We start from the raw sequence: 121,896 nt of genomic DNA on the forward strand, positions 1-121,896 counted from the left end.
TTCTAAATTTTCAGAAGTGATGAGTGATTTTAGGGGCTCAGCTTGAGATAATGTAAGCAGCCTGATTTCCAAAAGGCAGGTATTCAGCAATTTTGGATTCAGCAAAATCAAGTTCCTTTAAGATGAGTGCCATCAAATTGTCAATATTTCTACAGTTAAAAATCAAATTTTTATTTCCCTCTCCCCCAAGTCTGGCTAAATTCATGTCCAATTAATCAATTTAAATTATCAAAGCTATTGGACATCATCTCAAAGGAAATAAAAAGTATGTATCATTTCTTAAAGTCTTGTGTTGCCTAGCTGAGCTACAGGTCTAATTATGAAAATGTCTGACATTATAATGAAAAAGAAAGACAACCAAAGAAAACACCAAAAAAAAAAAAGCACTTTGTAAATATGCATGCATCCCAATCAAAAACAAGATCTCTCCATCAGATCAGAAATATACTGTAGTTAAAAATGGACTCTCTTTAGCCAAAGGGAACAAACATCTTTTAAACAAATAAATAGAGCTGTACTAATAGTTGTTTTGATTTGCTGGCAATTCCAAAAAAAAAAAAAATTGCTTCAGGTCAAACCAAAAGCAAGCATTTTTGGTGAATCAAAAAGTTGAAAAAAATTGTCAAAATGAAAATGGTCAAATTAAATGTTTTGTTTAGATCTTGAACATGGTTTTCAATTTATTCAATAATGTTAAAGAAATTTTGAAATATTTTGTCTCCCACAGTCCTGCACCCAGCTGTAATGTCCAGCATTCACAGCCTGTTCCATGCACAGCTGTGTGTACAGTTTCTAGGGAATCCTCTCTGCGTCCAGCTTCTCTACAACTCCTGGCTAGCCATGTGGCCACTGCTTCCTAACAGAGCCTGCCTGGCCACTTCCTGATTCAGGACCTTTCCCATTACCTGGCATGGGGAAGGGGAAATGCAGTGGTGTGGGGTGAGGCAGGGAGAGGGGCTTAGCAGATCCATCACACTCGTAACCTAAGTGTGACAAAAGTGCTGGTGCTCTGTTTGTGAATATGTTGCTAGCCTGGTGTTTCTGTACCATATGAATGGAATGGATATTTCAGCCAAGGGGTCTGTGTGGGTAGCGGAGCGTACCTGCCTAGGAAAGAAAGAGGTAGTCTTTTTTAATAGTTGCCTAAATGGTGTTTTTCCCCACACCCCTGACTAATGTAGCTATGGTGCTATAACTTTTCAGCATAGGCCAGGCCTAAAGTGTGAATTAAACTGAATAGTTAAACTGGTATAGTCCCCCCACATGGGTATGCCTTTTCCAGTTTAGCTTAAACTGCTTCTAACATGACATAGCCTAAAGGACTTATCTGGAATAAGAATGTGGTGCTCCCCACAATAGCAGAGTTCTGATTGTTATATTTGTATAAAAGCTTTAAAAGATAAGGAATTTTGTTTTGAAACAAAAAACTCAAAGACATTTCATTCAGAAAATATTGAAACAGGATGTTTCAGCATCAAATGGTTTTATTTTGGTTTTTTTCCTAAATGAAATTGCACTGAAATCAATATGTTTTTCAAAAGAAATTCTCATTTGGACCAAAACATCATTTACTGGTCAAAAAAAAAGTTTACACAAAAATTTCTGACTCACTCACTGCTCCCTTTGCTTTTGAAGACCTTGCCTCAAGTCTGGTTATACTGCTGGGGCTGCCTCTTCTTGCTGATACTGGGAGATGAATAATTATCCCACTCTCCCAAGCTTTTGCTGTTGCTTTTGGGAGCTAGAGGCAATCTCTCATTTGTTCCTAAAAGCAAAATCATTGTTATCAGAGCTCAGCAGCAGGAGGACCTAAAGTCTTTAGTTCTGCCTTGAGCTATGTCTGCAGTCAGTGTGTTTAAGGACATTTGGGAAGAAGTCAAGCAAATGCGTGTGTAGAGCAGGGGAGCGGAAAGGAAGCAAAGTAGTGAAGATAAACAGCAGTGTTTTACTTTCTTCATTTCCAACAGAATGACCTTTTCAAGCTGGAGAATGCAGTTAAACAAATATGACATTTACAGATTGTTTTCTCTCATTAGTTGTTTGTTATGGCCCAAGTTAATGTCCTTAAAATCACTCCTTCTGATGGCACTAGCATGATACGGCTTCTGGAGAGTACAAATTTGTAATAAACTATCAAGCTTGGACAGGTGCATTAGAGATTAAGATACTAACCATGGACCCATTAAGATCTATGGCAGCAATTCTCAAACTGTGGGTCAGGTACCCAAAGTGGGTCATGACCCTGTTTTAATGGGGTTTCCGGGGCTGGTGTTAGACTGGCTGGGGCCAAAGCCTGAGCCCCACCATCCAAGGCCCAAGCCCCACTGTCCAGGGCCCTGTGTGGCGGGACTTAGATTATAGGCCCCTGCCCTGGGAAGAAGCCCCGGGGCTTTGGCCCCCTGCCCAGGGCAGCGGGGCTTGAGCAGACTCAGGCTTCCATCCCCCTTCCTGGGACCATGTAGTAATTTTTGTTGTCAGAAGGGAGTTGTGGTGCAATGAAGTTTGAGAACCCCTGATCTATGGCAAAGCTCCCAGTGGGAGCCAGGGTCAGACCATAACCGTGCTTTCGCGAGCATCCGTATTACTGGAGAGAATCCTTGCCTGAGAGTCTCAAGAATTCTAGGCTTAATGTTGAATCCTAATGGTTACTTTCTGCAGTAGTGCTGTGCAATGGCAGTTACTGGGATTTCCCATTCATCAGCAAATACATGGAGCCAATATTATTTCTGTAGGAACAAAGATCAGTGGCAAATATAAATAAAAAAAAATTTATATTATATATATGGAGATATACCTCTCATAGAACTGGAAAGGACCCTGAAAGGTCATCAAGTCCAGACCCCTGCCTTCACTAGCAGGACCAAGTACCCGAGCCAGCCCCATGCCGGGGCTGAGGGAGAGGCTTCACGGAGCTGCCATGGGGCAGGGCAGGACAATCCCCCTGGACTTCCCCTGAACTCCCTGGCTTCCACCTTCATGGCTACTCCAAATGCCCCTCCGGTCCAGAGCCCTTGGCCACCTACCCTGGGTTCACAACCCAGGGAACCAGCTCCACTAAAATGCACAAGTTCCCTCTAAAGCCACCATCTGCTTACTGAGCTGATGTACTGGAGGGTAGTACAGAAGATTTACAATTCTATATGACCTACAGGAAAGGAGCATCTTTCCCCATAGGCATCCCCAACCCATTTCATGGAGATGTGTTTTTGTCCAGAGGAAGAAACGTTAAATAAACATATATAGTACCTTGTAAAATATTACCCCAGTCATAAAGGCTGGCTCCAGGATCAACAAGGTTTTAGATTATTTGTAATAAGTTTGCCAATCACATTAACTTAAAAATGTACAAGTCAAGTTTACTTTGGAGAACTATCCTGTCTGCCCTTCTGCATGTTCATATCTACACCACATGGCATTCTGTGATCAGGTCAGCGAGGGAAATGGAAAGAGCACCAGTATCAGAAAAATTCAAGAAAGCAATCCAGTTCACTCCAATTTTACACACAAATTGGACTTACTAAGAGGGATGTTAGTTCATAGAACCTATTACATGTCATAGAGCATTATATTCTTAAATGAACCACGCTCAGCTAGCTCTCAACATTTAAAAATAATAGAAAAGAGTCAAATGGAAGTAGTGATGTGATTGGCTCAGAGGGAGCAAGCACATGCAACCCCAGGGTGATGTCTGTATCCAGTTGGCTGGGTACCTTTCATAGCATTTGCTGATGAAGTTTGCTCTGAACAATCTGTTGGCCTTGCACACAAAAGCTGGTTAAACCCCAGTATATCATAGCACAAAATGGGTCAAATCACCATTGCTATCGAGTTTCCTCATACAATGGAGTGTTCACTTAAAAACCTCCAGGTCAATAAATAACTAACACTGACTGCATCTCCTGCATAGGCATTTTTTGGTTAACAGAGCCTTAAATTCAAACAGATTCCAAGTCTACTGCTATTCACCACAGAAAGAAGCATTTTAGGTCATATATGATTTAACTTGATACTGTAATGTCACTGTTAAACAGAGCCATTTAAACTGTCATATCCCCCTGTGCTCAATGCATAATCCAGTGTTTATTCCATTTTGTTCTCTATGCAATTATTTGCTCCTGTTCTACATTAACATTTCATGGACATAGTAGCTAAGCAATAAACATCAACAACAAGTCAGCATTTCCGATAATAGGAATTGCCAGACTGGCTAAGACCTATGGTCCAGCTAGTCTAGTATCCTGTCGCCAACAGTGGCCAGTACCAGTGGCTACAAGAAACCCTGAAATAGGCAACTGAGGCCTTGTCTACACTACAAGACTATTTTGAATCTACTTAAGTTGAATTTGTGGATTCGACCTTATGAAGTCGAATTTGTGTATCCACAGTAAATACACTAATTCGAATTTCTGAATCCACAGTAACGGGGCTGGCGTCGACTTTGGAAGCGGTGCACTGTGGGAAGCTATCCCACAGTTCCCGCAGTCCCCGCTGCCCATTGGAATGCTGGGTAGAGCTCCCAATGCCTCCTGGGGGAAAAATGTGTCGAGGGTGCTTTTGGGTAACTGTTGTCATTGAACCGTCAATCACGCCCTCCCTCCCTGAAAGCTCCGGCGGGAAATCTGTTCGCGCCCTTCTCTTGTCGGTTACAGCGCGTACGCCACAGCACTGCGAGCATGGAGCCCGCTGCGATCATCGCTGCACTTATGGCCGTTGTCAACTCCTCGCACCTTATTGTCCACCTCTTCCACAGTCAGCTGCTGAGAAATCGTACGAGGAGGCTCCGGCAGCGCGATGAGGACAGGAATTCACAGAGTGGCGCAGACCTCTCACAAAGCAGGGTACGCCGCACAGTGGAGATCATGGTGGCAATGGGTCAAGTTCATGGTGTGGAACGGCGATTCTGGGCCCGGGAAACAAGCACGGACTGGTGGGACCGCATAGTGCTGCAGGTCTGGGATGAATCACAGTGGCTGCGAAACTTCAGGATGCGCAAGGGCACTTTCCTTGAACTCTGTGACTTGCTGTCCCCTGCCCTGAAGCGCCAGGACACCCGGATGCGAGCAGCCCTGAGTGTGCAGAAGCGAGTGGCCATAGCCCTCTGGAAACTTGCAACGCCAGACAGCTATCGGTCAGTAGCGAACCACATTGGAGTGGGCAAATCTACCGTGGGGGTTGCTGTGATTGAAGTAGCCCACGCAATCGTTCAGCAACTTCTCTCAAAGGTAGTGACTCTCGGAAACGTCCAGGACATCATAGATGGCTTCGCCGCGATGGGATTCCCAAACTGCGGTGGGGCTATAGATGGGACTCACATCCCTATCCTGGCACCAGCCCACCAGGCCAGCGAGTACATTAACCGAAAGGGCTACTTTTCAATGGTGCTGCAAGCACTGGTAGACCATAGGGGACGTTTTACCAACATCTTCGTTGGGTGGGCAGGCAAGGTTCATGACGCGCGTGTGTTCAGGAACTCTGGTCTGTTTAAACGCCTCCAGGCAGGTACTTTCTTCCCGGACCACAAAATAACGGTTGAGGATGTGCAGATGCCTACAGTGATCCTCGGGGACCCAGCCTACCCGCTAATGCCCTGGCTCATGAAGCCCTATACAGGCGCCTTGGACAGAGAGAAGGAACTCTTCAACTACCGGCTGAGCAAGTGCAGAATGGTGGTGGAGTGTGCTTTCGGACGTCTCAAGGGGAGATGGTGGAGCTTACTGACTCGCTCGGACATCAGCGAAAAGAATATCCCCGTAGTTATTGCTGCTTGCTGTGTGCTACACAATCTCTGTGAGAGCAAGGGCGAGACCTTTTTGTCCGGATGGGAGGTTGAGGCAAATCGCCTGGCTGCAGTTGACGCTCAGCCAGACACCCGTGCCAAGAGAATATCCCAGCGGGAAGCGCTGTGTATCCGGGAGGCTTTGAAAGCAAGTTTCCTCGGAGAGCAGGGTAACCTATGACTCTCCACTTGCTTTCAAGAGAAACTGACCCTGGGCCTGTGTCTGTATGTGTCGATTTCGATCTGCGGTTACATACCCCGTTCTCCAAGTTTCCCCCACTTCCAAAGCACGTTTTAAAGCAAATTAATTGTAACATTCATTATTAATAAATCTTTGTTTTACTTTGCATTTCTGTTCAGGTGTTGAAACATGGACGCATACTGTGCTGGGCACGGTGTGCACTGATGTACAGACCGCTTGTTCCATAGAGGAATGACATCCTCCTGCTCCTACATAGGTCTCTGGGGTGGGGGATGGTTGCAAGTGGTTGTGCATGAAGGGAAGGGTTTGCAGGAAGGGGTGGGTTTGCAGGAAGGGGCGAGTGGTGCCTTCTTTGGATAGGGGTTTGGATGACGGCAGTGGGCTGCGGGTTTGGGCGTAGGAAGGGGTGAGGGGGAAGGGTGAGTATCTGTCCGTGGATGAGGGCTCTTGTTGGGGCTCAGGGCAGCGGAGAGGCTCGTTGCTACGGTGGAAGTGCATGGTAAGGGCAGCGTGCCTTAACATTAAGGGGGTGGCAGGCGCTAGGACCCTGGACAAGCATACACATCACAGAATGACCCGGGGCAGCATACACCACACAGAGTGACCCTGGTGCCTACTGACTGCAGTGTGTGTGTGCCCTGCAGTTGATCATGGCCCCAAGTCTGTACCCTGGTAATGTAGGCTATACCGTGCAATTATAAATCCCCTCCCCCCCATACACAAAAAAATCCTCTGACACGAAAGACGTGACCGAAACAGTGAATAACAGCAAACAGCTTTTAATAATCTAATACACACTGGGGGGATGAAACTTGGATTTGGGACTGGGTGAGCCTGTAAGGGAAGCACTTCTACAAATTTATAGCGTGAGAGGTGTGTGGTACATTAGCGCTATGCAGTGGTGCAGTGACAGTTCTCACGGCCCCTACCGCCCCGCCTTGTACTTTTGGGTGAGGGGGGGGCAGGACTTCTTGGCGGGGGAGGGCGGTTGCAGATACACTGCAGGGGGGCTCTGTCCTCCTGCCTGCGGTCCTGCAGAACATCTACAAGGCGCCGGAGCGTGTCCGTTTGCTCCCTCATTAGCCCAAGCAGCGTTTGAGTCGCCTGCTGGTCTTCCTGCCGCCACCTGTCCTCCCGTTCGATGTGTGTGCGATGCTGTTGACATAGGGTCTCCCTCCACTGTCTCTGCTCTGCCGCCTCGGCTCTGGAGCAAGCCATCAGTTCTGCGAACATCTCGTCCCTAGTCTTTTTCTTTCGCCACCTCTGCGCCAGCCTCTGCGAGGGGGATGCCGGGGCAGTCCGGGAAAGAGCCGAAGCTGTATGATGGGAAAAGTAACTGATTTCCTTGAACAGATACATGTTTGCGAACAGTGAACACAGTCTAGTCAGTTTCTCTGAACAAGACCATACAGGGCAACAAGTCTCACGAGATCTCAGGACAAGTTCGAGATTTCGGAATACGCTCTCATTGGCTGCGGCATTGCACAGGAGAGCGGACAAGTGGGGAGAGACAGCTGAATCCATCTAGCAGACAGTCCTGGTAAGCCTTACAGTACATTCTGCTTATCAGTTAATGGATAGCTGTGCCCTCCCGCTAAAGGCAATCTGGAAATCATATACTCTGACCCTTTTCCAGCCACTCCCGCCAGTGCCCGGGAAAGATCAATGTAAGCTTTTCCTATGTGGCCTATAACACGTGGCTGTTAAGCGAGGGTCATTGTTATGCAAAGTAAAAGTCAACCATTCACAACAGTAACAATACACTAATTGCCCTAATTAGATACAGCATTTCATGAACGAGATCACCCTGATGCGGGTCCCTCGGAGTCACAAAGAGCGGATGCTAAGGGAAGCCCTGCAGAGACCAGGACCATATGCGGCCATGCTTGTCGAGGCGATGATTCCCATCTACATAAGGATGTCCTGGCGCGGAAGAGTGTGCTTCCACGGAGCACCCAACAAGGCACCTCTCCCCAGGAACCTCCTGCGGAGGCTTTTCGAGGACCTAAATGAGACCTTTCTTGAATTGTCCCTGGAGGATTATTGTTCAATCCCTATATGTGTGGACCTACTTTTCATATAGTTTTTCATTGAAAATTTTATATATAGTATTTCTATTTTTATACCTGTTTTATAAAAAATAAATGTTTACATGTTTATAGCACTTACCGCCTGATCCTTCCCCTGATTCAGAGTCCGGGTTAACGGCCGGGGAGGGTTGGTAGGGGATCTCTGTGAGGGTGATGAAGAGATCCTGGCTGTCAGGGAAAGCGGTATTGTGTTGGCTGGCGCCTGCGCCGTCCTCCACAGACCCTTCCTCATCTTCCACATCGGCGAACATCGAGGAGGAACTGTCCAGGTTCACTATGCCATCCACTGAGTCCACGGTCACTGGTGGGGCAGTGGTGGCAGACCCACCTAGAATGGCATGCAGTGCCTCGTAGAAGCAGCATGTCTGGGGCAGGGCTCCGGAGCGTCCGTTTGCCGCTCTGACTTTTTGGTAGCCTTGTCTCAGGTCCTTGATTTTCACGCGGCACTGCATTGCATCCCGGCTGTATCCTTTCTCTATCATTGCTTTGGAGACCTTCTCGAAGGTCTTTGCATTCCGCTTGCTGGAGCGCAGCTCCGACAGCACAGACTCCTCGCCCCACACACCGATCAGATCCAGGACTTCCCGGTCAGTCCATGCTGGGGACCTCTTTCTATTCTTGGATTGGCCGGACTCCTCTGCTGGAGAGCTCTGCATCGTTGCAGGTGCTGCGGAGCTCGCCCCGATGTCCAGCCAGGACGTCAGATTCAAAGTGCCCAGACAGGAAAATGAATTCAAATTTTCCCGGGTCATTTCCTGTGTGGCTGGTCAGAGAATCCAAGCTCCAACTGCTGTCCAGAGCGTCAACAGAGTGGTGCACTGTGGGATAGCTCCCAGAGCTACTAAGTTCGATTTGCATCCACACCTAGCCTAATTCGAGCTAGCCATGTCGAATTTAGCGTTACTCCACCTGTCGGGGTGGAGTACCAAATTCGAACTAAAGAGCCCTCTAGTTCGAATTAAATGGCTTCCTGGTGTGGATGGTTGAGCGGTTAGTTCGAATTAACGCTGCTAAATTCGAATTAAAGTCCTAGTGTAGACCAGGCCTAAGAAATAATCTATAGTAAGGGAAATTTCTTCAAAACCCTGCTCCCCAGGTCTGGGGTGGTTTATATGTTCTAGGGAAGGGTGGTTTATATCTCTTCCAAATTTTGTGGATTTAAAAAAATCCTATTTTATATAACTGTTGATTTCTATTTATCCATATGTAGGGTGACCATATTTCCTTATGCTGAACACAGGACATATTCAAGCGAGTTCAACGGCACTCAAGCAGAACTATGCAGTACAAACGTTCAAATTACTATCAAACTAACTGAGTCCCTGTTAAAAATACAGCATAGTTGGATTATTTTTATTTACCTTCTTATCTTTAAGGCTTTAGGGTTCACACAGGGAAGGGTGACACACCCCTACTCTCCCCCCCTCTCCCCACACACAGACACACACTCTTCCGTACCCCTCTCTCACACGGGGGGGGGTGAGCAACTGACCCCACCCTCCCTACCCATTTCTCTTCACCCTCCATGCCTGGCTGGTTCCCCAGGATGGACCTGCCTCTCCTAGTACCTGCTACCACAGCTTCCCCGGGCAACAGGTAGGGGGCATGCAGGGTCACATACCCCCTCCCCCAGATTTCTACCAGGCTTCACACCAGAATATGACCAACAACAGCCTTTCAGCACTGTGTGGGAGGGAAAGGAGTTGCTTCCAACCGCAGGGGGAGGAGGTGGGGAAGGGATGACCTGGCCCGTGTCTCTGCTGCTGGCCACCAACATGACCCAGCCGCCTCCGGCTACAACATGGGCAGGAAGGGGTTAAGCCCCAAGGATGCATTGTGCACCAGGGCCCAGGGCACCCGACTGCAGGGGCTCCAGGGAACCCAGCCAGAGAGGTGGCTCAGTAGGGGAGAGAGCAGCCCCGGGCTCCCTGGGGGCAGGACCCAGGGCCAGGTGCTAAACCCCTTCCCCAGGGGCTGCTGTGGAGCCTGCAGGGTCAGTTTGTGAACAGTCTGGAAATTGCTCCCCCTGACTCCAGAGCTTAGCTGAGGGGCGGAGAGGCTCCCCCATGCCAGCACTATGCAGGGCTTTGGTACATGCAGTGCTCCCCACCTCCTGGCCACAGGGTCTCGGGCTTTCCTTAGGCATCCCTGACAGGCAAGAGGCAGTGGGGGAAGGAAGCAATCACCAATGCAGTTTATTTACAGCATGTAATCTCACCATATACAGCAAGGGAATTGCCATCTGAAGGACTTCCCAGTTGCTACAGCCAAAAGAGACACTCTCCTTCCACTCCCTGGCTTCCCCCCTTTCTGTCTATCCCCTTAGCTTCCTTCCCCTGAGGCTTTTATGCATTCCCAGGATAATCGGGCTGGCAGCTGTTTCTCCTTTACCAGTCAGGCACAGGTTTCTCTAGGCAGCACCAATCTACCTCCCTTAATTGGCACTGGCATGACAGAGGGATGACTCAGGTTTCCGGCTCAGGACCCTGTCACACAGGCAACCAGTAAAATTTGGCCCCAAATTTAGTTTTTTTGTTTGTTTGTGTATATCTATATCTATATATAAACAAACAATCTATAAAACTTAAGACCACAGACTATTGCAATGAAAATTTTGGTCTGATCAACAGGCAAGGAAGACCTTTACATCAGATTTTTTGTGGCGGAAGAAGAGGCAAGACCCGGTAACAGCCTGGAGGTATAGGGAAAAGGAGAGAGAGAATTGTAGGACTGGAAGGGACCTTGAGAAGTCTTCTAGTCCAGTCCTCTACACTCATGGGAGGACTAAGTATTATCTAGACCATCCCTGACAGGTGTTTGTCTAACCTGCTCTTAAATACCTTCGACAATAGAGATTCCACAACCTCCCTAGGCAATTTATTCCAGTACTTAACCACCCTGACAGTTAGGAAGATTTTCCTAATGGCCAACCTAAACTGCCCTTGCTGCCATTTAAGCCCATTGTTTCTTGTCCTATCCTCAGAGATTAAGGAGAACAATTTTCCTCCCTCCTCCTTGTAACAACCTTTTATGTACTTGAAAACTGTTATGCACCCAGACTCAAAGGAGTCTGTGGTAAAGGAGTGCTGGTCCAAGGTCTTGTGAAGTGGGGGGGACTTAATGAGGGGTCCCACAGGGAGTGGAGTGTGAGAGGGTGATGGGTAGGGTTGCCACCTCTGAGGTACAAAACAAAAGGGGGGATATCTGGGATGATCCTGAGCCCACAAAACTGGACACCCAACAGTGCATGCTGAGCACTCTGCCAGATTTCTCAGTAAAATACATTTAAAAAAAAAAAAAGGATGATCCTGAGAAAATCTGGACAGATGACAACCCAGATGGTCCTGCTAGAGGGAGATCCTGGAGATGCACTCATTTCCAGCCAGTCCATTGTCAATGTCATAGACTCAGCTAGTTCCCTCAGGTCCCGGTCAGCAGGAGTTACAAAATAAATGAGACAACCCATTTTCAGGGACGTATCTTACACATTTCCAGACCCTGCATCACTTCCCCCCCGCCCCAACATACCTTTACAAGTCCTGTGGGAGAGGAAACAGTGGCCTTTAACCCATTCCGTTTTCCAGAAGTCTTTCAGGAGCAACAAATAGGCCTGTCCAACCCCTGCCTTCCTTATTCAAGGAGATCATTGTCCTTCGGCTCACCAGGAATCTTCTGGCCAGGGAGCACAGCCAGAGCTCAGCCAGGGAGCACAGCTGGAGAATGCATGAGTGCACACAGGCCTTTAAAGGGCCTGGTCCTGAGCAAAATCCTACCCTCAGCCAATGCCTTCCCAGGGCCCACAGGAATTTGTGTCCACATTTGGTGGCATTCCAGGGTTTGTCTTTTTCTGTCACCCTGGAACATGAGCTGCCCAGGTGGGGTTATCGCTTCCCATTTCCCTGGGAGAGCGAGTTCTTCCCTCTTTCTCCCCTTCCTTCTTTACCCTGCTTCCTGGAAATGGGTTCTCTCAAGCCAATGGGGCCTCCTTCTTCCTTCTCCTCCATTTTGCTTAGGGGTTGATCGAATGCCATGGACAGGGGTCATATCTCTCCTCCATACCTAGGCGCTGTACTGCCCTCTTTCCTATTCTTACCCCCTGGGGGTGGGGGGGGCGTTGGCTCTCCGGAGAAGGTTGTCCTCCTCTTTTCCCCGCTCCTTGAACTTGGGATCTTCGCAGAGTTCTCCCAGCTTTCTCCACTGGGGCCAAGGAGATGAGGCTGGGGATATTCTCTCTCCTCCCACAATCTACTCCTGGGGAAGTGGGGAAGAGTAAGAGCACTGATGCCTCCACCTGTAGCTTACAGCTGCTGCTCTAAGCAGTAGCAATCTGACTTCAGAGCACCAGCTCTAAAACCCTTGTGTTTACCGCCTAATTTAACTTCACCACATCTGAGTGAGATTGAAAGTAGGCAGGACAAATTTGCCCATCACTTTTTTCATTTGCTTTTCGATACCATGGTGAAGGCAGTGTCTACTGAGTTGAAAAGCATCAACATTTCTATCTGGGTAGTGACTGCCCCATTTGGCACTGTTGATAGCTTTCATTATTATTTCTCATTTGCCTTACGCTAGGTCCCAACTAAGCTCAGGGCCCCGTTGTGCGAGGCACTGCACACACATATAGGAAGAATGACTCTTTGCCCTGACAAGCCAGACAGGGTGGAAGAAAGGAAGTATTATTATTCCCATTATATAAACAGAGAACTGAGGAACAGAGGCTAAGTGACTTGCCCATGGTCACATAGGAAGTCTGTGGCATAACAGGGAACTGACTACCACTCCAGCACCTCAACAATAAAACTATATTTCTTCTCTAGATGGATGAGCTTCAGGAGTAGTCTTCAATTCAATGTTCCCGCTAATTTTTCCCATGCATGTGTGGAATTAATTTTGTTATGTGCATCAGTATAGAGGTGATGTGTGGCCAGGGTGGGGCTGAGGGGTTCAGAGTGTGGGAGGGGGCTCAGGGTTGGCGCAGAGGGTTGGGGTGTGGAGGGTGAGGGCTCCGGCTGGTGGTTCGGGCTCGGGGGTGGGGACAGGACAAGCCCTTGGTGGGCCGGGCCGGTTTGTGTATCCGCCGCGTCCGCAAGTTTGGACGATCACAGCTCCCACTGGCCGCGGTTCGCTGCTCCAGGCCAATGGGAGTTGCTGGAAGCGGCGGCCAGCACATCCCTCGGCCCACGCTGCTTCCAGCAGCTCCCATTGGCCTGGAGCAGCAAACTGCCAGTGGGAGCTGTGATCGTCCAAACTTGCGGACGCGGTGGGTACACAAACTGGCCCGGCCCACCAGGTGCTTTCCCTACACGAGCAGCAGAACAAGTTTGGGAACCACTGAGTTAGAGGATCCCTTAGTAGGGAAGCTGAGGACCTCTCATCTCCTCCAAGAAAATCAAATACTGGATTAAAAAACCCCACTTCAATGGTTAAAACATAAATCTTAGTTTGTTTAGTAAAGTTAAATTTCTGATGGTTAATGCAGGGCTGATAATTGTTTTACAGCCTCTTACTTTGGCCCTTTATAATGAATGACAACATCGAAAATGAGATCAGTTTTCAGAAGTGGCCACCACCGCCAGCAGCCTCCTGCTCTAAAATATCCATTAACAATTGAAAATGCCCGTTACAATTAAAAACCATTATAATTAAACTCAATTTTAAAGCACTTTCTCCCTTTCCACATCCTGACAAACATTTATTGCCATGTGGCATTTCAGAACACTGTACTGAGAAAAGGCTCACAATATGCTCCAAGTCAGAGGGGCTTTGCTGTACACAGGGGCGGCTCCAGGCACCAGCACACCAAGCGCGTGCCTGGGGCGGCAAGCCGCGGGGGGTGTTCTGCCGATCGCCACCAGGGCGGCAGGCAGGCTGCCTTTGGCAGTATGCCTGCAGAGGGTCCTCTGGTCTCACAGCTTTGGCGGACCTCCCAGAATCCACGGGACTGGGGACCTCCCGCCTGCAAGCTGCCAAAGGCAGCCTGCCTGCCCTGCTTGGGGCGGCAAAATGCCTAGAGCCGCCCCTGGCTGTACAGCATTTATGAAGTAAAACTATTAATTGGCACCTTCTGGTTGGCTTTTAATGTGGGCTTCATTATGGTCTCACATTCTTAGTCTAACCTTGAATGCTCCCCCATCCCTAAACCAGTTACAGTAGGTCTATTGTTTTTAGCAGCTGACTTTAAGATTTCTGATCCCTAGATGAGGCCTCATATTTGATTGCATTTAGGGTTGCTGTTGCTGCTTGTGTAACTAGTCCCGCACCTTTTGGTCTCCTGCCATTCAGAGCCACTGCATCAAGGCTGCTGAGAGGGAACCTCCTTTCCCCCTGCTTCCTTAACCAAGATCTGTCTGCTGCTAGATTAGCTGCCTGGGCACTGGAGACACTGGCTGTGTCAGACATGCAATCTCTTAAGGTTTCCGGGGCAGTCTTACATATTGTCAGCATTGTTAGAGTTGAATAGCTAGATGGCTGATCAGGGCAGCACAGGACATAATTTCTAGAGAGACTTCCTGTGAAGGCTTCCTTAGTGGAATGGGAACGTTTCATTTTTCCTCTGCTCTTCATATTTCAGAGAGATTAAATTTCTGCTGCAGCAGAGCAATAATTGTGTTCATGATTATTACTCTGCCAGAATAAACGTTACTGCTGGAATGAAAGAAGGGAAGCAGTATATACAGGATGAGTAGTAATCATTACTGGTCATTTCTTGTTATCAGATTAATAACATACGTGGATGGAGATTTTGTGATTCCTTGTGGTGTACACAGTATGGAGTGTCCAATGTATTTTCCCAAATGCCAGCTGTGGCCAATTAGGTCTTGAAATGTTGCACAGGAGGTGCCAAATAATGAATAATGCTGAAATGCTACAAGAACAAGTAAATATTAGGACTGTAGGGGGTTTACTGCTATTTCAAAATGTCTACACATCTATATGCAAGTGAAATGCAGCCTTGGGCTCTTTGCCAGTTGTCAATATGTCATACCGGTGTTGCAATATGTTCATGTGCCTGTGACAGGATGAGCAAAATGTACAGGGCTAGTTATCCTAAGGTTTCACACTTTCCATCAAACTATAAACTGCATTTCACTCCGTGGTTCATGACACTCAGGAGTTCTCCCAACGGACTCATCCTTATTTACTGGTCTCTGTCAATCTCCACTGGCTCATGTTTGTCTATTTAGCACAATCTTGTAGCCAATCAGCACTCAGCTATTGTCTGCCTCAGAAAGTGTCACAGGTTTAACTTAAAACCTGTTTTCACAGCAATTTAGTTAAACTGACACAAACCCATCTGTGGACACTTTTTTCCATTTAAAATTGGCTGATTAGCTTAAACTAGTCCCTAGCCAACTAAAACTGAACCAAAATAAACCTATCTAAAGGAAGCATGTTCACCGACTCTTTTGCCCGGTTTAAATCAGTTTAAAATCACACCTTAAGTTGTACCGATGCAACCTACTGGCAGTCAAGCCCTGAGTAATCATTGAGTTCTCCTTCTCTATATTAATCTTCATATTGTTTTATTACTGGTGCTGCTTTTACAGCTTGTCAGCAGGCATTGCCCTGTAAAACACGCTTCATCCATTGCAGGGACAATTGTAAGGAGCATTTACTTAAATTTTGGCCAGGTCTGATTTCACTCTTGTTCTGTTATACACAGTCTCTGCTGTTTCCTCATGTGTGGTCAGAGAACTCATGTCATTTTATCATTCTCTTTACACTCAGCTTTCTGACAGCAGGCTCTAGCCTAGCATTTGTATTAGTGCATGAATGCTCTCTCTCTTACTGCATACTTCTCTGAGCTCTGTTGGACCTATTCAGTTTTGTCCGATAAGCTTTCATAACCATTAACGTACTATAGGTGAGCAAAGCTTGGCTTTAAAAGCGTCGTTCAGGTCACATTTTAAAGGATTTCTTCATCGAACAACTTCCCTGGTGCTTCCTGCGAGCTCTGTCTGTACTGGAGCTTAGGGGAGGATTCATGACATGGTTCCATTGAAGTTAATTTACATCAGCAGGGGATTTGCTGCTAGAAGCTTAGGCCTTGGCTACACTTGTGAGTTAGAGCACATTAAATCAGCCCTAGGTGCCCTAACCGCTGAGGTGTCCACACTGGCAAGGAATGTAGAGCACCCGGACTCCGCGGCTGGAGCCCCCCTGGTAATCCACCTCCACGAGAAGCATAGAGCTTGCTGTGCCCCGGCTGGAGCACCGCAGGGCTTGTGTGGACGCCCTGGTCAATAAATGCACCCTGATCGGCCTCCACGAAGTGTCTCACAGAGGACAGGCCAGCCCTGAAACAATAAGTCGCCCTTGCCCCTGTGGTTACTCACCATTTCGGGGCTCTTGTGGGTTATGTGCACTTGCTTTGGGACAGGGACTTTCTGCTATTTGCACTGTGCTTGTCTTTTAAATTCGGCCAAATCATTGCTCTGTCTAGCGTTAACAATGTTGCCTCTGTTAAATGTTGCATTTTGGCTTTACAGATGCAATCCTGAGATCCCAGCCGTCCTTGTTATCAATGGCCGAAAGGCTGCAAAGAATCAGGACGTGTCTGCGAAGAAGCAAGGAGGACATTCTGCATGCAGTCATGCAGCAGTCCCCTACTGAAAATCAAAAAGTACAGGCATGGTGGGAGACTGAAAGGAGGCTCCGCCAAGAGAATGTAGATTGCCGGCAAAAAACCACAGAGTGGCTCCTAAGCATTATGGAGTGCCAAGCAGACTCGATGCAGGCGCTCATAGCACTGCATACGGACCAGATCCGCACCAGTCCCCTCCACCCCCCAGCTCTTTCCCCAAAACTCTTTCCCTTGTGCCCCTATGTCACCATCAAGCCACTTTCCCTAACATCTGGTTTCTTATCACCACCAGCTGCCTCCAACACCTGTAGCTTCACCACCCAGCCCTGCAAACTACAAGCCTTCCCCACTGCACTCAGCCCCCATCACCATGCATTTTGCCAGTTTGAAGTGAAGCACTCACTGCATCGCCCTCCAGACAGGAAGGCTGAATATGATAACACAACATACACAAATCTGTGATTGTTTCATTCCCCACCCCGCCCCCTTCCCTCCTCCCACACAGCACAGATGTGTCATGCCATGTGTGTTTCCCCAGCAGTTGTTTCTTTTCAATAAATGATTTTTTTGGCTTTGCAAACATTCTTTATTGCATTAAGTAAAAGATAGCGTAGCCCATGAAAGCAACACGCACTGCAAGTCAGTGCATCATACATAGCAAATACTGATGCCTACTTGCACTGGAACCACTGCCCTTCACTCCTGTGCAGGGCACCAAACATTACTGGTGGCTTTCAGCATCAAATTGCTCCCTTAAGGCATCCCTAATCTTTACAGCCCCGCATAGGCACTGATTCCGTGGGTGCTCTGGGGCTGGTGCACCCATGGGGAAAAATTAGTGGGTGCTCTGCACCCATTAGCAGCCAAGCTCCTCGCCTCACCCCACCCCATCTCCTCCCTTGAGCACACCTCATCCCCGCTCCTCCACCTACCTCCCCGTGCTTGCCACTGCCAAACAGCTGGGGGAGGAGCGGGGAAGAGGTGGGGGCGGGATTTGGGGAAGGAGTCAGAATAGGGGCAGGGAGGGGGCGGAATTGGGGCGGGGACTTTGGGGAAGGGGTTGGAATGGGGGCAGGAGGGGAAGAGCAGGGGTGGAGTCAGGGCAGGGCTGGAGCAGAGAGGGGTCGAGCACCAGTGGAAGAATTAACTGTAGCGGGATAGTTATGCCAACACAGAGATACAGTCACATGAACCTTTTACCTATAGAAGTCCTACTGAAACAGAGCTAAGTTACTTCCAAAGAGGTGTAATTATTCTGATAAAAATTATGAGACAAACCAAAAAGAGACAAAATGTTGGTGAAGTCAAGGTAGTTTCTGCTGGAAAAAAAACCAAAAATATACCATTGCAAACTATCTGGTGCAGACAAGGCTATAGAACATGGATGTTGGTGCCCCAGGTCCCCAGAAGGGTTAGAACATGATTGTAACAGAATTATTCAGGCCTATGTTGTGTGTTGCCACAAACCAAGTTCTAACTATGTTTGTATCTGCATTCCCAGCTCATTTAAAACTTGACTCTAAGTGCATTGGCTACACTTGCAAATGTCGCGCGCCAGGAGTTAAACCAGCCCTCGGAGACCACAGCCCGGAAAGCGCTGCTGTGTATTCACACTGTCAGCTGCAAGCGCAGTGGCATGGCCACATTTGTGGCACTTGCAGCAGCATTGGGAGCGGTGCATTTTGGGCAGCTATTCCACAGAGCACCTCTTCCCATTCTGGTGCTGTGGCTTGTGGGAAGGCGGAATGGGGGGTGCGGGGCATCCTGGGTCCTGTCCCAATGCCCCGTGATGCATCGCTTCGCATCCCAGCAGATCCCACAGAACTCTCCAAAAGTTGGCATGACTCAGTTGCCACATGCATGGTACACACCTCTTCAAGGACGCAAAGTTCAATTTTAATTGCACACTATGATCTGTGAGGCAAATAGGGATTTTACTATGGGAATTTTTACAACAGATTTTTGATCTTTTGGCTCATGTTAAGCGTAAGGACCAAATTCTGCTTTCATTTACACTGGTGTAAATCCAGAGTCATTCCATCACTGTCCTCAATGCAAATACCAAACTCTAGTTTTCCTCTTGATGACAACTCTGATTAACACTGATGGGAGTTGACAGTATGCAACAAGAGAAGTGGCTTCAATGGTGTTATTCTGGATTTACATGAGTGTTGGTGAAAGCAGACTTTGGCCCTATGTAAATTAATGTTTTGGAGGAGAAAAGGTAAAGTGTTTAATCACCTGCCATATGAAAAAAACCCAAACTTTTCAAACTGTTGCACAAAGCACAACATAAATTTCCAAAACATTTAGTTCTTTTTAGACAACTAAAATGTCTAACAGCCTGAAGTTTCAGAATAGAGGGAACATTTACAACAAAATAAAACCAAAGATTTATAATGCATAAGTTGACAGATCTTTAATTACAGTAGCGCTAAAAGATGTTGCTACTATAACATATGTATTATATATTATCTATGTTCCTCTTTTTAAGAAAAAAATGGCACACACTTCGAAGTCCTTTGAGTAACACGTTTATTTCAATAAAGCCAGCTTCTTTCCCCTCTTTATAAACTCCACAAAATGTATATTTTTGGGGGGAGGGAGAGGCACAATACTCTAACTACTTAATTTCCAGTAGTGGTCACATGGAGATAAATCAAGGCACTAAATGAAGACTATTCACTACAAAAACATTCAACTCAGAGCAGGTGTAACTGACAGTGCTTCAAATGGTAACTCCCAGCTTTATTAACACTTGATAAGATAAACTGTTTGCCCTGTTTTATTACTAGTGAAACGGACATCAAAACCGAAAACAACGAGAACTAGGGTATGCCAGATGATCTGTGTTTGGAAGCCATTAGACTTTACTCCCACTACAAAGGGTTCTATTAAATGTAACCAGTAACAGATTGCTTCCAGATCTCAGCAATCTGGAGAAGGAGGTTGACTCCTGAGCCTACTGAATCTGGGATACAGGAAGAAAAACACGGCAACACGATATTGAAGCTATTGATAAGTACTACAGCTAGTAAGGCACTATTTATTCCACCACAATATTTACAGAGGGAAGGCTTTCTTGAAAAACAAATTTAAAACAGGTTCCTCTGACTTCAAAACAGTTCAGCCTTTGTGACTCTCAAACTTTTTTGTGTGAACTGAAAAAAGCAATATATTGAACTATCATTTCCTTTGCACCAATAAAACCCAAACAAAATACCTTTTCTTTTGCCTTAAACTAAGTAATGAATAACAATTTCACTAAGAACTGTAATAAACAGGTTGAACACGTCAATAAAACCAACTTGTTTAAAAATGTAATTGTGATCTTAAAACATTATCTGTTTTATTCCTGTTTGTTTCTGGAGTTTTTCATAATTCAAGTGTTTCAGAAGATGCAGTGAGTTTTTCAGAGCCAGCTATACTTTTACTTATTTATTAAAATAGCATAATTAAACTTTTAAAACTGAATAGGCATTTCCTCAAAGTTGGTGGATCCATAGCATTACATCTATGGGGGACAATAGCCCCAGCAAGTTAAATCTTGGAGAAAAGGAGCTGAGAGATGTACTGACGCCATCAGATTAACTGATTAATTTCCAGTTGTGGTCACATGGAGATAAATCAAGGCACTAAATGAAGATTATTCACTACAAAAACATTCAATTCAGAGCAGGTGTAACTGACACAGTGCTTCAAATGGTGAGCCCCCAGCTTCAGTAACACCAGGTACGATAAATGTGTAAGATAAAGATAAGATAAAGTTGTAAGGTTTTTACCAAAGCCTCCAATGTGGATGGAAGTGCTGAGTGTACCTACATACACACACACGCTCACACTTTTTTTTCTGTTGCTTACTGGCTTCCAATGGTTTGATTAAAAATATTAATGGGAGAACACCCCTTAGCTGAAAAGTATGTGATTAGACTTTGTTTTTTGCCTTTTACTATACTTTAAAATTAAACATTTTCTTGAGTCGATAGTCTCTAATTTCCTGGACTATCACCATTTTGATTTCATCATGGGATGGTGTCTGGTCAAGGTAAGAAAACAAATCCAAAGAAAATGTATTTTAATAACGTGTGAGATTTTACTCTGATCAACATCTACACATAGTGAGTATTGTATATTCTTGGATCAGAAATAGTATGACTCCCGCTAAGTGCTCTTGGCATCTCTTTCTTTTACTCACCCCATCTAACCTCATTTGTGATATCAGTCTCATATTTTGTGATAACCCTTTGATTTATGGCATGCATTCTGGGAAGTTTATATATTGTATTTTGTTCATTCAGTGCTAATTAGGATCCACTGAATTTTTTAGTATGTTGGCAAATTACTGCAACAAGGAGCTTTACATCCATTTCTACTAAATTTTCTAACATTGAATATTTGTAACATTGTGCAACTATGTCTTTATCTAATGCATTTTATAGTTCCTCAGCTATAAAATGACCCATTAGCCATAACGGCTAATTAAGGGACAAAATGCATTTATTCTAAGGACTCCACCCTAAACAAAACAAGTTTGTATATATATTACAAAGAAGTAGCTACAGGATTCTTTTTATGTATCTGACTTGACTTGCACTTGATTTAATGTAACCAATTATGCTACATTGTGTCATCAATGAGTTCAGTGGCTTTAGCAAATCACTTTAGCAAATCACTTAAATGTGTGCTTAACTGTAAACCTGTGGTTAAATCCCAAATCAAAGTTAAGCCTGTGTTAACTGCTTTGCTGAACAGGGATGGAACTTTTAAGCTTTACATTGTTTTTTGTCTTGTGCTAGTACTTGAAGAATAAAAAAAATGCTGTAGCGTGATGCAGATGCAAGACATCAACAAAATTGTCTAAAATTGATTTCAGTAGATTGTGTTCTGAGTCTTCTGCACAGATGATGTAGAAGACACCAATGCTGCATTTTTGTTAATATGTTGGGATCTTCATTTTTCTTAATGTGTTGGCTTCATCGGTGAAGAACCATAACACCAGTGGGTAAGAGGAAGTTGCTGTTTCTGTAAAAGTATATCTTATCTATCACTGTTTCCAACATTGTCACATTGCAAGCTATGTTACAAACACAAGAAAACAGGAAATGACAGTGTTATTGATAGACATAAATCATAGCATTGCAAAGTATATAATATCGTTGGTTTGGGGTTTTTTTAATTGAGGTAAGCAAGCTTAGCCCTAATAAATAATGAGAATTTTAAATAAATACAACAGTGTTCATGACAGAGCAGTAATTAATTTTAGCCTCTTTGGCTACGGAACTAGGTATAGGGAGACCACAGCAATCTTTTCCCTTCTGCAGGGCCTATGGGAACCTCAGTTGCTATTATTCATGGCAGCTGCAAACTCAGTTCTCCAGCAGCTCTACTGAATTTGAATGAAAAATTCTAAAGCAGAATCTAATACACTCCACACAATTCCAATTGTCTTTGATTAGAAAGGATAGAGAAAAGGAACAGTAACAATAAAAATGAAATTTCTTATGTCTTCTGAAACACTAGAGTTATAAAAAGCATCAAAGTTGACTTTTAGCACACTAATTATTAGAGATGGACTGAATTGGACCAAAAAGGTTGGCTATCCTTGAAAATAAAGAATGTGCTACCTATAGTTCAGATGATTATTTTATTCCCTATGTATCACCAGCAGGTCATATGGTTAGGATCACTTTTGAAACACGTTATCAACAAAACCCTGTGAAATAAATTAAACCTGTCATTCTTCTGGGAGCTCTTCGAGGATTATGTTCAGGCACCTAACAAACAACATATGTTTTTTTCCCAAGTATTATTTGGATTGGATTATCTGGCTAGCGGCAGGGATTCTGATACAGGTAACTAGATAGATTGAAATGATTCAATCCAAGTCCACCTCTACTAATTACTCAATATGTATATTTTTAATCTGCTATAATATTTTGCATACCCTTGCAGCATAAAAATAAGGGGAAAATATAAACAGTTGATGTCGTAATACTCCAGCGACTATGTCTCTACACTTCACACTCTAGGATTTTGAGGTCTTCAAGCAGTTCTTGCGCCAGTGTTTGCAGCTCTGCGTTGCGGCTCTTTGACAGCGCTATGATACGTTGAAATGGCAAGGTGTCACGCATCTCAGGTGCTGACTTTGCTAAAACTTCTGGTTCTAGAATCACAGACTGGAGAAGCCGTAGAACATGCAGACACACTTCTGTATCTGGGTCTAGAAGTGAGGAAGAAAAGATTCCAGCTACTTGTTACAATGCAGGACTAACATTATAGCTCTACATCACCATCCCCCATGGACCCTGGGTAAAGAGAGAGTGGCTGAAGTTCTGCTATTCTCAGCTGCTGAAATGGCCCTTTGGGGCTGCCTGGCCCCCGAATATGAGAAGATATAAAAGTGGCTTAAAACCACCACTGCACTTCTCCTCAGTTCCCTGTGTGAAGCACTGGTTGGGAGGAACTGGTAATCAGGAATATTTTGTTCCCTTCTTCTTTACTCCAAATGTAGCAAATCCCACAGATATGTGGGTTTATCAACAACTTTGTCAGTAACCAAGATTTACAGTTTGCTGCAGTTTCACTTGGAGCAGGATAAACTATGTCCCATTACTATTTAGTCTGTTTTAAAACACTCATTCTGCAATTCTTATAAGGCTTTTCTTTATCTATATAAGGTTCAGATTCCATTTAAGTTCAATAAAACCTCAACTTTAATCAAATACACTTGGTAATATGCCAGTCCTCCAAATGCTAAAAATTCAGTTGACACAAACTGAAGCGTTGGGTACATTTGATTGTATGGTAGTGGGACAAATCTGGTTTAACTGCTTAGGAACATGTCAGAAAAACATGCCTAGGAAGATGTACAATTAATTCTGATTTCCATTGTTAAAGGAGCAGGATGCATTTATTACTACTGAAATATTAGGAGTGATTCTATTTTAATTATACACAACAGTCTGTAGGGGGTCTGTTTGTGTCTTTGCTAGACGCACCCAGGTGACTCCTTTTATTTTTATGTTCTCTATTTTGCATATTCCAAACTTGTATTTCTAATGTATTTTGTAGCTAAAATATCTATTTATTTGTATCACGTGCTGTGCATTTCTACTATGTCTGTCACTGTCATACCTAGATTTCAGGAAAGCCTTTGACAGAGTGTTGTACGAAAATGTTGAGAAAAATTAATTGAAATTAATTTGCATACCAGCATTGCCATGGGGACTGAAGTCTTGCAGTAGGACCACAAATCAAGTGCAGTGATAAATCACAATGCCCTGAGCTAGAAGGAGGTGTCAATTGGGCTAGAGCAAGGTTCTCTTATTAGTCAGCTTACTTAACACCTTTATTAATGATCTGAAATCAGGGTAAGCAGAATGCATTAAACTAATGCATCACATACATTCAATTGGGAGGTGTTGAAAACACCAAACAGGATAGGGAAACAGAACAGGACCTAGAGAGGTGAGAAATATAGTCAAGAAATGACAAAAGCTTTGTCTAGATGGGGAATTTTATGAAATTCCCACTGGCACTTCCAACAGTTCAGCAGAACAGGCATTAAGCACTGGTGGTTTCTTGCAATTTTAACACTATGTTAGTTAAACTTGACTCTGCCAGACTTCCAGTGTGATGAGGACAGGTCACAATCTTTCTGTGCCTTAGATCCCCAGCTGTACAATGGGGTAACATATTTCCTTTCTCCTACCCTTTGCCTCCTCTGTTTAGATCGTAAGCTCACGAGGGCAGTGACAGTCTCTTACTACGATCATGTCTACCCTACAGAGCCTATGCTGGCATAGCTATGCCAGCCTAGGCCCCTAATGCAGACACTGTGTATTCTCACAGAAGGAGTTCTTCTGCCAGCACAGTAACACCACCTCCCAGAACCATATTAGCTATTCCAACAGAATCACTTTTTCATTGGCTTAACTGCATCTATACTGGGAGTTATGCCGGCATAACTATATCGCCTGGGAGGCTAAATTTTTCACACCCCTAGCTGACATAGCTATGTCAGCAGAACTTTGTAGTGTAGACTAGACCTATGTGTCCATACCAGTGGTTCTCAACCGGGGGTACATGTACCTCTGGGGCATGCAAAAGTCTTCCAGGGGGTACATCAACTCATCCAGAAATTTGCCTAGTTTTACAACAGGCTGCATAAAAAACACTAGTGATGTCAATACGAACTAAAATTTCATTCCACCAATGACTTGTTTATATAGTTCTATATTTTCAGTGGTTCTCAAACAATGGATCGCGACCCCAAAGTGGGCTGTGAGTTTCACTTTAAGGGGGTCACAAGGGACAGCGTCAGAGTCCCTGGGTCCTAGGGCAGAAAGCTGAAGCCCAAGCCCCATCACGTGGAGGGTGAAGCTGAAGCCTGAGCCCCACTGCATGAGGCTGAAGTTGAATCCGAGTTTTTAAGTGAGATGAAACTTGGGGTACCCAAAACAAATCAGACTCCTGAAAGGGGTACAGTAGTCTGCAAAGGTTGAGAACCACTGGTTTATACAGTGATTAGCATAATGGAGCCCTCATCTCATCATATTTTCAGCTTGCTACCAAATATTGTGTCACCTTAAGTGAGTCATTTATGGCAAAATTTCCAAAACTGTCCCTTAATTTTGGGTGATCAACTTGAAAACAACTAGAGGCCTGATTTTCAGAATGCTGAGCACACACAACTCCTGCTGGAGTCACAGAGAACTGCAGCTATTCTGCACCTCTGAAAGTAGGGTACCCATACTTAGTGGATACTCTTAAAAGTATGGGCTACAATCCAACATTATCAGAAGTTTTTATTTTTCTGATTGTAGATCTATCCACAATAAGAGAAAAAGATTGTAAATGTGTCTTCAATTTTTGTCTTTAGGCTTCTAAGACTTTATTGTTTATTTCTGGCAAAATTGAGACTGAACTCCAACCACATACTTTTCAAAAAGAATATGACAAAGCCAAACTGTTCTCTCTAACACAGGGCCAAGTTCTGCTACCTTTACTTGGGTTGAACATTATATTACTTGCAATGGGGCTGTCATGGAGAAAGGTGCTGTGTACTGAGAATAAGGATAGTAAAATATGGTCCAGTGAGGCGGAAAAGAAGCTTATTGAAATGAACTGGATTATAATTAGTCACATCCCTCTTGTGTCTGTCCATCTATAAAACAAGTCTACTACTTTTAGTACCTCACAGACGAGTTGTGAGGCTTAGTATATATAAGTTGCTTTAAAATCCTTTGATGAAAGGTGCTATGTTAGCAAATACTGCATGCATTTACATTAGTATAATCTGCAAACATTAGAAGTGTGTACATACTAAGGAAGAGAGGAATTGCCTAAGGGGGTATAACACTATGCAACAAAGGTAAGGACAATTATATCTAGTTGCACAATAGGAAAATTTTCCATTGAGATCTACTGGATTCTGGGAAGAGTCTCCAATGGCAGTCACAGAATCCCTATTGGCTGAATCACTTGAATGAAGAATATATTAGGCATTTGGTGAATATAATGCTGCATCAGAAGAGGTGTAGATAAGATGAACTTAGGGTACGTCTTCACTACCCGCCGTATCGGTGGGTAGCAATCGATTTCTCGGGGGATCGATATATCGATTTCTCGGGGATCATCTAGACACGATATATCGATCCCCGAATGCACTCCTGTCGACTCCGTAACTCCACCAACCCGAACGGCGGTAGCGGAGTCGACATGGGGAGCCGCGGACATCGATCCCGCGCCGTGAGGACGGTAGGTAAATCGATATAAGATACTTTGACTTCAGCTACGTTATTCACGTAGCTGAAGTTGCGTATCTTATATCGATTTTCCCCCGTAGTGTAGACCTGCCCTCAGTATCTCTCATCTCTGATTTCTATTGTTCTACATGTATTCCAAGACACTTAGAGTTACATAAATGGATACATGTTAAAACACACACATATACACCTTATGACTGTATATTGTTTTGTAAATCTGCTTGTTAGGGATAATTATATTTTTGTAATTTTCTACTTGGATTTTAAAATATTCTCAAACAGCCGTTTTTTTGGTCTCCCCAGTTTAATTAAGGATTTTTCTTTTAAAAGAAAATAAATTCTAGTAGAGAACAGGCAAAAGGAAAGTAAGTATGGCAGGAATCTTCATTACTCAGCATTATCTTTATTTCAATTGCTTCCAGAATTAGTCATTTCTATACTAGTTGAGTAATTTTATTTACATAAAGCCAAAAGTCTTAGCTGTAATCATATCACTTCATCACATCCTCCCAACAACTGGCACACACATTTCTTAGCTAACATGTTCAAGTCTAATCATTAAGGAGAAAAAAATGTTGCTGTTTGTCTTGGTCTTGAACAGCATGTGCAATATAAGCCTAGCACAGTTATAACATACTGATGCAATTTTAGCAAGGAACTGTGCTGACGTTTTGTTAACTGCTAACGAAGTACTGTCTGATGTCACTGGCACTCAGTCACTGATAAAAACAGCTGATAAAGCAGGCAGATTTTACAGTCACATCTGTCATTAGGAGTGTGCTCTCGGATGAACTATTCCCTACAGCAGAGTTTAAGTAACTGCATTACATCAATGAGAAACAGCCTATCTACAACTGGCTCTGTGGGTGGTGTGAATCCAATGTACATGTGCCTGTAACATTTCCTGGCCAACCTGGATGCAGTATTTATTGTTCGCAAATGATTTGCAATAGAGTTTTAGGCTCTGCCTATGCCAGGACAATATTTCAAAAGTTTCACATCTTGGCTAACACTACTTCAGCACCACCAGAGTTAGCAATCCTGGGAGATCTTGTGTGGAGGGGCCACCAGCTGCTGCCCCCATTTTAAGCACTATCTCACTACCCATGATCACACTAAGTCTAACTAATGGTGAGGCAAGCTGATGGCCCACCCGTACAAAGGCTCCTTATATTCCTAACGCCTGTAGACCAGACCTGAACCAGTGTCGGCAGTAGCAGAGAGATTTTGAAAAATGACCCTACTGTTGACAGGGCCAAAGAGATAAGAGGAGACTTAATAAACAAAGTATCTGCAGTGGGGAAAATGCTAACACAGAAAGCATTCACAAAGAATGAGCTATGCTGCAACAAGTCCTAATATTGAAAGTCTGCTTTTTCTGTGTAACATACCCTTTTATATTCTCTTTTTTTAACTCCAGTTCCTGTATAACTCATGTCAGTTCAATCTGCCCTTTTGTCAGGGGACTGTTCTCATTGCTATCTGAGGAGATCAGCCAGTCAGCAACCCCATCTGTTAGGGCCAAAACTAGTTTCCACCTCTAAATCCAATAAAGCTAATAGTGCTACTTTAGATTCACATCAGAGCTGAGAATTTGGCCCATCTCCTCCACAACATGCCTGATTATTCACTGGACATGGAAGTGAGAGTCCAGAGGTCTTTCACATGGAAAAGTGATGCACTGTACGTGTACCTCTGCTGGGCAGCTGTTTAAGTAAAATCTTAAGTACAGTACCTAGCACACACTGAGACTTCGATCACGGCCGGGAACTCTGAGCACTATCACAATACAACTAACAGAACAATGAAGAAAAGGCAAATTATTTCTTATACTGATGGTCGACTGAAACACTAAAATATATTTATCAGATTAAGTTTAGAACCCTTTAAGATTTCTTATAAATAAAGACAAATATAAATTCACTGTGCTACTCATGAGAGACTTTATTTGGAGGAATTTGTTTTTAGGCATGAGGATGAAGACTTAGTCATTAAAAGAGTGCTGAGATGAATGCAGTCCTGAAGTGGATAAGGGCACTCTTCTGAAAACTCATTTCAAAGTCTGAAGAATTTGAACTGTTTGAGAGTTGGCTACTGTGAGAATTAGAGAATCTAAGAATTAGAGGATTTGATTAATAAGAGCTAATAGAAAACCAAGATGACTTCTAAAAGAGGTGTTACCATGAAAAGGACCTGGATCTTCAAAAAATTCTGAGACACACAGACAATCCAAACAGAAAATCTATATACTGGAAATGTTTAGGATCAAGTCATGAAAAGCAAATACTGAAGATGGCAGGGAGTATTAGGAACATGAAGGTATGTTTAGCTGACATTTATAGAGATAGTCATTTGCAGACACTTCTTGGATCAACAATAAGAGTTTTCAAATGGAACCGTGATAGCTTCAGGAGAAAATTGAGAGAAGAGAGCTCTAAGAACACTCAAGAGCTTCCTGCCCTCTTTTGTTTTATGAAATACCTGAGTAATTTCCTTAGAGCTGAGGGGAATATGGCGCAGCAATAATCCCTCCAAATTCTGTAACACCTCTGAGTCCAAATTCAACAGCACCAATCTTTTGGCTGTGTTCAAAAAAAGAAAAGCAGTCATAAAGAAAGAGATAAGAATGAAGGGGAATATCAGAGTGTGATGGAGAAGTTACCCCTCACTGGTATGTAAGGGGTTTTAAAGCAACCTTGGGGAGGCTGTGCGGGAGGCAGCCAATAAGGAAAAGGCTTGTAGTGCCAGCCAATTAGGGGAAGGTTTATTGGAGGAGCCAATCAGGGCAAGGCTGACCCATATAAGAAGGGGCTGAGCAGAGGAGGTGACAGTCACTTGCTGAAGGGTGAGGGAGAAGGACCATGGACAGACCAGTGCTGGGTTGGGTCAGTAGAGTATGAGAAAACTCCAGGCTGATGGCTGCCAAATTAAGGCCCTAATACAAGGGCAGAGGAGGTGCTAGGGCTGTGGGGAAGTGGCCCATGGAAGGAGACAGTGGAGTTGGAGGAGGGGCAGTACATGGCTGTTGGCTATAGGTTACCTGAGTTGGGGCCTGGAGGAGGGAACTGGCCCAGACTCCCCTCCCTTTTGCCCCTACTGGCCACTGAGGAAAGTGGCCCATGCACAGACTACAGTCTGCCACCGAGATGAGTGGCTAGAACCTGAACTGTAGATTGCCACTGAGGCAAGTGGTTGGACTGAGGACTGTTGGTCCCCAAAAGGGGGGAAAGAACTGAGTGAGGACAGCCGGAGGGCTGTGTCCAGAAGAGGATGCGAGTCCTGGGGAGGAAACAGGAATGATGATGTGCAAGACACCACCTGAGGAGGGTGCACTGGCAACCACCAGCTAATTCCTTGGACAGTCAGCAGGAGGTGCCGCAGTGGTGAGTCATGCCCCGTCACACAGAGAATAGCCCAATGAATTCCCTGTATGCTCCTTTTCTTGTAATTGTTTTAGCCCAGGAGAAGTGGCAAATCTGAGTCTACTCCCAATCAGTGACGCTTGGGCCAACTGCTTCTCCTTGATGCTTAATGTGGCGATTAACAGAGGAAGGTATTCTTGGTCTAGCACTTTGTAAGAGAGAAGATGAGACGTACCTGTTGTATTCAGAGGAATGAAGCACTAAGAAATCAGAAGAGTCTCAAAAGGCTTTGTATCAGAAAGGAAATGTATGTTGCTGAGAAAGATGGAGCTTCTTTATATCTGCAGATAATATAATAGCATTATCCAGGACAACACCACGGAGACACTGGCCCTTGAAAATCGCTTATATCACACAGGTCCTCAAGAGGGTGTCAGCCTCCCATGACTGTAGACAAACTGTTCTCCCTGAGATGGGAGAACATGAGGAGAGAACCTACCTGCAACACAAACAAAGAAACTTGAGTTTCTTAATTCATTTAGGCTTGGGGCTGCCCTTTCTACCCCCTAGAGATTTGTGAGTGATGCCCATGTGACCACAGAAGCTTTCAAAGCTATACTTGAGGATTTGTTCCTTTTTCAGATTATGGTCAATACTGCTTATCCACTGGATCCTTTGGGATTGCACTGTTTCACAGGGATTACTTTTGTACAAAAACAAGCTGAGAAGGAGAAGCATTAACTTCAGCAGGTGTGTCAAATGTTAGCTTTTTTCCTCTTGTAATTTATATAGTCTAGTACAGACACAGCTAATACAATTGTTTTCTGTTGTGAGAAAGGCCATTTGGCATCATCTCCATTTTCTAAAGACATTGGGATAGGGAGACCCAGCCCTTCCTAAAGGTTTTTCATCTATTCGGGATCTCTTCCTCTTAATATCCAAGGATTTAATGACAATAGGAATCCGTTCATCAGTTTTGCTGTCTTGAAAAAGTCTCCTAGAGTCAGACAGGAAAGAAGAAATCTCTCCTTCCTTCAAGTGAAAAAATAGTGGCAGGAGAAAAAAAAAAGCCTTCTTTGAATTAAATTGAATATTTTTGCTCACTCCTCTTCCGTGGAAGGAATATTCTTGTTTAGACTTCCTCCTAAAGGGATTGGATCAGGATGGACAAGCTCGGGGAGGGCTGGTAAGGAGTGTAATTAGGCATGTCACAGAAAGCTGAAAGCAGAGATATAAATTCATGAACACTTTGAAATTCCAGGTCATAGGCACTTGCAGGGTGGAGATGGTGAAAAGTATCAGAAGAGCCTGTAAGGGCAGTGGCAGAAGAGTCCGAGGATGACTCTGAGGGGAACTCTGAAGGCCTTGAGAGAGAGCTTGAGGAGCTGTGGAAAGTCCAGGCATCACAGGGACTATACCTTTACCCAGTCTGCTCTTTGCAGGAGTCTCCTCCATTACTGCAGCACAAACAGGGTACCCTGAGACTATATAAACTAGTGCTCCAGACACTTGCTAAGAACTGTGTGGAAAATGAAAGCAGGCAGGGCTGGGGTGCTTGATGTCTCTGCAGTCATGGGTCCTGGCCAACAAGGGTTGAGGAGGCTGGGCCCTGCAAGCAGTGGAAGGAAGGAGGAAGCGGGGAAAAGAGAGAAATGAAATAACAAAACAGCTAAGGCAATTTGAAAAGGTGAAGAAATCCCTGAGCGCAGAAAAAACTGCCTGGACCTCCCGCTCAGGAAGATGATGGGAGTGAGGGTAGATCCTGGGCTCATCCTCTGTTCAGTACTGTGGGTCCAGTTGCACAAACTACTCCGCCATCTCTGTCAACTGGAAGCAGGCCTTCCCAGCACTCAGGAATCTGAACTGGCAGATGCACACTGCCTAGGAATCCTTGTCCTTTCTCAGAATTTAAGAATTTCAGCTTCAGAAAGTAAAGGTATTATATAAGCCTGTCTTTTTTCCTCACTCCACACACAGATGAGAGACACCTTTCGAACGCACAACAGCCTCTCACCCTCTTTTTCCATCAACAATTGCAAATTAAATACTATCAATTGTCTATCATCTTTGTCTGCTTATGTGACCGTACGCGCTTTAATTAAAAAATAAAATCACATCAACTATCTAGCTCCAAGCAAGTTTAACTTATTCCATCAAGGTCTTTTGAATGGGGCATTTGGGAGCTTCAGTCACCTTATTTTTGTTAGAATAACGACCTACATATTAGTTTGTCATAAAGAAGAAAAAGTGGAGCAATGTGTGTAAGGTTTCTAATTAATAATAATTGGAAATATACCCATCTCCTAGAACTGGAAGGGACCTTGAAAGGTCATTGAGTCCAGCCCCCTGTATGGCAAAAGACCATTTACTGAGGTTCCTCCACTGAGTGATTCATCTCCCCCAGCTATGTATAAATCTATAAAATGGGTATGATATTTTACAGGCGTGTTGTGAGGTTTAATTAACTGTGATCCTTTGAAGAAAAAGGTATTTGATAATGAGCCTGAGTACATAATTTGTACATAAAAATATATGCAAGAGCCATGTGGCATATAGGAAATCCCTAAGTTAATTGAAATATCATAGATCAAACAACTCCAAGCGTCAATCTGATCCTTGCAACAGCAGGTGCAACTCCCATTAACTTCTATTACTATTATTTGTACTACAATAGCCCTGCTGCACTAGGCACTGTTCAAACACAGAGACAAACCAAGTGCTGAAGAGCTTAGTCTAAACAGAAAAGACACGTGAGAAGAGAAACCAACACAGAGGAGAATTTACTTACATGAGGTCACACAAGTGGCAGAGCTGGGAATATAACCTAAATCTCCTGACTTTCAATCCAATGCTCCATCCACTGACTAGACCATGCTAGATCTTATCAATGGGAGCTGGACTCACACCAGGGATGCATTTAGTTGCAAAGGTTAATTTGTTTCAAGATCAAAGACTAAGCTTGACCTTACCCTACATACTTTTCAGCAGTTACATTTTTATAGTGTCTCATAGATCAGAGATATTATTTTAAAGTGCATAGATGCAAGTACAGGTGGCTGTCTTCCATTTGCTTTATCAGATTTCTCCCCTCCCCCCATTGGGATACTGCCATCAATAACTCTTACATGAATTGAATGTTATACACTAGTATCATTGATAGAAATACTTATATTCATCCCTTCAGTTATTTCCCTCTCTTTGGACCTTTATTAGCTCATAAAATTTAAATAGAACAAGGTCACAGATCTGAATTTCTACTCAGCTATTATCTGTATCTATCCACAGCTATTATCAAAAAGTCCATAATTTGAACTGTTGTAACAATCTTACCGTTCAATAGCCACCAAAGTAATGGAATAAAACCTGGACTTTCACTAATATACTTCAAGCCTTTCAAGTTGATGCTCACATTGTACAGTGACATCAGCATTAGCCTAAAATAAAATTTAAAAGGTGATTAAATTGTATCTTAAACTGCATCATTACAATAACTGCATCCAATACTTACAATGAGCATCTACAGATGGCTAGATCCTGATGCATATTTCAAACTCAATATATAGGATACAAAGATATGTACATATGTCATGTTATATACATACAGCTACATGAATGCAACAATGTGAGAGATTTTATTTAAATTTATAAATCAAAATATATTAATCATGTAAAAGTCAGCCAATCTGACAGCATTTAAATTCCTCTGAACTGAATGGGACTAGTCACATGAGTAGGGCAAGCAGGATTTGGCCTTACATGATCACTCACCATATGCAACAAAATCCTCTTAACTGGGACTCCCCAGAAGGCAGCCTATCATCCTGATTAAGCTGCTTGTCTCAACAAATGAAAGGGCCACTTAAAAAAATATAAAAGGCTGCAAAGATTTTATAACAATTACTATACTGAATCAAAAGAACTAAATGAAATTTGCTGCATTTCATTCATTCTTCTTTTGATCTTTGACAACTTCTGTATTTAAAAAAAAGACAGCAGCTTAGAATTTCACAACTTTAATACCTAGCTATGCATCTCTTAATCATCTGACACTGGCCCCTCGTGTCCCTGTCAAACAAAGTTCATGCTAATTCTATACCAATTAAAGCAGCAGTCAATCATTCTTCTTATTAGGTTAAATCTGTCCTCTGGAAGACATCCTGATAAAGGAGATGTCCCGAATCTAAGAGGTACTGAGCACCCTGACTTCAGTGGGAGCTGAGGTTACGCAACACTTTAAAGGATCAGGCCACAGGTGAAGCACACTCTAAAATAAAATCCGACAGAGAGGTTATTGAGAGAGAAAAGGTGAGACTCCATTGTAGTATATTGCAGATGATGTATTCCTTATGCCATCTGATCTTAAATTGAACTTCACACCCCTTGATAATCTGTACGTTATTCCCTGATAACCTGAAACTTCTACACTTAAACTCTGTACTGTTCACTTTTTTAAACATCATCTTAATAAAATTTTTACTCTTTGCCAAACAATGTGTCTTAATAGCCAGTGGGACCATGAAATTATCCCAAGCAGGCACAATGCCTCCTGGAGTGCCACCCTTAAAGAAGGCACAATGGTATCCTCTGCCACCAAACAGAGCCAACTCCACTGGCGGTTGTGGCCACATCCATCTTTCTTTCATCCCACACTAAGTCTAGTGCTAGCAACGGCACTGGACTCTAGTAGTCTTTGTGCTGAAGGGACTCATAAGGACCGTGTGTCTGCCGTCTGTGCAGGAGGCAAGGGGGTATTATGGGAGAAGACACACTTCTTGTTGCCCTGCTCACCCTTGCTTAGGCATGAAGAAGCCAGGCAAAATTCAGGCCCAACATATGTAAGCCAGTAAGAGTAACTGTTGCAGCCACAGAAAGGCAACAAGCCTTGAGCGTGCTGTATTCTCAGCTGACTGCCAGTCCAAATGTCAAGAGTGAAGGGGACGATTCTGGCCCCAGTTCTGGCAACATATAGGACTTGCAAGAGGTTGGAGAAGTCCCCTAAAATAGGAGCAGCATAGGACTTATGCAGCCTCCCTCATCAGCCCTAGCATAGGGCCTGCACCAGGGCAGATATGGAGGGAGGGGACATACCCACAGTGCGGAGTACTCCAAGGGATTCTGGACTGCTGCAGGGCTGCTCTAATTTATACCAGGGGCTGAAATGGCCCTGGCAGCAGCCCAGAAGCCAGAGGATGCAACGGTGATGTAAAGCCACCACTGCCCCCTGGGCTGCACCTCCCGGAAAGTACAGCACAGAATCTGTCCCTGGCATATGGAAACGACTTAAACCATCCTTCTTCAAGCATCTACCCAGGGCCCCTGCAAGTACAACTTAACACGACTCCCATAATGTGACAGATGGGAACTCATCCGTTCCTGTACAGGGGAACTGAGAAGGAAGCCACTGTTCTGCCACCATCTGAAATGTGTTTAGGAGTCCTTCACCAGTTCAGAGAGGATCGTTCCTGACAGTGCCAGCCTAGTCCAGTCCTTGCACCCAACAGCCATATAGTACTGTCCCTGTCAATGTCTCTATGTGCTCCCCCAAACACCTTCGCATTCACACAGGGCCAGACAATTTGGTCCTTAAACGGTGGCTATACTGTGAAAAACGTATTTTTGACTCTTAAATTTAATCATGGGTCTACTGTGCCTCATGGATTCCACATCAAATTTGCTCAGTCTACAGGTAAAAAGATTTTTTTTTTAATTGCCAGCCCTGCAAATTCAATCTGCATCTGAGTCAAAACGCACTCTTGCCTTTGCACACATCACCAGCAGTCACAAAGATGATGCAAACCAAATGATGCTCTCAGTTATACCTGCATAACTTCACTGCCTCCAAATACCTTAACACCTGTGCAACCCCACAAGCCTTCAGTGGGTTTTCATAGGATGTAACTGAAGGCTTCTGTTGACCTTTTTATTTTTGGTGTTGATGTCTGAAAAGGAAAGAACCCAGCTTAGCTTTCGGATCACAGGTTGCATCTCTGGGACTAGCAGTTAGAAAAAACATCTTTTATTTATATATCAAAAAATCTGACATGGCATCACACACACATTTTTAAAGTCAAATTACATTTAATGTTTATGCAGCAGAATGAAAACGCAAACACTCCGTAAGTGCTATGCTCAGTCATATATTTTCAAAACCTCAAAACCTGTATTTCATAATTTGTCTTCCTAACGTAGCAACGTCCCTAGTCATCTTTTAAAAATACATCCATGACCAATTTAAGTCATAAAACAAACTAAAATTCTCAACTTTTCCTCAGAGTTGAAAAACATATTCCCTGATCCACCCATGTTCACATAATATGAATGCTTACTGTATCTGACTAAGCCACCGAATTTCTCCCAGAAAGGTCCACTTTCAGAAGAGATAAGCAGGAGAAATGTCAGTAAATTTCAGTAAGTTGAAAATGCTGAAAGCCACTGAAAAAGTGATTAGTATAAAGGTGCCATCTCAGCTTTAACTGTAAGACTGTTAATGCAATGTTATAAGATAAAATAAAATTAATGCTGGATAGAAATGTGATGCCCGTATTATACAAGTTATTCAGAAATAAGACCAAATACGGAAGTTATTTTAAGTAGTTCTGAACCTTTTGGGGAACCAGGGCACAGGAAAGATCATATTTCTTCAAAGTTGTCAAAAACTACTGATAATACTCGATGTAGAGATTGTATTGCCACTAAACGTTTGTTGCACTCTTTGCTGAGCTAAATAAAATATCTGATGTTTGTTATTACATTGCCTTCCACACTTGCCACGTGATAAAGATTTCTGTATGTATTCTAAGATGAAAAGTTTTATGAACTTTTTTTCTTAACTAGCAATACTCTGAATAGCTTAATGTCAATTTATTCTGATTTTGTTTCTCTTTACTTTTGTTTCTCAATCATTTCCAACAGGTTTATGACCTAAATATGCAAAGGTGTTGAGCGCACACAAAACCACTGAAGTCAATGAGAGACAGCATTCAGCATCTCTAAAAACTAGGCCACTAGTGTACTGCAAACTCCTAGCCAGGAAGCTTTGAAGTGATTGAAAAAATAGTTGTATTCTGATGCTGATAGTTGTTTTTTAAGTTCTCTCCCCTTTTTAGTTTCTTTTCACTCTCTCTTTTCTCTAGGAATTGAGAATGTTGGAGGATGCTATGGGGAAGAAAGGTTAATTACTGGATCTTATGACATGCTGTGATTAATAGTGATACTTTACATTTCAAGAGATCCTTTCATGGAAGGTGCTAAAGTCTTAATAAATGATAATGGAAAAGCTAACAAATAAAATCTTGCTTTTGAGGGACTTGCCCTACACTCATGGGACAAATCCCAGTACATGCCCACAGCCTGTGTCCATGGTTTGTGTGCAAGGGAGCTTTGAGGAAGTAGGGAGTGGATTAGAATCTTCTTCCCCAATCTGGGGGGCAGGCTATGGAGCCATCAACCAGACCCTTCATGGCTGCTACTGTAGTCTCAGGTTGCAGTAAGTTTGCATTTTACTGTGCAACTTCTACACGGAGAGCTAGGGTAAAAAAACTGTAACGTTCCTAGGACTGTTAGGAGTCTATGTCTCATTTTCAGAACTGATTTAGGTGCTTAGGAGCCTAACTTTCATGCACTTTCAATTAGACTTAGGCTTCTAAACCCCTGAATGACTTTAAAAATGGGACTTAGGCTCCTAAATTGCTTAGCCACTTTTAAAATTTTTACCCCTGGACCAGTGACTCTATTGTGGTCATGGCCCATAGCAAGCTGTGGATGCTGCTATGGAGCTGTGCTCTGCAGCATTCATGACCCATGTGCACCTCACGCCTCATAGAGATTCCACGGCCCTTATTTGGGCAGCAAAATTTAGCCTTTAGTAATGAAATGTGAATACCTCTAACTATGCATGATCAGCCAAAATAAAAACAATAAATAAAATAACCATTTACAACAGAAAAGGTTAATATCTTTGGACATGGTCTTTCAATCTGTTCCTCAATGGAAATGTCAAACAGATTAAAAATGATGTAAAAGGACACTGCTAGTTTGTATTTTTCTTTCACTTGTTTGTTTTGTGTGGAGCTGAGGGACTGGTTGTGGTGAGCTAAAAATGAATGTTGTGGGGAGAAGAAGAAAGGTTCTGAGATTTAAACCCATTTTGCTAGCCACTCTGAAGACCTAAGCCCAAAGTAATAATATATTATTAACAACACCATAATGTGGAAAAACTCCTTGGCTCTTTATGCCACTTTCAGCTCTACTGCTCCTTTATATTCTCTCTATATAAACACAGTTTTTCCTTTGCCCTTCTCCATATTATTACCATATATACTTGTTCATAAGCTGAACATTTTTGGTAAAAAAGTGACGCATCAAAGAGTGGGGGTCAGCTTATAAATAGGTCTACACCAAAATTTGATGATTTAAAACTCTATGGCAGGGATCGGCAACCTTTGGCACACGGCTCATCAGGGTAAGCACTCTGGTGGGGTTTGTTTACCTGCCTCGTCTGCAGATTCGGCTGATCGCGGCTCCCACTGGCCGCGGTTCGCTGTCCCAGGCCAATGGGGGCTGCGGGAAGCAGTTGCCAGCACATCCCTCGGCTCGCGCCGCTTCCCACAGCCCCATTGGCCTAGAGCAGCGAACCACGGCCGGTGGGAGCTGCGATCGGCTGAACCTGAGGACGCGGCAGGTAAACAAACTGTCCCGGCCCGCCAGGGTACTTACTCTGACGAGCCGCATGCCAAAGGTTGCTGATCTCTGCTCTATGGAATCACTGAATTGAATATCTAATACACTGTCATTTTGTTTACCTGGAGCATCTGCAGGCATGGAGCCCTTCAGCACCCTATGGCCACGGTTCGCCGTTCCCATTGGCTGGGAACGGCGAACTGTGGCCACAGGGAGCTGAGGGGCTCCATGCCTGCAGATGCTCCAGGTAAACAAAATGCCCCGACCCTCCAGCGGCTTACCCTGACAGGCTGGGAGCCAAAGTTTTCCAACCCTTGAAATATAGGGTCGGCTTATGAAAGAGTCATACAGTTTTTGCTATTTTTCCTTATCCATCTTGGGGGGGGGGTCAGCTTATAAATGAAAGGGCTAATGAACGAGTATATACAGTCTATTCCTCTCACTCTTATTTTTGTTATTTCCCCCAACCCTCCAAGTAACAAAAATTGGAAATGCATAACTCAGTCATCACATCTTTGAAGTAGCTACACTTATTTATAAAGTAATTAGTTGAAAAAAAACCGCAAAATGTTTCAAATCAGCATTTCCTTTGGTCAGTAGAAAAGATGTCATTTGATTTCGGAATCTGGACTCACACTTGTTTCTACGGCTTTTACTTGTACTGATTTCTTAAAAATAAATTGTGTGACAACCTGGTAGCCATGCAGGCCTTACAAGTTTGACTATCAAACCTAGTCTCTCTAACCCAAGAGCCAGGTTTCAAGGAATATATATAGGATCAAAGATTATCACTGCATTATGTAAGATACTGTAAAATTTATTGTAGCACTGCTGTAAAATTAATTTGTGCAGTGCCTCTTCTAGGTTATATGCTAACCCAGTTGGATGGACTTTATATACTGATATTTTAGAAACTAGATGTCCCCTGTTGAGTCTTTGGTTTGTCTGTAGGATTGACTTGCACATGTTTTCAAATGGCTGTTGCAAGGTAGCTGGAGATTACACCACCATGAGAGACTGTTTGGCAATCAGCTTTAGTTGTCTTTACAATAAAGAACTTATTTTTTAAACTCATTTACGAAAGGAAGCCCTTCAAACACTGAAGATGACAATATTGCCAAGTGTTCAAAAATCAAGAGCCAGCCCTCAAAACTCATAAGATTGCCTTAACAATCAAGAGATTTGTAGAAGTCTGGGCTCTTTTTATTTGCCTTATGGATTGTGAGCTGGGGTTCTCAAACTAGGGGTTGTGACCCCTCAGGGGGTCATGAGGTTATTATGCAGGGGGTTGTGAGTTGTCAGCCTTCACCCCAAACCCCGCTTTGCCCCCAGCATTTATAATGGTGTTAAATTAAAAACACTTTTTAATATCGTTATAAGGGAGGGTCACACTCAGAGGCTTGCTCTGTCACCAGTACAAAAGTTTGAGAACAACTGCTTTAGAGGTCACATTTTCAAGCTTTTCTCTGAAATCATGAGCGCCAGAAACTTGCATTTTAAAAAAATGAAAGTTGTGATTCTCACATAAGCATATGACTCCAGAAATTGGGGCATTCAGAAAAATACCAAATAATATTAAAGTTGGCTATCCTATTTTAAATGTTGACTTCCAAATCCTATGCTTGGGAAACACCATGATAGATATTACGTAATGCTAAGGCACTCTGTAATGATATACATAAATAACAAATCATTAACAACATGGTCATTCAATATTTATGCTTTTTCACAGATCAACATTCAAATATCTACTAAAAGAAAATACTGCACACATGAATCAAAGATTATTCACATCAATAATATTTATCTTATTAATTTTCGGTATCTTAATATTCACAATCACCATATTAAGGCTCCCAATCCCTATTGTATCCAAGCACCATATACATATGTCTAAGACAAGCTGAATTTCATACCTGCCAGGTACAACTTGCTTCGATTAATTAGTAATATTGCTCAGAAAATGGCAAAGAATGTTAATGTGTTTCATTTCTTCATTTACTGGAAAGTCTGACTTTTCCCCTTTTTGGATTGTGTATCATAGTCTTTTCTTTACGATATTTCATAGCATCATAGATTCATTCATCTCACAGGGCTTCTTTACAGACACCCCTTTACCAATGTTGATGACAGCAGCTTGTGAGTAATAAGGTGGCAGGAGGACATTTACTCTTTGCTGGCCTAACACAAGTGCACATTTGGTACATATGTAAGCTACTTATTTAACTAACCAGGCATAGTATTTTAACCGATTATTTTTCATTTTGGACAGCAATACAGAGTGAGTCCTACATTTCTCTCAGTTCTTTTCCCTACTTTAATACCTGAGCCTCTCTTAAATACCATTCATCCCAGCAACTCTACCTCTTACCAAGGCAGTGATGGGCACATCTCCACATTGCCTATTATTCTGGTGCTTGATAGACCTTGCAGAGACACTGATGTGCCTGCAACATTGGCTGAGGGGAATCAGTATGCAGCCACCAGCCTTGCAACCACACCTAGTATATTTCTGAGGAATGGATGCTGTGAATATTATTTCCAATGGACTTATTTCCTCTCCAGTAAAGTAAATAATGAATGAATCTGTGACGTGGCGTGTAAACTCCACACCAGCATGGAAGGAGTTAGGGAGCTGCTTGGGGCTGGAGTAGCCCCATCCTGCAACACCTGCAAGTCATGCCAGGAATGGACAAGGCGCCTCAAAGGAGGAAGTTCCCCTCAACAGTGGACAGCCCTGGAAGAATGCAGGGTGCTATGCTTCCCAGCTCCCAGGAAGGTCTGATGTCTAGTGCAACCTCTACCCTCACAAAAAGGAAACACAGATCTCCTGTGATAAAAGGAGGAAGAGACTTATCCTACAGCTTGTGCTGGAGTCCCAGAGGACTCTAAGGTGGACTACAGCCCATCCAGGGCCTCTCTGAAGAAAGAGGTCAATATCCTGGTCAGAACTGCATATATGTTTTTTTTTCTTGGCCCCTTTCTTTGGCTTGGTCTACACTGGGTGTGGGGGGGGGGAATCGATCTAAGATACGCAACTTCAGCTATGTGAATAACGTAGCTGAATTCAACGTACTTAGATCTACTCACCGCGGTGTCTTCACTGCAGTGAGTCGACTGCTGCCGCTCCCGCAATGACTCTGCCTGCGCCTCTCATGCCGGTGGAGTACAGGAGTCAACAGGAAAGTGCTCGGGGGTCGATTTATCACATCTAGACTAGATGCGATAAATCGACCCCCGCTGGATCGATCGCTGCCCACCGATCCGGGCAGTATAGACATTGCCTTTAACTTCTTTTGCTGCCTTTGGATTGTTTGTTTCACCTGTGACTCTGAAAAGAGGAGAAATTGCCAGAAGGAGGGCTGAGAGCCCACCTCCACTAGACTGTCACTGAACATTCCTGCCAAAAGGACTGGATTTGTGTGACTGCTACTTTCCAAGTACATCCAAAGGAGGCATAGAGTAGTAAAAGAATCACTCCGTGAATGGAGGAGTACTGTGCTAGTGCCAAAACTTGATGGCATGACATGTTTTTGCACTGATTTTTAAAAGGTCAATGTGGCTTCAAAATTTAATGCATAGCCAAAGCCAACAGTGGATGAGCTATTACAATGGCTGAGAGCTGCCAGATATATATCCACTTCAGAGCTCACAAAAGGGTACTGGAAAATACCTTTGCCAGAACCTGGGGGAAAAACAGCTTTTTCCACATCCTTTGGTATATATCAGTGGTGCGCAAACTACAGCCCAACACTAGTCTATATCAAGTCCAATAAATGGTTTTGGTCACTCTGAGGCAGCAGAAACTTTTCAGAAGCTAACGGACCGAATCTTGTGGCTGCATAGGCAGCATGCAGCGGCCTACTTTGATTATATAGTTCTCTCCAGCCAGGACTGGGACAGTCGCTTAAAAATGGTCACAGCAGTGTTCCATTTCCTCGTACATGCAGTAAGGCAGGGAACCGCAATGTCATGTACTTAGGCTACATCAGGGGTCGGCAACCTATTGCATGCGTGCCAAAGACGGCACGCGAGCCGATTTTTAATGGCACACTGCGGCCGCTGCTGGCCCCACTCAGCCCGCTGCCGAACTCCAGCAGCGGGCTGAGCGGGGCCGACGGCCGGGACCCTGGCAGGCAGCAGCATGCCATTAAAAATCCTGCCTGGCCCAGCCCGCTCTTCTCTGTCCCCCGCCTACCGGTCTCTCTGGCAGGGGCAGGGGGCCGAAGGCAGAAGCAAGCTTGGTCCTGCCGACTGCTGCTGTAGGGCAGGCTCTGCCGGCAGCCAAGCTTCCCCCTCCCCAGCCTCTTCCCTCAGCGCGCTGCATCATGCCCCGCCTCCTCTCCCTTCCTACCACCGATGGCCCTTGCAAGAGAGGGGAGAAGAGGAGCCCCAGCGCCCTCACTGCTCAGACTGGGAAGGAGGCGGAGAAGAGGCAGGACCGGGGCCTTGATGAAGGGGGGTGGAATCAGGGCGTATCCCTCCAGACCCCTGCCGTGAGCCGCTCAGGGCAGGGGGCTGGGAGCACCACCCCAATCCCAGCCCACCCCTCTGCCCTGACCCCTGCACCCACCTCACTCCCCAGCCCCCTACACCCTCCCCCACGACCCCAGCCCTGACTCTGGCACCCCTCACACATACCCAGCCCCCCCCACACCCCCTGCCCTGACTCTTGCACCCCCCCACATCCCCACCCCTCGCACCAAACGGGAGCTCTTGCACCCACACCCACCCCACATTCCCACCTGCACCCCTCGCACCAAATGGGAGCTGCCCAGGTAAGCGCTCCACATCCCTGAGCCCCCTCCCTCATTCTAGCTCCTGGGCCAGACCCTGCACCCCAACCCCCAGCCTGCTCCTTCACCCCCAGCCCTGTGTTCAGTGCACTCCCACCCTCAGCTCAGTGCAGAGAGAGAGGAAGAGAATGGGCCAGAACCAGGGAGAAGGTAGGTACCCACTGTATGTATGTGGGCAGGGCCGGGACCCCAGACCAGCAGCAGGCTGAGCGGGGCCGGCAGCTGGGACCCTGGCTGGCAGGAGCCAGCGGACGGAATCCCAGACCGCCGCCGGTCTGGGGTCCCGGCCCCCGGCCCCGCTCAGCCCACTGCCAGCCTGGGGTTCTGGCTGCCGGCCCCTTGCCAGCTGGGGTCCTGGCCGCAGGCCCTGCTCAGCCCGCTGCCGGCCTAGGTGAATGGAACCCCAGACTGAGAGCAGGCTGAGCAGGCCGGCAGTGTAAAATCAGCATTTTAATTTAATTTTAAATGAAGCTTCTTAAACATTTTGAAAACCTTGTTTACTTTACATACAACAGTAGTTTAGTTACATGATATAGAGACCTTCTAAAAAACATTAAAATGTATTACCGGCACGTGAAACCTTAAATTAAAGTGAATAAATGAAGACTTGGCACAGCACTTCTGAAAGGTTGCCGACCCCTGGGCTACACCATGAGAGAAAGCCAACTACGACCCCTACTGAACAAGGTCCAAGCCTTGATACATTGTCCTGTTCCCACGACAAAAAAACCCACTTGTGAGTTGCAGGCTGTTATCAAGGTTTTGTGCTGGGATTCACCACTACTGTGGCCCTCCTCACAGATCTCGTAAAGGACAGATGCCCAGAAAAGATCCAGTGGTTGAAAAGCCTGCGATAAGGCATTTAGGACGCCAAAGGAGCGTTTATGTAAGGAGCCAGTCCTTTTTAATCCACACTTTTCAAAAAGATTTATTCTGCAAATAAATGCCTCACATATAGGACTAAGGTTGATCCTTTTGCAAAAAAAATGAGGGGGAAGGACATCTGGTATTGTACAACAACCAAAAGTTGTTCCCCAGAGAGAAAATATACTCCGTGATCAAGAAGGAGGCACTGTCAGTGAAATGGGCTGTGGATTCAGTGGATACTATCTGCTGGGAAACCCTTTTTTTTTTTTTTTTAAATCACAGACCACACTCCACTTAGGCGTATGAACACCATGAAAGACACCAATCCAAGGATAATCCGCTACAACCCTATAGCTTCAGGTACTCAACTGACCTGATAAGGCACATCAAAATGCTGACTTTTTTTCACAAGACAGCAATTCCAGCACAGGGGATGCCACCCTTGCCCCTGTCTTGAGAGGGAGGGTACGTAAACCCTACCCCAGTATGGAGGCGGTTAAGGCACTGCTTTGGGCTGGAGGAGCCTCATCACACCACACCTGCAAGTCATGCCAGGAATGGAGGAGTCTGAAAGAAGTAAGCTCCATTCAGTAGTGGGCAGCCCTGAAGGGGAGCAGACTGTTAAGTTTCCCAACTCCCAGGAAGAAGCCGGACAGCTAGCAGAATCTCTGTCCTCACAAAAAGGGAACACAGATCTCCTGTGCCAAAAGGCGGAAGGGACTGTATCCGATAACTTGTGCTGGAGACCTACAGGTTTTCCTTTTTATTTTTCCCTTTTGTAGCCTTTGGATTGTTTCACCTTTTACTCTGGAAAAGGGGAGATATAGCCAAAACGAGGGCCGAGAGCCCTCCACCGCTAGACTGTCACCAAATGCTCCTGCTAAAAGGACCGGATCTGTATGAATGCTACTTTCCAAGTAGCATCCAAAGTGGGTGCTCTGATGGGGGCAGATCCTTAGCAGGATCATTAGATAAAGAGCTGTAGTAATAATGGTCTACACTGTAAGATAATATGTTTCATTTTAAAAATATCTGGCCTTCATACACTTTCAGTTTGGTACAGAGTCCTGGCTTCATGTCTCCCAGAAGCTGCATCATTGTGTCCAACAACACCCGACTTGAATTAACCAGGAATTCACGGCCACATGCCAATGCAGCAACATCTACAACAGAACATAAAATAAAATAATAAAAATCACATTCCAAAAAGCAGGAAAATGAGTTCGTATCTAATACAATCAAATATTAACTACCCGTAGGAACTGTGAAGACTGAGCCATGACATCTATAAACCTTTCCCTAAATGTAGCGACACAGTCAATATGGAACTGTATAATATGCTACTGAAGCAGCAAACAATACCTAGCAGTCAAAAAACCTGTTTATAATTATACATTGTTCACTAAAAGATGTATTCAGGGTGGCTCAGCAGCAAAATGTGTAATGCAATGAGTTATGAAACAGATATGATTAAAAAAGCTCTGAACTGGCAGCATCTAGAACTACTGTGGAAATAATGCAAAGTTGATCCTAATGGACTCAGTTTTAAAGGACGGAAGATGTAGATCAGTGGTGGGCAACCTGCGGCCCATCAGGGTAAGCTGATTGCGGGCCGCGAGACATTTTGCGGACGCTCAACGTCTGCAGGCACGGCCCCCTGCAGTTCCCAGTGGCCGCAGTTCACCGTTCCCGGACAATGGGAGCTGCGGGAAGTGGCAGCCAGCATGCCCCTATGGCCCACAGCTTCCCACAGCTCCTATTGGCCAGGAACAGTGAACCGCGGCCAATGGGAGCTGCGCGTGGCCATACTGGTGGACGCTCAATGTCCGCAAAATGTCTCGCGGCCTGCAATCAGCTTACCCTGATGGGCCACATGCAGCCCATGGGGCGGCGAGTTGCCCACTACTGATGTAGACTGTTTTATATTTACTCCCCCTATGTTCCCAGCTAGAGTACACGTCTAAAGCAGCAACAGAGGTCAATCTGCAAGATCTTCCCTGCTCTTGTAGGAGTGCTTCCTTATGCAGTGGACAACACAATAGGCAAAAAATGCAGAAAGACTATTACTCTGCTAAGGATACTGGACTAGATGACCACCTGAGGTCCCTTCCAAACCCTGATATTCTATGATTCTATGATAGTTTTCTCTTGAATAAACTTCTTGTACTGTAGGAAGCAAAACAAGTTCAAATGTTAAGCAGTGAGGAATGAAACAACATTAAAACAGCTTGCATTTAAAAAAAATGAGCCTGACTCTCCTCAGACAGATGTAAATCAGGAATAACTTGACTGAAACCTACAGAGTCATAGCAGGTGTAAAACTGGAGTAAGTGAGATGAGGATCAGGCCCAATTGCATTGTATTCTGACACACTGAACCCTTAAAGAGAAAATATATTGTAATCCTCACATTAACATGACAAAATTATGAGAATATATACATGTAGTCTTGCTATATTATCAATCACAAAATGGTTAAAAAAGGGAGAATATATATTCACCAACAGTAGGGAGGGAAGAAAGAGAAATAAAAGTGCAAAAACGTGACATTTTTGAAATTACAACCCTCGTCTAGAATGGATTTACTGTAAGAAAATCTGGCAGGAGGTGTTAGGCATCTTTTTTTCCTATTTGCTCTTTTTACTGCTGTTTTTTTAACATTTGCAGGGTGCTTTTAAGTAATGACTGTGACACTGACAGACCACTTCAGCTTGATGCTAAGAGACCAGCTCAAATCAAAGCCAGAGGCCAATTCACTTGTGGTTTGAATATCAAAGACATTTTAATGTTATTGTCTTCATTTACCTATAATCTGTGGTTTACTCTCGCCTTACATTATGTATACCCTGTACTTAATTAATCCTAGATCAAAAGTGTATGTTAGTGAGAATTTAATTGATGTGTAAACTTCATGAAAACTAATGAAAGATTGTTGGGATTGCTGTAACTAAATGCATTGTGTATATCTCTGTAATTGGATTGCCCATCAAATGGGATTGGAGCCTTGGAAATATAAATGAAGAAGCATGCTAACTTCAAAGCATGGGTCATTGTGTTCGACAATGGGAAATCCACAGACCCAGTCTGCGTTTAGTCAACCGAGGAAAAGCCTATTCTGTAATGGAAACATTTGCCAAATTGCTTTCTAAGGAAGATAGCTACAAGAATGGATTCAGGGAATGATCCTGAATCTCTGAACTGTTTGGATTCTAACAGGGTTGAATACTGAGAAAGTAGACAGAGATCCCCAGAATTATTTTGATAAACCCTGAGAGACTTAGGGAAAACTAGCAGATTATTACATCTCTGCTATCAATTTGGATGTACAAACTTGGACTCACCTGTTAATGTGTTTTACCTGCTTTAACTTCTCAATAACTCATTTCCTTTTCTTAGCTAATAAACCTTTAATTAGATTACTTGAGAAATCGGCTGCCAGTGTTGTTTTTGGTGTAAGATTGAGAATATCTATTGACTAGGGAAAAGTGACCAATCCTTTGGAATTGGGAGTACCAATGTGAGGTGATTTTTGGTTTTAATAACCTTTCATCACAAAGTCTAGTTTGTCTGGGTGGCAAGATGTGCTGGAGAGCCTAAGGGGACTGTTTGTGACTCCATGGTAAGAGTACTGGTGTGGTGAAATCTAATTATAGAATATACTACCAGCTTGGGGGGTCTGCCCTGTTTTCTGACAGTCTGACCTGAGATTGGCACTCTCAGTTAGTTGTGAGCTACTCTAGACAGTGTGACAATGATTTTGCAGTCAACTGATGGTTTAGGTTTTTTGGAAGAGTAAATCATTGCTGGACTGGTTTACTGTTTCTGAAACTCCACATTGGTCTTGTTTTCTTTTTTCTCTCCTGCTTAATAATTATTTTTACAAAAATCACCATAAAAGATTTTTTCTTCATTTGTTCTAAAGGAGAAAGCAGCATTAAAAATAATTAACAAACTTACTACATGATCCACTTTATACCAATTTCAAGAGACAATTTTTTATCTAAAATCTGGGGAAAACACTTGATACAAAAATCACAGATGCCCACTTGAAATTTTTATACATTCAGGTGATGAAGTGCTACATCAGGGGTCGGCAACCTTTCAGAAGTGGTGTGCCAAGTCTTCATTTATTCACTCTAATTTAAGGTTTTGCGTGCCAGTAATACATTTAAACGTTTTTAGAAGGTCTCTTTCTATAAGTCTATAATATATAACTAAACTATTGTTGTATGTAAAGTAAATAAGGTTTTTAAAATGTTTAAGAAGCTTCATTTAAAATTAAATTAAAATGCAGAGCCCCCTGGACCAGTGGGCAGGACCTGGGCGTGAGTGCCACTGAAAATCAGCTTGCGTGCCGCCTTCGGCACACGTGCCATAGGTTGCCTACCCCTGTGCTACATGAAAAAAATGACAAATGTCAGAAAGTATGAGTATCACTGTATGTGCTAATATTTTAAGGGATGGAGATGATGAGAGGGCAAAAACATTTTAAATAGATTCAGGACCTGTACTAATGCTAGTAAGTTCGTTGGGTTCAAAGTCCTGCTCACCATTCTGTGTCTTCAGGCGGCTAGCCCCAAAGGTATGTTGGACATTTCAGTAACAATAAATATCGCTCTCACATGAATACACTTTCGATGCTGAACCCAATGAACCCATTAAAGACAGAGAATACCAGTTGAAGAAGTAACAACATATGTCATAAAGATTTATCTTAAAAGACACATAGGAATTCCCATACTAGCTCAGACTTACATACATCTAGTTCAGTATCCTGTCTCCAACAATGGCCTGCACCAGAAGAGTCAGAGGAAGGTGCAAGAAACCCTACAGCAGGCAAATATGGAATGATCTTCACCTCATGAAGCTCTCACTCTAATTCCCAACAGATAAAAACTGGTTTAAACCCTGAAGCATAAAATATTGTCTCCCTTCAACAACTCTTTTTTTGCATAACTATAACAAATCTGGATAATCTTCTTAGCCATATAAATATCCAGTCCCTCTTTCAATCTTACTAAATTGTTGGTCTCAACAGCAGCCAGTGGCAATGAGTTTCACAGTCTAATTACATGTTGAATTAAAAAGTATATCCTTTAATCAGTTTTTAATTTGCTACCTTTCAATTTTATTAAATGCCCTCGTGTTCTTGTGTTGGGAGGCAAGGAGACCAGAATCTCCCAATTTAGAGCAGATCTAATCTAATCTAAAAGACCCAAACTGTAGACCAATCTGGTTACACATGATGGAAATTCTGTTTTTTGGTTTTTTTTTCAATTTTTTTAATTAAGAAATTATATCCAAAAAACCTACCTTAAAAATGTTAAGGTTGCAAAACGAAGATTAAGGTTCAATCATTCATTACAGTGTATCCTTTACCATATTTGTCCTTAAACATTCTCCTTTCCAAATTAAATAGACATACTAGGTGAAATCTCAGCAGCACTGAAGTCACTGGCAATATTATTTTTATTTTTAACTCCCACCGAAGCCTTCCTCATTCCACAAACCTCTAAACATTGTCATTGTCAGTCTCTGGACCTTTATTTCTGTTATGCTTTTATAAATGAAGTGATCTGAGGCAGAATAAAACCACACCTTTAATTTGTGGACAGGCATAATGTTTTCTGTATTATTCTTAATACAGTCTTTCATCTTACTCACAGTTACTAGACATCTTAATGAACTAGCCACAGTGACACCTAGATCACCACCATCCCACTCCAAAAATAGGTTATTAAATTCAGAACCCACTACTGTGTATGAATAATTTATGTTGTTCTTATTTGGAACATCTTGTACTTGCCAATGTTGAATTTCATCTGCCATCATTTTGGCCAGTTTTCCTAGTTTTATTAGGAATTTCTTTAGTTCTTCACAATCCTCTCTAGTTTTGACTAACCTATATAATTTTGTGTCTCACCAAATGCTTCCATCTCAATAGTTTGGCCCTCTTTCACGATGTTGATTATAGGGGCACATAGCTTTCAACATTTTTCTATGCTAAGAGCAAAGGGTTCTTTGGCTTCCTATCTTTTACTTCTCACCCTACGATATCAGGCTTCCTTAATAACCATTTGTGAGGAATATACACCTTCTGGAAGTGAGATAATTAGCTTATGTCTTCTACTAATATTATATTAACAGTGAAAGCCTTGTCTAAACTTGTGATTATAGCAAAAGAGAATCTAAACAGCAGCTTTTTCTTTTCAACAGATCTGCTCCCAGGATGAATTCAGAATCATATTTACCAACTTAAATAAAGTAAGTTTTAGCATGTTTTACTCTTCTTAGCATGGCAGAACCAACACCACTAGAAGACAATGAAGCTTTCTAGAACTTGAAGAGAATGGTGATTCCTAAATAATACCAACATTTTAAAAATATCAATCATTTAGTCAAACAGCTATATATGCCTCATCATACATTTACTGCAATATATGCTCCTTAAAGTACATGTGGAATATAGTCCTGACATACAAAACTGACTTACTTGTCACAATCCCTGCCAAAGCTAATACAAACTGATTTTCATCAGAATCCAGATCTTGGTGTTTGGAATCTTCACCTAATGACCTCACAAAGCTCTCCATAGTTTGTCCCGTGATTGTGAAAAACTTTACTGCTTTGCTCTGTAAGTGCGGAGGGAAAACAATCACTTTCACAGGTTGCACTCAGTAATACTGAAAGGAACATACGATAGGATACAAGTGTTGCCTCTACCCACTGTACATGTCATATTTCTTTACATGCTATAGTTTATTGTCTCTTGCAGAATTCCTCCCTTATGAGAGACATCCTCCAGTGACTAGAACTCAGCTGCCAAATTCAGCAGTTACATAAATGGTAGAAGAAGTTAAATGTAGAGTGTAAACTGATCGGAAAACTGGCAAAAATGGTAAAGTAGTGCAACTTGAGCTCATCTTAGTGGCATTTAGTGTGATAGTAAAATGAGCAACTTAAACATGGCAGGGACAGAAGCAGCATTGCAGAAAAAGCAACTGATAACAGAGTGTAAGATAAAGCTGTGTAAGTTATACTCATTTTGCACATCCACTGAATGACAAATGAAGGTCAATTTATACCTAAAATGTATCTTATACAGTATGCTCCCAATTATCTGAATAGCATGGTGGACATGAATTTTGTTCAGATAATCAGGAGTTTGGATAATCAAGAGGACAGGAGTGACACTGCAAGGAGCCCTCTGCAAGGTGCTGGGGAGGAGGCTGTAGTGGTTGGGCAGAGCAGACCAGGAATCTGCTCTGACCCACCAGGACTGCAGCATTCCCTGCACCTTGCATCTGCAGGGAATGGGTGTTACCAGCGCTAGGACAGTGCAGGGAGCCCTCTGAAGCTGTGCTGTCATGGCCCTGCTCGCTCACTCCTGTGACAGCAGGGCTGTAAAGGGCTCCCTGCACTGCCCCAGGAGCCATTCACCATCAGGGTTACCTCTCCCATGGCTGAAGGTTTCTGCTCTATTGTCCGAACCTTTCCATTAGCCAAATCCCAGGGAGCAAGGAAGGGATTTGGATAATGCAGAGGTTCAGATAACAGAGTTTGGGGAAATTGGGAGTATGCCGTATTTCCATTTGTCACCCAGAGAATTCCAGAGCAGTTGCATCCATTTACACTTGGCACGATTTTAACCTTTTGGGGTTTTTTTAAACAAACGATTCCTGAGCATTGAGAAATAAGTAGCCAATTCATCCTCAGTATAATGACTTTAACGCTGTGCACTGACAGTACATTTGTATATTCCACATAAACTAACCAACACATCCTAGGTGTCTATTACTATCAATGTGCAAGAAGTGCAGATATTTAAAAATCATGATCCATGGAATATTCCTCTTAGGAAGTGACATAATTGATCATTTGAATGAAATGTACTAGTATGGCAAAGCAGTTCCAAACATGCACTTCCTTCATCAAAACAACACTGGTTAGACTCTTGGTCGGGCACAGTGCTCTATCACTTTTCTCCATTTTAAATTGGGTTTAAAACTATCACTTTTAATTTTGTGGGCCAGAACAGAAGAAGAAACATCCCATAGTTCCTTGTGTTTCATGGCATGAGAGGTAGACTGCGCATTTTCTGATGAGCACTGCGGTGCGGAGGACTGGTTGATAGGTACGTACGTTGGCGAATAAGTGGGCAAGGGAATTGATGAAGTAATGTGAGGGATTCTTTTCCCCTGGTGGTGGGTTTGCAAAATTATTTACTCTGTGATGGCAGTAATCTGCATTTTCAGACTGATGATAGTTGGTGAGAGAAGAAAATGTCTCTCTTATCTGTGCCTTTTAACATCAAATATTAAATGACTGTTTGTTCCCTGTTTGCTCTACATTAAACCGTTTATAGACTATAAAACTGAATAGACCAAAAAGAATAAACAATTCAGAGAATTATTTTGTTATATGTTCAATTACTGAAATACACCTATGTGTTAAGATATGTTATCTACAGCACGTTATCTACCCACAATACCTAAGCATTCCCACTAAAATGTATACATCTGTAGTACTCACCCCTCCTAGAATGTTTTTAACTGCTTCCTCATTGCTAGAGACACCCCATAACAAAGTACAGACTGCAGCTCCCATTTCTGTACAATATTCTGCCTGCTGCAGTAGTTGTTGTCTTGCCTCATTCAGCTGCTGTCGAAGGGCTAGTTTCTCCTGAAATTAATTTAAGGAAATTTTGGGAGATTAATACTGAAGGGCATTTCATTTGGTTTCAAAGCATCCCAACTACATTTCTACCACTAAGCCAGAGAAAGGGAGACAACATTACGGCCATATATATAAAATGCGGCAATTCACAATACTTCCACAGAGCTAAATTCTCTCTCCAGAGCAGTCTGAGTAGCCATGCTGTGTGCTGGGGAAGTCAACAGGAGCTAGGAGTCTGCCACCTGCAACTTATGGAGCAGTGCTAGAGTTAAACAATGACAGCTACAATAGCCTCAGTGGTTCAAGTTAAAGTAGAATCAGCTTCTACTACACAAAGAATTGCATCTCTCACTGAGAGACAAGAGATTTTAGCAAGACAGGTGAGCCTTAGGGTAGCAGTCCTGTGAAAAAGTGCTAAGTATCTCAGCCATGTGAGATAAAGTTGCTGGTGAGCTAGAATAGATGCCCCAGAAAAAAACAGTGGCCTATCTAAGAGAACCTAGAGGCTATACTTCCCTGATGTGCAGTGGCAGAATAAGGGATCCCTGGAGCGCTAAGCTCTAGGCCCGAGGTTTGGGATGACCTCCAAATTTAGGACCACAGATCACTGGGCTCCAAGGATCTGTCATCCATGGTGTAGGAGCAGCAGTCCCATCACGGGTCTGTCTGCTTCAGTATTGGGTGAACTGGTTTTGTGCTTGGCTCACTCTGCCACAGATCAACACAGAGAACGCAGCACTTGACTGGTAAATTCAACAAGACCTGGAAGTATTTTGGAGCGGCAAATATTTCTCACAGCCATATGGGATGTTGCCAAAAAGAGGGACATGAAATGAAGATACTCCCAGGTCTCATTCAGTCTTAAATTAATCCTTACTGTCTAATCAGACAGACTAGCCTGACCAGACAAGAAAGAAGAAAGACAGGAGCAGACCACAAAGAAAACCAAGAGGTACCAATATCCTAAAAAACCCTTCCAAATTGATGCCTAAAAGGGACTAAATATAAACCTAACAAACATCACACTAAATAATGAACAATGGTTCAAGGAAAGAGAGAGCAGAGCTACTAACACTTGTGAAGATACTCTGAGCATTGTGATTTAGGGGCAGTTTTTGCAGCTGCTTATAAATAAATGAACAGCCATATGCATCTCAAGATTTCATACTTGCAGCCTGCAGCTTTTGCTTTGGCAGCCTGTGGTACAAACAGCAGCATAGCTGCTGCAGGCAATTCCTGAGCACGCCTGGCCACTCAATGGGGAACAGAGCATATGCAACACTGAGGGGAATGTCTACACTGCAATTATACAGTTGACTCGGGCTTGGGCTAAGGGGTTGTTTAATTGTAGTATAGATGTTCAGGCTCAAGATGGAGCCCAGGTTCTAGGACCCTGTGAGATTGGAGGGTCCCAGAGCTCAGGCTGCCCAAGCCTAACATCTACACCACACTTAAACAGCTCCTTAGCCAGAGTCAGCTAGCTCGGGCCAGCGGGGTTTTTAATTGTACTGTAAACATATCCAGAGAAGCCCTCTCCACTGAAGTAGGGAGCAAGACTCCTGCCCCCCATTACCACTACATTGGGGTAGAAAAGTTAATTTAGATAGGGGGGATCCCGGCAGGGCAGCCCCCCTGTCTCTACTCCCAGAATAGGAGCTTTTCCTGCAGGCTGGGATGGGGGGCACTTGCTGAGGCCTAAAAGGGAGGAGGGAGCTGGGGCACTGCTAGAGTGTAGGATGGGAACTGGAGGGGCACTGCTGGAGTCTGCTGAGGAATGACGGATATGGGCTTCTGGGCCATTCAGACTATCCCAATGTGTGCAGTGCTATATAGGCTGGGGGAGTGACATCACGACTGGGGTGCCAAGAACTGGAAACAGGGAGATGGAGGTGGGGGGGGGGCTGTACCACACCTCTCGGGGGGGAGGCTACTGGAGGGTGCCTTGAGCAGAGGGAGTAGGGGCCAGGAAAGAAAAGGATGCCAACTGAAGAGTTAAAAATGGGGAAAGTACGGTCCATGTCAGAAGGAAGCATCCCATTTGTGTGGGTGCCCTGTTGTTTCCCATCCTGACACATAAAGGGCAGGGAGGGGGAGCGGGGGGAGTATGTTTTCTTAACAAGTTTGAGTATGGAGGAAAAAAACAGAGCCAAACATATGATTAAAAAAACCCCAAACCAAGCGAAAAACACCACGCTCAGGATTTCAAAGCCAGGGATCTCAATTTTGGGGGATTGTCTAAATTTTTGAAGTTGTGGGGTTGAAAATACCCAAAGAGTTAAAGTCACCTAAAGATAAGATGCTATAACATGGTACCCCCATCCATCCACAATGCTTCGCAGATTCATACGTTACTGTTAGAAGTGATGACTTTAATTAGATGTCTTAGGTCACATAATTGGTCTAAAAATATTCTTTGCTAATCTTTTCTTATGTCCACATCTGGCTGCCTACATCACATCTTATAGCCACCCTTGTGTTGATTAAATTTGCTGGCAGTGGGAAATGCAACATGAGATTCACTGTTTTGCAAATGAAATGTATTGAGCAGATTTTTCAGCATCAATCCACAATATATTCTTCTGTTACTGTAGTCTACTCAATAGACTTACACTAATTAATGATACCAAAGAATCTGGGACTTCTGTTGCTGGTAAATAAACAGTTTTGGGAAATTTTTCTGTGTGTACTAAAAGCAGTCTGTTATTAAAACCAGCCACTAAAATCTTGTTAACTTAAAAATGAGTTTGTTGAATTTACTCTCTTTTCTCTAAACTCAACATCAGATCCATTAGCTTCTCTGACACCATCTTGCAGCAAGTCTTCTACTCAAATACACTGAACTTTCTTCCTATCTCTCTTCTTTTCTGTATTTCATTTATTCAGTGTTTGCATTTTGCACTTAGGATAGGAAATGCGATGTTGATTAATAAGACATAACTTTGGTAATGTCATAACTGGATAAGCCTGTCAGGATGCAAAGCCACAGCAAAAAAATCAAACCGTTCATAAACAACATCATAGCAAATGAATGAAAACCAGAAATAATATTTACAAAACCAGGAGAATAAACAGACCTGCAAGAAAACACACTAACAACCCTCCAAGAAGCAATTCTACTATTGGTGCACACCACTGACTAGTTATTGTGCTGTGCAACATCTTCCAAGAAGGGTCAAACTTCATGACTACGACAGTGATAAACTACGTAACTAGAAAGTGATTAGTTATGAAGACAACAGTGAATCAAAGATTACATTTATGCTTCCAATTTTGCTCAGGTTCAGAGAGTGTCTTAATTTCCTAAAGAAGTTATTGTTAGGGACTGAGACGTAGGCAGTTTGGCCTAGTAGTCAGAGCAAAAGTCAGGTCTAGTGGAAAAAGCAGGTATCCAGCTTGTTGAACAAAGCCTTGGGTCAGCACCAGAGTCAACTGCCAATTGTCAGAGCCAGAGGTCTAGCCAGAGTCAGAACCAGGAATCGAAGCTGAGGCTCTGAGCTGAGGTCAGATGCCAAAAGGCAGAACCAAGGGTCAGAGCCAGGACCGATCACTGAGGATTGGAGGTAAAGCGCAAAGGCAGGAGGAGAGGCAAGGATCAAGCATGGGGCAGGCGCACAAGAGGGTACAGGAGCCAAGGCAGGGATAAGGCGGGAGCAGAGCAGGAACAGGGTTGGGTGCAGTAAGCAGGGTCCAATGCAGCCACAACAGGACACCACCTTGTTACTCAGACAAACTTCCTGGTCCTCCTCCTGGTGGAGGTGGGTGATCCTCCAATCAGAGTTCCCATAGGTGTTGCCTTGGCTGAGGCTACAGCCCTAGTAGCTTCTCAAGCACACCAGGTTTCCGTAGTCATTGGGTGGAGGTCAGGATGCTGCAGCTGTCTGGGGATTCCTAGGGCCTGGGTTCGAGACCTGGGACATCACAGTTATCTAGGTTTGTGAAGAAACAGTGGAATACAAAATGATTATTCATTCTTGACCAAGAAAAGAGTATTAACATTATCAACAAGGTGGAAGGAATGCAAGCCAATATAGGGGGAAAACAGGTTAAAGAATATTTAGAAAAGCTGGATGTATTCAAGTCAGTGGGACCTGATGAAATTCATCCTAGGGTGTTTATAGAACTAGCTAAAGCAATCTCAGAACCACTAGTAATTATTTTCGAGATCTCCTGGAGGAGGCTGAGGTCACAGAAGACTCAAGAAAGGCAACCATGGTACCTTTCTTTAAAAAGGAGAAAAAAGAGGACCTGGGGAATTATAGACCAATCAGCCTAATTTGACACTTGGGAAGATACTGGAAGAAATTATTAAACAATTAGTTGATACGCATCTGGAGGATAACAGGATTAGAAGGAACAGCCAACATGGATTTGTCAAGAACAAATCATGCCAAACCAACCTAATTTCCTTCTTTGACAGGGTTACTGGTCCTCTGAATAGGGGGAAGCTCTAGATGTGATATATCTTGATTTTAGTAAGGCTTTTGACACAATCCCCCATGACATTTTCATAAGCCAACTAGGGAAATGTGATCTAGATGAAATTACTATAAGAGGCGTGGCCAAAATGCAGCTCTTTAAGAGTTTGAGTGCGGCTCACAGAGCTCAGGGCTGTCGCCCCGCCCGAGGAGCTGAGGCTCAGGGCTGCAGCCCCACCAGGAAGAGCCAGTGCATGGGTCTGCGGTTCTGCTGGGAAGAGCCAGTGCATTGGGGCTGCAGCCTCGCTGGGAAAAGCTGATACATGGGTTTGTAGCGCCATGAGAAGAGCTGGTGCTTGGGAGTCCAGCCCTGCAGGAGGTGCCCAGGCTCAGGATTTCAGCTGCACATGCCCATTATAACAGGAAATTGCTTCACGTAGTACTGTGTGGACCTCCTTGCTTGGGATCTCCCCACATTCTGCACAACACAGGCGGTGTTTACTGTTCATAAGTCAGATTTCAATAGTTTTAGATGTAAGTGTTAACCCTCCATTAATTTCGTGGATGCCAATGACATCTTCAAATTGTAAGGAACACAAGTATGAAGAAAGCTGAAGTTTTAAGCCAGAATGGGAGGAAGAATTTGCATCCACCGTTAGAGGTGGGAAACCCCAGTGCCTTATCTGCAGTGCATTGCTCACTCACTACAAAGTGAGCACCTTGAAACCTCACTACAAAACTAATCATAACAACTTTCTGTCTAAATACCCTCCTGAATCAGAATTAAGGAGGAACAAGCTAACTGCATTAAACTCACGCCTAAACAGTCTACTACTTTCTGCGTTCAGTAAGGAAGCTGACACAATGACCAAAGCTAGTTTTGTTATGTCATGGAATATCACTTGTGCTAAATGTCCACTTTGTGATGGAGAATTTGTTAAGAATACCGCAGAAGTGGTTGCAATTTTAGATCCAAGTAACACAAAACTTTAGCAACCAATAAAGCAAATTCCAATTTCGCGCCACCCTACGGAGAGGCAGATCAGTGCTGATATTGCATGCAAGATGCAAAACGATCTAAAGAATTCTCTAGCATTCCACCTGTCAATGAATCCGTGATATACAAGATAGACCACAACTAGCTATATTTGTTCGCTATGTTTCCGTGGATGTAATTGTGAAAGAAGAAATGTTGGGACTCAGTGGCGCTAGAAGAAACAACCCGTGGTGCTGACATAAAGAATGCACTTGTCAAAGCATTGACAAATGCCGATGTACCATTGGATAAACTTGTCAATGTAGCAATGGATGGAGCACCTGCCATGGTAGGGGGGAAAAGTAGGCCTTATCGGACTCTTGAAAAGCAATCCCAAATTTCCAGAGTTTCTCCCTGTTCATTTTATCATCTACTGAGAACATCTCACAGGCACATATTTCAAGTACAAAAATATTACAAAAACGGTCCTAGAATTTGTCAATTTCATCTGTTTGAATGTGAAGACTCATCAACAGTTCAAAAATTTAATTGAAGAGCTGGATCTTGAAGACAAATCTAATGACATCTCTTTCTACTGTATTGTGAGATGGTTATCAACCAGCAATGTCTTAAATAGGTTTGTGGAACTGCTGGAGCCTTTCAATGCCTTCCTTGAAGAAAAATTTCCTATCCACAACTGAAAGATGAGCAATGGATGCAGAATCTCATATTTTTTGCGGATATTATGCAGCATCTGCAAACTCTCAATTTGGCACTCCAAGGGAAGGATAAGATTATTTCTGACTTTACTCAGGCAGTATTCAGCTTCCAGAACAGGTTAAAGCTTCAGCAACATAGTGTCAAGATACTTCAACCACTTTCCCCAACTCAAGAGTAGGGTAAAAACATTCCCTGAAATTGAAGAAGATCACAAACTTGAGGAATACAGAGGTAATTGACAAGGACTGCTTGATACTTTCAGGTCAGGTTTGAAGACTTGCAGAAGCTGAGATCCTGCTTCGCCTTTCTTGTAAACCCTTTCATGGTTGATGTGATCAACAATGGCTGTCTGATTCCCAAAACCGTGGTCACAGAAACATCTGCTGTAGAAAGGGAACTCCTGGAACTTCAGGAGGACCAAGCTCTAAAGATAATGCATAACTAGGTGCAGAGCTCTTCTTGACCTGCTGCTCACAAACAGGGAAGAATTAGTAGGGGAAGCAAAAGTAGATGGGAACCTGGGAGGTAGTGACCATGAGATGGTCGAGTTCAGGATCCTGACACAAGGAAGAAAGGAGAGCAGCAGAATACGGACCCTGGACTTCAGAAAAGCAGACTTTGACTCCCTCAGGGAACTGATGGGCAGGATCCCCTGGGAGAATAACATGAGGGGGAAAGGAGTCCAGGAGATCTGTATTTTAAAGAATCCTTGTTGAGGATGCAGGAACAAACCATCCCAATGTGTAGAAAGAATAGTAAATATGGCAGATGACCAGCTTGGCTTAACAGTGAAATCCTTGCAGATCTTAAACGCAAAAAAGAAGCTTACAAGAAGTGGAAGATTGGACAAATGACCAGGAGTATAAAAATATTGCTCAGGCATGCAGGAGTGAAATCAGGAAGGCCAAATCACACTTGGAGTTGCAGCTAGAACAGGGGCAGGCATCGGGTTTTGGAATTGTATGGAGGGCTGGTTTGGGGAGGCACAGCCTCCCCTAACAGACAGGCGTGGCCTGACCCCACACCCTATCCGTGCCCCCACCCCACTTCTTGCCCCCTTATGCCCCCCCCGACTCCTGCTCCATCCAACCCCGGTTCCCTGACAGCCCCCCTAGGACCCCTGCCCTCCCGCTCCCTGTCCCCTGACAGCCCCCAGAACCCCTGTCCCTGATTGCCTCCCCCCGCTGCCCCATCCAACCCCTCCTCTCATTCCTGAATGCCCCCCCGGGACCCCTCCCCCATCCAACCACCCCTTCTCTGTCCCCTGCCCCTGACTGCCCCCCGCCGCCCCATCCAGCCCACCTCCTCCTTCTTGACTGCCCCCCCGGGATCCCTACCCCCATTCAACCCCTGTTCCTCGCCCTCTGACTGCCCCGACCCCTATCCACACCCCCGCCTCCTGACCAGCACCCCGAACTCTCCTGCCCTCTATCCAACCCCTCCTGTTCCCTGCCCCCTTACTGCGCTGCCTGGAGTATCAGTGGCTGGCAGCACTACAGCCGCGCCACCCGGCTGGAGCCAGCCACACCACCGCGCAGCACCGGATCAGGCCCGTCTCTGCAGCTGAGCTGCCCCAGGAGCTCTCAAGCCCTGCTGGCCAGAGCACTGTGCTGGCGGCGGGGCGAGCTGAGGCTTCGGGGGAACAGTAGAGAGGGGCCAGGGGCTAGCCTCCCAGGCCAGGAGCTCAGGGGCCGGGCAGGAGGGTCCCATGGGCCAGATGTGGCCCGCGGGCCATAGTTTGCTCACCTCTGAGCTAGCAAGAGATATTAAGAGTAACAAGAAGGGTTTCTTCAGGTATGTTAGCAGCAAGAAGAAGGTCAAGGAAAGTGTGGGCTCCTTACTGAATGAGGGAGGCAACCTAGTGACACAGGATGTGGAAAAGCTAATGTACTCAATGCTTTTTTTGCCCCTGTCTTCACGACCAAGGTCAGCTCCCAGACTACTGCACTGGGCAGCACAGCATGGGGAGGAGATGACCAGCCCTCTGTGGAGAAAGAAGTGGTTCAGGACTATTTAGAAAATCTGGACGAGCACAAGTCCATGGGGCCAGATGCGCTGCATCCGAGGGTGCTAAAGGAGTTGGCGGATGTGATTGCGGAGCCATTGGCCATTATCTTTGAAAACTCATGGCAATTGGGGGAGGTCCCGGATGACTGGAAAAAGGCTACTGTAGTGCCCATCTTTAAAAAAGGGAAGGAGGAGGATCCGGGGAACTACAGGCCAGTCAGCCTCACCTCAGTCCCTGGAAAAATCATGGAACAGGTCCTCAAGGAATCAATTTTGAAGCACTTAGAGGAGAGGAAAATGATCAGGTACAGTCAGCATGGATTCACCAAGGGCAAGTCATGCCTGACTAACCTGACTGCCTTCTATGATGAGATAACTGGCTCTGTGGATGAGGGGAAAGCAGTGGACGTGTTATTCCTTGATTTTAGCAAAAATTTTGATATGGTCTCCCACAGTATTCTTGCTGGCAAGTTAAAGAAGTATGGGCTGGATGAATGGACTATAAAATGGATAGAAAGCTGGCTAGATCGTCGGGCTCAACGGCTAGTGATCAATGGCTCTATGTCTAGTTGGTAGCCGGTATCAAGCGGTGTGCCCCCAGGGTCGGTCCTGGGGCCGGTTTTGTTCAATATTTTGTGCATAGCAATGCCTGTGTTATATTCTATGTATTTTCCCTTTTGAAACAGACATATTATAGAAATGTTATATTAAATTCAAGGGACTAATTCCTCCAAACAGCTCTTTATGTCAACTAGCTGAAAAGATCTTGCAACAAGCTTTGAGAACACCCAAGCAGTGTGTTTCTCAATCTTGGTACAAAGAGCACATTTATGTAGATTTGCAGTGCTGTGTGTTGAACCAGATTCAAAAAGAGTCAATTTAAAAAAAAAATTAAGGAAATTCATATTTAAGGACAAAACTGTCCTAAATTCATTCTGTGACATATAACAATTGTGGCACATACAATATAAAAAAATCAAATTATTTTGAACCTCATGTAGACTATGCAATATATACATATATAACCGAGAGACAATCCCTTTATTATACCAATTCAGGTGTAATTTTATGTTTGAAAAAAAGGAGAGATCTCTGAACACAATTATCAAACATTTTTAGTTTTCCCCCAACTCCATTTATGGGAATAATACGTAATTAGTTATTTTAGAGACATTTATAACAAGAAGTAAAGAAATCCAGACAGAAGTGTCAATTTGTTTCCCATTAAGATTTCAGCTTCAAATAATTATTAGTACTGCAGCTGTGTTTCATTTTACTACTCTTATAATATGGCTCTTTCTAGTCTAGAACAATCTTTCATACAAAAAGTATTAACGCTAGAACTTTTAGGTGCACAATTTACATATTATTTGGCTATATGAACTCAATGCCCAACAGTTTTCCAGGTTGTCCAGAAGCCATATACTTGAAGAGATATCTTGCAAGGTTCAAGTGCTGGACTGGTATTTCCCTGCACTTCTTACTAAAACTCAAGCATACAGATCATAGCTTACTTTTTTGTGAACAAATGTACCTTTTTCTCCCCCATGCAATCTGCTTGGGCTGTTTCCAGACGGGCTTTGAAGTGTTCACAATCCATTCTTACCTGCTCTAGTTCTTGCTCTCTTTTCTCCATGTCTGCAAAATACAATTTGAAAAAATTAAACAAGAAGTTACAAGCAGTTACCTATGAAGATTCTGCCAAATGCAATATGAAAAGTCTGCTTTAATATTTGGTTGTGTCAGGCCTCCTCCTTGTGGCCAACTGGGACTATAACCATGTGTCACATTATTAAACAATTATTACAAAAAAACCTATTAAATTAACATGAAGTTTTTTATTTAAACCAGGAAATACATGAGAATTCACGGTGAAGGATCAAATCTCTTACCTGACCACAAAAGGGTACAGTAAGCTATGCTGAAATTCAGCTCCCTTTTGCCCAGAACAGTAACTTTATATTTAATATTGTTCATTTTCTATTTTTTTATTAGTTTTCATAAATTATCTAGAGTCTTTGCCCTCAATGTTAGTGGCAAAGATGAGGAAAATACCAACACCAACTAGAAGTAAATGTTGATTTAATCTACAGGGTATGAAGTATGTGAACAATTTAAAAATGTAGTACAAGCGCTCCAAATGTATTAATGTTTGTGGAACACTAGATAAATGCTAAGCATATCTTTATAGTGCTGGCTAAAACTGATCCATGACTGCTTTAAAGAAAAAAGAAAAACAGTTAAATAAGAGAAACTGATCTCCAGATTTATTGGAAATATGATTTTATTTAAAGTGCTTTGCTGTAATAAATAGAACTCAAGTGCAAATTATTATTGTGATGTTGCACCCCATAAGGCTTCATGGAAATATGCTTATGAATGTATATATGATATAACTGGAATATGTTTTGGGCTACATATGCTATGTAACATATCTATGTAAAGGTTATGCTCTACTGAATATATTCATCCTATTAGTATGCATGTGTCATTGTTGTGTTCGAAGTTATGAATATTTGCTGTGTACTTGCTTGATTTCTAAGTGGCCTTAGTAAAGCTTTTGGTCAGCTTCTTGAGAAAGGAATGTGCAAATTAAGTGCCCAATCAAGAAACACTTAAAGGACAATGAATCTTGGAAGCCTCCAATCCACATAAGAAGTCTACTTGAGGACGTTCAGGGTAGCATGTAAACACTGGCGGCTGCCTGTAAAAACTGAGTCATGTATGGACATGTGACTTGCCCATGTGACTCCAAAACTCCATCTTGGAGCTGGACTTTGCATAGGAGAGAGGAGGGGGTCTCCACCCACAAGAGAAAGTCTATTTAAACCCCTGGGAGACCCCTCCATTTGGTCTTCAGTTGGCTAAAGAGATAGCCTCTCCACCCCCAAGGATAACTGAAAGAAACTGGAACAAAGGACAGTAACTACAGGGGGCATGAGTGATTGCTGGAAGGAGACTATTCTGTAAAAGGAAGCTTACTGGAATTCCTCTGAGGGTGAGGTTTTCTTACTGTATTAGACATAGATTTACGTGTTCAGTTTTCTTACTGTATTAGACATAGATTTACGTGTTCTATTTTATTTTGCTTAGTAATTCACTTTGTTCTGTCTGCTATTACTTGGAACCACTTAAATCCTACTTTCTGTATTTAATAAAATCACTTTTTACTGATTAATTAACCCAGAGTATGTATTAATACCTGGAGGGGGGGACAGCTGTGCATATCGCTCTATCAGTGTTATAGAGGGCGAACAATTTATGAGTTTACCCTGTATAAACTTTATACAGGGTAAAACAGATTTATTTGGGGTTTGGACCCCATTGGGAGTTGGACATCTGAGTGTTAAAGACAGGAACACTTCTTAAATTGCTCTCAGTTAAGTCTGCAGCTTTGGGGCATGTGGTTCAGACCCTGGGTCTGTGTTGGAGCAAACTGGCGTGTCTGGCTCAAAAAGACAGGATGCTGGAGTCTGAAGCAGGCAGGGAAAGCAGGGGCAGAAGTAGTCTTGGCACATCAATTGGCAGCCCCAAGGGGGTTTCTGTGATCCAACCCATCACAATTATAATGCTAACAAATCAAGAGATTAGCCCCATGCCACTTCAAACTAGCCTGCATCACTAGGTGGGCTGTCTTCATAAGACAATCTCACTCACTGCAATCTGCAGAATGAGAGACCAGGACCAGGTCTCCTCTCTGAACATAGAGTACCACTTAGTCAACTGAATAATCACTTTAAATATTAATTTCTCTTATATTTGTATAACGAACTGTGAAATTCTGAAGGGAAAAAAATAATTTTAAAAACTTTCTCCAGTGCCGTCTTACAATTCCCTCCATGTGTCCACAATTCACTGGGAAAGAACAAAGTGGCTCCAGAGACGACCCTAGCAATTACAGGCCGGCAAACTGGTTGAAACTATAGTAAAGAACAAAACTGTCAGACACATAGATGAACATAAATTTGTTGGGGAATAGTCAACATGGTTTTAGTAAAGGGAAATCATGCCTCACCAATCTACTAGAATTCTTTGAGGGGGTCAACAAGCATGTGGACAAGGGGGGATCCAATGGATCTAGTATACTTAGATTTCCAGAAAGCCTTTGACAAGGTCCCTCACCAAAGGCTCTTAAGCAAAATAAGCTGTCACGGGATAAGAGGGAAAGTCATCTCATGGATTGGTAACTGGTTAAAAGATAGGAAACAAAAGGTAGGAATAAATGGTCCATTTTCAGAATGGAGAGAGGTAAATAATGGTGTCCCCCAGGGATCTATACTGAGCCCAGTCCTATTTAACATATTCATAAATGATCTGGAAAAGGGGGTAAACAGTGAGGTGGCAAAATTTGCAGATGATACAAAACTATTCAAGATAGTGAAGTCCCACACAGACTGCAAAGAGCTACAAAAGGATCTCTTAAAACTGGGTGACTGGGCAACAAAATGGCAGATGAAATTCGATGTTGATAAATGCAAAGTAATACACATTGGAAAACATAATCCCAACTATACATATAAAATGATGGGGTCTAAATTAGCTGTTACCACTCAAGAAAGAGATTTTGGAGTCATTGTGGATAATTCTCTGAAAATATCCACTCAATATGCAGCGGCAGTCAAAAAAACAAACAGAATGTTGGGAATAATTAAGAAAGGGATAGGTAATAAGCCAGAAAATATCATACTGCCTCTATATAAATTCATGGTTCGCCCACATCTTGAATACTACGTAAGGATGTGGTCGCTTCATCTCAAAAAATATATATTGGGATTGGAAAAGATTCAGAAAAGGTCAACAAAAATGACTGTGGTACGAAATGGCTGCCGTATGAGGAGAGATTAATAAGACTGGGACTTTTCAGCTTGGAAAAGAGAGGACTAAGGGGGGATATAGTAGAGGCCTATAAAATCATGACTGGTGTGGAGAAAGTAAATAAGGAAGTGTTATTTACTCCTTCTCATAACACAAGAACTAGGTGCCACCAAATGAAATTAATAGACAGCAGGTTTAAAACAAACAAAAGGAAGTATTTTTTCACACAACACACAGTCAACCTGTGGAACTCTTTGCCAGAGGATGTTGTGAAGGCCAAGACTATAACAGGATTCAAAAAAGAACTAGATAAATTCATGGAGGATAGGTCCATCAATGGCTATTAGCCAGGATGGGCAGGGAAGGTGTCCCTAGCCTCTGTTTGCCAGAAGCTGGGAATAGGTGACAAGGGATGGATCACTTGATGATTATCTGTTCTGTTCATTCCCTCTGGGCCACTGTCGAAAGACAGGATACTAGGCTAGATGGACCTTCGGTCTGACCAGTATGGCCGTTCTTATGTTCTTAAAGTGGCTCTATTTACTGCCACACAAAGAAAGAATTATTTACTTACCCTACAGTAACTGTGATTCTTTGAAATGCTGCAGTCAGTGTGGATCCTATTGTAAGTGCACATGCCCCTCCTGCGCACAAGGTCAGAATGTTTTCTGAACAGCAGTGACTGTCAGGGCTACACATGCACCTTGTGCCTCCTTATGCTCCTGCACAAAGACATAAAGGGCAGACGGTGTGCAATCTTCCCTCGCAACTCAAAGCCTGTGCTGCTGAGGACTCTGACAAGCAGGGAAGGAGGCAGGTCATGGCATCATCGCAAGAAACCACAGTTACTGTAGGGTAAATATCTATTCTTTCTTCTTCAAGTATGTGCCAGCGTGGATCCTACTGTACGTGACTCGCAAACAGTATCTTCTCCAGATGGTATGAATGAGGAGTAACAGCTGTGTCAGTCAAATCAAAATTGGAGTACTGCTCTCCCAAATTTGGAATAATGCTTGACAAATATAAGGCAATTGCAGAAGATGTTGTTTGAGTTCTGATGGAGTGAGCCTTAATATTTGGTGGGGGAGGTACACCAGCCAAATGGTAACATGTCAAGATACTTTGTGTTATCCAGTTTGACAAACTTTTTGATAAAACAACCAGCTGTAGCCAAAACTGATCAGAAGACATTTTGAAAAATGTATTCCTGTCAATATAATTTCAAAGGGCTCTGGATACATCCAGACTGTGTAGTTTCTTCTCCCTTTGTCTTGAGTGTTGTTTTGGGAAGAACACAGGTAAGTTAATGGATTGACTACACTGGAACTCAGAAACCATTTTGGGTATGAATCTTCATAAGGTCCCAGTATCACATTGTCTGTGTGAAACAATGTGTATGGGGGTTCAGTCATGTGTGCCTGAAGCTCACTCACTCTGCTGGCTGATGGCCACCAAAAAAGATTGTTTTGAGAGATGGTGGATGGAGTACAGTAGGAGACAGGCTCAAAAGCCGGGGGTGCGCCCCATAAGTTTTAAGAGAATAACACTGAGGTCCCACACTGACATAAATTCTCTGGCTAGTAGGTGGGCAATCTGCGGCCCGCAGGCCATATGCGGCCCATCAGGGTAATCTGATTGCGGACTGTGAGACATTTTGCTGACGTTGACTGTCTGCAGGCACGGACCACCACAGTTCCCAATGGCTGTGGTTTGCCGTTCCCGGCCAATGGGAGCTGCGGGAGGTGGTGGGCCACAGGGACATTTCCCGGAAGTACAGCTGGGAAAATGGACAGAGGCTATAACTGAAACTTGTCAATGTCTCTTGTTGTGAGCTGCCTCCAATTAACTCATCATCTGGCCATGGATAGATATGGATGACCCTCTTTCTCAGGTGCACTGCTGCCATTACCACAGTTAGGCATTTGTGAAGTCTCTTGATGATGTGAAGAGCCGGAATAACAATACTTTGTACTGTTAGTGAGTAGGCCCCACTGTAAATCTCAGGTACTTCCTGTGGGCCAGGTAGATGGTGGCTATGTGGAAGTCTGTCCTGTGAGTTGAGAGCCACAAACCGATCTTGAACCTGAAGAGATGAAAAATCCTGAATCTGAGGCAGTGAACGTATTTGTTTGGTCTCCTCGGGTGTAGGATAGGACGAAGACCCCATTTTCATTTTCATAATAAGGAAGAATTAAAAGCACATGCCTCTACCCCTGTACTCTTGCAGCACCTTCTCTGTGGCTTCTGAGAGGCCACTTCTTTCTGTAACAGGCACTCGCAAGAAGGGTCCCTGAAGAGGGACAGTAGAAGGTGGTAGGTAAGGTGCAAAAAATGAAAGAGGATGGGGTAGCAGTGGGCAATGATGTTTAACACCCATTTGTCAGCAGTGATCTCTGGCCACACCCCCAGGAAGGGAGTAAAGCATCTTCTGATGATCAACTCTGGATTGCTCTTGATGAGGCTCCCAACACTCACATCAAGCCTGCTGCCTCTGAAAGGGATTTGGGTGCACAATGGAAGATGACGGGTCTCTTCTGGAATAATAAGCTGTTTCCTAGATGGTTATTCTGCTTGGCAGTTATGGAGGTAGAATAGCATTCTTTGTCGTGTAGGGGCTGGTATTGGAACAGCTTATAGTATGGTACTGGAGAACAGTTTACTACTGACCTCAGCAGAGCTCTTGAATCTTTGAAGGAATGGAGCACTTCATCCATCTGGTTACTGAAGTCTCCTTGAAGGACAAGTCTTTTATAGAAGTTTGTACTTCTTTTGGAATACCGGATGTCTGCAACCAAGAGGCATGTAGGTTTGTAACGATACGTGACTCACCCCTGCAGCGCCTCCTGATGGTTGTCCAGGGAATTAGCTCTCCCAGCCTTGGAGCGCCCTCAGCAGGCTGGTGTCCCACTGCCACTGGCCCTCGTGTCCCTCCCAGGACCCGGTGCCCCTTGTGTTTGGGGTGCTGCCCCCTGGCAATACCCCCGCAGTCTCAGGGTCTCCCCACCCAGGGGGACCCCCCAACACTCTAAACCCACCTTGCCTCAGTCGTGGGCTACTGCCAGTCACCATCTAGCCCCCGCTCACTGGGGCAGACTGCAGTGTAAAAGCCACTCATCACAGGCAAGGGGGGGGTTAGACCTGCTGCCTCTGCCTGTCCTTGGGCTGCCCTCTGCAACCCCAGTACCTTTCTGGGCCTTTAATAAGGCCTGCAGCCTGGGGGGTTTCCAGGCCAGAGCTCCCCCACTCCTCTGGCCTTCCCCCAGCCCTGCTCTACTCTAGGTACCCTGTGAGCTCCTAAGCAGCCAGGCTCATCCTTCTCTAGAGACAGAGAGAGACTCCCCCCTGCTTCTGGACCACTGCCCTCTTAGAAGGGCCAGCTGGGCCCTGATTGCTCTGCCACAGCCCTCTGCCAGGCTGCTTTAAGCCCTTCAGGGCAGGAGCGGGGTAACCACCCCACTACAAGGTGTACTGGCCATGACCATGGATCTGGCAACCATGTACGATGCATCAACAGCCACTGACAGCACCATCTTTACTACTATTTGGCCCTCTTTGATGGTCTCCCTCAGTTCTTCTCCACAGCTGTTGGAGCTTGGATAGGAAAGGGGTTGCAGAAAAAAAAGACGACGAGTTTGTGATATAAAGTTGAAGGGAAGCAGATAGATATGCCTTAAGTTCAAAAAGGTCGAATTTCTTTGGAGCCTCATCTGCTGTTGCACTTCTCTCATGGTTTTCAGTGCAGAATGAGTTTCTTCCTGTCCCAATCTCTCTTCCTTTGTCTTTTGATAGGAAAATGGTAGCGTGCGTGAGTCAATAAAGGTTTTGTCTTCAGTTAACTAATTTAAATTAAAAAAAAAATGTAATTGATTGACATATGTCTAGTTAATTCTGAAATTGTGAAAAACACCAGGGTTATCCTTTAACAAAATATTTAAGCAGAATGTGTCAACAAAAATCTATAGCCATTTGTACAAACTGGGCTGTTTGTTCTAAACAGTGTTTGAAGTATTTATGATTGCTGCTAATGTGGTACAACTCACTTGTTTCAATAACATCCAATTTCTGGAAGCTCTCCAAGACATCTCCATTCAGTATTCTAGGTAGGAAGTCTCGTAACTGCATCACTTCAGTTGTGAGTCTCTCCAAATCTCTCTTTCTGACTTTAACAAATTCCTCTTTGGTCTCAGCCTTCTGAAACATGGAACAGACCACAGATATCTTTGTTACTCCGCAATATTCTCTCATTTGTATTCTAGTTACACATCCTTCACTCCCACAAATGCATCTCCCTGCATTCAATATCTGTTCAGATCAGAAGTATAGAATTTTATTTTGAAAGGAAATGTTATCTAGTGGTCTTTTAAAGCATGGGACTTTGAAAATAGTAAGTGTCATACACATGCTGAACTACTGTCTTTAGAATGTCCTAAGGCTTATGCTGCACCTTTCATAGTTTTAAATGAACTCAAAAGTTTTCTGAACAACCCCCCAGCCATGTTGCTATAATAGTTCTTCTACTGGAAATATTTCTATTCACCAGAAAAGATCAATTAAATATTAAAAAAAACTTAAATTAACATTCACGATGAACCAAAAACACACAGAAGAAATTAAATTCTGAGTTACGACCAGTAAGAGTCATGTAATTCCTCTTCTTGTACCTAACTATTACTATAGCATCCATTTCTACTCTGCAGCCTGAGAAAATTAGCTCTGGTTTAAAAAAAACCTGTGATTTAAAAAAATCTCAATTCCAAAATAAACTGCGGACTCAACTCTAATCTCAGAGGTGAAGGTGCACATTGCACTGTCTTGAAACCTCTGCTGTACATTCAAGAGTTATCACTAAGAGATTCAGTTTTCTTTGTTTGGAATATCTGTTCTCCAACATCCTTTCGAAAGGCAGGATTGCAAAATTTCTGAGTGATATTTTGCTATTTCAACCACCAATCCAATTATAATATTTATGTTACATCCAACAACTAGACTGGGTGCTTAAAAAACCCACAATTTTTTTCTCCCTAAAATGAAGCAACATATTTCTTACTCTCTTCTACTCTGATCACTTTGTATTATATGTGTCTAATTTTTTACTTACAATCCTGTCCATTTCCACAAGTCTCTCTTGTTGTTTCTCTCTCCCCTCTTATTTCCCCTTTTTATTTAAATTCTGCTCCTTTTAGGGGGGACAGGAGGGAACATCCTTCCAGGAACCTTAATTTCCCCCCTTCTCCCTCTCCAAGAACCTTGCATTATGGGGACTACCTCACCTACCAAAAAGGACACAAAACTAGAAATATGTTGAAATCCCCCAATCTTTATTTGATGTGTACACTATTAAAACCCCTCCAAAACTAGTCAGAGATGTTCAGATAGTAACCCTGAAAAATTTGCAAATAGATAGGCAACTGATTATCACCTCATGCCTTGCAAATCCACCTGCCCTAACAGCTGCGTGCCCACACTGGTCAGTTAATGTTTAAAATAAACCAGCAACTACCATGCTGGCAAGAAACCTCTAATGAAAACAGTTCCCCCTCAAACCTGTCAAACTTCCTTCTGAGGAAGAGCTCTGTTTAAGCTCAAAAACGTTTCTCTCTCACCAACAGAAGTTGGTGCAATAAAAGATATTACCTCACCCACCTTGCCTCTAATATCCTGGGACCAGCATGACTACAACACTGCATACAAACTTCCTTCAGTCAGCCACAAGGGGTTGCTAAAGAACTATACATGCAGCCTTTTCCCTATAGTGCTAAGCTGCCTCTGCAACATTCCCACTGCCAGCTGGATGAGGGTCATTCCAAGTATGCATTGCCACTAAACTATCAGGACAACACCTATGGTATTTGTATTTCTCCCACACCTTTTTCTATTATTTCCTCTCCCTTCTTGGTTGCTTGCTTCCTCCTCTTTCTCTTCTCTCTTTTTCTATGCTTCCCTTCATTTTTACTTCTCATTTTGTTTCTTTTGCAGTTCCCCCCGACCACCACCCCCACTTCAAAAACACACCTGTGCTATCTTGCATTTAACAAAATCCCAGTTGTTCTGGTTCAGGCAAGAGAGTGAAAATAAAAAATATTAAAGTAATATTCTTTACATAGTGTGAAAGTTACTATGTAACAATAGACTGTAAGCTTTTCAGGGCAGAGAGCATCTCTTTATCATATGTTTGTACAGTGCCCTGCAACAACATTGGGGTCTCTAAGTGCTACCATATTACAAATAATAAATAATATTAAAATGAATTAAATCTCAAGGGACTCAGAGGGTTGGGAAGATAAATGGGGCAGCAAGACTTTAGATGAACAGTGTGACCAACCAATGGACTGGGTAGATAAGTGATCAAAGGATGAAACAGCAAATCAGTAGTTTTAAGAAAAATAGAAAGCAATTTGGAATTGGCATCAAAGATGGATATATTCATATTGAACACTAAATTAAAAAAAGCCTGTTATCGGAACATTTGGATTGAGATGTTAAATTGAGAAAATTCTAATTTACGGTTCTCTCAGTAAATATAGTTCATCTCATACAACATGACAGTTACAACAGCCAAGTTTAATTTTCTTCCCTCCACTCAGTATTTTCAAACCTCCCACATGTTGGAATATTTTTTTTAAAAGAAAGTAACTAGATACAGACTATTTTGCCAAGGAAAGAAGGATGGTGTTGTGATTAAGGCCCCACACTAGACGCAGAAGACCTGTTGGGATCAATTCCTGACACTGCCACAAACTTCCCCGTGCGATAGTGGGCAGATCATTTAACTGTGTGTCTCAGTTCCCCATCTGTAAAACGTGGTTAATTATTGCTCTAACGCACGAAGGTACCGAGTGGTGCCTAGATGCTATGTGGCAATGGCTGCTTCATAAGTAACTAGAGACACAAGGAGGGCGAGGTAATATCTTTTAATGGACCAACTTCTTTTGGCAAGAGAGAGACTTTGGAGCTTACAGCGCTTCTTCAGCTCTGGGTAAGATCAAATCCCATGTGCAAGAACCACCCTGCAACATTTCTTGCCCCACTTTAAAGCCACCTCCACCCCTAGGCAGTAAGGCCACCGCTCCCCGGGGCAGACTGTTTACCCGGCGTTTCTCTCAGCGCCCCTGGCCCTCCCCGCACCGCACCGCCTGGGTCAGGGCGCTGCTGCCCCCCCCCGATGTGGGCGGGAGGCCGAGGCCGGCCCCGCGCTGCCCCCTCCCCGGGGTTTGCGCGGCGGGTGGCGCCGCCCGCTCTACCTGCCCATCCCCTGCGGGGCGCGCGCTCCGCTTCATAGCGCCGGCCTCGCTCTCTGCCGCGCGGCGCGAGGAACTGGGCAGCGCCGCCACCAGCCACGTGACTCCCCTGAACGCCCCGCCCTCCCGGTCTGACGTAGGCGATGGGCGGAGCCTAGCGGGTTCCGGGCTTGGTTGGAAGCGCGGGCCGCGGCCGCGTGGGCGCCGGGCCCGCTGGGGGAGGGGGCAGCCTCTTTGCTGTTGAGGGGCGGGGCACCCCGGAGCTGCGCTGCGCTGCGCGTGGGCGCCCCCAGTCGTGCCTGGGCGAGCTCGGTAGCGGGGGGCGAGCGCGTGTTTGGGGAGCAGACGGTGGGCAACGCTGGCCAATCAAGGGGGAGCGTTTGCGGGGGGTTGGTATAAGGACCTGCCCTATCGCTAATGCTAGTGCCCGTTGTGCTTGGGCTGGGCAAGGGCACTGCCACGGCGTGGATAGGGATGACTGGTGCTGGGGGCTGTTTTATGGTTTTTAGGTGGCTACTGATGCCTATGGAGGTTTCAGCACCAAAGGAACAAACAGGCGAGTGGGAGTTTAGCTATTAACAATAAGTAAAGTCAATGGGAAGAGGAATGGAATCAGGCAACTTGGATTTTCTGCAAAGTGCAGCTGTTTGATGTCCAGTTTCAGAGTGGTAGCTGTGTTATTCTGTATCAGTAAAAACAACGAGGAGTCCTTGGGGCACCTTAGAGACTAACAAATTTATTTGGGCATAAGCTTTCGTGGGCTAAAACCCACTTCATCAGATGCATGGAGAGGAAAATACAGCACACACACACTCTCTCTCTCTCCCCCCATCTGCATGAAAAGATAGGAGTTGCCTTACCAAGTGAGGGGCCAGCACTAACAAGACCATTCAATTAAGTGGAAGTGGGCTATTCTCAACAGTAGAATACCAACGGAGGAAAAATCAGTTTTGTAGTGGTAACGGAGTGCCAGTGCCATACTGAATCAGGTCTCTGGGCCTACTAGTCCAGTATTGTCTCTGACACTGGACAGCACAAGATGCTTCAGAGCAAAATGTAAGAGCGCTTGCAGTAGGCAGATGTGGGATAATCTGCCCTGTCCCACATTAGTGCTCATCCTAGTCTCTAGTAGCTAAAAAATTGGTTTAAGCCTTGAAACATCAACTTTAATATTATTTTCAAAATGTTTACCATATTCTTGAAATAATTGTCCATCAATCTCTCTTTTTAAATTTTACTAAGTTCTTGGCCTCAAAGACCCTGTAGCAATGAGATCCAGAGCCTAATTATATACTCTGTGGGAAAGTATTTCCCTTTATAGTTTTTTTGAATTTCCCACTTCTAAACTTAATTGGATGTTCCTTTGTACTTAAGAACAAGGTGTTCAGTGGCATCTTAAAGACTGACAGATTTATTTGGGCATCAGCTTTTGTGGGTAAAACACCCACTTCTTCAGATGCAACAAAGAAGTGGGTTTTTTACCCATGAAAGTTTATGCCCAAATAAATCTGTTAGTCTTGACGGTGCCACCGAACTCCTTGTTGTCTTGGGCCTTGTTTAGCTTCTCTATTTTATATACTTTTATTATGTTCTCTCTTGTCTCCTTTTTTTAAAATAAAAAATCCCAATCTTTTAAATCTCTCTTCACATGAGAATTTTTCCATGTCTCCAGCTATTCTCCTCATCATTTTCTGAACACCCCTCTAGTTCTACAATATCCTTTCTGAGATGGGGTAACTAATACTGCATACAATACTCTAGATGAGATCTCACTACTTTGATTGATATGAAGGCATTATAATCTGTTAGTCACTATCCCATTCCTTATGCAGTCTAACATTTTGGGTTTTTTTTAAATGTTGCAGCACGTTGAGCCAAGGGCTTCATCACACTATTCGTAGTGATTCCCAGGTCCTTGTCCTGGGTTGAGAGAGTTAATCTAGACTCTATACAATGTATAAAATAAATTTTCCCTTCAGTATATATTGCTTGCGTTTATCAATACTGAATTTTATTCACCATTTTGTTGCCTATTTGCCTAGCTTGTTGATGTCTCTCTGAAGTTCATCACAGTCCTCTCTGTTCCTGACTAACCCAAATAACTTTGTCATTGCAACTTTTACATCTCACTTCTCACCACTATTTCCAGACCATTGTTTAATACTAAAGGGCCTACTCTGGAATTTTGAGGCACCCTGTTAACTTTTTATGCTAAGGAAAACCAACTAATCCTACTCTTTGCTTACTTTCTCCTAGCCAATTTTTGATCCATTACAATGCTTTGCCTCTTATCCCGTGACTGATTAGCTTCTTATAGTCTTTTGTGTGTGACTTTGTCAAAGACCTGTTTGGACATCTAAATAAATTGTCATCTGGTTCTCTTTTATCCACTGCTTTACTGACGTGTTCAAAGACCTGTAAGAGATTAGTGAGACATTACTTTCCTGTGTAGAAACCATGCTGGTTAGACCCTATCATCATACCATGACCTTCCAGGTGTTTTGTTTGTTTTTTAATCATTGTTTCAAATAATTTTCCAGGTATAGATGTAAGTCTTACTGGTCTGTAATTTCCCAGATCACCATTACACCTTTTAAAAATATAATTACAACACTTTTCTCTTTCCTGTTGTTTGTGAAAAATTTACACAGACAACAGGGAAACAAGGCTCTCATCCTCTTTGCATTTTACATAGCTGGGCTCTTGTGTCTGCATGGAGTTCCACTAGTCTCTATGGGAACCACATGGGCACAGGGATCTGACCCCGTGGAACAGCTTGTAGGATGGAGCCTTAAGTGTTGTCAAATGCACAAAGTAAGCAAGCTGGAAAAAAAATGTTTATTCCTCTGTCATTTCTAGTAATCTTAGATATTACTTGTAACTATAGTGTATATATAAACATTTTCAAACAGAAGTGTGAATTTAAAATTGATTGTGTGCCTTAAAGCAGAAGGTAGTCACAAGCTCTGGGTAAAAGTCAGAATTCATTCTTTTGTTACAAACATTTAGGGCTACAACTTTAGCTGGGCCCCAATCCTGTAGCTAGGTCTAGCCACACAGAATTTATTGCAGGATGAAGTCCCTGAATGAATAAATAAAAAACTCATTATTGGCTTTCACGTGGCAAGAGTCATTTTTTAGCAGAGTAACTTCCAGAACTGATCTAGCTCCCCCCAAACAAATTAACTACTTAAGGTAAATATTCAAAGCATTTTGCAGACATTTTACTTGCATAAGGTGTATGGCATGATATCTGGAAGATTAGAAAAATAAGTAGTCTGAAAGAAAAAATCAGAGGTATGTGCTGTTGAAAGAATGTAGAAAAATTAGCATGTCAAGTGTCCCGTCTCTGTTTTTGCAGGCAAAAGTCTCCATTGTAACAAATTATGAACTCTGGTCCAGATCCTCAGAGGTATTTAGGTGCCCAACTCCCATTGGGGCTGGGCGTTTTGGATTCTGTGGGCTGATAATATATTGCAGTATTTTATGAGAATAGAAGAACAGATCCAGGCAGTCTCTCCTTGATTTGGCATTGTAACTGCATATACAGACTCTGTTTTCCATATAACATTTTGAAGTTAAAAAACACCATGTAGTTGCAAAGTAGAAAGCACGGTCTTGTGGTTAAGGTACTGCACTGATGTTCAGGGGATCTAAATTCAGCTTGAGTTCCTACCACAGACTTCTTACTTGACTTTGTGTAATTCAAGGCCCTCCTGACCTTGAAAATTATTCTGTGTGGGTGATGCCCGCTCCAATAGTTGGAGACAGGAAGGCATGAATCACCTGTATAGATCCATTTGTAGCAATGACCTACGTTGCTTGCTGCCTCACATTCCCATTTGTAAAATGGAAATAATAATACTTGTGTACCTTAATGGGAGTTGACAGTGCTGGTCAAAGCTGTTGATACAAAGCAAAGAGATGACTAGTATGTTTAAAATAAACATTAGTATTGTAGGGGAATGCTTTTTGTTAAAGAGGGGCTTTCAGATTTCTGTCAAAAACTTAAACTCATTCACTTTTCACATGTGGGATTTGTTTGCCTGGATTTTTCAGTCCATGTTTACTAATCCCTGAAGCTGTTTCTCCTAATAGGGTGACCAGACAGCAAATTTGAAAAATCAGGACGGGGATAGGGGTAATAGGAGCCTATATAAGAAAAAGACCCAAAAATCAGGACTGTCCCTATAAAATCGGGACATCTGGTCACCCTATCTACTAATCTAGAGTTTCAAGCAACACAGTGCCCAGTGGCCGCGGGGACGAGCTAGTGCTTTATATTCTGAAAAGCATCTGTGTCCAGCAAAAGTGCGAGGGGACTTTGGGCACCGCTTCTACGGAAGCCATTTGGAGGGGATCGTTAAAATGTACGTATTGTGTAGTGGCACAAACTGCAACCGGCACATTTTCCCCGCAGGAGGAAGCACCTTTCCAAGTGACTACTAGCCCTTTAAGAGCAGAACCCTCCCCGGAGAGACCTAGAACTTTTGCGACAGCGAGCGATTGTGACGCAATCAGCGGGCGTTCGATGGAACGCGTCAGCCGGTTCCAGCGGCCTGGCGGGAGGGACGCCTTCTACCCAGCAGAGGGAGGGGGAGCGAGGGGGGATGGTGGAGCAGGGACCATGGCGCCTGCCGCTGCTGCTGCCGCCGCGCAGCCGCCCGAGATCCAGTTCGCGCAGAGATTGGCCGCCAACGAGAAGCGGAGCCGGGACCGGGCGGTGAAGAAGCTGCGCGGCTACATCAGCCTCAGGACCCAGAGCCCGGCGGGTAAAGACTGGGAGAGGCGCGTGGTGCTGGGCGGCGGCGGCGGTGGGACAGGCACGTGGTGCTGGGGCAGGCAGCCCCAGGGTGGGTAGGGGAGACGAGTAGTAGTGGGGGCAGTGGCAACTTTGCGGAGACGCGGTGAACGTTGGAGACGCACATGACTGGGGTAAGGGTCGGAGCGGCTGAGGCAAGCACATGGTGCGATGGGAGGCATTGACATTAGTGAACGAGGGTAGTAGGGCAGGCATATGGGATTGGCAGCAGACTGCTGAGGGCCAGTGGGGTTAGGAAAAGGAAGTGGAGTCACAGAATGTGTGAGAGGCACGTGGAGTTGTTGGGAGCCTCTGAGAATGGAGATGTGGGGTTGGCACGTGGTGTGTGGTACAGCAGGGCCAAATTAGTAGAGAGTAAGCTATGCTGCAGCTCAGACGGGAGTGGGATGTCTTGTACTCTCCCATCTTTTCTAAGGAGGATTAGTGTGTCCAATGTCCTTATTTTATATTATTTTAATTGACTTTTACCACAGGAAGCATTTTTCCTGAAATATAGTTCTACAGATATGGAGGGGATGATTAGCAGCTCTTAAGAGCACAGAGACTTCAAGTACTATAACATGGACAATTAAATTTCCTCAATGGACCATATGTACAGTGGGTGCACTTACATTTCTTGTGGCTTTAGAAATATTACAGGTTTCAGAGAGACTCCCCATTTTGAACACAGAATATCCCTAGAATCAGAATGAATTTTTTAAGCTTGCTCATTGAATTTGTTTTGAAACTGCATGTAACCCAGTTATGGTTGCCAGATGGATACAAGCATTTGAGCTCGCAAATGAAGCACCCTATTTGGATGACTGAGGAAACATTAAGTGACAACGCGCTTTAGAGTTGACAACAGATTGAGGCCTAATCTACTCTTAAAAATTAGATCGACCTAGCTATGTCAGCTCTGAAAAACTTTGTGTCCTGAGTGCTGTAGGTATGCTGACCTAATCCCCAGTGTAAATGCGGGTAGGTGAGCAAAATAATTCCTCTGTCTACTTGGCTACTTCCTTGCGGAGAGATGGATTAACTCCATCAACAGAAAAACTCCTTCCATCAGTGTCAGAAGCATCTACGTTATGGCACTACAGCAGCACAGGTGCAGCTCCATAGCTGTACCATTGCAGTATAGACCTACCCTGAGATGCATGGGTGTAATTCATAGCTGTTACATGTTTTCTGCCTGACAATTCAATAGGGTCTACACTTCAATTGTACATGGGAGCACCCATTTACAATATGACTGTACCAAACTTGTTAGAAAATGTCTTGGTATAGCTAGTGTGGACAGAATTCAGTCCCATCAGTGTTAGCAATACCAGGCCATATTACGTGAATAATGTAGCTGAAGTCGACGTACTTAGATTGACTTACTGTGGTGTCTTCACCGCTGTGAGTCGACTGCTGCCACTCCCCCGTCGACTCTGCTTGCGACTCTCGCAGTGCTGGAGTACAGGAATCTACGGGAGAGCGCTTGGGGGTCGATTTATCACGTCTAGACTAGACACAATAAATCGCTACCCGCTGATCGATCCAGTGGGGATCGAAGACATACCCTTAGTGGAGACTAAGCATGTTTTTACTATGTCCAGGACTTCGCCACAATCCAAGGAGAGGGTTATGGGCCTGCATACACATCAAGATTAAACACTATATGGGGTGACAACCATGGTATGTCCCCTAACAAGGTGGCTATGCAGATGAGCATTTAACACTCCATTGGGTCACATTTGAAAGGATTTCATTGCAACTGGAAGAGCTAAAACCCTTTTTATTGTTTTAAATTAAATCTTAAATTCTGCAGAAACCTGAAATGCAAGACACTGAATCCATTGTACGCATGGAAATTTAGTGTGTGCAGAGTACCAGGGCTCTTGCTAATATAATTACAAAATACTTATATAAATATCAGCACCTTGTTTCTTAATTTGGATTCTTCAGGGTTTTTTCACACTTTCTTTTTAAACCTTACCACTCAGTAATTGGGTGACTGAAGGGCTTAAAAGGGAATGGAAGGAGCCTTCTGTGATCCACAATCTGTTAGAGCCTATTTAGATTAGGAAAGCTTGCACCAGTGTAACTGTAGTGCTGTTGTACCAGCACAAGCCCCTAGCTCGGAGATGCTTCACCAATGTGACTTACATTGGTGACTTTCTGAAGGCAGGTTGCACAGGTGTATTCTGTCTACACTGCAGGTTTGCAGATACCTCAGGGCAACATCCCCCCACACTGTAGAAGGGCCATTTCTGAGCTGTAGCTAATAATCTGTTTGTACCCACACTAACTGAAACAGTGCCCCTTCACAACAAGATACCTATAACTTAATGCAGGCCTCATCTTATGCACACTATGATAACTAATATAGGGGGTTCAGTTTTAACATACACATGAAGTGATGATATTTTAATAATCCACCTGTGGGAAAAGAGCATGAGGAATTGATAGTGTTGCATTCTAAATGTTACCCTTGTGAAATAAAAATGTTTTAAAAGCCTGTCTCCTTACCCATGGAAAAGTTCCCCTTGACCTTTTCAAAATATAACAACTGACATAATCTGTGACAGGCCTTATTATGGAGGCAGCAGTCATGACTCTATAATTAAGGTTGAACATCCACTCAGACCTTCTTTCTGTTACGCTGTTATAAATTGTTGACTATAGTGTACTTAAAATGGTGTAAAGCAGAGCAGACCCAGGTTCAGTATCCATATGAAAAAACATCTTTCAAGCAGCAAAGCCTGTTTCAGAGAAGCTGCCAAAACCCCGAAACTATTATTCTGTAATCCACACACAACCTATAACAGGATATCTAATGTAAAACTCCAAATAACAATTCTTAATTTATATATGGCCATTTTATATCTTCAGAAGGTTGGTCTACCTTGAATTGTACTGAAGATACATTGGCTTGATAGTCACATCTCATTTACAGTTGCTAGGGAGCTGTTTAATTTTGTCCAAATTTTGGAGGAGCAGATCCTGCTGAGAGATTCCCATAACTTGCTCATGTAGCTAAAAGGCAATCTTATTGTCACAAAACACTATCTTTTCTGAACATTTGCTTGGATGGCTGAAGTATAGTCTCCTTTGATTACAACTTACGATCTGAGCCTGATGGTTTTTCAAGGTTCACATGTAGCACTTTGCATGTGTCCCTCACCCACTTCTATTTCCTGTATTTGGAAATGTTGGTGCATCAAGCTGAAATGTGTGTTTGATATGGTACAGTAGTGATAGGGACTCTCAACTAGCACTCAAAGTCTTGTGGTGATAAATCCTATCTTAAACCTTAGTATCACTTTGCTATAATTAAAAGGCTCTGAGCACTATTTTTGGCATCACTAATAATAGAGAACCTAAAATATTTAGGTGTTCAACTGGCTCTACTGATACTAGTTACTTTTCTTAGAAGTTCACATGCCGTATCTTGGAATTGAGTGTAAGACCACTGCACAAATTCTAGTCAAAATTAGAGACTCTTGAATTTTTAGTACTATCAGAAAGACTCTGAACAATTAAAATAAAGAGTAGTAATGTACCTCAAGTTTAATTTGTGACTAAAATGTTTTCATTGTATTTGTCTGTGCAGCTTGATTTCATACAAAAGGGAATATGCCATATTTTGCTGATAACTAGAGGCTCACCTATAGGTGCCCTTTAAGAGGTATCTCTTAACCTGTGCTACATGTAAAGTGAAACTTTTATTAAAAACACAGTCAAGGGAAATTTAGCAATATGTGGACATAGAAGTGGTAAGATACAGTGGGAAGGAGAAAGTGAACAGTCCGTGTTGATGTAGGAGATTACTAAACAGGAAGGGAATGCTACTTCAGTGTATCAAATTAAAAGGAAAACACAGTGGAGAGTGTGTTTTAAACCAGAAAAAAAGGAGCTGTGCAAGCTCAGGAAAAGAAACACTTTGTTCTAATATTAACATAACTTTTGCAATGCGGTGCTTGGGGTTTCTATTGGTAAGAGTTCAACTCTCAGTACAATCAAAATAACTTAATTACTATCTATGTTTAGGTTTCAGAGTGGTAGCTGTGGTAGTCTATATCAGCAAAAATAATGAGTCCTTGTGGCACCTTAGAGACTAACAAATTTATTTAGTCTCCTAGTGGGTTTTAGCCCACGAAAGCTTACGCCCAAATAAATTTGTTAGTCTCTAAGGTGCCACAAGGACTCCTTCTTATCTATGTGTAGGACTGAGTGATGCTCAAAAATGTTAAATGTGATTCAGTGATCTGCATTCTAACATTTATCCCATCCAAGACTGCTGACCACTGAGAAATCAGTTCAATGTTTGAACCACATTAAAATACGATTCCAAAATACAGACCCATTCTGAATGTATAGATTGGGCGTTCGTGTTTTTTAGTGCAGTGAAAGTCACTTACTCTCCCTGGTTTGTACTTAGCCTTTCTCTTCCCCTCTCATCCTTTCCATGCAAAATTAAATATGATGCCCTCACTTAAAAATAACACTGGGACTTTGTTCCCTATAGTATGTTTTCTTTTAGTGCAATGCTGTGCTGGCAGGGGGATGGAGCAGAATGACCTAACAGGTTTTTCCCATCTGACTTCTTTAAAGCCCTTGTTAATGTACTATATACTTTATATGAGACAAGTTGGAGGCTTAAAGGCACTGTATCACTGCATTACCCACATTTTTCCATATGCAAAACCGTCATATTAGCTTCAGTTCCATTCAAAATAGGAGAAAAAAATTTGCCCAAAAGGAATTTAAAGGCGTGGAAGAGGGTGAGGGGAAAATGAGAAATCTGCTTGTAAGCATTTGGTGGAAGTGTCTTTTTTTTCAAATGCATAATTATTATTTTTTTTTGCACTCTAGGTGGCTTCAGCCAAGAAGAATTATTAAAAATATGGAAAGGACTATTTTATTGTATGTGGATGCAGGATAAACCTCTGTTACAGGTGTGTCATTCAGTGATTTTTTTTGTATATATAATGGATATCCTCCTGAAATGCACCATGAAGATGTAGTCCCCTTTCATTTTGGGTAGCAACACTGACCCAATTTAACACTCTTGCCACATTTCGTTCATAAAGATAAGTTGGAATTAAGCGCATGTGGGAGAGTTAATTGCAATTGGCAGTCCACTAAAAGGAGGCACCTGTAGATTTACTTTAATGGGAGTGTAATTGGGCTTGAAATTTTCAGCAGCCTGTTCCAGGGAAATGTGAAACCTTTTCCTTCATTTAATTTTATTTTGTGAATGTACCCCATGGAATTGTATTGGTTTGTGTATGCCCTACTACAGTTGCCTTTGTAAACAAAGTAGAAATCCTTTAACTACAGCATATCCTGACCTCTGATTTAACCCAGTTAGAAAGTTTTGCTTGCCGTTTTTTTTTCATGTCAGGCTACAGAAGAGATCTCTTTTCTTTGTCACGAGGGATTCAGCCAGTCTTTCTTTCACTTGCCATTTAGCTTCAATGATGATTTTCTGCAACTTCAGTCTGTATTGGTACAGTTTCTATCCTGGGGGAGCAGGGAACTTTACAGTTTGTCATCCACATTTGGAATTTTGGAAGACTCTAGCATAGCTCCTCATCCTTTTTTTTTTTTTTTTTTAATTTAAGGTAGTTGGGGATGGAGAGGAAACTAAAGGTTAATAATTCTATTGAGGTAACTGATGTTTGGTGATATATTCTTTCATTGTCCTCTCATAAGTCTCTGAAACTGATTCCTCATGGAGTCCTGATTGTCCAAATCTGACTTTTTAGTGCAACAACTTTGGCCAGGAAGTTTGGATAACTTTCTGTTTTACCTTCAGTTCTAAGCAGTGTGGTACTCCATCCAGTGCCAGCTTTCTTCCCTGACATTGTCTGCAGATTCTTTGAAACTTGAGTGCTGCTTTGTGCTCGGCACTATGCAAGCCTAGAGGAAGATGTTGATTCCTGACCTTAAAATCACTCCTAATCCTAATAACTTCATTCCCAGCAACAGTTTAAATCTCTATTTGTATAGCCAGTATTCATTTTGTAAAGAATACAGTGTGTGCTGCATATAATTGAGGACTACATATTATCAGTGCTCATAAGGTTTTATACAGATGTGTAAACTCAAAGGTGTACATTTATTCTCCTGATAATCTAGTTTTGTCTGCTGCTGGAAAGCAGTTCTTTTGTAGACTTCTCAAGATGAGCAGATCCTTGGTATGCTTGAGTCTTCTCTTATGTGTAATCCATACTAACAGAAGTGCAGCCACAGCACGACAATGTAGGTTAAAAAAACATTTTCAAGATCGGCGGTGCTTTGTCATATCCACAACTATGTGAGATTCTGTGTGTGGAAACATGGACTCAGATATCTGCTAACTCAACATTTTTTTAGTATAAAGTTAATTTAAAAGTTTAGATTAGCCAGTGTTGTTTTGCCGCAGATCGGAAGGAGGCTAAACCCTGAAACAAGGTGCTAACTTTATTTTATTTTATATTTTTAAGGAGGAACTAGCAAGTACTATCTCCCAACTTATCCATGTCGTTCAGAATATAGAGGCTCGTAAGTTTACTATTTCATTTTGTTTTCTCTAATTTTTCTCCAAAGTGCCTTTTATACTTTGGGACTTTTAGCCAGTTGTCACAGAGTCCAGAACAGAGGCAGGTAGGATGGTTGTTTATTTTGTTGTCATTGTTCTTGTCCAGCTGTCATCCAAGATTTGTTTGTGATTGCAATGTATGAGGCAGGTCTCTATCACATGTTCAGAATCCAATCAGTTCTTATTTGTATCTAGACTTGTCTTGATAAAGTTTGTTTGCAGTATGGTAATGTGTGCTTATTACCAGTCTGACATAAAAAGTGCTCATATTACAGTCATGGGTAGCAACACAAAACCCTAAAATTGCCTTTCTACTTCACTCTTGTTCAGCTGCTGATTTGTTTTTATGTCTTGGTTTTGAACTGTAAGCCCTTAATTCAGTATTAAAAATGTGCGTAACTGCTTTGCTGAATCAGGGCCTAAACGGGTATAGGTACAACTTAGTGCAAAATCAACGCTTTCTTCTCCCTTGCATAGATGTGCATTTTGCATTTAATATTTTACAAAGATCACTCACTGTAACTGTTTGCCATACCTATCTATGTAAAGTACTTGTTTGCTCCCTATTACTGTAGTATCTGAGCACCTTACAGTCTGTATTGTATCTATCCTCACAACAACCTTGAGTATATTTCTAGGCTGGTGCTGAAACTGCTGAACCAGTATGTAGAGAAGCGTGAAAAAAAATTAAGTGGAAAAGTAGTGTCTCTCTCTCCCTCTCTCTCTCTAGGCTGCTTTCAGTAACATAAAATAGTATTGGTGTTGAACATGCACATTCAGTATTTTTGTTCTGTTGCAGAGCACCTGTTCATTCAGACCTTTTGGCAAACTATGAACCGTGAATGGAATGGGATAGACAGACTGCGCCTTGATAAATATTACATGGTAATATTAACTTTTTTCAGGTGGTGGGGTTGTTGTTGTTGTTTTTTCTTTTCTTTTCTTTTTGGTATATATATTTTGAACGGATAAAGCATGATGATGCAGTACTGGAGAGTTGCCATCTCTTCGTATGTCTTTGCATATGTTATAGCAAAAGGATTTTGCTAGTTTCAGGATGCACAATGCAAAGCATATTTGTTTATAGGCCTTTAATTGGTGCCCTGGCAGGTCTAGAAGTCATGACATTATTTTTATTTAAGTGTCTGATCCTGCACATGCTTATACATTTGCTTAGCTTCACACCACATGGGTGTTTCTCATTAACTTCAGTATGACAACTCCTGCGGATAAAGTTAAGCACATGTATAAGTGTTTGCAATGATATCCAGAGGGCATGTTAGTGGATACCTCATCAAAATTAATATTTAAATAAAAGTAAGGCTACTTTGAGATTTTTCTGGAGGTGCCATTTAAAAACAAAAAAAGTTACCATCTATAGTAGTTAAACTTACCACAGTGTACTAGATTCCTAAGTATAGGAAATATTGTATTAGATTTAAGTATTGAAGTGAGGTAAATTAATTTTTAAAAGCATAGTCTACGCATAAAATATCTATTAATTGAAATACACAGTAAAATCAGATTAGTATTTTGTCTTCCAATTTTTATTTTTATTTCCTTAAAAAAAGGAAGCTAAATTCAAAAACTTGCATTATTGTAGTGTTATGGTTGAGAAGGTAACTACTCCAAATTGAGAACGTCAAAAATGTAAGGTTCCTAGAGGTTAATTTATTATGGCTGTTACATGTGTAGTGTTCCTGTCTCTTAATTAATGTATATACAACAGGACAAACTAATGTTAGTATGAAGTTGTTAACATTTTTAATTGGTTTGAATTTATTAAATTGGAATTTCTGTAAATGGGGAAGTGGGGAAATGCACCTTAACTGCTTTGAAGGATTTTGAGGGTGGAGAGCAGCTTAGAACGGTGCGGGGGGGATGTACCATGGTCACTGTATTTTGTTTGGCTTGCGGTGTAATGACAGCAAATAGTGATGCTGTTGGAACTTCAGATCACATGCTGCCTGTACCCCATCTCCCAGTAGTGGCGAGACTTCTCATGTATTCATGAAAGAACCTTTCCAGCAAACTTTGTAGGCCATCAAAAGCTCAACTAAAGAGTCTGCCTATGTGACTGTCTTATTTTATTGACTCAAATAGTTAGAAAACTGTAGTGTCATATAACAAATCTTCTGCTTTATAGCTAATCCGCATGGTTTTGAGGCAGTCCTTCGAGGTACTGAAAAGAAATGGATGGGATGAAAGGTAAATAAACTGCTAGATGTAATTGTATAATAAAGAAGTTACACGGTATCAAAAATATTTTAATTTAATGTGCCTTCTTCCTCTCTAGATGGCTCTTTTTAGTCATTGGCTTTCTTTGTTCTGTTTAAGCCTTTTATGTATCACATCACTTGTGCTATCTAATACATAGATTAAAGTCTACATTTTGTATTAAGTTAAACATTTGTTGTAATTGATAACACTCAAGTTTGCCTAGGCAATTAGTCTAAACGTGCATTCCACAGTATGGCTTTTGTGAAAAAGCTGTATAGGTGTATATAGGGGTTTTAGCATGATGGCATAACAGGTCTTGCATTCAGTGGTCTCTGGAAACACCAGTATGCACGGTCTTTTTGGCGTTGCAGCCAGGAGGATCGGCAGTGAAATTTTAGAAGTATGCATAATAATAATGAAGTACTAGCACAGAAAATCTGGAAAAGGGAATCTTGTTATCCATGTTTTAGGAATTCTGTTTTCCTTGTCCTGGGTGACAATTTCTTGATAAAAGCAGCTTATAGCAGTCTTTCATTGTAGACTGACTTCTCTGTCCAGTCTGTCCTGTTTCGTATGCACAGTCTTGTATATTTTCAACAAGCTGTTAAACAAGATGGTGGTTCTAATGTCTAACTTCCATGCTGTGTCTAAACCTCTGACTTCAGTCTCCTGGATTGGCCTTCTCTTAAAGTGGTGATGACTTTCAAAACTAGTACTTCTCATTATTAATTAAAGAAGAGGAAAGGTTGCCTAGTGGTGCCTCATGCCCTTCCACAATGTCAAGTGCACTTTTATTTATTTCTCTGAAAACCAGGAAATGGAGAGTTAAGGTAATGGAAACTTAAGGTTCTGAAAACAGGAAATACAAAAGATACACGCCATCCCTACCATGTACCCTTAACTCTGTTTTCTTTGAGCAATATCCAGACATGCCAGTAACACACACGCACACTGACATACTGATCTTACAGCTGCTGCAGAGTACACGAGCGCTGTAAGATAAAAGCTTACATCTTCTCTTTGCTAAAGCAAAACTTGGATTTAGGTCGGGTGTAGTAAACAGGAGCTACCTACACTGATTTTATTCTACACAAACCATCTCAGACTTACTAAATGTTACAATATTTTTACCCTTGCTCAAGTATTCCTTCAAAGACATTGCCTTCACTTACCCCTCACTCTGCCCTGGTGACTGCCACACAGGGCACCAGATTGCTGATCATCCTGATCTTTCTGCACTTCTGCTGATACAATCCTCAGAACTGAGTGCTGAATTGAGAAATGTTTGATCCTTCAAGGGACATGTGCACCTTTTCTCATATCACAATCACAGCTTTGCCAAGATGCTCCCAAGTAATCCCTCCACTATTTGGTACAGCTACACCTAACACAGGCAACACAACTGGAGTGCATGCAGATAAATGCTGGATGTGCAAATCTGTGGAGCACAGCACCAACAATGCTGCGCTCTTTTAGTTCTCCTTATCTATTTATTGCGGCACCATGCTACTGAATCCTTCACAGTAATATTGCTAGCTCCAGGGCACAGAGTTAAGGTTGCGTTGTGGGTATGTTGTGTACTGTAACTTCGTATTTCATGGTTTCCAGAGAAATAAGTATAAGTGCACTTGACATTCTGGAAGAGCATGAGGTAACTTTAACTCCATTTCAACAGAAGTGTCTGGGCACTCAGTTTCCATGGGGGATGGGGGGAGGTTTACATTTCAGTACCCCTATGAACCACAACGCGGCTCTTCCCCCTCCACTGCCTTCTTGGCAATGATTAACCTAACAACAAAATCCACTGGCCATGTTAGTCCCTTCTCCGCTCCTGTATCGTTTTCCCATCTCGCCTCTTTTCCTGCCCAGCACAGCCCCACGCACCCGCCTCCCCGTGTAGAGCCAGGTGTTGGCATGAGACCTGCAGGTTGAGGAGCCAGGGAGAGGATGCAGAAACAGTTCAGGGGCTAGCATGGAATCAGTGGGGATGTTGTGGGTTTTTTTAAAGGGAGGGACAGGTGAGTATGGATGTGGGCAGGTGTTGCGGGGCAGAGCGAAGTCCCTTGTACATCCCCAGTGTACAGCTCTCTCCCCCAAACTCTTCTGTTCTGACCTCCTCTTCTTCTGTTGGAGCAGAGGGAAGAGTGAGCCTGGAACCCCTTCCCCACTGCTGGGGGAAGCTGGGGATTTCTGGATTCTTTCTCCAGTCGGGGAGTAGTGGAGGGGAGCCCTGGGGGTCCCCCTTTGGGCCAGTGGAGCTGCCAGAGGGAGGAATGGTGGGCAATGGGAGATATTTGTGGGGGAAGGCAGAGATGACTCCGCTTGTCTTTCCCTCCCCTCCCTGGCATGTCACTAGAGGGAAGGTGCCCAACTTCCCCTCTTCCCTCTCTTGTGGTTAAAGTACTTTTTTGGAAAGCCAGTACTTTTTGTCAACTTCCAGTCATCAAACTGGGTTTTCAGAAACATAGTGTTGGAATGATCCCTTGCCCTGACAGGGGTTGTTATTCGCCTGTGGGCTGTGCCCTGGCACAGCGAAAGGGGCAGAGCCTTTACCCTGCCCCCTCCCCAACCCCCACGATCCCTGCACTGCTCTGGCACCTTCCTCACTGCTACGGTGCCTCTCCCTTTAGCCCTTACCACGGCGTCAAACTGAAAATGTTATGAGCTGTTCACGTTAGGGGTGCTGTGTCTGAGGGATTAAATGACTCAGGGACTTGCTTTCCTTTGCTCATACTCAATACCATTGTTCGTGATGTTTACAGTATCCCAGTCACTTCCTAGAGTCTGTCTTCTTCCTTTTGATTAATGCTCATTTCTTTGACGGTACTGTGATACAGGAGAGCCAGGGAGCAGTGGTCCTATTGAGCACCAGGACATGGGCAAGCACTAGGCTAATTAAGGTGTGGTTCCCTATAGACTAGGGAGGGTTGCTACAGGTTAATTGAAGCACCTGTAGTCTATTAAGGCCCTGTCAGGAACCTAATAAAACCCCCTTCTTCAGGCAGTCAGGGAGGAGGAGGAGGAAGAAGAAGGGGGGGGGCGGGACTGGAGCTTGGAGGTGTGCTGTGAGAGTTGAAAGACCAGAGAACCAAAGTAAGGGAGACCCTGTCCCAGCAAGGGAAGGAGACTCCCTTCCCCAGTGTCTAAGGACCGAAGGTACCCCACCCAAGGGGGAAAAGGGTATGAACCCAAAGGGTTGAGAGGGGCTGGGGCTTAGAATGAGGAGCAAACCCAGACCCCTCTCCCGCTTCCCTCCTCTACCATCTTCCTGGGCCACTAGCTGGGACCTCGGCGCCCAAGAGCAGGGGCAAGCCCTCCCCCGCCAAGAAAAGCACAGGACTCACCATACTAATATCGTCCATCTTGCCACAGTACTTATAAAATAAAATCAGTCTGTATGTGGATTTCAGAGCACTTCAAAATCTCTCTCTCAAACCAGAAATTTTGGTCTCAGAGGGGAAGAAACTTCCAAGAAAAGCCTAGGCTTAGAGCAAAGACAACGTACGTGCTTTGATAGTTGCCAGGGACAAGGCATAAACACCCAGTGCCTTGGTATTGCTGAGATTCAATGATCACAGCATATCTCCTTGAGCCACTCAATTATCCTGACAGCAGGCTGACTGGAAACCCTTTTGCTTTTAAGGGGCCCTAGTTTTGCAGGGTGTATGTATTTCTCTTTGCCTCAAGCTACTGACGATCCAACCCCAAGTTCCCAAACTAATCCTAAATAGCTTCAATATAACACACCCAAAGGGGCAATGGGAGCCAGACACTAGGTAAGATAAATTCTGAGCAGCTGAGATCAGTTTTTGAAGAGGACTAGAGCGATAGCCTGAGTCCCAGGTGTGCACACACAGAAAATTAGAAGAGCTAGGTTATTTTGTAAAATGCTGGGGGGTTTCTAGGGGGAGTTGTATCATGGGAACCCCTGGCTCAAATGACTCCAAATCTGGACTACCTCACCACCATGCTACACAGTAAATTTCAAGGCATTCTGAGTCAGCATATGGATTCTCGAGCACTTAGAATAGTCTTTTAAACAATAAAAGACACTAAACCTTAACTATAATAGAGTTGCCACTCCACTATAATCACTTGTGTTGAGTGGATTTCCTTACTGCAGGCAAACAATATTCTGACCTCAGGAAACTCTGACAATAACATTTTTTTTAAGCAGTAAAAGTTATGACTGGACTTCTCTGAATATTTTCTTTATTTCTGACAAGTGTCAAAAAGCCACCTTTTAGTAGTTGGTGGAAAAGCAAACTAAACCCAGACTTTTAAATTTATGTATCCTGCTTGCCTTTTTTTTTTTTTTCTTTTCTTCCCCAGTTTGACTGAGCCATTTCTGCATCTGCTAATGAAGGAAGTCATACACCCAGAAAGTAATGCTCCCAATGGGATAAAATTCCATTTTATTGACATCTATCTGGAAGAACTGGCTAAAGCTGGAGCCAAGGAGGTAGAAAACACCTAATTCTCTTTGTGATTAATATTGCTGTATTATACAACCATCTTTTATCGGTGTTTTTAAATCCTAGTTTATTTATATTGTTTTAAATATAACTCATTAACACTGAACACTATGCTGTTCTTGGAAAAGGAACATAGATTGGTCACTCTCCAATTCTCACGCTCTGCTACAAATGCTCCAATTTTAGATTGTAAATATAATGAGGGAATCGTTTTGATTTTGACTCTCTCTTTTTTTGGGGGGGAAGGGAGGGAAGAAAACCCTATTGTTGTTTCTTTTGGGATTTTTAAAATTTTCATCACTCTTTTCTTTTATAAACATTCATTTTGAGCCCATACTTGACCTGATCCTTTAACCACACGTTGTAGAGATTCAGAAATCTAATTTTAAAACTGTCTTCAATGACTTGGGCACTACTGAATTCAGACATGTGCATTTTGATAGACTGCCCCATAAAGAACAAGTTACACAATTTGCCAGGTACCAGCAATATCTTTAATTTAGTTTGCCTATTATCTCTTTCAGTAGAGACCTTCCTCTCTCTTATTTAAGTCTTATTGGCTATTGCAAAGCAGCAGAATTTTGCAGCAGTCTAAAGTCTGATTCTACAGCAGCTACTGTGGAATTCTGCTGCAGGCATCTGAATTCTGCTGACCATTTTATTGCTACTTGAAATCCCTCCCCACAATGATGTTCTTCTTAGCCTGCTAGGGAGGAATCTCTGCAGCCCCCATATACTAATTCGTAGCCTTCGCTTTGCTAGTCCATATGTGGTGCTGCTGGCAGATGCCCTCCTGGTAACTATTTTCTCTCTCTCTTTAACAGACAAGATGTGCCTATTAGCAGTTTTGTAATAGTGCTTTCTAAAGAAGAGACAGCAGAATGCAAAGGGTGGCCCAGCAGGCAATTCTGTTGGCAGGTGTAGGCAGTGTATGTGTGTGTGGGGGGGAAGTTTCTGTAGCAGGAGACAGTGTCTACAATCAGGGCTCTAATTCAGCAACAGTTCCTCCAGCCCCAAAATTGCATAGAGTTCGTAAGGCCTATGACTAAGACTTTCAAAATGGTCTAAGGGATTTAGATTAATTGTAATGAAAGATGCGTGTAAATCCCCTAGACGCTTACTGTTCATTACTATTTTGTTTGGTGGTCTTTAGGTTAAGGTCTGCAAATCAGAGGACACCCAGGATTTAGTGTGCTGCAGACTTCCTTTGTGACCTTGGGCTGACTCACTTAACTTTTTCCTCGGTCTCATTTTGCCATCTGTGAATTGAGGATCAAGGGCATATTGTACGGTTTAATAAATCGATGTGTGCAAAGCACTCTGTTTCTATAGTGCGTCCATCAAATATCTCAGTGGTGGTGCTGAAGTGTTACTCTTGTCAATTTTAGTGGGGGAAAAAATGATGAAAAGTGCTGGCATGTAGCCTCTTAGAAAGATCTCCTACCTCACAATCTACAATGAGTTACTCGACCTGCCTGCTCTACTGTACTGAGTCTTTTTGTCTCCTAATCTCTCAGCTCACAGCAGACCAGAATCTCAAGTTTATTGAACCATTCTGCAAAATTGCTGCCAAATCTAAAGAGTAAGTTTGATGGATGAATATTGGATTTTCCATTTTATTTATTTATTTAGTCTAAGATCTAGGAAGTTCTTGAAATGCCATTTCAAAAGATAATAAACAAATGGACTGAAGCAAAGCAAAGAACGTAATGAAGTTCAGGTCATGGAGAAACTACCACTTGGGCAGGCCTTTGTGGCTAGCTTAACTCACCTTTATGTTCCTCAAAACCATAAGTGAAGTGGGTGTGTAAATATGGGAACCACCTATACCTGTGTTTATAGAGTACCTAACACAACAGAGCCTTGACTCTGATCTGGTACTATTGGAATATAAAATATTAACTAATAAACCAAGCAAAATCTCCAAGCTATAACATTGGAAGAACCAAATACAAAACTGGAAAATCTGTTTGGAGTTAAGTAACTTGTTTAAGTAATTGGTGACTTTTTTCCCCCAAAGTTAGATGCATCGCTCTCTCTCTCTCACGCCGTCTTCAAAGTGTTTTAAATGTAAATGGGAAGGAAAAGGGGCTTTTAACCCTTTGTGTGTGTTCCCTCTCACTCTCATCCTTTTTTATATAATAGTCGTCACCTGATGCAGGCAGTAGCCCGGGGTATCTTTGAAGCCATTGTGGATCAGTCCCCTTTTGCCATTGAAGACCTAATGAAAGAATTGAAAACAAGCTGCGATGGTGATGTTGAGCTGTCTGAGGAAGATGAAGCTGAAAACAAGGAGCCACTAGTGACCAAAGGTGAGGAAGAAGTGATGAAAATTTAGCCCAGACTTTAAAGAAATACGGTAACTACTGACAAGATCCAAATATGTATCCCACCTCCTAAAAATACCATTCCTACTCTCAGCCAACTTAAGGCATGCAGGTGGATACAAGAACCGCAAATCTTGCTTCTGTTCTCTTCAGGTGATCTAGTAGACAAAGTAACCATAGACTAGTCAATTACAAATATCTTAATGCTCCCTTTATATTCCAGGCCATACGGTTCCACATTTCAGTTTACTTACAGCAACAGCTGTAGATAACCCAGGACTGTCCAAAAACTAGAATTTTGGGGCAATGCTCTAGGAGGGAATTGCTCCAAGCTATTTCTTCTACTATGGGGATGGTTATTTCCAAGACCCAGAAATAATACTGCTGTTCTGAATTGCTTTTTCATCCTTGGAGCTAAAATGCTTGGATATAAATGGGGATGTATCATCCCCAATATAAAGAGCAGGTAACGGAGGTGTAGAGCATCTGCATTAGTTTCTGAAGGTAACACAGAATGTCTGTGCTAGAGGAAGGAAAAATATCAAGGTCTCCTGACTCTCAGCCCTATGCTCATATGCTAAATGATACCTGCATTCCATCTCCCTGCCTGCGGAGAGAGTTTCATGGCTCAGGTACTGCTCTTATTCTACCGTACTGGACAGAGTTTTCCCCATTCTTTCCGACTGATCTTTAAAATCCTTTTTGTGTAATAACAGACAAAGGTTTATCGAAAAAATCTGCACTGGGCATTGAAGAGCAAGAGGCCCTTTCTGAAAATGCTGATGAAAACATTGGTCCTGTTCTCCAGGTTTGTGCCTTGCTTCCTTCATGTTAACATGATGTCCCCATGAATAACCCTAGGCTTTTTTTATTTGTCACTCAGCGGATAGTGGAGACATCACCAGTCGAATAATAAGGTGCACATCTCTCAGGGTATGTCTACACTGCAAGTAAAAGCTCGTGGCTGGCCCATGCCAGCTGAGTCAGGCTGCAGGGCTGTTTAGTTGCAGTGTGGGCTTGGGCTGGAGCCTGGGCGCTAGGACCTGCACGGTGGGAAGGTCCCAGAGCTCAGGGTGCAGCCCGAGCTGGAACATCCGCACCACGGTTAAACAGCCCCGCAAGCCCCTGTCAGCTGGCACGGGCCAGCCATGGGTTTTTAATTGCAGTGTAGACAGACCCTACATGTCTTCAGCTGAGTGTCCTATTAATAACATATTTCTTGTGAGTAGGTTACAAAACAAATGACGAAAGAGAAGTACATGTGCCAAATTCTTTTTCTTCTCTCTCCCTGCCCCCCTTTTTTTCCCCCTTCCACCTCAAGAGGTACCAAAAAAGTTGCTAAAAACATAACTGTGTTCTGTCTGTCCCAGGAGTCAGCATATCCCTTACTCATGTTGACAGCACAAGTGAGAGGGTGGGAGGGTACACAGGAGATGGGGCTGGGCACTAAACGCGTGACAGACCTTATGAACTCGTTGGAACAAACTGCGGGGATCCAGGATTATGCTACAACAGAGATGCCTCGTGTTCCTGTGTTGGGCTGTGGCTCTTAAGTAGGGACTAGAATGTTGCACATTTAAATCTTGGCATTGAACTGAGAGGTTTTTAAAAAACAAGTTAATTTGTTTGCTTTTTCCTTCTGAATGAGAGTCCAGGTTAGAAGTGTTCTGAAAAAATATTATTTGAATGGTTCGTTGTAATGTAGTGTTTTTGTAGCCATGTTTATCCCAGGGTATGAGAGAGACCAAGTGGATAAGGTAGGGAGTATCTTTTATGGGACCAACTTCTCTTGGTGGAAGACATAAGTGTTCAAGCTACACAGAGCTCTTAGGTTGTCTCTTCGACCAACAGAAGTGGGTCCAATAAGATATTACCTCACCCACCTGGTTTCTCCCATTGTTATGTAGTCAGACAAAACCCATTCATAAAGCTAGCGTGTGCATTCGGGGGTTGAATCTTGGCAGAGATCAAGTGTAGTGGAAGGAATTGGAAGTAGTAAAAAGCATATGCTGCTTGAAGTATTTATAATATCAGCTATACTTGGCGGTTCAGTATGATAGCCTACAAAGATACTGTATTGTGCTTTCTTTTGGCAGTTTAACTACAAAGCTGTTGCTGACAGACTCTTTGAATTGGCCAGCAGAAAAAATACACCCGCCTTTAACCGAAAACGTCTGTACAAATTGGTCAAAAAGTGAGTTCTCTTGAAACAAAGCTCTGTATGATGATTTGTCTAAATAGACTTGACATCCTGTTTCCCCAAACCCCTCTACTGCTAGTGTCCACATCAAGAGATTTGCATCCTTTCATTAAAGGTGTTTCTGCAGTGAATTTACTGTCCAGTACATTCCTACTTGGCCCAGATATCTTAGAAAGAGGACATTGCTTACAGTATGTGGTAATATGAGTACAAAATCTCTGTCAGACATGGATATATGTATGGGTCTGAGACAGATTTTGGTTTTGCTTTTGTGTTTTTCACAGATTCCTAGAAACTAGAGTTGGAAGAGACTTGAGTTGTCTTGTCTGTACTTCATACCAGTTTAGGATTGTTCCCTGCGTTGCATTGTCAAGCACTTTGTCTTGTATAGTTCTAAGTATTTCAAGTGATCAGGTGTCCACGCCTTCACTTCGGAGATTACTCCACCCTCGCTTAAATCACACAGTATTTGAATAGCACTGTGCTCAAACTGCAGGGGAGGAGAGCGGCAGTGTTAAATCGCACTCTTGCCAAGACTTCTTCAGTAGTTTGGCTTTGAGTTGCTGGAGTTCTGAGGCAGATCTCTTGGAGAGCTAGCGTTTTGTAGCCCTCCGATGTATTATGCTTTCCTCAAAAGTGGGAAGTGTGCATCATAAATGTAGTAACTTGATGACATCTCAGTCAAATATTGTAACAGTAAGACTTTTTTTTTTTTTAACTTTTTCAGGTTCCAGGACCTAGCAGAAGGTGAGAATTGAGCATCAAAAAAGAAGCACTTTCATTCTGCTAAATGATTCATCCTGTTCTTGGTGTAGATTTGCAATTAATGTTGTCTTCATGTGCTGTTTGAAGGATATTAGTTTCAGAGGTTATTGCTGTGATGTGGTTTTCTCATTAGTAAGTATAACTTGCTCAGATTCACAAAGGAGGTCAGGTCCCCATATCTATTGCTTCACAACTTGGGGCAGCACTGTAATTTTATAAGCCGAGGTCTTGCCTTTTTATTCAAATTCTTTTGCTTCTTAAGTGAGAAACATGATCAGTTTGATTCAGAATAATGAAGAAACTGCACACTTCTGTGCACATTTCTTTTCAGTGCTTTAAACGTGCTGATAGACAAGTGGAGTGGGGAGTCAGTGTTTGTGCCCCTTGTGCTGTATGTGAACACAGAAACTACTTGTGGGGAAGGGGGTATTTTCAGACGTCTCATTAGACTTTTTGCTCAACAGGAATCTTCCCACAAGATGATTTCCCTGAAGATGTTTCTACAGATGAAGATGACGATACATTCAGCAGGGGCAGGCGAAAGAAAAAAGTTGTCAAATCCGTGGAGAAAGCCAAGCTGGAAAAAGATAAAGGTAGGAGGCAAAGCTAGGAAAGTGAGACCACTCTCACCAGTCTGTAGGTATGTCTACACTGCAGCAATGAGTGAGTCTCCTAGTCTGCGTAGATGGACTCAGGCTAGCAGGGCTCAGGCTAAAAATACATGTGTGGTACACTGAGACTGGTTCTCAAGCCTAGGGGGTCCGGTGGGCTTGAGAGACTGAGTTGCAGTGCTCACACTTCTCTTTTTAGCATGCTAGCTCAAGCCCTGCTAATACAAGTCTGTCTACCCAAGCTGGGAGGCTTGCTCCCAGCTGCAGAACAGACATACCTAGTGTGGCTTGGCAACATAACAGGATGAGATTGTTTTAAGTTAGTAATCAGTTGCTTGCTTGGGATTCACCGGTTTCTGAGTCTCATTGCAATGAAGGATAAAGGTTGAAATCCTGACCTCATTGAAGTCAACGGGAATTTTGCCATTGACGTCAGTGGAGCTAGGATTTCACCCAATATGCGGCAGATTGAGAAGAAGCTGTGCTTTGCCTTTACCCAGTCAAGAAGCACTATTGATATTTACTGTGAAAGCAAGAACATATCTGTCCCCTTGAAAGAGGAATGCCATTAGAACATTAGGAATTAGGGGGAATGGCTGGAAGAGAGGAATGGAAATAAGCTATCTAGGAGGCTTTACAGCTGTTTCTACCATCAGGGTTTGCATTTACATTGCTACAAGCTTAATGTTCTTCAGGAAAATGTACCAGAGTCAGCTGACACATGAACTGCCTTTTAATGGGTTTACCAGCAGGAAGGCCTCCGAGAGAGCACCTTGATGGGGTGGAGATATTACTACTTTAGAACTACTCATGGGGAACTGCTGGCAACCCGGCAGTAACATGAAGAAAGGCAAGAAAAGCATTAATAGGCCTGGAAAAAATGATATGGACTCTCAGTGGCCGTATGTGCAGTAAAGCTTTAGGGATGTAAGTAAAGCAACTCCTCTATTGCAGTTGTCTTTTCATTTTATATTTGGGTTAAATGTTGCTGCTTCTGATTTTTGCCTCCTTGCAGAGAAGGATGGAATAGAGGCATCAAGTACAGAGGAAGATGATGCATCAGGACTCCAGAAGAAGAGGAAGAGGTGGAAGAAGAGGGTCTCTCAAATTGCAGACTCCAGCACAGCTGATGGGAGAAGTGAAGAGGGGGAACCTGATGCAGTTGGACCCAAAGAACCCAACAAGGGCAGAGCACCAGAAACTAGTAAAAGAAAAAGAAAAAACAAATCTCTAGACAAAGAGGCAACCGAGACTGAAATTGGTGTAACTGGCAGTGGAGGAGATGGTGATAACTGTGCACAGGATGCTCGAACTGATGTAATGCAGACTAAAAGGAGACAACTCAAGAAAAAGAATACAAAACTGCAGAAGGTTCATGTAAAACCTGTATCTCAAAATGGACCAGCTAATGCCAATGCCCTGTGGGATGGCAGTGACTGTGCCACTGTAACTACTACCAAGATGGTGAAAAAGAAACAGAAAATGAGGACTGTCTTACTCAATGGCTTATCTGAACAGGCTGCTCTGCAGTCAGAACAGGAAAGCTTGCAGAATAGCCTTACAGGAGAAGGGGACTCTGAATCCACACTGCCCCAAAAAGTCAAATTGAAGAAAAAACCTAAGTTGGGCAGTTTAGATGGGCTCAGGGTCTCAAACCAGAAACCACCATCCCTGAAAAAGAAGAGGAAGATCAAGGAGGTGATAAACTCTGTTGAAGTGAAGGGAGTTCTTGAGGCTGCATGCAAGAAAAGCAAAAAGAGTGTAAGCAGAGGGCTCTAATTCTCTTTTGCCTGTGAGGCTTGTTTGAATTCAGTTTGAGCTGAGTGGTCTATGGGATGTTTTTTTACACGTGTTAAATTCACCTTGTCACGGGATAACAATATCAATTGGGAATTAAGGGAGTGGGAGGGTCCCATGGGTATATTTCACCACCCAACAGTGTCATGGATCTGAATCTAAGGTGGGGACTTTCATTGCTGGTAGTGCTTCCATGACTACTTGTGTGAATGGGCCAAATTCTTGGAAGGAGGGCATTGCTGTGCTCAACTTGTTCTTGGCCAGGAGGCCATCTCTGATGCAGCAATAATAGTTCTTTGCAACAATTTATGGTTATTTTGGTTTTTGTCCCCTACCCACAAGGGAGGGTGTAAGTGGAGGCAGTCTGGATTTAGAAAGCATTTAGGGTCCAAAAATACTTTGCAGGTTATGACTTAGACAACACTGCAGGAATCCTGGCAGTTTTTCCTTGAAATATTCTGAGTTTTTTCCTTAATGAAAATTATTGAATATTTAAAAGTTATATATTTTCATTTCGTTTACTGATGTATTTCAAACATTTCAGTCCAAGTTTTGCCCCTCACACCATTCATTTTGTCTTTGCCATGGTTCAGAGGAAACGATTCTGCAAACATTTATGAACATTCTTTGTTCCTCTGCCTTAAAAACCAGGCTGCTTAAGTCCTGTGTATGCCTTGGTTACATACCGATTTAAACAAGTTTTAATACACATCTTTAATTAAACCTGTGCAAATTTGTGTATAGACAAGGACTAATGGTATAGTCCTTGGAGGACTAGTAACTCATACATATGATACTGTTAGAAAGTTTCCAGAGCGCTTTATACGTAATACTGTGATCATTTTTTTTTTAAAGGGCTATATGTTCAGAGAAAGAGTGCTTCGTGATAGTATTGGAAATTGGCATTTCCAAATTGCAAATCTCACATTTCTGCCATTGGAGAGTTTGCAAAATATTGGATCTTTAAACCTGTCTCTGGCACAGATTTAAATAGTGCTTCACTCCTTTATGATGTACAAAGATGGATTCCCCTTTTTTAAAATCTTGTTTTAAATTGTGTAATATCAGGTTCTCACTTCTCTGTCTTTGATGGAGGAGGTTAGAACTCAGGAATGTCCCACAAAGCTGAATCCTGACTTGCAAATTTCCCCGCTTCCAGCAGAGAGGAGTTGGAGATGTTTTGAGTCTTGGTTTCCCAAGCATGAAAAATTTTGAGAATTGGAAGAAGCTAACTCTATACATCATAAAAGAACAGGAAAGGGCAAAACCAGAAATGTTCAGAATTGCTTCACAGTTTACCTGCTAAAATTGGGAAGCTAAAACTTCTGCGTTGTTTGAAGTGGAGCTTAATTTTATTAGTTCTGGTCCCAGTGGCCATGAGATTCGGATTCTGATCTCCCTCTCCTTTTATTTATTTGTAAATTTTTTAAATAATCTAAACTAACATTACTCAGTTTGTCTATGAGGAGAGGGCAGCCACTCAGTGGCCAGTGCTCTACAAGAGACTTTGGTTTCGTTCCTGGTAGCTTTCTTGTTCCCCAGGCTAAAATGTATTGTTAGCATATTCAGTCCCTACAGAGGAAAGCATGCTTTGTATTTTTCAGTAGCATCCTGTCCACTCCTCTGTCCATCCAGCTAAAGGAGTAGAGTTATACGGACCCAAAAGCAATCCCATGTAATCCTTGACCCTACTGGGGCAGAAGAAATGGGGAAAGCTTCAGAGCTCCCAGATGGACATAGAAGGAGTAGGGGAACCTTGTACTCCTGAAAATGATGCCATTATCTGGACCCTGACAGGGATCTTACAAGTTCCCTTCACCTTCCAGAACTCCATCAATGCACCTCCTCTTCAACAGTCTTGCGGTTCCAGCGCTGACCTTTCTTGAACAGAGACTTCCAATCATGCAAACTTGTGAGGCATTTTTGTAATGGCGGTAAATGTTAACCAGGGGACTAACAAGTGACCACAAACTAGGATTCATTCATGACGAGTGACCATTGTTTAACTATGGCCACCACTGGCAAATGGCTAGCACTAACCCTAGCTAGCACCCTCTATTTCTCAGTTAGCTGCTGCTCTTTCTCACGCTGAGTAAACTTGTGTTTTATTTTTCCCCTCGTAGGAGGTTGGTGGCACTCTCATGCCGTTAAAGAAAAAGAAGGCAAAGACAGGGAATGACTTTGTGAAATTTGAAAAAACAACTTTACCAAAGCCAGTGTTCTTCAGGAAAGCCAAAGGCAGCCTCTCTTCAACCAGAGCCTCCATGCAGGTAAAGTGACCCTGATTTGGTCCCCCAAAATTGGGGGGTTGCCTTAAGTATGGCTCACGGAACTCCGAGACTTGGCTCATGGCCACCCACATCTGAAAACCGAGGGCAGCTTGCCCTGATGTGGGTCTCAACCTGTGATACTCCATCTGGATCACACCAGTGTCTCAGTCTAGTTTGGCTGGGATCTATAGTCTCCATGGGCAGCATCTATGACTGTGGAAGAGCAGCTGTTGTCTGCTCCATCCTGTGCAAACTAGATGTGGCCCTGAGGCTCCTGACAAATTCTCAGCACTGTTCATACTTGATAAAAGTTTGGGAACCCTAACCTCAGTGAAAACTGGCCTGGAGCGCCTCAGCAGATAGAGTTGTGATTGCCATGGGGTTTTTAAGTCCATTCAAGAATTAATCTATATACATATATTTCCTCCCTCCCCCCCCCCCCCACACACACAAAAGCAAAGCTGTCAATGTGAGCAGTTTAAACTCTTCAAAAGTAATATTCTGTAACTTGTTGCTTGTATGTGTCTGGATTATCTGCCATCTGAGTTGATCAGAATGATCATCCCCACATTTGCAACGTCGTCTGTCTGGCTTGCTCTTGCTGGTGGTTGTCTTCCTCTTCAGGGAGTAAGGTGGAAAGTGAAGCCTCTGACTACGTCTAACCAAACTCTGCCACCACTTTAGTCTCCCCTGCCCCCTTCACCCCCAATAAACTGCACTAATCTTCTTGACACCTGTAAAATAGGCAGTTTTAAAATAATTTTAAAAAATAAAATAACCAAACAAACCACTTTGAGTAGTGTAAGCTGATTCAGGCATATTTCCTAAGGCTGACGAATTGGGATGGTGACATCTTTCATTGTTTAAAAGAAATCCCTCTTGTCTAAAGTGTAGTTTTGAGGGTTTACATTATTTTGAGAATACTAAAGGAACAAATAATTATTGCTCTTACAGATGGGCTCTGAGTTTTGCAGTTCTTTCTGTTCATGGAAGCTTATAACAGAAGAGGTCTTCTGAAACTGCCAACTTGTTTCCATATAAGCCTCTTAAACTTTCTCTCAATCTTTCTAAGCACTATTAAAATTATGCTTTGTAAGACCCTCGTAGCTCGGTGGGCTAAGAGTGCTGTGAGGCCAGCGTACTTAACATCTGGGAGGAAAGACCGTCGTCTTGGTTGTTGGCGAGCTATCTAGTCAACTTTAAGAAATATCCTTCCTTCTTGTCCATGACGATGGTGGCTGCTAAGCAAAGGCTGCTATGCCTAGGCCTTTAAGGTGGGAAGGGTATCTACAACAAGGGAAGAAACTGGGACTCCTCAGAGTTCCAGCAGGGAAACAGACGTAATGTTGCCTCAAATCAATCTTTATTTGCCATCTTCATTTTATTCTGTAGTTAAACAAGCTGCAGTGTTCCAGCTCCAAAAAAGTCACCTTTGGATTGAATAAGAACATGACTGCAGGTGAGTTTAAGGTGTCTGCATACCTTCACCATGTGTCTTTTGGGGTGCAGGGGGGCAAGGATGAAAGGGGAGGGAGGTGAGAACTACACAGACAGTATGTAGAAGTGGATGCGGAACGTCTCGGATGCTGCTTCTGGAGTTTGTCTTTTTGTCACAATCTTGGTATTGTTTATGAACCCAAGTCATGTTCCAGGAAACAGACTGAAATCTATAACCTGGTTCAGAGACAAAGGAGTTGTCTTGACTCCATGAAGTTGCATTGATTCCCTAATGGATGGAATCCACTGGATTCAGTAATGCCATAGTAGAGTGGTTTCAAATCCGTGTCATTCCGTCTACTGCTTTGTAAGAGTCTCATGTTTTCACCAAAAAGTTGACCAGTGATCAGATCACTAACATAGTGAACATCAATGTAAATGCGGTAGGATCTGACAAAATAGGGAAAGACTAAGTTAAGAATTACTTAGACAAGTTAGATGTCTTCAGGTCTGCAAGGGCTGATGAAACACATTTTAGCACTGGCTGAAGAGATCTCTGAGCCATAAGCTGTTACCTTTAATTGTGGAGGAAGGAAGAGATCCCAGAGCACTGGAAAAGGGAAAATATAGTACCTGTCTATAAAAAGTGGTCTAAGGATAATCCAGGGAATTATAGACCAGTCAGCTTAATTTTGGTAACCCGGAAGAATAATGGAGAAAATAATCAAACAATCCATTTGTAAGCACCTAGAAGATAATAAAGTGGTCAATAACAGTCAGCATGGATTTGTCAAGTACAAATCTTGTGAAACCAACCTAATAGCCTTCTTTCACTAGGCTTGTTACCCCTTCAGTAATGGGGAAGCAGTAGATGTGACATATGTTGACTTTAGTAAGGCATTTGATGCTGCATATGATCTCCTAAATTAAGGAAGTATATCCTACATGAACCTACTATAAGGTGGGTGGACAACTGGCTGGAAAACCATTCTTAAAGATTAGTTATCAATGGTTCACAGTCAAGCTGGACGGGGCATATCAAGTAGGGTCCCCCATGGATCTGTCCTGTGTCCAGTTCTATTCAATATCCTTATTAAATTATTTGGATAATAGCATAGAGAGCACACTTATAAAGCTTGCAGACAATACCAAGCTAGGAGCAGTTGCAAGTGCTTTGTAGAGCAGGGTTAGAATTCAAATTGATAAACTGGAGAAAAAGGATGGAATTCAATAAGGATCAAATGCGGAGTACTCCACTTAGGGAGGAGTAATCAGTTTTCCAAATACAAAATGGGAAATTGCTTAGGAGAGAGTTCTGCAGAAAGGGATCTGGGGGTTATATTGGATCACAAACTAAATATGAGTTGTCACTGTAACATTGTTGCAGAAAAATCAATGATTATGGGATATATTAGCAGGAGTGTTGTAAGCAAGACATGACAAGTAATTCTTCCACTCTACTCAGCCCTGAGAAGACCTCAACTGGAGTACTGTGTCCAGTTTTGGACTCCACGCTTCAGGAAAGTGTGGACAAATTGGAGAAAGTCCATAGAAGAGCAACAAAAATGATTCAAGGTTCTAGAAAACATGAGCTATGAGGAAAGATTGAAAAAATTGTGTTTGTTTAGTTTGGAGTAGAGAAGACTGATGGGGTTATAACAACAGTGTTCAAGTTCATAAAAGGCAGTTTTAAAGAGAAGGGTGATAAATTGTTCTCCTGTTCCACTGAGGTCAGGACAAGATGTAACGGGCTTACATTGCAGCAGGGGAAATTTAGGTTAAACATTAGGAACAGTTTCCGAACAGTAAGGGTAGTTAAGCACTGGAACAAATTACCTAGGGAGGTTGTGAAATCTCTGTCAAACCTGTTCTCAAAAACCTGCAATGACGAACACCTGTCAGGGATGGTCTAGGTCAGGCCCGCACAACATGTGGCCCCCATGGGCTCACTGTGCAGCCCGCGGGCAAGCAGCGCAATGGGGCTGTCGAGAGGAGCGGCACCAGGGTTTTTGCTGCCCTAGGCAGCAGCGCTCCTTCTCTGAGCATTCGGCGGCAGGGATCCTTCCACTCCACATCTTTGGGGCATTTCGGCGGCGGGTCCCGGAGCGAGTGAAGGACCCGCTGCCGAATTTCCGCTGAAGACCCAGAGCGGAAGGGCCCCCCCCCACCGCTGAATTTCCGCCAAGGGTGGCAAAATGCCACCCCACCAAATCCTGCCACCCCAGGCGACCGGAGAGCCAAAGCGTCGGCTTGCAGGGACGGCGTGCCCCAGCCATGGAGGAGCCGGCGCGGCACGGGGGGCAGCAGTCCTGCAAAGGCGGCGGCACTGCTAGCGGGGAGCAGCCGCGCTCCCCGCCCCTCCTGCCCAGGCTGTGGCCTGGTGCACCCCTCCCCCCACCCCTGGGGGGGGCTTCTGCAGGCTGCAGCAGATGCATGCGGTTGGCAGCCCCTGTGGGCCCTCCGGCTCCCCCTCACCACGCTTGGGCTTTGCGGCTCCCGGGCATGTGAGCCACCAGGGCGTGGGGCCCTGAGCCTGCTCCGGAAGGGGCAGCGGCAGTGGTGGCTCAGACTCCTGAGAGCTGCAGAGCCCGAGCACGGCGAGGGGGCAGCCGGGGGGTGCATGGGGGGCCGGCGCCCACATGCATCCGCTGCAGCTTGCAGGAGCCCCCGAGGGGGGCGCCGGGCTGCAGCCTGTGCAGGAGGGGCTGGGGGGTGTGGCTGCTCCCCGCTAGCCGCACCACCACCTTTGCAGGGCTGCTGCCCCCCTGCACCACGCCAGCTCCTCCATGGCTGGGGCTCACCGCGGCCGCGAGCGGGACGCTCTGGCTCTCCGGTGCCTTCGGAAGGCAGCTCTTCCCTGCCAAGCTGCTGCAGCGGCCCGATCCCGGCAAAGCCAGTGAGTGGACTCGGGGTGGGGGCCGATGGAGTGGGGTGGGGAGGGCTTGCAGGGGGGCTGTGCACCCTCCAAGAGAGTTCAGGGGGCGGGGAGGGGGGAACCTGGTCTGGGGAGCAGCCCCTGGGCAGGCTGGCCCATGGGGTCTATAAAGACTTAGCAGGGAGGGATAGCTCAGTGGTTTGAGCATTGGCCTGCTAAACCCAGGGTTGTAAGTTCAATCCTTGAGGGGGCCACTTAGGGATCTGGGGCAAAAATTGGTCCTGCTAGTGAAGGCAGGGGGCTGGACTTGATGACCTTTCGAGGTCCCTTCCAGTTCTAGGAGATAGGTAATAATTGGAGATATACCAATTACCTTTGTTGGGATTTGCCCCTCAATGAACCGATGTGCAGAGGGATGGGGGGCGCAAGGTGGAAGTTTCGCCTAGGGCCCTGGGCAGGCTGGCCCATGGGGTCTATAAAGACTTAGCAGGGAGGGATAGCTCAGTGGTTTGAGCATTGGCCTGCTAAACCCAGGGTTGTAAGTTCAATCCTTGAGGGGGCCACTTAGGGATCTGGGGCAAAAATTGGTCCTGCTAGTGAAGGCAGGGGGCTGGACTTGATGACCTTTCAAGGTCCCTTCCAGTTCTAGGAGATAGGTAATAATTGGAGATATACCAATTACCTTTGTTGGGATTTGCCCCTCAATGAACCGATGTGCAGAGGGATGGGGGGCGCAAGGTGGAAGTTTCGCCTAGGGCCCTGGGTTCGCCCCCTGCCCAGTGGGGAGCCCCACCTCACAGCCCCATGCACACCGCACTCCAGCCGCCCTAATACACAGAACCACACGTGTCTCCATCTCCCGCTTCCCCCGCCTGGCGTACAATGGGTGCATCACTTCTGAGGTGGGAAGCGCTGGGCATGAGGCAGAGCTGGTAAGCGAGGGAAGGGGTGCCTGGCCTGGGCTCGAGCCGCAGCTGGGGGGTGGGGGGGTGGGGGCTGCGCCAAGACCCCCTCCCCCAACTCCCCCCTTGTTTGGGGGTGGGGTGGCTACTGCACTGATTGGTCCCAGGGCAGCCTCCGTAGTGATGGGGCTGGGGGGCGGGGTTTGAACTGTCTGTGGGCAGCCAAGAAATCCCCGGGGGAGGTAGGGTGGGTGGGTGTGTGTGTTGCACCTGAGACCTTCCCCCTCCCCGGTCACACTGCACCCCTGGGCTCCCTGTGGCCCCTGTGTTTGTGTGTTGGACAGTCACATCCAATCCTTTCACACTGCCCCCCTTTCCTCTCCCTGGCGCTGGGGGTGTGTGTGTTGTGTTTTTTGCGGGGGGAGGAGGGGGTCGGGTTTTGGCGGTGCTGAGAGGGGTGTTCGGCCCTCAGCTGTTTTCTTTGGAGGAATATGGCCCTCGCCACTTTACGAGTTGTGCAGGCCTGGTCTAGGTAATACTTAATCCCCTGCACTGTGGAAGGATTGGACTATTTGACCTATTGAAGTTCTGTCCAGTCTGACATTTCTGTGATTCTGTGAAGCTCCCTGTCTTCAAATTCCCCACTGCTTCGTTCTGCCTCCCAGCAGAAACATCTGTGAAATGCTGAGGGTCCATGCTCCATGGCAGGGGAATCGCCATTATTACGGAAAAATTCCAGTTTTACTTTGGCTGCCTCTACTGACCATGATATTAACAAATAAGTATCATAGAATCATAGAATCTCAGGGTTGGAAGGGACCTCAGGAGGTCATTTAGTCCAACCCCCTGCTCAAAGCAGGACCAATTCCCAACTAAATCATCCCAGCCAGGGCTTTGTCAAGCCTGACCTTAAAAACCTCTAAGGAAGAAGATTCCACTACCTCCCTAGGTAACCCATTCCAGTTCTTCACCACCCTACTAGTGAAAAAGTTTTTCCTAATATCCAACCTAAACCTCCCCCACTGCAACTTGAGACTATTACTCCTTGTTCTGTCATCTGGTACCACTGAGAACAGTCTAGATCCATCCTCTTTGGAACCTCCTTTCAGGTAGTTGAAAGCAGCTATCAAATCCCCCCTCATTCTTCTCTTCTGCAGACTAAACAATCCCAGTTCCCTCAGCCTCTCCTCATAAGTCATGTGCTCCACACACAGGAACTCTTACATGTTCATACTTTTCTTGGGGACATATTGATGTGTATAAAATTGAAATTGATTTCTAATGTACTAAGACAAGGTATCCATTTTCTTACCTTTTTGTTCCTCTCTAAGATGTAGACCACATCTTATTATTTCAGCACTGGAGTAGCAGACTCTGTATATTTTACAACAGTAAGTGTGTGTGCTCATAAACCATCTTAAACCCTACTGCCAACAATGGTGATCAACCGCTAGGACCATGGGATTTAAACAGTATGAATAGTGCTTGTTCCCCTCCTTCCTTTCAAAGAGAAGATGTAAAGTTTAGTAAGAAACCTAGATCAAGGGCTCTCAGTCTGAATTGCATCTTTACAGAGAGATTGTTTTGTGGGCACCTTGCCTCCCACTTACAATCGTGGCATAACTGGCAACTGCAGGAATAGGAGAGAAGTATTTAGCTGGCTTTTAATGCGATAGAGGATCTGGTAACAAGGAGAGCTACACCACATGGCCAGCCAGTTCTCTCTGGGTACCACCAGTCAGTGCATGGGTTACAGCTGAAGGTGGTAGCACAACCGAAAGAGAGAGCGATAAGGCACCATCAGGAGCTGGAGATTCATGCTGGCCTCTTCCATACCCCATCCCTGCAAATCTTAGGTTTTTGATTGTTGCTAACAGCCTGGATCTCGTGCATTAATGGCAGATTTCCTTGGTACTCATTTGAGTGCCAGAGCAATCAGGGAACTGTGGAACTGCCTGAATCTCTTTCTGGATCTCTAATAACTTTGTCCTTTAACTTTTATTTGACAGAATTTAAAAAGACAGACAAAAGTATCTTAGTGAGCCCAGAAGGAGCCTCCCGGGTGGCTTTCAACCCTGAACAAAAGCCTCCCCATGGGGTGCTGAAGTCACCTGGAACACCCACAGGTGAGCCCCGGATGAAGAAATCATTTGTAACGCCAGCTAAGAAGAGACCAACCGCTATGGACTTCTTTTAAGCCGAGTCGGAGTGGCCTACTTTTGTACATGACATTTCAGGAAACTAGAACTTTCTCTGGAGGTATTTTGGACGTCTCTATTTTTTTAAATTGCTCTTAACTGTATAGAAAAGGTTCTGATTGTGACCTGTGCCACTGCTGCTTTTACCACCTTTTCAGCTGTACCTTGTGAAGTACCTTTGTTCCACCTGTTACAGAAAAGAGATTAAAATGAGAGTCTGCCCAGGTTTCCAAAAGGTGTGATCTCTCCCCATGACATTCTCAAGAGACTTGCTAGTTAAAGAACTTTTAGGGTCAATACTTCGAGACTGATTAAGAAAACTTGCTCTTCAAGCTGCTTGACTGTCTTCAGCAGGTCAGGATGTTAGAGAAAATGTAGATGTTTAAACCTACTAGGCAGCTGTCAGTGTATTTACAGATTTGCTCCTGACTCTTGCCTTGTGTGTCATTCTGATCGCTGGCATTCTGATTTAGCCTGTTTCTGCTAATGAGCTGTTAAATCGACTTCTGACAGTGAAAACCTAGTGTCTCTGTTTTAATGGACCACTTCACTTTCAGTAGCCTTACTCATGGCAGCAAAACGTTTCCATGGATTAGAAATAAAGTAGCTGTTCAGATGATCATTTCATCCATAAACCCCTGACGCTGATTGGCCAATCAGCTGTTTATATGCAAACCACATGAATATCTGTAAAACAAGTGACTTGTACTTCACTATCACTTGTGGTGGCAGAGTTGGCTCCTCCACATTCTTCCTTTTACCTACTACTGAAATAATGCTATCATATTTGAGAAGTCTCTTGTATTTCAATGTTCCGTTCTGTCTTCTTTCCCAAAGAGATTGCAAAAGTTTCAAAACAATCTTTGTTTCTGCCTCTATCAATTGGTGTCACTACATTTGAGCAGAGGTCAGACTTTCATTCACTGAATGAAGTTTATACCATATTAAAGCAAGCTAGATCAGAGTAGTGCATCTTTGTATAGGATACACATCTCTCTGAAAACCTTGGTGCCTTTAAATACAAGGTAGAGCTTTATAGCCCAAGCAGCTCATAGCTTTTTCTTTAAGGTAGAACCAGAAGAATTATTGCTACAGGATTTATTTCTGGTGTGTTTTATTCTGCAAGGAATATTCAGGTATTCTATGATTATCCCTATGATTTTACTTTGTTTTAATTTTGTTTCTTACTCTTATAACTTCAGTCAAGAATGAGATAAACTTCGGTAACAGACCATTAATTTATTCTGACAAATTATGTTGTAGAAACTATTCTATAATCTGGTGCAGTAGGTCTTTTCTGAAAGACCTGCCTATACAAAAAAGGATTTGCACCACACCTCTGCATTGGACTTCAGTCTTAAAGCACAATGGAGTGCCAGGACACAGCTATTCATTTAACTTCCCTCTGTTGCTTCTGGGAATCCATAGGCACAGAAAGCCCATGTCATTATCTTGTCATATCAAAATGCAGATGTTTACTTTAGCCAGCGGAGTAAATATGTAAAATCTATCTAGAAAGATAGATAGATCCATATCTTTTGACCAGTATTTGGTGCCTGCTGTCCTCTGCCAAATAGTTCCAAAAGCTACCAGAATGAAACTGTACCTTCTGAGAAACCAGTTAATTTACAAGTTCTCCAAAATGTTTGTATCTTTGTAAATTAATGATGGTGCTCAGTGTTAAATGGCTCTTGCTGTTACACTAAATTAATGCCAGTCCACGGCTTGTGGTACTGACATAAGAGCTTTAGAAAATCATTTAGTCCTGCTGTTTGAATGTTACTACTCAGTCAAAATGAAGGACTGAATTTCAGTGGGCTGAATTTTTTGTTATTGATCTGGCTGCTCAATAAAGAACTAAAGAGCATACATCTGACAATATTAATATGTGCTGTTTGGTACATTATTAATTTATAAATATGAGAAATTCTCATTATCGAAGAAAATGACTTATCCTTAGAAGACAGTGGTGAGTAGGAATTAACAAGGACTAATCAATAATATGTTGTGCTGTTTATCTTGTACTATGGGTAAGAAGTCTCTCATGGAATATGCATAATAGCATTTGTATGTGCATGGACTTCAGTGCATTATGTTTGAGATTCAGTATTCCTCCAAGGATGTAGATGCAACACAATCAGGGGGTTGAACCTGGTGTATATAGAGAGACACGGGATCAGAAGTTCAAATAAAATGTCTATTTTTTTTTCATCTTTCTGCAAGCATCTTTATATTCTCTCATCCCTCTTTACTGGTTCTGGATCCTGTGACCGAGTGCTTGTCCAAATGTACTATCTCCCACAGATGCTAAATGGTGTGGGTAAAAATGGCAGTCACTGTTTAATGAATATTGTAGTGATATGATTGCTCATTAGGGCTCATGGATTTATGCATTCTGTGTCTGTCTGTACCATTATATTGGTGAATGTCTTGTAAATATGCATGTGTAATATGTATTTCATTTGCTTCAGTGGTACCTGGAATTTCATTAAGGACAAGTTTTTAAGAAAACCCAAAAAATTGTCAATGCAATTGCTAGATTAAATTGATTAAATTACCCAGAACATTTCAGTAATGGAAATTCCAGTAAACACTGAAGATAAATAAAGGAGACATCAATGCAACATCTGGGATACCCACTGTGCAAACACAATTGTAGTACAAAGAGATGGATTTTTAAAATAAGTGGGTTCTAATCTGGTTGATATCACTTAATAATTTTATTCCAAATCTGTAGCTGCCAACCATATTCAAAGTTGAAATAAACAGAAGGGTGGAATTAATGTGGTAAGATTAAAAGGACAATATTTTGTAATGGGTATCTCTCTCTCTCTCTCTCTCCATTTTTTTTATAAATCTGGTCAACTTTGTACTTGTGAAACTTTTCTGATGGTTTGTAATTCTTTATAATTTTAGATGAACTCAAAAGCACAGAACGAATCCTCTAGGAAAACCTGTTTAAAATCGTATTTAAAATATCTGGCTATAAAAGCTTTTATTTTTTATCAAAGCTTAAAGCTTTGTGCACTCCTGTTCCTTTTATTCTCTTGTTTCCTGAACATAACTTTTATTGCAGGCAGGAAATTGTTTCTTGCACTACTTTGTGTACATCTTCAACTGCACTGTTAATATAAATATGGATGGTTAAACATTGGATCTTTTCGTCAAATCCAATAAAATTCATTTCTGTGGATTTTGTATCTTGGAGTGATTTTTTTTTTTTTTTTTTGGTAGCATCCTGAGGTCTATTTCCTTTTTTTTTGTAATACCCAGAACTGAGACGGTATCACGTGCATATTGGAAGTAAAGAAGCTAGTGGCTGAATATGCCTGTCCACATTGTCGGTTGTAATAGGAACCATTGAGTAGATGTCAACAGAAGAATAAAGACTCCTTAAAAGAAACAAAATTAAGATAAATACCATAACTACTTGGCAATTGAAACTCCAAGATGAGGAAGTACTGTGGGAGGAGGTATACCTCAAAGCTATAATCCCTATGCCTCACTCAGATGCCCAAGTGGGTAGAGTTGGGCAATGTGATGGTTCTCTGCATATTCTCCAGCAGTAAAACATAATGTGTTCAATTACAATGATCACATACGTACTAAGAATTCCAAGAACTATGCTATAGGCATGCATCTAAGACTCTGTCAGGTCACATTTTCCTGACTGAAGAACTAAATTTTCAGTATCTGAAAGATACTGGAAATCTAATTCTTCAGTCATGAAAATGTGATCTGTCCACCCACAGCAACAGGCTGTGGGAGTAATGCAAAATGAATATCCTAAAGAACACAGAAAGTGTGATTTCTTTCCAGATAAAATCAGTTACAGGCAATGGATCTCTTGCAATGTGAAAGATTAAAAAATACATTTCTTAAGAATTTAATAAATGTCTTGGGTGGGGTCTATTTTGGCAATGTTTGAATAAGATTCCATTTAGGTAATAGTAATTATGAGCATGCAATGAGAATATAAAATTACATTTAATCTGCTATGCTTGTGGGTTGGTTTTGGTTTGTTGTTCCGCCGTAGAGGACCAGCAGAGACGAAGGCATGACTCGGGTTAGAACTTGAACTACCCTTTTGCTGTTGGGTCCCTCCTGCTCAGGCTTCTGGCAATTTGCCGTTCAGAGAAGCTTGCCCTGACTGGTGAACTTGTTCAGTGGTTATCGGACTTTGTTGTCGATCCCACCCCTTTCTTAAATCCCACTACTGAAATCCACTCAAGTGGATTGTAGCCTAAATAGCTAGCTAGGTTGGTATTCCTATAGCCCCTAACAATGAGGTTTCTGTGTGTGACATTTATCTTCACAATACCTGATGATGGTAGGCAAGTGTATTATCCCCAATGGGGATCTGAGGCACAGATGAATTAGTTGACTTGCCCAAGGTCAAACAGGTAATGTGTGGCAGTGCCGGAAATTGGACCTGCAAGACCCATACTCCTTCCCTCTGAAAAATATAGAAAGCTTCTCAAAAATGCACATAAATGGTGCCCACTCTAATCTGACCATCACAGTCATATAAAGATGACTAAAGGGAAAAAACACTTAAAACAATACATATACGAACGGGAGTTGAATTCCTGGATTTCCACTGGGCCTTGGTATAGACCAGATATAGATCTCTAGTGGTACTAAACAGCTGCATACATCCTTCTTGCAGTCTTCTCCCCTAGGTGTCATTTTTTTTTAGGCACCTGGAAAAGCAGTTACCGTTCTGTAACTGATGTTCTTCGAGATGTGTTGCTCATGTCTATTCCACAATAGGTGTGCGTGCTCGCCACGTGCACCAGTGCCGGAAGCTTTTCCCCAGCAGTACCCGTAGTGAGGGAGCACCCCCCGCAACCCCTGGAGTGGAACCTGCCTGGCATGGTATAAGGGGAGCTGTGTGCTCCCCCGACCCTCAGTTCCTTCTTGCCAGACAACTCTGACAGAGGGGAAGGCAGGCGGGATGTGGAATAGACATGAGCAACACATCTTGAAGTACACCAGTTATAGAAAAGGTAACTGCTTTTTCTTCTTTGAGTGATTGCTCATGTGTATTCCACAGTAGGTGATTCCAAGCTATATCTGTTGGAGGTGGGTAGTAGTTCACAAGTTCCCAGGAGGGAGGACAGCCCTGCCGATCCCAGTGTCATTCCTGGTTTGGGAGACAATTGCATAATGCAAGGTGAACGTGTGAACTGAGGACCGCGTGGCAGCCCTACAAATGTTCTGGATGGGGACGTGGGCCACGAAGGCAGCCAATGAGGCCTGCATCTGGGTCAAGCATGCCCTCACAATGGGTTGCGAGGAGAAGTCCCTGCTTAGGTGATCTGCCGTCTTGTTCCGGGCACCCGGTAAGTGGAAGGCCTTCAGGTGGATATTGTGGGCTATACAGAAGTCCCACAGCCTGAGGGCTTCGTGGCAGAGGGCAGAGGACCAGGCCCTGCCTTTCCTGTTGATATAGAACATGGAGACCATGTTGACCGTGAGGATCTTGACTACCTTGCCCTCCAGGTGCGAGCGGAAGGCCATTCACGCCAGCCGCACCGCCCTTCTGTTCTTTGACATTTATATGTAGGGTTAGGTCTTGAGCCGACCACAGGCCTTGGGTCTGAACACTCCCCATCTGGGCTCCCCAACCCAGGTCCAGTGCATTGGACACCAGCTCCAACAAAGGGGCCTTGTCCCTGAACGGGACCCCTTGGAGCATGTTGCTTGGAGTGGACCACCACCTCAGGGAGGTGATCACCGAGTCTGCCACTGTGAGGACCTTGTCCATCCCGTCCGTGGCCTGGGAGAAATTCGAGGCCAGCCAGAGCAGGAGGGGCCTCATCCCAACGTGCACACTGACATATGGCCCAAGAGCTGCAGGCAAACCCTGGTTGTTGTAACCGGGAACCTCATGACTGAGTCGATGAGACCCTTCAGGATCTCGAACCTGTCTGGCAGGAGAGAGGCCCTGGCTAACACTGCATCCAGGAGCGCCCCAATAAACTCATTGTGTTGGACCAGGACTAACGTGGACTTGGCATTGTTTACCAGCAGGCCCAAGGCGGTGCACGTGGACAGGAGGAGCACCACGTGATCCCTCACCTGTGACCAGGAGGTGCCCTTGACAAGCCAATCGTCCAGATAAGGAAATATCTGGACCCCACTCCATCTGAGGTAGGCAGCTACCATCAACATGCATTTTGTAAACACCCTGGGGGCAGTGGACAGTCCAAATGGGAGGACCTTAAATTGGTAATGATTCTGTCCCACCACAAACCAGAGAAAGCTCCTGTGCCCCTCAAATATGTGGATGTGGAAGTACATGGCCTGTAGCTCGAGGGTGGCGTACCAGTCCCCGGGATCCAGGGAGGGGATGATGGAGGCCAGGGAGACCATGCGGAATTTGAGTTTCACCATGTGCTGGTTTAGGCCCCGTAGGTCCAGTATGGGCATGAGATTCCCCTTTGGCCTTCGGGATAAGGAAGTAACGGGAGTAATATCCCTTCCCCATGAACTCCTTGGGCACCGCCTCTATCGCTCCTAGTTCCAGGAGCTGCTCCACCTCCTGCTTGAGCAGAGCTTCGTGCGAGGGTCCCTCAGGAGAGATGGGGACGGGGGGTGGTTGGGTGGGGAGGAAGTAAACTGGAGGGTGTAGCCTCGGGAGATGGTGTTGAGGACCCATTGGTCCAAAGTGAGCCACAACCATTTTGGGAGGAAAGCACACAACCGGTTGGAGAAGGGAAGCTTTATTGGGGTTGGATCCCTGACGAGGACTGGCAGGTTGCCCCCGCGTGTCCCATCAAAATCGCCTTTTCTCTGTCTGCTTGCCCATGGAGGGTCCAGGCTTGGGGGGCAGGCCGAGACTGCCTGTGAGGGCATCTCTTATAGTCCCGCTGCTTCTTATGGGCGGCCTCATACTTCGGGAGGGCAGCCGGGGTAGAAATCTGCTGCGGCTTAAATTTAGGTTTAGCCGGAGCCGGGACATATAGCCCCAGTGTCTGGAGGGTCGTGCAGGAGTCCTTCTTGCCATGCAGCCTTGTATCTGTTTCCTCTGTGAACAGAGCTTTCCCATCAAATGGGAGGTCCTGCATGGAAACCTGCGCCTTGCTGGACAGCCCAGAGTAAGAGCCATGATGCCCATCTCATGAACACCGCTGAGGCCATCGACTCCGTGGCCATATCCGCAGCATCCGAAGCAGCCTATAGGGAAGCTCGAGCTGCCATTGCCCCTTCTTCCACGAGTGCCCTGAACTCCTTATCACGCTCCTGGAGGGAGTCCTCAAATTTGGGCAGGGAGCCCCACAGATTGAATTCGTGCCAGCCCAGGAGAGCCTGATGATTCGCCACTTGTAACTGGAAGCTCAAAGATTAATACATTTTTCTTCTGAAAGAGTCCAGTCTCCGAGAGTCTTTGTTCTTTGGGGTCGGGGTGGTTGACCTTGTCATTCCCTGTGGTTGACTGACTCGACCACCAGGGAGTTGGGTGCCAGGTGGGTATATAGGTACTCATGCTCCTTGGTGGGTGTGAAGTACTTTCACTCAGCCTTTTTTGATGTAGGGGCCAATGAGGCTGGTGTTTGCCACAGGGTATTTGAAATCTTAGCCACCCCTTCATGGAGCGGCAAGGCCACCCTACCCGGTGCTGGTAGGGACAGCATGTTAAACAGGGAGTCCGCAGGCTCTTCCATCTCTTCTGCCTGGAGGTGGAGGCTTGCTGCCACCCTCTTTAAGAGGTCTTGATGGGCCCTAAAGTCCTCCTGCGGGGTGTCAGCCGGCACCAGAGGATCCACAACCTGGTTGGACTCTGGGCACGGTGCCAAGGACGTGCGTCCCACCGACTCCTTCATCGGGGGTCTGGAGATGGATGCCAATGGAGCCTCTGAAGGTCCGGCCACCTTGCGAGCTCCCACCGGGGGCTGCGTCAGAGGCCATGGTGCCCACTGGTACCACTGGGCCGGCCACAACACTCGGTGCCACTGCACTTGCTGTGGCACCAATAGGGCCAGCTGTCCGGGGTGGCCGGTTTGGCTTGTTGAAGGGCGGCGACCTGGCTGGCATAGGATCCACTGCTGTCTTTCGACCAAGAGGAGCGGCAGTGCCAGGATCTGCGACAGTCATGGGAGCGCGATCTCGACATGGAGGACCAGTACCGACAGTAATAGCTGCTCCGTGAACGGCCTCAACGGGCGGACCCACAACAGCAAGATGCTGGCAATCGATGCCCAGGGCTGCGATGTCTCAGCGGAGACTTGGAGAGGGATTTTGAGCGGGAACGGCGTCAACGACCGTGCCGTGACCGACTGCGATACCTTTTCTGGGACGAGGACCGACGACGACATCTGCTACGGTCCTGTCAATATCCGCTCTCTGAGGAGGACTGGTGCTGTGAGTCCCGGCCGGACAGAACTCAGCCCAACAGTCTAGCCGGCATCAGGAGCGATCCACATGGATTCTGCCCCAAGCAGACACTGGGCGGTGATCGGCATTGGGAACTTTCCTTCAACCATGACCGGTACTGAGCCAGGGGCGACTGCGGAGATCCCAGCAGCGGCTTGCCTCTGGAGCACGGGGCCGACATCGGCAGGGCTCTGGACACCGGCATGGACATGACATTCTGGGCCACCTGGAGGACTTCAGGTGTGGAAGACATCCAAAGAGGCCTGTTCCGAAGAGGTTGGGCTACTCCGCTCTATGAGAGTCGGCGGCCCGGAGCCCGATGGGGATCGAGGACTGCCCGACATGGGCTTAGCGTCTTTCCCAGACTTCCCTCGGTGCTGTTGTGAGGAGGGAGTCTTGGTCCTCTTGGCGTGTCCCATGAACGGAGAGCGGTGCTGACTGGTCGAAGGCACCAGCTGATTGCTGCGTACTGACACTGCGGTGCCCGGTACCGTCTCAGAGCAGCGTGCCGTGATCGGGGTCAGCGCCGACTCCATCAGAATGGCCCAGAGCCTAATGTCTCTTTCCCTTTTGGTCCGGGGCTTAAATGATTTGCAAATTTTGCACCTTTCGCTGATGTGGGTCTCTCCCAAACAGCGCAAACAGTCTGTGTGTGGGTCGCTCCTTGGCTAAAACGCCGACAAGAACTGCACGACTTAAATCCTGGGGCTTGGGGCATGCCCCGGCCTGGGCTCACTGACTAACTAAACAGCTAACTAACTACAGGTACTAAACAAACAAACAGTTCTGGGGATGAGCTACAGCGAAGCTGGAGCAGAGCAGTTCCAACGCACCTTCACTGGCGGCAAGAAGGAACTAAGGGTGGGGGGAGCGCACAGCACCCCTTATACCATGCCAGGCAGGCGCCACTCCGGGAGTCGCAGGGGGCGCTCCCTCCCTATGGATACTGCTAGGGGAAAAACATGTGGTGAGCATGCACACCTATTGTGGAATACATATGAGCAATCACTCGAAGAAGAATATATTTTACAGTATTTGGCAAAAACAAAAGAACACGGGTTTTCAATCTGCACTTCCTACAGCCACCACCTAGTGTCAGACTTCTTCAGTGGCACCTGCTGAGCTATACTTGTATCTTATGACCAAGAAAAAATAAGAATATGCAGCTAAAGTATATAAGCTCACTTCTAATGTACATTGCTGCGGATTGTCCAATACACTATTAAGAATTTATCTTTATTTTGTATTCATTTCTTTATATCCTGACTATGGGCTTTTTCTCTCTTTGTTGTCTCATCTCCAGAAGAAGAATGCAGCAAACACCAGTAGCTAGCAATGGGAGGATGCTGTCTGACTAAGGGCTTGGCTACACTTACAAGTTGCAGCGCTGGTGGAGGCTTTCCAGCGCTGCAATTACACCCCGTCCACACTTGCAGGGCACAACCAGCGCTGCAACTCCCTGGCTGCAGCGCTGGCTGAAAACCCATCCCGGCAGGGGTATAAGGAGTGCAGCGCTGGTGATCCAGCGCTGCTCAGCAGGTGTGGACACTCACCAGCGCTTTAAGTGTCCTCCAGGGAATAAGGAGTTATCCCAGAATTCCTGTTCAGCCACTCTGCTCATCAGTTTGCACTCTACTGCTCTTGCCTCAGGTGACCCGCCCTTTAAATGCCCCGGGAATTTTAAAAATCTCCTTCCTGTTTGCTGCAGCCAGGTGTGTGTGGAGTGCAATCAGTTAATCTTTCCAGGTGACCATGCCTCCACGTGGCAAACGAGCCCCAGCATGGAGCAATGGCGAGCTGATGGACCTCATCAGTGTTTGGGGGGAGGAATCTGTGCAGGCACAGCTGCGCTCCGGCCGTAGGAATTACGATATCTTTGAGCAGATATGAAGGGCCATGCTGGATAGGGGCCATGATCGGGACGCACTACAATGCAGGGTGAAAGTTAAAGAGCTGCGGAGTGCCTATTACAAAGCCCGCGAGGGGAATCGCCGATCCGGAGCTGCCCCCACGACCTGCCGTTTTTACAGGGAGATGGACGAGATACTTGGGGGTGACCCCACTGCCAATCCCAGGATAACGATGGACACTTCTGAGCAGGCTGGGGGACAGGAGGCGGAGGCGGCGGGGGGGGGGGAGGAAACCGCGAGTGAAGCTACTGGGATGGGGGAAGACACCCCAGAGTGGGCATGCAGCCAGGAGCTCTTCTCAAGCCAGGAGGAAAGTACCCAATCGCAGCAGCCAGCAGTTGCAGAAGGACAAGCAGAGGAGCGGGTTAACGGTAAGCGGCTTTTATTTTCTGGGTGGAAATGTTTCTGGAGAGGAAGGGGGGTTATGGCTGCATGCATGCCAGCCTCTAGATGTGGAATAGCCCGTTGATGTGGTCTATCACGTCGCGGTAATCTGCTTCAGTTATCTCAGCAAAAGTTTCATCCAGAGCGTGGGCAATATGCCTGCGCAGGTTTATAGGCAGAGCCACTGTGTCCCTTGTCCCAGTGACGGTGACGCGTCCGCGCCACTGTGCTGCCAGTGGTGGGGGGACCATTTCTGAACACAGGCAAGCCGCGTAGGGTCCCGGGCGGAATCCACATTGCTCTAAAAGAGCCTCCCGCTGTTCCCTAGTGACTCGCAGCAAGGAGACATCTTCCAGGATTAACTCCTGTGAAAAATGTTGGGAGACTCTTTAGTGAAGAGATAGGGAGATAAGATCACCCCTGCAGCTGCATCTTCACTCAACCCCTCTAGCACTCCAGATTACCCGAAGCAACCAGCTCCCCTCTATCACTCAAGCCCCACTTCTCCCTCTATAAGCACCCCTCACTCACCATTTCGTGGCTTCTGTTGTGTTATGCGTTTGGGAAAAGAATGCTAAAGTGAGAACTCCCTCAGTGTAACAATTCATGTCTGGAGATAGTGAATACAATGCTGCCCGTGTTAAATGTTGTCATTTCTGTGTTTCTACAGTGACCTTGACTACTGGACTGCCCAGATGTTCAACATCACAGAGGCTTCAAAATTTGAGAAAAAATCCCCGAAAGAGCAAAGAGGACATGCTGAAAACTGTTCTTCATCACTCTGCTCGAGAGAGTAAAGAATTGAAGGAGTGGAGAGAGAAGGAGAGCAGGATCCGCAAGAGAAATGCAGTGGCCAAGAGGAAAAGCACGGAGCGGCTGCTAAGCATCCTGTCGCGCCAAGCGGACTCTATAGAGTCACTCGTTGCCATGCAAGCAGAGCACTACCGTGCTACTCCCCCACCCCCCCCGTCCCAAAGCTTTTTGCCTTGTGCCCCAATGTCAGCTCAAACCGCCTTTCCCCAGCATTCAGGTTCTTACCACCACCAGCTGCCTCCAACACCTGTACGTTCACCAACCAGCCCTGATACCTACCACCCTTACCCTCTGCACTCAACCCCCATCACCATGCAGTATATGCACCCTGAAGTGCAGGATTCATTAAACAGCACTCCAGACAGGACATATGCAAACTTGTGACTGTACAGTTCACCAACCCACACCCCTGCCCTCTTGTGTTCATGAAATGTTGTGTGTCTGTCTGTCTGTCAAGGAAGTTTTTTTCTTTTCAATAAAACAATTCTTGGCTTTGAAAACAGTCTTTATTATAGCAGATAGTTAAAGATAACTTAGCCCAGTAAAGAAAGAGGCACTGCAAATCATATTATTATTAGGGATAATAGAATAACAGTGTAAGCAGTGCAATTCACTCCCATGCAAGGCAGCAAACATTACTGTTGGCTTTCAGCCTCAAATTCTTCCCTCAAGGCATCCCTAATCCTTGTAGCCCTGTGCTGGGCCTCTCTATTAGCCCTGCTCTCTGGCTGTGCATATTCAGCCTCCAGGACTTGAACCTCGGTGGTCCATGCCTGACTGAATGTTTCACCCTTCCCTTCACAAATATTATGGAGGGTACAGCAAGCGCATATAACCGCGGGGATGCTGCTTTCCCCCAAGTCTAGCTTCCCATACAGACATCTCCAGCGGGCTTTTAAACGCCCAAAAGCACACTCCACAGTCATTCTGCACCGGCTCAGCCTGTAGTTGAACCGGTCCTTGCTCCTGTCAAGCTTCCCTGTATAGGGTTTCATGAGCCAAGGCAGTAACGGGTACGCGGGGTCTCCAAGGATCACAGTGGGCATTTCGACATCCCCTACTGTGATCTTCCTGTCTGGGAAAAAAGTCCCTGCCTGCATCTTCCTGAACAGGCCACTGTTCCGAAAGATGCGTGCATCATGCACCTTTCCAGGCCAGCCTGTGTAAATGTCAATGAAACGCCCGCGGTGATCCACAAGCGCCTGGAGAACCATAGAGAAATACCCCTTACGATTAACGTACTCTGATGCCAGGTGGGGGGGGGCCAGAATAGGAATATGCGTCCCATCTATCGCCCCTCCACAGTTAGGGAAACCCATTTGTGCAAAGCCATCCACAATGTCCTGCACGCTCCCCAGAGTCACGGTCTTTCTTAGCAGGATGCGATTAATTGCCTTGCAAACTTGCATCAAAACGATTCCCACGGTCGACTTTCCCACACCAAACTGGTTCCCGACCGACCGGTAGCTGTCTGGAGTTGCCAGCTTCCAGATTGCAATAGCCACCCGCTTTTCCACCGTCAGGGCAGCTCTCAATCTTGTGTCCTTGCACCGCAGAGTGGGGGCGAGCTCAGCACACAGTCCCATGAAAGTGGCTTTTCTCATACGAAAGTTCTGCAGCCACTGCTCGTCATCCCAGACTTCCATGACGATGTGATCCCACCACTCAGTGCTTGTTTCCCGAGCCCAAAAGCGGCGTTCAACGGTGCTGAGCATTTCTGTGAATGCCACAAGCACTTTGGTGTCACACGCGGCAGGAGAATCGATATCGATATCATCGTCAGACTCCTCACTGTCACTTTGGAGCTGAAGGAATAGCTCGACTGCCAAACGTGTTGTGCTGGCGACACTCATCAGCACAGTCCTCAGCAGCTCGGGCTCCATTTGCCACAGAAATCGCGATTCACACAGAGAGTAAAACAGAAAGACACTCACAATGGCGCCAAACGCTGCCGGAAAGAGTGAATGCTGGGATGTGAAGCGATGCACC

The 121,896-nt window shown here is 44.1% G+C and overlaps 2 protein-coding genes across 3 annotated transcripts; one reads left to right on the forward strand and one right to left on the reverse strand.

Moving 5' to 3' along the window:
* Window positions 1-19,141: 19,141 nt before the first annotated feature.
* LOC123362208 (heat shock transcription factor 2 binding protein) lies at window positions 19,142-73,097 on the reverse strand. Of its 2 annotated transcripts, none has more exons than XM_045002601.1 (8): window positions 72,973-73,097; window positions 69,772-69,922; window positions 62,451-62,554; window positions 52,655-52,804; window positions 50,616-50,754; window positions 45,169-45,286; window positions 33,112-33,215; window positions 19,142-22,872 (listed from the first exon to the last, which is right to left on the reverse strand). In XM_045002601.1, exons 1-8 carry the CDS (start codon window positions 73,006-73,008, stop codon window positions 22,664-22,666), a joined length of 1,011 nt encoding a protein of 336 aa, XP_044858536.1. In that variant the 5' UTR covers window positions 73,009-73,097; the 3' UTR covers window positions 19,142-22,663. The 2 variants fall into 2 exon arrangements, with proteins under 2 accessions (XP_044858536.1, XP_044858537.1); XM_045002602.1 differs by lacking the exon at window positions 72,973-73,097 and adding an exon at window positions 70,830-71,013.
* A 4,388-nt stretch (window positions 73,098-77,485) lies between these two features.
* RRP1B (ribosomal RNA processing 1B) lies at window positions 77,486-111,621 on the forward strand. The gene is made up of 16 exons (XM_045002603.1): window positions 77,486-77,741; window positions 82,634-82,716; window positions 84,250-84,307; window positions 85,144-85,229; window positions 86,491-86,552; window positions 90,897-91,026; window positions 92,557-92,621; window positions 93,185-93,351; window positions 94,083-94,174; window positions 95,463-95,560; window positions 96,294-96,313; window positions 96,796-96,924; window positions 97,958-98,703; window positions 100,863-101,009; window positions 102,402-102,468; window positions 108,233-111,621. The coding sequence occupies exons 1-16, from the start codon at window positions 77,501-77,503 to the stop codon at window positions 108,418-108,420; spliced, it is 2,379 nt and encodes a 792-aa protein (XP_044858538.1). The 5' UTR covers window positions 77,486-77,500; the 3' UTR covers window positions 108,421-111,621.
* The last annotated feature ends 10,275 nt before the right edge of the window (window positions 111,622-121,896 follow it).

The sequence above is a fragment of the Mauremys mutica genome, chromosome 1, assembly GCF_020497125.1.
Source record: "Mauremys mutica isolate MM-2020 ecotype Southern chromosome 1, ASM2049712v1, whole genome shotgun sequence".
Lineage (NCBI taxonomy): Eukaryota > Metazoa > Chordata > Testudines > Geoemydidae > Mauremys > Mauremys mutica.

Excerpts from the sequence above, each read along its gene's own strand:
- RRP1B (XM_045002603.1), top strand. The coding sequence starts at position 77,501 with ATGGAACGCGTCAGCCGGTTCCAGCGGCCTGGCGGGAGGGACGCCTTC. Across the intron at positions 91,027-92,556 it reads CTAAAGCTGGAGCCAAGGAG|CTCACAGCAGACCAGAATCT; the intron begins GTAGAAAACACC and ends CTAATCTCTCAG. Across the intron at positions 94,175-95,462 it reads ACATTGGTCCTGTTCTCCAG|TTTAACTACAAAGCTGTTGC; the intron begins GTTTGTGCCTTG and ends TTCTTTTGGCAG.
- LOC123362208 (XM_045002601.1), bottom strand. The coding sequence starts at position 73,008 with ATGAAGCGGAGCGCGCGCCCCGCAGGGGATGGGCAG. Across the intron at positions 52,805-62,450 it reads ATTGCATGGGGGAGAAAAAG|GAGAAACTAGCCCTTCGACA; the intron begins GTACATTTGTTC and ends AATTAATTTCAG. Across the intron at positions 33,216-45,168 it reads CTCTGTACCAAACTGAAAGT|GCTAATGCTGATGTCACTGT; the intron begins GTATGAAGGCCA and ends ATTTTATTTTAG.